At 38.7% G+C, this 116,511-nt stretch overlaps 2 protein-coding genes and 1 long non-coding RNA gene across 6 annotated transcripts; 1 reads left to right on the top strand and 2 right to left on the bottom strand.

The window, feature by feature from the left end:
* Positions 1–15,637: 15,637 nt before the first annotated feature.
* Positions 15,638–16,785, bottom strand: LOC111928193 (uncharacterized). Its single transcript, XR_015286534.1, has 2 exons — positions 16,422–16,785; positions 15,638–16,259 (listed from the first exon to the last, which is right to left on the bottom strand). It is a non-coding gene; the product is annotated as an uncharacterized LOC111928193 (long non-coding RNA).
* Positions 16,786–16,913: 128 nt separating this feature from the next.
* On the top strand, positions 16,914–42,088 carry NSG1 (neuronal vesicle trafficking associated 1). 2 transcript variants are annotated; one of them, XM_086887917.1, is made up of 5 exons: positions 16,914–17,158; positions 17,536–17,686; positions 21,349–21,465; positions 32,112–32,222; positions 37,464–42,088. In XM_086887917.1, the coding sequence occupies exons 2-5, from the start codon at positions 17,558–17,560 to the stop codon at positions 37,662–37,664; spliced, it is 558 nt and encodes a 185-aa protein (XP_086744043.1). In that variant the 5' UTR covers positions 16,914–17,158; positions 17,536–17,557; the 3' UTR covers positions 37,665–42,088. The 2 variants fall into 2 exon arrangements, with proteins under 2 accessions (XP_086744043.1, XP_086744041.1); XM_086887915.1 differs by having other exon boundaries at positions 17,447–17,686.
* STX18 (syntaxin 18) lies at positions 38,846–98,607 on the bottom strand. 3 transcript variants are annotated; one of them, XM_086887914.1, is made up of 12 exons: positions 98,212–98,458; positions 64,584–64,651; positions 58,319–58,485; positions 54,318–54,433; positions 53,138–53,215; positions 52,968–53,034; positions 50,231–50,346; positions 45,709–45,797; positions 43,369–43,427; positions 42,552–42,621; positions 41,893–41,973; positions 38,846–40,578 (listed from the first exon to the last, which is right to left on the bottom strand). In XM_086887914.1, the coding sequence occupies exons 4-12, from the start codon at positions 54,424–54,426 to the stop codon at positions 40,483–40,485; spliced, it is 765 nt and encodes a 254-aa protein (XP_086744040.1). In that variant the 5' UTR covers positions 54,427–54,433; positions 58,319–58,485; positions 64,584–64,651; positions 98,212–98,458; the 3' UTR covers positions 38,846–40,482. The 3 variants fall into 3 exon arrangements, with proteins under 3 accessions (XP_086744040.1, XP_086744039.1, XP_086744038.1); XM_086887913.1 differs by lacking the exons at positions 58,319–58,485; positions 98,212–98,458 and adding exons at positions 94,249–94,375; positions 97,687–97,820; XM_086887912.1 differs by lacking the exon at positions 58,319–58,485 and having other exon boundaries at positions 98,212–98,607.
* Positions 98,608–116,511: the final 17,904 nt, after the last annotated feature.

Raw genomic sequence — 116,511 nt, 5'->3', positions numbered from 1 at the left:
AGAGGCCTTTTTCTGCTTGGGTGCTTTGAACAGTTGCTGCATTTCAAACGGCATGCTACAGATACATGACAGTCTGTGGAAAGTTAATTCTGTCTTTTTAAGGTGGTCACCAATTTTTTCCTCCCAAGAATTCAAAACTAGTTGTTTGATCTCTTGTTGTATTAACCACAACCAATACCCTACAATTTGGGGCTTCACTTCCTTACTTCCTTTACTTGGTCCCTGTACCTTCCTGAACTGCTTTCAACCTGAGTTAAAATGAGAAAGTGTTTCTGGCCAGAGTACAGCATGCCTTCAGACAAAAGAGGCAGTCCATTACACTGTCTGTGTGTGTCTCAAAAGATACACATTTCTCTCAATAGTCATTTAATATTATGGAAAACTTTTTTACTACAGTAACAGACCAGTTAAAAAAAAGAAAAATTAGCTGCACTGGAGAGAAAATTGGAATTCTTTTCTTCACCTTTCTTTTCTTGTAGTGCACATATACTAGAAAACTTTAAAACGCTATTTTTCCAGTCAGTAAAGTCAAAACACAGAAGCTTCTGCAGGTTGTGTGTGTTAAAAATAGCACATAGTCTAGCTGAAGTCCCACACGGACTAAGCAGGGAACACTTTATATATGTGAACCTATATATGCTCTCCCATCATTCTTTGCCTTTTGCATTATTTGCTTTGGAGCACTGCAGCTCCCTGTGGGAATGGCCCATGTGCCATTCTACAGTCCAGGTATCACAGTTCTGTCCCTGACCACGTGTGCTCGTGCTCCCACTCACCCTGCTTTCCTTGCACTGCTGCCTGAGGCAAAATGGGGGTATCTGCCAGGCAGTACCTCTGTAGGTTTCCTCTTGTCGGAAACTGTTTTTAAATTTATTTATCCCAAAGAAAATAGAAATTTGACTCTGCTCCCATGAGCATTTTGTTCCTTGGAAAGGACAAATCTGCAATTTAAGAATTCCTAACTTTTTAGTTGTCTGATTCCAGTGATTTTGCTTTCTCTGTTATATTTTTGAGGACTCACTATAGGATAAGTTTAAATTAAACCATGTTGCAACATTTGTGCTCTTCTAACAGTGTGTTGGAGGTCTGGAGGAATGTGTAAGACTGTCATAAAGGGAAAGTGGCAACTTGAGATACTTTTAAACACACAGATGAGATCAGATCATGGATTAGTATGAGGTACTTTGTGCTAAGAGGACAGCTCTGTTGTATTAAGGATAATTCTTGCTTGGTAGTATTTCTGTGAGAGTTGTTTCACACCAGAAATGTGGAAGTTCTCAAAACTGCTACCAGACTGTGAACGTTGTTTGCAGTTTGGAGGGTTTGTTAAAACACTACGTTGCAACGTGGCATCCTTGAGAAGAAAGTAAAGGGAGCAAACACTGGTAGGAGGAAACTGTTCTGAGTTTGTGCAGCTGGAACCAGAAAAAGAAGGAGTTACAGCACTGGGAAGGAGCACAAAGAACTGTTGTTTTTAGCTGGCTTGAAGGAAAAGCTGAGCAAGAGAGAAAATTCAAAAGATTAGTAGGTGGATGGAGTCTGATGGATGAGAATTAATTTTTATGTATGGAATAAAAAGTTTTGGATTAAGAAGCCCCATCCCTGCAGCCACTCTGCAGTGAGAATATCACTGCCTGACTGCAAGAAAATACATTTTGCTGTTGTGTTTCCAAAATCAAATACAATCTGTCATGTCAATTTAGTATTGCCTGAGCTTTTGTCAGGGAGACCTCAGTAGAAAATCACCTTGAAAGAGGATCTTTCCTGTATCCTAATAATTTCCTATGCCAACCTGTAGGTCTGTAATGAAAAGGATGTTTGAGTGGGAATAGCAAATATGGTTTGATAGTCCTAATGCTGCCATAAAGCTGGCACAGCTGGGGAGGAACAGCTACCCCATGGCTTGGAAGAGGAGTTGGAAACCGTGGCACCAGTGCTGAGCCAAAGGTGTTTTACAGGCAGCAGAAACCCATCCATAGCTATTGCTCACAAATACCCACAGCCAGGGTCCTGAGGGGGAGAACATTGGTCCTTTGGCCGGTGCCAGACAGTGACTAGTGCCATTACAGTTGATGTAAATGTCATGCTATTAAAAAAATAAAATAAATATTTTTGGGAAGAGGATGTTAACCAATTTGGCCTAGTAAAATTGGAAGACTGCTAATTGTTATTTTTTGCAATAATTATCCTGCAGCTCAGAGAAGCTTTTCATCTTGAAAACCTGAATCAGGTTTTTTTACAGAAGGTGACTACTGAGGGCTTCATTGTGGTTTGTTCAGGGCAGACATATCTGTCATTTGACTCCTGAACAATATTTTAAAATATCAAATTAGTGTTTTGACTTTGGAAGGCATTACTGTAATTATTTTGATGTATTTTATTGATTAATTTTGATTGGGTTTTTTACTTATTTCTATTAAAGAGCATAAAATCTGTACAAAAAGTAATGTGCCATTTTTATGCGAGGTTGTTTACTGTGTGTACATAGGAAAATGAGATATCATATAATTACATCTAATTTCAAATAACTCCCCTTCCATAAAACCCAAAAACAATCCTCTGCTTGAGACTTATTTTCTAGTTTAGTTAGAATTGAAAAAGCTGTATAAGGAAGAGGAACTTCACTAGGAAGGACTTACCACTTGTTTATTACCTGTAGCCATTGAGCACAGAGTGTTTTTGTGGTCTAACACCTTATCTGCATTCCTTCACACTCTTTTTAAACCTGGCCTCCTGGATGTTTCTTGAATTCAGAGGTCAGGCTTTAGAACAGAGCACTTGTGCTTTGTTTCCATGGCTTCTTCAGCAAATTCAAATACACTTAATCTCCTGTTGATAACTTTACAGGGAAGTAATTGCTACACATGAAGTATTCCCAAAACATCTAAGTGGCATATACAAGAGCAAGCCAAATTTAAGACAAAATGAGTGTGAAGCAAGTGGAACTGGCCCCATAGGCCATTTGCTTCTGGAATCCACTTTTTTCTTTCCTTGCATTGTCTTCCCCACTGTGGGTAGTTCCATTCATACATGGACAGCTGCATTCAATTCTTGCTGCTCACTTCATGCCACTTACCCACCCCTCATAATCCAGACCAGAGGTTAACATATTCAAGCTCAGTAAGGAAAAGTGTAGAGGCATATAGGTAAACAGAGTTGTAAAACTTTATAAATTCTCCAGGCTCCGTGTTTTGGAGTGTCTGGTGGGATTTTTTTGGATATTTAGCTTTCTTTAGTTAAAGAGCTTGTTTGAGAAGTAGTATGTTAGATAAACATGGCAAGGCATGTAGATGGTCCTGCTTGAGAAGAAGACCTAATAGAAGGCAAATAAACATGAGCTTTATAGACAGATTCAAAAGAAAAAATGTGATAGCTTGGGAAATGTGTTCTGAGGACAACTGAAGTGCCTTAGATGCAGCTATTTGGTAATTCAGTATGCTAATGACTTCAAAGTGACCTGTGCTCCACTGTGCTGCAAATAGATTTCTTTGTATTGGTACACACAGGCTTGTGCTTTCTGGTCCATAGGCTTATTCATTAATCCTTAATGACATCTATTATTGAATTTGCCTTCTCTAAACAGTTGGTTTCCACCTCTGCTATTAAATCTCCATCCTAGAAAATAGATAAAAACTACCTTTAAAACACAGCCTAGGGAAGACACGAGCTAGTGACTCAGACATCCTTTTTTCTGAAGACAGTACCCCTACTGTTTAAATATAATTTTTTTTCTTTTTTGTAGTTGATATTCACATGTGTGTTCAGATCTGACAACAGTTTTGTTCACTTGGTGAGGGAATTTTTCCTGGAAGGTTACAAAAGCCCATTAATAGAAGTGCACAATGCAGTGCTGAGGAGCGTGCATGCATGAACTACAAGTCTGCCAGCTTTTTGTGAAGCTCTGCATGGGGCAGTATAGTGAAATAAAGCCTTTCAGACCCTTTTAATGTAGTTCTGACCTTCCACTCTATATTAAACAGATGACTGGAACCAGAAAGATAGGTCATTGTGATTGCATTTAATATTTGTAAGGACCAAAGCAGCTCTCAGCCTTTGAGGTAGAAGGGAATCATCTTAAGTGTGAAAATGTATCATCACAAGAATGGAGAGGATCAAAGGAAGGCCAGCTGGTGCTCGGACATCTTTTCATAACCTTTATTACAATGCTAGAATACACTAACCTCAATGGGAAGTCCATTCAGTTCATGTATTTCAAATAGATAATCTGTATTCTGGTGAAACAAAGAACGTGGAAAAAAGCCCTTTCTAAAAAGGGGGTGGTCGGCACAAATTGCCTATGATTTAATCATTTTGGTTTTCTAAAATCAGCTTAGCTTTTTCAATGCAAATATATGAATGTTTAACATGCTTATTTTAGAAATGATTGAAAATTTGTAAAATTTAGGTGCAGAGAGTTCTAGCTGATTTTACTAAGTGGTTTACTTCCACTTCAGAATAAATTCCCTCCACATATTCAGTTGCCATGTACAAAAAGAAAGACACAGTATTTCAGGAAAAAAAGCCAACAGAACATGGAATCATCCAGACAGCATGTATATGTGGAGTTGTGAAAAGACCAAGATTGAGGCTGACTAGTTCTGACAAATACCCAAAATTTAAATTTGGGCCTTCAGGAAACATCATATCACTGTAAACATGTGTGAAATTAGCAAAATCAAATCAGAAAATCAATGAAGATTGCTCTTTGTTGGTCAGCTGCTACAGTAAAGTCCTGTACCCACAGGCTGAAGGCTGTGCTACCAGATCCATGCTAAATGGACAGAGAAAAGCAGTGGGGCTGTAGGTACAGACCAGAGGTGGGAACTTCTACCATTAGATTTTTTAGATGGGGAATGCTGTATATCACTAGAACATCAAAGTTCAACCTCAAGTGTTAAATTGTTTAGTCATTGCTTTGGGACTTGGATTTCAGTCAATCACTTTCTGGATTTGTTCTGTGGATGCAGACTGTGGAAAGTATCCCTTCTACTTGTTGAGCAGAGACTTTCTTCCAGCCAATTATATTTAATTTTTTGACTAAAGATTGACACCAATGTCCAAATCACATTATTTATGAAGTTAGGACTTGCCAGGAAATGCAGCAGTCAGTCTCCTAATAATAGCAAATTGCCAAATGGACAAAAGGATATTACCTTTTCCTACCCAGAAAGTGATAGCAGACAGTCATAGCATCAGCTGAATAACAACTGTAGCCTGTGGAGCAGATCTGAGGGGCACTGAAATTCTGACAGCTCCAGGAGATGCAACTTCATTTTAATTCAGAAGTCATTAAAATAATTCCTAATTTCTAAAGCTCAGAAGAAATGGTATTTAATTTCTTTTTCTCCAAGTAATTTGCATGTCAAATCTCTCCCTCTCTCTCACACATGCTCTCCCCCTCTCTCTCTTGTCAGTGATGTCTCTCTCAGCAGCTGTCTAGTCATGAATCACTCCCTTCATCTGAAGCATATTTTTAACACTTCTGGACGTGCTCTAAAAGCAAATGTTGTTAAGCAAACAATTTGCACTGTTTTTCCATACACTTCCTTCACTTCCCAAAACCTTTCATAATCATGACTTTAAAAGCTGGGTCACAGGGGAATCAGGTACTGGAAAATACAACCTTTTGTACTTGTGAGAGTATCATAATGGTACATCAAGTTCTCATGTAATGCAGATACTGTCTGACTTGCAGAAGACTTGAAGTTGCCTGAAGCTGGAGAATTCAACTTCATTGAGATTCATATAAATGTTGCCTTTGGTTTCACCCATTGTATTCTGCACCCTCTCAAGCTCAAACTTCACTTTGAGTTTAGGAATTGAGAAGACAAAAAGAAAATCACTGTCAAAGCTTAGTTCAGCTGCTGTTACGGTAAAGCAGATTAGATTATGCCATGTTTGCTTCAGAGCACTTACTTTACAGCCTGAAATGGGGAACATAATCATGGAGCTGATAAATTATTTTCCTTGTAATCATGAATTTCAGAGTTACCAGAAAAATTACATTGACCAAAAAGGTTTTGATCTTAAAAGCTTCTCTGTTTTTCTCATCTATTCTTTAACAGAAGGATGCCAGCCCAGGCCTTAGGGCACCAAGGATATTTGCTAAGTGCTTGGGAGGCTTTTGGAACAATCCAGTAGTAAGTCAAAGAGGAAGAAAATTTTGTTTTTCTGCCACTGGCTACTAAGTGATTCTTCTGATAACTTTAATATTTGTCAGGAATACAAGTTTTTGAGCTCCAGATCGAGATCCAAATGATTACATTGGCACATAGGTGAAACAGGAATCCTGACTGTGCCCCGCTGGAAAGAACTTTCTTTTTCCAAATAAAATGTGGCTTTTAAATACCCAGGAGCAAGTTATGTTACTTTTGCAAAGACTAAAAGCAGTAACCCTAAAGGATGCCTTTCTCTGAAGTCCTAATGAAGAAGTTATACAAACCATGAGCCATGTCCTCCTACTTCATGTGTGCATCTGGAACTTTGCTGCTTTGATGTCACATCCCTTTGTATTTTAAGTGCTTAGACGAACCTTTCTGTGACAAAACACTAAATAATACTGGAAGTCTGGAAATTATCTAATGTACTTCTGATAAGGAGTGCTGTCAAATGTGGACTGTGATATGGATGAGCACCCTGAGTGCTCTGACTGTATATAATTTCATCTTTCTGAGTAGCCTGGCTGTAGTGGAATCATCAAAGCTTTATTTTAAACAAGGAAGCTTTGTCACCCGCCAGTAATTGTATCACGACTATTCAGAAGCTTAATTATATGATTTGTGCTACTTGCTGTTCTCAAAAATCCTTCCCTTGGAAAAGAGGATTAAATCAAACCTACCTTCAAAAGGTGTTAGCTCTTGTCATTGCAAGAAAAACATTACATACTTTAAGTGCCTAGAAATCAGAAGACAAAAAGCATTTCAAAATATCTATGGCCGTCTGTAGGTCACACTCACGATGCTTTAGGATATACCCGCATGATTTTTGAATGTTTGGTTCATTTCAAATGACAGAATCTTTACCGGTCCCTTATTCCTCCATAAACTGAGCAGTTTATTTTCTCCTGTGAATCCCCAGAGCCCGTGCCCCTGATGCGCCGCTCCGGGCCAGTGGGCTCAGAGCCCGATTGCCCGCCGGGTGGCAGTGGAAGCCCGAGCTACAGAGGGGATGGGGCTGGGCTGGGCTGGAATGGGCTGGGCTGGAATGGGATGGGCTGGGATGGGCTGGGCTGGAATGGGCTGGGATGGGCTGGGCTGGAATGGGATGGGCTGGACTGGGCTGGGCTGGACTGGGCTGGGCTGGAATGGGCTGGACTGGGCTGGGCTGGAATGGGCTGGGCTGGGCTGGAATGGGCTGGGCTGGGATGGGCTGGGATGGGCTGGGCTGGAATGGGCTGGGCTGGACTGGGCTGGACTGGGCTGGGCTGGGCTGGGATGGGCTGGGCTGGGCTGGGATGGGCTGGGCTGGGCTGGGATGGGCTGGGCTGGGCTGGGCTGGGCTGGGCTGGACTGGGATGGGCTGGGATGGGCTGGGATGGGCTGGAATGGGATGGGCTGGGATGGGCTGGAATGGGCTGGGCTGGACTGGGCAGGACTGGGCTGGAATGGGCTGGGCAGGACTGGGCAGGACTGGGCTGGGCTGGGCAGGACTGGGCAGGACTGGGATGGGCTGGGCAGGACTGGGATGGGCTGGGATGGGCAGGACTGGGCAGGGCTGGGCAGGACTGGGCTGGGCTGGGCAGGACTGGGCTGGGCTGGGCAGGGCTGGGCAGGACTGGGCTGGGCTGGGCTGGGCTGGGCTGGGCAGGACTGCTCGGCTCTGCTCCTCTCTGCCCCGCCGGGCCGTGCCAGCCTCCCGCACATCCGCGGCGATCGGGCTGCGGCGTTCTCAGCAGCGATAAACCTCCTTCCGTCTGGCTAGGAAGCGATATGGCGTTAACTGGTTTGTAATCCGCATCTTTAATGAACTGCAAGGACGCAATTTCTTGCCCTCGGGCGATCCTGCCGAGCAGGGCTGGAGATTGCCGTGCGGCACATCCCAGTTCTGGGATGTGTTTGTGCTCTGGGACCGCTCCCGCCCTGTGCCCCGGCCCTTCCCACGGCTTTTCCTTGCTGCACAGAGCAAGCCTTGGGAAACACTGACTCCCGGCAGAGCTCTGTGGGCTCTCGGGACCTCTTACATCGCCTGATACTCTTTTTTGACACAAATCCTTAACCATTTCCTTCACACGCCGTGAAAATGCTCAGCACAGCAACGCTGCACTGTTTTGATCTTCTGCCATTGACTGTATGATGCCCTCACTCCTCATTAACTCTCCCTGCAGAATACGTGCTCAGCATCTACTTCTGGCAAGGATCTGAAAATATTCTACAGCTGCATGTGTCCAGGCTGAAAGGGCAGGGATGGCAGAAGCCAGACAAAGCATAAGCAGTGAGAAGTCTGTGTTCAAAATAATTAGAGTATGAGTGGGAAATGCAAAATTGAAATTGTTCAGCAATGTCTTCTCTAGAACACGAGAAGAATAGGATAATAATAATAATAATAATAATAATAATAATAATAATAATAATAATAATAATAATAATAATAGCCGAAACTATTTAATGTAAGAGTAAGAAGAAATCCTCTTCAAAAATTTACAAAATTGAAACTCTAATAGCAAACTGAAAAGTATGGATTTTGGTCCCTACATGTAATTTCTAAGGATGTCCTGATATGGAGTTTCAATATTTGCCTTTGTGATTTTGGCTGTACAGCTTGGTAATAGATACAGATCAAGCACTATCATTATTTTACATCTACTTACACATCTGGCAGCAATAAAGGTATCTGTAAGGTGCTGTGAGTCAAACAGGATGACTTTGTCAATAGCACAGCTGCATTTCATTGCTGTACCACTTGTGGTGAGTGCTGGCTGTAACTGGAGTTCCCTGCTGTTAGTGCCTGTGCCACAGCAGAACAGCAGATTGCCAAAAGTGGTACAGGATGCGCCCCTCCTTCTTGCTCCAACAGGGATTTGGCTGCTGTAACATTTTCAGCTCTGTTTAGTTGTATTTTTCCAAGGGAACCTTAAGTAAATGTGTTTTAACTGTGTTTATTTTCACATTGTTACTCTGAAAGCACTGTGCTTTCACACAGTAACAATATTCAAAAGTTTTCAGAGTGCACAGCAGCTGATCCACAAGTACTATGCTTGTTTATCATATTGTAAGTACTCAGCTCTCCCAGAACTATCAATTGCTTTATTAGTAGGCAGTTTTATAACACAGATCTGTTCTTCCTGTCACTGCCAAATATTCCCTTACACTCCTTTTTGATTTTACATATCATAATTTGAGACAGATGAAAACAAGAACAGACTACTGGGAAACAACAAAAATATCCACCTGCTCCTCCACTGAGCTGTTGCTTTACGATCCTACGACTATCTGCAAATTCTTTTACTTGTATAAGCCAGTTGGATTAAGTTCAGCCAAGCAAAATGCAGTTAGGCAGCTGGGAATTTATTAAAATCTACCACTTTGGACTTCTCTGTAGGAATTATCACCCAGAGATTCTCACTAAACTACTACTATTAATTAGCTTGGCCATCCCAACACTCTTGAAGAATTGTCCTTTTCCCTCTCTCAAGCCTGAGGCCTGAGTTGCTTTTCTTTTGGAATTCATCTCTGTCTGTAATGGGAAATGGAACAGGGAATTGTTACTTCATCTTTGTCCAGTGCTTTGAGGATGTAAAATATTTTTGGAAGCTGCTTGGTACAATTGCCCACATTCTCCTCAGAGAAGCTAACATAACATTTGCTCTCCACAGCTGTTAGAGGAGTATTCAAGCTCTCTCATCCCCTGTGTCCACAGAAGGCAACTGGATGCCTTTACTGCCAGTTCTGGTTGAAGACACTGATTCAAGAACCCAGTTTATGTGGAGTCTTGAATGTGCTTGGTAGATTTCTTCAGCTGATGTACTTTAATGTTTAGCGGGAATCCTGTCTTTCTGGGATTATTCCTCATTTGTCATTCTTATTTTCTGATTTTCAGAGTGTTTTCATTTCAATTAATTCTTTTTCAAATGTGCACCATGTTTAGAGAGTTGATTGATTTAAAATTCATACGTACTGGATTTAGATTTCTTAGCAAGTAGGGTGCTTAATGCCCTCAGTTGCAGTTTCCTAAAGTAACACAAGAAATTCAAATACAGCAGTGATGATGTTGTGCATTTTACAGAATACAAATAGGAGGGTTTAAGCTCTTGGATCTCTTGCTGTGAAGTACCAGTAATCCTGTGGTAGTCAACATCTGTCCTGTCTGGATGTAGTTGGTCTTGGGTTTAGTTTTTTTTCAGCTAGCAGGGAAAGAATTATTCCTGTGACAAACAGATCCTACTATTTCTTTGAATTTGCTACTGAAATTGCTTGCTACATCCTTTTGTTGTTGTTTTCAAAGTATCTCCTGTTGCATGGATTGTCAGTTTAAAGGAATGCAAAATGGGTTACCAGGATAGGAAAAACTCTGCTGTTTTAAAGCTCTAATCTTACAGATGAGTGTGATATGCAGCGTAAAGAAGCTGCACTGCATATCACAGTTTTTCAGTTTTACAGCTCTTAATAACAGGCAGCTGTAAAACCTTTTCCATTCAGAATATAGAACTAATTATATTATATGTAAATAGCAGTACGTTTTTAATCCAAGTGTACCCTTCTGAAATTAGTTAACTAGTTACACTGTTCTACTTCTGCCATTGAGTTACTTTATTTCACATGGGAATGGTTCAAAGGTGCATCTTTGAGTTTCAACTGGAAATTAGGAGGCATTTCTCTGCCAAGAGAGTGGCCAAACAGAAGAGGCTTCCCAGAGAGGTGGCTGGTGCCCCAAGCCTGTCAGTGTTTAAGAGGCATTTGGACACTGCCCTTAGTAACTTGTTTTAACTTTTGCTCAGCCCTGAACAGGTCAGGCAGTAAAACCAGAAGATCAGTTTAGGTCCATTTCAGCTGAAAGACTCTCTTCTATACTGTCCTATACCATTATTCCATTCCCATAATTACCTTGCTCCATCCATCCTGAAAAATATGAATATAATAATAAGCACAGTACCTTGTTTTCTAGTAACATCTCTGTTTGCAGTTTTGTTTTTCAATGTACCATGAAAATGTACCAATGAAAGCTTTCTTAAAAAAAAAAAAAAAATACTTCAGTGGACAGCTGCTGCAGTCTAGGAACCTAATTCTAATAATACATTGCTTTATAAAAGGAATAATTCATCCTTTCAGTAAAGGTGGCTGGCTCATTCATGAGCTGCTTTGCAGGCTCCCTCTTATTTTTCACTTGTTAGTCATCTGGAGTGAGCAGATGTTTTGCACATCCACTCCCTTTTGTCTTTTGACACTTAGATATCTGTGTAAATAAGCATATTTAGGAATCCCAACAAAACTGCCATAGTCAATAATAGAATTGCCTAGAGATTTAGGCTCCTCTGTCATTTGGCTGTTTTGGAAAACTTTTCCCATAATGCTACACCCTTTTCCATCCTTTTCAGAATTTCTTCTTGTCACATCTTTAAATACCAAATGTCTTTTTGAAGTGCTGACTTTATTTATCAAAAGTAATCTTTAATTTCTTATGCCTCAGATTTTAAGTGCCCAAATAAAGAGAGAATCTTAACGAGCTGGCTTTCTTCCCTTGAACCCTGTGAGATTCACCACTAAAGACTGAGATACTCCAAAATCACTTGGTGCTTTGAGCAATTTCAGTCAGTGAATATTGAAGTGAAAGAGAGATCTTAGAACTCCATCACAAGTACAAATTGAATGAAAGAGCACAGACACAAAAGATACAGAGCTCTGAATTTATATGTACATTAGAAAATGTCTGATTGCTTTTTTTTCCCCCTCTGGCCAAGTTCTATTTGCAAGCTGAAATAAAGCACGATCAATGCCATGTGCAAAAACTTAAATGGTAGCTTTTGAAAAATTGTCCCATTAACCTGATGAGTTTCTAATTACAGTAAGATATAAGAGCTTTTTTCCTCATCCTATGTAGGATTTTGTCCTAACAGTTTTTTTTTAAAAGCTACCCTGCTGTTAAAATAATTTAACTGCAGTGTTTGAGTATAATTTGTCCTATATTTCTTTTGCTTTCTCTGAGGAGTTACATAACTTTTTCATTTCTAATGAGGTTTCCTAAATATAAATTGTGATGTTATATTATGCACCTCCTTTGGCTGCAAACCAATTAATTTGAAGTGGTTCAAGGCCAAAGAGAAGTCTAGGATCACTATCTAGCATTCCTGGTGAAAGGTTTGTTTATGCACTTTTTTGAAAAAAAAATAAATGGTTTAGTGGTTAAGTCCAGCTTCTGTTGGAATTGATCTTACCCTTCAAATTCATGTAATACTCTAAATTAACAGAAGATCATTTTGGACTACATGACCTTGTGTTACTTAGATGCTGTTTGAAATCCATTTGTATAATAGCCAAAAAATTACTGTGCTTCTCTAAATCAGGTAACTTTAGCCATTTAAATGACTGTTTAAATCATAAGCAGGATTAACCTGGGAAGAGATCAGTAAAAGATCAACCTCACTTTACCCCTAAAGCTGTGCTTCCTAGTGTTTAAGTATATCCCATCACTGTTGTCTCCCCAAATCCCTCTGCCAGACAGAGCTTTGCCTCTCCATCATAGGACTGTCACTTTTCTGCCCCAGCTTAGCAAAGAGGTGGGTCTGATATTTGGGAATAACAGGAGGCCTGGAGAATAATTCATCTGCCTGTAGTGATTCTCCCCTCCCTTCCCCCCCAGGCTCAGGGCACTCATCTCCCTGCTGTACTTTGGCACCTTCCCTTCAGCAAGAGATGAACCTACAGATGGTGTGAGGAGGCACAGGACATAATCTGCCTTGCAGCACAATTTATCCCTCCTGCTGCACCTGCAGGCTCAGAGCACTGATTCTCAGAGCAATCCTTCTGGCTTTTACTGCCCTGTATTTTATGTGGGTGAATCACTGATGGTTTTGTCACCGTTGGAGAAAATGCTGCTCTTGAGAATCTGAGTGCTTAGAACTTGTTCTGTCTCAGCATTATTCCAATGTGTGGACTACATTCTTTCTGAAAAATCTTATTTAGATACATATGTATGAATTCCGTATGATTAACCTAAGGATGCCAGACTTGAAAAATGGTTCGATGTTTTAAAGAATTTCACAACTTTCCAGTGACCATTTCTCAATTATCCCCAAAGAAGAATTCAAACTCATCATTTTCAGTAATTTTGGAAATAACAGATGTGCATTCTTCAGTATCAATACTTTATTTTTATTTGACAGTTCTACAAATTTGACAGTAAGTGAAAACCACTATTTTTCATATTGCTATTTTCTGTGATCAAGGTATCACTTTTGTTCATGCACAGGTTCACTAATCATTTATCCATTACCCACTTCAGTACAAATGCCACAATTCTAGGGTTGTTCACACATAAGCTTCTCGTATATAGAAATCCAAGAATAAAATCCTAATGACAAAGTTAAGTTTTAGTTTCCCTGCTCTCCCAGTCTGGATTTGCTGGGCAGAGGGAGAGACTGAAGGGGCTGTAGGACTTTAGCACTGCCTGGTGAGGTGAACTCCTGGCTGTATCATGCATGTAGCCATGCAGCTGGCTCTACCTGGCTGGCTTCACCACACACGTCCTGCACCTCCTTTGGTACATCACTTAATCCAAGTTTCCTGATTGCTGACAAAGAGTTTAATATAATTTCTGAAGTTTATTTGCTTCCTAAAATGGATTGGTGAGAATGCTCCTCTTCTTTGGTATTTTAAAGTAACCTCAGATACCAAAGGGTCTGGATGTTTTAGGGAAAATAAACTGCTGGGACACCTGACAAACAGCAATAGGTAGTGCTGCTTTCCTTCAGCAGAGTTTGTTCCCTTTCATGAATGCTTATGTTGCACAAGCAATTGCAGCATTGCACTGCATCAGCACTATTCCTAATCCTGATTTGGAAACATCAACTGTTAACTTGACAAAGCGTGACACATGGCACGCTGAAGTGTTTTCAGCTGCACTCACACAACAAATTGTAATGGCTCCAGAAGAGCCATTTCAGTTGATTGTGTCAGTAAACTACAACCCACAAAGAAAAAAAATATGTGGCCAACCTGAATAAAGCATCATCAAATCACAAATAATAGATTAATTGTCACAATTTCAGCCTCATTTTTAGAAAAACTATTCCCCAGGAAAAAAAGTCCTGTAATTTCTAGATGCTTTGCTCATGATGAATCAGAAGTCCAGAACATAGCAGTTTACAGTTTACATTGCCTAAATTTCCATATGTAGAGACTGTGTGACGTTTCTGCTCCAAAATGAGGGCTTGGCAAGTGGTGAAAATGTAGGTTGTCCCATGCTATTGATCTTACTCCAGCTTTTGTTGGACATGGGCCTACTCTTATTTTAAAAAAGACTTCTATATCATTTCCTAGACCAAGTGCCAGCAAACACATTACTTCCTTTTTTTGTTTTTTCATCTCCAGTAGTTACTTCATTGGGAAGTGCTACACCTGCTTGAGAGTGTAGTGCAAATTTTCTGCTTTCATAGTCAGGCTGATGGTACACAGGTGAATTCTTACTGACACCATTAAGGTTTCAGAGTAAGTAAATCGGGGTACAACCTGACTTAATGAGGGTAGCCACTAGGTCATCAATTCTGTGTGTTGGCTGCTTTTCCTGTTGCTCACATACCCACAAGGAGCTATCATGTTTCCTCAGAGATAACTAGCAGGAGATAAAGATTACTGGCCATAATACTTCAGTGGCTCAGCAAGGATGTGAGTTATTTGTTAAGCACCTGGAACCCAAATTACTTTGTAGAAGACAGAGGACAATTCCTTTCCCAGCTTTAAAATCCCCTGAATAACCATAACAAAAGGACTTACAGTAGGAGCGCTGGTGAAAAGCTGGTTTTCTAATCAATTTATTTTCAAATAATGCCTATGCTAATGTACACCTTTTTGCCTTGTTAAGGCATCAACTTCTGACTAGGAAACATATTACTTTTGTAAATAAGTTACTTATTTTTTTCTTTTAAAACCATCAGTAGCAAGCTATAGTTTGGCTATTTGATATCAGGAATTAAAGCCTTTTAACTGCTCATTTTACATAGCTGGCAAATAAAGACACTTATTAGTCACAGATATTTGTGTGTGCGTGTACATGCACACAAAAACACAGAGCTTTTTTTCTTTTATGACACAGTACATAGGGTGACATGCACTTAAGAGGAAAAGGTAAGTTAGCCACTGATTGTAAGCACTGAGTGGCAACAAGTATAGTGTCCAGTTGCTTAATAAAAAGGTTTATTCTGAAAGACTAAAGAAGCAGGTAAGACTAGTTGGCATAAGTTCCTAAAAGGCAGATACCATTAAAGAAATGCACAGTGGCAAAGAGAACAATTCACTCTGTAAAGAGGCTATCCAAATTTCTCCTTTTCTCTACAACAGACAGAGTAACCTGTGCACATGCTCACATAACTAAATAAAATACCTCACCAGCCAACTGGGGAATTTACATCCATTCATCTTAATCCAATACTGATACTTCCTCAGGCACACACTTAATACACAATTGCCCTAAGCTTTTGACCATCTTCAGCCAGAAGGGCTCAAATATAAAATCACAAAAGCTAGAGATGAAAGAACCTAGTCATTCAATTTGTTAAACCATTTGCTGTGTTATTTGGCTCCCTGAAGTATACTGTCAAATACACTTTTGATCATTGCTTGGACTTTTGATGTCATTTGGATCCTGTATGACTTTGGTTTCACATACTAATGAATGGATTACACTCATCCATCTGTGGGTTATTCATCTATTCTGTTCAAGAACACTTATAAGACAAGGGCTTTGCCAAAATTAAATAATTCAAGTGTTTCTTGTTTTCTGAGAAACTCCTTCATTTCCAGTTACAGGTGCAATTTTCTATATAACACAAAACCCTTTTTCTTCTACTTAACACACGCAAGTATGATTTATGAAATGTTACTCGGGTAAGACAAGCTTATTTTACACTTTATTTACTCAGGACAGAACACTGATGAGAGAAATAAATGAGATAGACATGATGATCCACAGCTGGCGACAGGACTTGCTTTGTGCCACAGCCAGAAGGGGCCTTCAGCATTACAGACCATGGATCTCAGTCAGGAAAACGGGATGCATGTTGGATCGGGCAACTGGAACAAGCCACGCAGAGAGGCTGCTCATGCTGGCATCTGCGAGAAGAGGTTGGTTGGTTTTGAAGCGTGAAACTGGCTCTAGGCTGAGCACCTGTCTGCCTGTTCTCCCTCAGAGCTGCCTACCGTCCCAGGCACTTGTTGCATCGCCCGCAGCGCTTTCCCTCCCCTGGCTGGGGAGCAATGCACCTGCAAGCCTACCAGAGGAGCGCGCCGGTTGCCTTGGGTTATAGGAGACAGCGCAGTGAATATGAATCACCGGGTTTTTTCCGCCCCGCGCCAGCCGAGCTGTAAGATGTCCTCTCCCCCTCTCTCGGCTGCAAGGCTCCGCAATAGCCCTCTGCCCTGGAGTGACGCGAGGCCGGCCCCGAGGCTGGCATCCCCGCGCTGTGCAGCGCGGCCGGGCAAAGGGCTCTCACCGCGCTGACCGCTCTCGTCCCTTCCCCGCGGGAAGGGCCGCAGGGAGCGGAGCCGGCGGCTCGGGCGGCCACAGCCCGTCTGGCGCAGCTTCTCCGCCCGAGCTACCGCCGCTGCCCTCGCCGGGGCTGCCGGGGCCCGCCGTGCCGGGACAAGCGGCGCCGAGCCGGGCAGGGCGGCGGCTCCCGGCCCGGGTAGCGCCGGGCACGGCGGGGCCCCGCCCGGGGAGGGGCGCGGGGGCCGGGCCGGGCCGGGCCGGGCCGGGGGGGCCGGGCGGGACGCGCCGCCCCCTCCACCTGCTGCCGCTGCGCCATCGCCGGCTGGGGGAGCCGCGCCCGCTCGTCCCCGCGGGGCCCCTTTGTGCTGCTGCTCCAGAGCTGCCTCAGCCCGGCGGCGGCTGCGTCACGGCCCCGGCGCTGCGGCCGCCCAGAGCCACCCGCGGAGGGAGAGCCGCCGCCTCGCCCCCCGCTCCGCCATCGCCGCGCGGCCGCGGCCGAACCACGCGCCCTGAGGCAGGGCCGGTGAGTGGCGAGCGCGGCCCTGCCCTGCCGGGAGCCCCGGGGACGGGAGGGGGCCGGGGATGGGGCTCCGCATCCCGAGCCCTCCGCATGCCGCGGGTGGTGCCGCACCGGGCTGGCGTGTCGGGGTTTGGGTGCTGCTTTGCGTGCGCCGTGGTTTGGGGTTTTTTTTTTTCATTTTGATAGTAGAAGCTCTGGTGGTCATCGTTCGAACTTCCCAGAATGCTAATACTCTAACCGAGTCGTAGCGACCAATACATAATTATTTTTTTAATTTTTTTTTTTTTCCAGAAGGTATTTCGGGTCCCCCGAGGGCTGGGAAAAAATCTGGTTTCTGATATTTTGCATTTCTGTGCGTGTGTGCCTGTGTGTGCCAGCAGAAAATCCCTCTATCCTGGAAGAATGGTGAAACTGGGGAATAATTTCAGCGAGAAGAGCACAAAGCAGCCCCTTCTGGAGGATGGATTTGACACCATCCCCCTGATCACACCCCTGGATGTCAATCAGCTCCAGTTCCCACCTCCTGATAAGGTACAGTAGGCTTTAGTTTCCACCCTGGAGAATCACAGGCAAATCTCAGGCAAACAACAAAAGAATAGGTTATGGGTAAAGAGCAGCTTAGAAACGACAAAGAATATGGGCTGTTTCAAGGCATGCTTGTTTCCTCTAGGGAGAAACCCAAACAGCTAAGCTCATGAAAATCCATTAATGGTGGTTTGCATTAAAAATCAGTGTGAAATGTTAGAAATAAGCATGTAGAGGTTTCAGTGTTGCTATATGAAACATATACTATACAAATGCAAGTTACTCTATGCTGTATTGTCATAACCCTTCCTATTCTGTATCTTTCTTTCTTGTATCTGGAAGGTCCTGTGTCGTCTCTGTGAATAATACTAATTTTCTCTGTCCAGAAAATGCCCCCCTGCTGGGGGAATAGAGCCTTATTTCTCTGTAAGATGGGCATGGGCATACTAGCAATGGAGGGCACTTCCATTTTCCTTCTGTGCTTCAGTAAGAAACTAATGCTAACCCCAGACAAGCTGAAACAATGAGATGAGAACAGGCCATTGAGTTTTCTCCTTGGCAATTTATTTTGTTCAAAAACCTCCAAATAGGTGATTCAGATATTCTCTGTAGCTGGAAGGGGTCAGTCCAGTGAGCTGCTTACAGGTTGGAAGGGAAATGTGCTTCCTGCATTCCTCATTAAGTGCTTTGATTATTAGGAATTTAATTTTAAAGATTTAGGAAGGTGATTTGAGAGCCTGTAAATATGTTTATTGTCCTCACAATAAAGAATTCAGTAGGTGCTACTACACGTGAGGCACACAGAAGTAGGGTTTTTCAGGGTTTGCAGTATCCTGTTTTAATAGGATTCTTACTTGTAATTTACCACATGCATCTGGTAATAAAAAGCTTTGTGATCTTCATACAGTTTTTATTTTTGACTTTGTGTCTTCCAGAAGCTGAATTCTACTTCTGGTTAAACTGATAACTATACATTCCTCAAACCTCAAAAAAATTCACATAATCTTAACTTAGGGTAAAGAATTTTAGCTTGTAAATTTTTCCTCAGTACAATGTTGCTTGTAAGCAATACAAATAAATGTGTGACCTCCATTTCAATTGCTATCAACACCATTCTGTGTTGTGTGGGGTGACCAGTTGGCAGGCATAAATGCAATAAGCCATAACAGCTGTTCAGGAGCCTGAGGGTCCATTTTATGCCCTCAGTTACATGGGTGTAAATCTCGTAGCTGAGGACAAAATCACACCCTAAGGCTTTAGAACAAGTTAAGTCTTACCGTGTCTGATACATCTGCCAGCTGGTGACAGGATGTAACCGATTACCAAGGAGCAGTGACCAAAGGAATTTGTTCTGTTCCTGCACTGTTAAGCACAAGTCTGAATGAGAGATCTGCGTGGTAATAGCTTTAACCTGAACAGAGCCTCTGTACTGAACCCAAGGGCTTCTGTGCCAGCACCTTTGCTCCTACTAGAGTGGGGCAGAACTCCTCCCACCCGGATGGCATTTGCCTTGAATGAAAGCAAATGTCCAGCTAAGCTAGAAACTTAAATAAAGGAATATTTGATTGGTTCTTCTACTCTCCACTGTCCAATTGTATATTAGCTTTCTTTTCCTTTTGCAAACATAGAGGGCGAAAATTAAATTTATTGGTCCTGCTGGTGTCCTTCTGTAACTGGTTAGTCATGTCAGTGTCTCTTTACTGGTTGCTAGAGACTCAAAGGCAGGAGCAGAGCATCTGATGTGAAAAAAAGAAACACTATTAAGAAAAGATTGACACACAGATCAAATTCTCAAGTATGCAGAGACTCATGTATAATGAATAGGAGTACATGCTTCATATAGCTATGCTTATTATTCCCTTGCAAGGCTCCAGCATGGCAGTGAAGCATAACTTCTTGAACAGTAGTGACTACAGTGCTAAGGATTTGATGATTTTGACAGTTTCTAAATTAAAGGGATGAAGTGATTTAAATTCATATTTAGATATGTTAAACAAAAGAAGACATTACATAACCAAGCAGTTAGAACTGTACATTCAGTGTCAGCTGAATGTGATTTGAGTTGCCTGAGATTATGCAACATAAAGGGGGAGGAAGGGAGATAAGATGTTAAAAAGCATTCCAGAAATCACTGGGCAGTTAACTTCCATGATATTGTTGGGCAGCTATAACGTTAAATAGGTAATAACTACTATCTTACTAATTATAGCTGAAAATAAGTAAGTAATTTTTACTTACCTATGTCCTGAACAAAAATGTGTAATGCTATGAAAGTGTCTAATAAACTTTATGGTACTGAGTCTAGGTACAGTTACACATTCTAGGTAACATTCAGGAAAGTGAGAAGAAGGGAACCCAAAGTCTGTCATTTCAGTGTCTGGCTACCTGAAGTGTCACCATCTTCAGTTTCAGAAAGATGGAGACTATTTACAAGGGGATGCAGTGACAGGACAAATGGCTTTAAACTTTATTGGTTTAGTGTGAGGGTGCTGAGGCCCTGGCACAGGCCCCAGAGAAGCTGAGGCTGCCCCATCCCTGGAGGTGTTCAAGGCCAGGTTGGATGGGGCTCTGAGCAGCCTGGTCTAGTGGAAGGGTTCCCTACCTATGGCGTGGGGTTGGAACAAGATAATCTTTAAGGTACCTTCCAACCCAGGCCTTTCTGTGATTAATGTATTTGCTATTAATACTGTGGGCTGTGCAAAAGATAGAATTTGATTCTTAAAAATCTAAAAGAGTAGATGTTTCTTCCTTGGAAAAACAGAGGAAATGGAGCAAATTGTAATAGCACCATCACTACAATAAACTGTACCCTAGCTTGAGAACAATACTTGGGAAAAGTTCCTGAAAAATGCAGAAGACAAAAATGAGGCAAATAGGTTAGGGATGTGAAAATTTTGTATGATTAGAATGCCTTGGAGAACACTAGAGATACGACTGACGTAATGAATATTTTGGGAATACAGGTAAGGTGCTAAATTGTGTAGCTGGGAGCAGTAGTTCATAGCAAGGAATAAACTGAAGAACCTTGGGTGTTTGAAGCAATCTCATTAACACAAGGGTTTGTGTGCATCTTGCTGCTTGTAGCTGGTAATTCAGAAATTGGATGTTAAAAACATGAGTGCTAAGGGCCTTAGTCTATCACACAGTGAATAGCAACTAGACAACATGGTTTATTTCACTTTTTTTTTAAGCTCAAAATCCTGCCATCAAAGAACATGGCATCATCATCTGCAAGAATTTTATGGGTACTCTTCAATAATCTTCTGTTGGTGTCTAGTTTGAGGTCCCATTAATGGAATTTCCTGAAGCAAATGGAGGTGGCTATTTTCAAACTATACAAAGTGGGGAGGTCCATGATTTGGATTTGACCTATCCTTGCCTAGTATAAGAGCATAGTATCACCACAGATGAAAAAATTGAACCTTTGTGAAACTCTTGCATAACCAGTCTTGCTGTAGGTCCATCAAAACCACTTTTAGAGGTAAGTTGATGATTGATACAATTTAATTTAATAATTTAGAGCTCTCAAAGAAGAATTGGAAAGCGGGGAGGGGAAGGATGGTGCTAGATATACTTCTAAGCAGATAAAAGAAGAGTTAAAGAATAATTTGGGTTTTTGTGGCCAGCTAAACTGTTAATAGTTTTGTGATTGATTCTTTTCCTTAAAGGTTGTGGTCAAAACAAAAACAGAATATGAACCTGATCGCAAGAAGGGAAAGTTCCGTACTCCTAAAATAGCTGAATTCACAATCAGCATCACTGAAGGGGTTTCAGAAAGATTTAAGGTAAGCAGATGTTAATGACTCAGTTGTGTTTGCAGGAAGTGCTTAGAATCAATTGCTGATTGTAGTCAGAACTGGCTATAACAGAGTGCCTGTTGTGGATATGAGAAAAATTCAGTGTTATAATAGTTCAGTATATAACAATTAGAAGCAAAATCAAATCTTGCAGCACTATTGGTTGTAGTCCCTCACTGGCAGATGAATTCCAAAGGCATTTCTGGCAGTGTGGGGGTTTCAGAATGTGGCTTGCCAGGGTGTGTGTGGGCTGCACACCGGGAGTGCTCGTGGCATGGATGAAGCTCCTGTTTGTGTTGAAGGACAAGAGCCACCAGAACATTTATTTTCTTTCTGGCTTCTTATTTATCACTGTGGTCAAACCATTCTCTTAAAAGCACTGTCATACTCCATTATGTATTTTTTATAGTTATATATATGACTTGGCAACCCAGGGATATATACCAGAGCTCCTTCCTGCCAGTGTTCCCGGTCCAATTTAATCTTATGGTTTGGTGACGCCTGTTATTGTCACATGGCAGTTCAGCAAGAATCTGACTCAGATTCTGTCCACACCCTTATTACTCCCTTCATTAGTCCCATAAGTGAGAGCTTAAGTGGTGCAAGGTTTAAGTATCCTTTCTCCCTTTCCCACTAGAGGATGGTTTTTCTTGTTCTATGTAATTAAAGCAAAGCAGGAAAGTTGGCACTTCAGCTCATGCTCCTCTATTCTTTTAACAGTAAGACTGCAGGTTTTTGGTGCTTTTAATTTAGCATCTTACCCAAGGATACCAAAGCATTTTTATGCAGTAGGCAACCACACTCTTCAATGCACAAGCACAAATACTTTTGGAAAGTCTAACATTTAGTTTGAGGGGAAAATACTGAGTTTCAGTAAAGATGTGGATTGATTCTCTTTCTATTGCACAGTTCTAAACTTTGTCTGCATGATAGGAGTTTTAGGGCACTCACAGAGATTTTGGTACTGTTGTGCCTGAGCAGTGCTCTAAAAGCTGCCCAGACCCATGCTGACCTTCAGAAGTGTGTATGCAGCTCTCAGTGGAATCAGAGCATGCTAAACAAACAAAGTGAAGGCTCAGGGAGGGATTAGACTATATTTGGAAAGGAACTTTGCAGAGTGTTGCTGCGACAAATGTTTTAAGTGCCATTCACCTGGTGGAGTCTTCAGCCATACACTGAAGCATGTAGGTTCCCAGTCAGCTGTGTGGGGAACCACCCCAGACAGAACAGATGTCATGGGGTGCAGTAGGGTTTTACTGAGGAGGTAAGAAACCTAGTTCCAGCTTTTCCTGTTCCTTTTTTTGGGGCAAGGACATCCCATTCCTCAGGGAAGGTGCCACATTCTCTCTTTATTCTCCTGGCACCCTAGTACCAGTCTTTGAGAGTAATCCCCTTCCTCTCAGGTGAGGGTAGGGTAAATGCAAATGGACAGCTCACAACAAGGAGAGCTTATGCCTGGCTGTCTTTGTGTGTGTCCTGGTCACACTAAAGAGATTGGGAAATGCTTACTATGTTGTAAAAGAGAAAGGAGAGGCAGTTTTTAGTTTGAGTGCCCTTATAGGACTTTGGTTCCAAGCAGCTGAGCAGAGCCTATTCCAAAACTTTGCACTTACAGTTTAGCAGTAGGGACTAAGGGATTTCATTGCTGAAACATTAAACTGTAGCTAAAGAAGGGTTTTGCATATCTTAGTTACATCTAAAAGGCATGTGCATCCTTTTGTAAATCTGGGCGGTTTTATCTGTCTTTTTTGGAAGAGCTGAGCAAATGAGACCTTGCTGAAAACAAATAGCTTGTTGTGCTGTTAGGTAGTCTTTTCCAATTTGTGTAGCTGAACAGCTAAAAGCCTGAGGATTTCTGCATTGCATTTTTATATACCTGTGGATGGCATACTTAAATAAAATATCCTTTAGATATTACTTCATGACGATCACTCTGGGATTAATCTCATACTACAGGGTTGCTAGGTTTTGCTGCTAGGTAACTACTGCATCAGAGAGAGGTTTCTGTAAGATGTGGTATCTCTTGGGAATTTCAGGGTGATTCACATTGTGGCTCTAAGTCTAGGTTTCCAAAGAAGAGTATGGGGATTGATCAGTTAGGAAAATTTTGATTCAGTTAATTGAAAACAATGTTCATGCCATTTAGAACATTCACGTCCTAAAAATGTCCTTTAATATCTATATAACAATTTTAGAATTGAATTATGCTGCTTGCAACATTTTAAAAAAAACTGACTAGTTCTCCAGCAGGGATGATTGTTGTATTCACCACTCCCAGTAGTAAATATTACATGAATAGTTGATAACATTTCATAAATATGTAGATGAAAAGTACTGATTGTGTGAGGTTTTCTCCTGGGTCCTTATTAATTGTGAACCATCATGTTAACTTGTGCTGTTTATTTTGAGAGAGCAAAAAGATATTTGTTTGAAAATTAAATATTTGCTATAATTATGAAATGAATTATTTAGCTGGTGAGATATTGACTTTGGCTTGTGTTCATGAAAAAACTTTCAGATGCCATTTTAATGACTTCAGTATGGTACATCACCACTGCACAAGCTTGCCACAAGACACAGCCCAAGTGTTGGGCTAAAAATAAAGCAAGTCAGTCAGGCATATTTACAAATAATTCACATGTGTATTCTTGGATGTACTTCTTAAATAATGACAAAGCAGATTGCATTTCTGGGATTCAGCAGTGCAGATCATCTAAAGCTGTTCTTCTTGAGAAGTTACACATTATAACAAATGAAGTCACTCCAGCATGTGCATATGTCATGTAGATAATTTGGTGTTTTAGCACCTGGTGAATAATCAACTATAAAATGTATTTTTCTGCATTCAATTCACATTACCACAGTTATTATAACAGAGCTGAGAATGTTTTCAAAGAAAACTGCAGGTATAATTTTCCTTTATGAAGCCACATTCTGAATTTAAATCAGAATCTCTCAGAAGAATGTGAAGATTTCCTGATTCTGAGAACCCTGTTGTCTTAATTTATTTTTATGGCACTAACCACACCAAGGAAGATGTGATTTTTTTCACTTAAGATTATATCCCACTGAGAAACAGAAGTCTTGATGTAGGCTGATGTGGGGAGTTGGTTCTTCACATCTGGAAAGCAACTTTGAACAAGGCAGATTTTTCTCTCTTGTAAAGTATCCACTCTACAGAGTAACAAAGGAGCCTTGTAAATTAGGACACAGGAGGGAGTTAGGGCAGAAGAAAACTGATGGTCTGAGTTACCCAAGGCCAAGCCTTTGCCTCCCCCATTGTGACAGAGCATTGTTTGTACAACCTCCATTTGGATTCTGTAGTGGGATGTCTATTCTGGCACCCACTGATTGGGCTACAGCTGGCAGTTGTGTACAAACAGACCAATTTTAAAAAAAATCTGTTTTAGCAAAGCATGACTTCTGTTTCTAGCTTTGAGAAAACCTCAATAAAGAACATTTAGAGGTATTTTGAAAGCAAAAACTGTTTTTTCATAATAAATTTCAAGCCTTTTAATCAACTCAGGCTGTGATATGTCTTCAGCCTTTGGTTTCTGTTCAAAGGCAGTTCACTTCTGACTTTAGCCTTGACATCTCTACATACATCTAACTGCAGAGCCAAAGCCTCAGGCTTATCTCTGTGCTAAGACCATGAAAACTGTGAACTATCAAGTAGCAAGCAGCTGTTGAAATATCTGTATGAGGTTATGGAAGAGGAATTGAAACTTCAAGATCGGTTCTTGCAGTTTTTACCTGGTCATTTTAAGACTGCAAAAATGTATGCAACATATATCTAACTGTTCTGGGCTTTTCTCTATCTTAAAAGGGGCATTCTTCAAACTATGTTTCTGCCTTAACACTTTTGTACCTCTTCTTAGTAATGCCAGTGATTATTATTGCTGCAAAAATAATCAGAGAAAAGGAAAACGGTTCTCTCTTTGCTGCTGTGTGATTGCTTTGTGTGTTGAGTAGCTCTTTGCTCACACTTTAAAAGTCTGTTAAGAGCAGGAGATCTCAGCTGATTCCTGTACAGGTATCACTTCCTTCAGTAGTTCCTGTGTCTGTCACTTAGTGCTGGAAGAGTGACAGGTACTTACTGTCATTAGTAGTTCTGTTTCTCCAGTGGAAGTACTCACAGGATTAAAGTTGCTCACAAGTATAAGTGTTTGGCAGGCTTTAAATTTTTGTCATTAGTACTTCAAATAAGAAAAAATAAAGGAGGTTGTTCTTCCAATGTAACAATGATGTAAGTAAAGGCACTGCATGGCAACTGTCACTTTTTCTCTTTTTAATATTTTATATTCTCTGATATGACATTGACAGTTCTCCTGCTAAATTTTAGGTTGAAAGGAATTTTTATAGTCAGAGCTGGAAGATTTAAGTAGAGTGGATGCTTAACACAGCTTCCTTGCTATAAGACAGGTGTCCTCTGCCACTATCTCCATTAGAAATCCTTTTACTGGAACAGAACCAGTCACATGGGTGACACAGAAGATGAATTTTTGGAATGGAAAAGAGAATATTTCTCTTTGAAAAAGAGATTCTTCACAGAAGATGAAGTTTTGGATCTCTCCAGATGCATCACTTAAATAACCTTTCCTCTCCTGTAATAACATTATGCAGCCTTTTTCCTGGCCTCAGTAATATCTTCCGAATTTGTATGGGAAGGTAGTAAGGTTCTTATCTTGGTGCCACAGGGTTTCTTGAACTGCTTCCTCAGATCCCTGCTGTTAAGCAGAATATAGGATGCTGTGTGATAGAAGATGACAGGAACATTGCTGTGAACAGCTGATCCAAGCTGCAGTTCTAGGATCTCAAGGCCAGTGCCTTGTTAACCTGTTTTTGTGTGTGTCCCTCAGGTTTCATTAATCAATTCCCTTGTAGACTGGTCCTGTTGTCTTGCACTGTTGCTGTTAATAAGCTCTGGTTCTGTAGCTTCTCTTCTGTTCCTGTCCTCATGAATCTGCTTGCCTTTTTTGCCTTTTTTGCTGCTACTCCCACTCATCACCAGGTAAGCATCCAAGACAGTTCTCACCTCTTTGTCGTTTCTATTTGAGAAGGACAGTGTTATGATTTCAGCTGCTTTTTCTGTACAATTGGCCCCCAAACGATTGTCCTCTTTGAGCACAAGTTTTGATGGGAATGTTGTGGTGAAGAAGTTGAGTTTAGTAGATGGATACCAGTCATACAGCTAAACATGACATGTAATGTTAGAAATACTCTTCTGAAACAAGGCATCTGGTTGTCTTTTGGAGTGTCTGGTCATTCTGTATATTCCCATAGCAAGTACAGGGCACTGCACCAGGGTGTTCTATGTAATTTGCATTGCTCTGTAAATGAATACAAGTCAAATGTTGCATGTATAGATGTGGATGTTCCTTTTTGCTCTTTCACATTGCCATTTCCCACAAGATGAACATTTCTTAATCCTCGAGTGTGTTGTTTCAGACATGTTTTTCATTTAAACTTCCAGAGTCAGTCTGAGGTAATAGCAAACAAGGACATAATTTTGCAAAAGCAGTGAAAAGTGGAAAGCTGATTTTTGTGTTCTCCAGTGTGCTGGTATAGGGCATTGTGTAGGTGGAGATGCAGGATTTTAGTGGAGAGAGGTGAATTGGAGGTCATGGCCATTAGCAAGAAAGTCAGTGCAGTGTTTTATGAATTTTTGTCTGTGGGATGTAGCCAGACACAAACTATTGTAATTACAGGCTGTCTGCCTAAAATTCTCTTGTAGTTTAAATTGCACAGCAATAATCTTGATTTCCTGTCCTAAGTGGTTGTACAGAGTTGCTGTATTTCACCCCAGAGCATTTCACCCACTGCATTTTACTGGTGAGCAAAACATTAGTTTGCTATAAATCATTTCCTATGAAAGGTGTTCTGTAAATGTATGTTTTCACACTTCTTGTTCAGTGCTGGCAGCAGGTCTGTGCCTCACACTTCACAAACCATTCAGAAATGAAAGTTGTGTTCCCAAGAGGCTGCAGTTCAAATAGATAATGCATAGATGTAGAGCAGAGATGACATGTGACCAAGAGCCAGTGACTGAGCAGTGAAAATCATTGTATATCTTGTTATTAGTTCTTTTAATAACAGGAATGCTTCTACATGGGTTTGTGTGCTGATGGAAGAAAAGGCATGAAGGAAAGTGTGGTGCAGAACAGCACAGTATGAGTGGCTTAATGCAAGAATCTCAGGCAAGAGGAGGCATTAGACTAGTAGAAATGAAGGCAGAGAAGAAATGGATGGCACCCAGGCTTTAGTGGGACAGTTTGATAAAATAAACAGCAAAATGGGTGGAGCTGAGAGGAGCAAAAAGGGTAGACTTGTGCATGCCTTGAAATACGATCAGGAAAGGGTGTGAAGAGAAGCAGGCGGTGTTGGTGCAGTTGATGAATTTTGCTGTAGTATTCCAGCTTGATTAAAAAGGAGGGTCCAAGTAAACATTAGTGGAGTGAGGAGGGAGAAGACTGCAGTAGCCAGACAGAGAAAATATGGCTTGCAGTCTTTCACAGTTGAGGCAAAGTAGCGTGGACTGATGGGGAAGATCTGCTAGATCTTATGGTAAAGGCCTTTGCACAAGCTGTTTACATGGTAGTGTAGTTGTCAGACATGGTGAGCTTCATTTGTTCAGCTAACTGCTTACAGAGTCTGAAGACAGTTTTTTTTGCTGTGGGTATGCTTAGTTCATTCATTAGTCATCTCTCATTTCGATTACTCTAATGGCTTCTGGCTAGACATTGTCCTTCTTCTGCTCTTCACTTAGAATCTATTCAAAAATCTGCCACATACATAATATCTTGTCATCTTCTCTGTTTGCTTCATTTTGCTGCCAGATCCCCTTAAAACTAACTTTAAATGCCACGCTCAAGATGAAAGCAAAATCACACTTTGAATTCCTAGTTAAAAGAAACGGTTGTTTTTCCTATCTTATAGTTACTTCAAGAAAAGTATTTTAAAAGCCCATTGCTCTTGAGGTGTGACAGTCACCTTGGAGTTCTGCAGGATGTATGTGGCAGTGAATGATCACAGTAATTCACAAGACTTCTGCTTGTACTGTGTGGGGTCTTGCATTGCCAGCTGGCTAACACAAGAAAAGAGATTCAAGATTTCCTTCCAGAAGAAGGGGAGTGGTGCTCATGCATGCATTGCAGCTGCTCTTGCCTGAGGAAGAGGGCAAGTTGTAAATAGTGTGTTGGTAAGAAGAGAATAACTGTAGTTTATAGTGAGTGTACAAAGCTGCTTTGGAAGAAAGCAATAAAATGACAACTTCGAGTGTTGGTTGCTTGTGGTCTGAAGAGCTGCTTGTTTCCTTCTCTTTTTCATGCTTTTATTTCTGAAAAGAATCTGTGTGGAGAGGCCTCAGAAGGTGAGGCACAGAGGTGGGGTTGCACTGTGCTAGTGCAGGGAGAGAAGCTGACTGCCTCAGGTTCAGAAATGAACATGGGGATCTGACCATTGTGGACCATCAGTGGTGGCTTATTATGAGAGTGAAGAAAAACGGCTATTTGAATAAAGAAATGGATTTTCAATTTAAAAAGGATAAGTGGATTGGATTAACAGGTGATGGCAATCACCTTGGAAAGAAGTCCATTGCTAGATTCCATCTGTGCCATTTTTATCTGCAACTGTCCTTAAATAGAACTTACTTGTATCCTGAAGGATGGTATGAGAAGGGAGCTTCTCTCCTAATAGGAAGGAGACAAGAGCTTACTTGATTAGGAATTTGCAAATGGAGTGTGATTGCAAGTCATTGGAGATAATGAGAGTAAAAATTTACATGTTAATACCAAAATTAGTAACATTAGAAAATACAGTAAGTGAGCGAGAAAAATTCTGTAAGATTTTTGAAGCAGGACCCTTGAGAACTCTTCCCATGGCTTACTGTGTGGCAATGGAAGAACTTGTAAAAGCAGTGAGAACTCACAGCTCTACACTGTCACTGAAAACAGGTCGCAGCAAATCACCCCTGAGGCCATGGCTCTGCAACTTGCCAGGCCCCAGCAATCAACACAACACTGGGCTTTTATCTTCTTTTAAAAAAACAGTTACTTCTCAGAGCAGTTTTGAAGCTTTGAAGAATGATCCTGCAGTAATTGTGGAAATACACTTTTTTATTACTATCTTAACATTTAGTCTCAGTTACAAAACAGCTTGTCTCATATTGTCTCAGTATGTTCCTGGGACCTTATCTATATATCAGAATGGATACAGCTGGGAAATAACATTACAGTTCTACTACTGGCTGCTGATAGAAGGGCCAGGAAGTACAGTTAAAATACTTTGGGACTTGAGGATGTTGCTCAAAACATTTCAAACTCTTAGCTCCTATCTGTGGTGGAGACAAGTACGAGCTGAGGGGATCTGTGCCACAGCAGTTCTGCCTGATGCCCGTGTTCTGTGTCACAGGCCTGTGTTCCTAAAGGGAGCAGCCCTTGCTGAAGGCTGTGTGGAGTCAGAAGCCTGATAAAAACCCTAAGTGAAGGGCTGAGCTAGGGTGTAAGGGGGTCAGGAATGTGTGTTATGCTGGTTATTAAACTGGGCCACAGAGAATGACCAGAAAGGAAGGTGAAAATATACTTTATCTCTTGGATTCATGCAGGGCATACTGAGGCGTGGGAGATGTAAGGAGAACATACAAGGTTGGCAAGATAGAGTAAGCTATCCATATTTTCTTGTCTACTCAAACAAGTAATAAACTTGGAGAAAGACTAAGTAGATACGAAAATTGTTGTCAATGTGAAGTTTTCAGAGGTTAATTAAGAATTTTTTTTTTGTGATCAGCGACTGTTGAGAAACTGAACAGGTTGCTATAACCAGAAAGATCCTTTGCTCCATGTCTCATTTCACTTGTTATTGTTACATTAATATCTACATTTCTCCTGCTAAATTACTTTTTGATCTGAAGTTTTCCTTGCCTCTACTCCACCCTTCCCTTTTTTTGCTTATTTTCTTTATATCAAAAATCCTTGGCTTGACTAAATCCTTGGCTTCAGCACACAATAAAAAAAATGAAACCTTATTTCAGCCAGGAAATATAGCACTTTCTGTTGTCTGCCCATGATGAGATTTGCTTTCACAGGATGAGAAGTCCCTTAAGTTTATTGTTGTCCTGAAATGTCCTAATACTACTGCCATACACAGTTTGCAGTGTTGCAAACTCTGTTAGTTCAGAGATTTATCAAAAGGGGGGGGTGTATGGTATTTGTTTTTACCAAGAGGCAAAGCTACAATATGTGTTGTTTTTGCTTTTTCAAATACCAGATTATTCTTGTTTCAAGTAATTGACCCTGATATGCCTAAGTTCTCTTTTCAGGAGGTGTATGTAGCTGGTTTACTTATCTTACTTTAAAATTTAGATCATATTTGATGTAAAATTTAGATCAAATTATCATAGTTTTTTAAAAATGAATCATATAATCTTGCTTGTTTCTGTTTATTAATGTTTCTTATGCTGTAGCACATGCCTCCTTCTTTCTAACTTGCCAAAAAGAAAATTCATCTCTATCTCTCTTACTATGTAATCTGTGTGACCTACTAATTTGTCTATCAGTAGCAGTTTTAGAATAATAAAAACACACATCTGGGATACTCTCCCAGGTAATGAATGCTATTTGCTCAGTTCACACCTTCCACAAAAGTGGGTCTGAATTAGAGAACTTTGTACTGTAACTGCTGGACAAAATTTTGTGCTTTTTCTTGTCAATGGGTGACGTAATTCTAAAGGTAATTCTGTCTTGTGACACACCAGAAGGCTGCTGGTGTCCAGCTGCTCAGAGTTGGTACCTGGGAAAGGTTAGCTTGATACTGACCCTGATTTCAGGTTTGTCTTAAGATGTGTCTTGACCTTCTCTACAGCCCAGGTTCAGGGGCAGAGAGGTGCTGAAGGACATGGTGAAAAGCCACGCAAGGCTGTAATGGCTTCTCTGTGAGCACTGTGGAAAGAGGTGCCGCACAGCTCCTGGAGGCCAGCCCAGTGTTGAATGTGGTATATTTCCTTACGGATCTGGCAGTGAACTACTCCGGGACAGGCTCTGTGTGATGAAGTAGTACTGTTTCAACCTATAAATTAACGAGTATTGAGCAACCTAGAATGCAGACTACTGGTGTAACTGTCCCTAAGTTCAGAGCAAGTGCAGCAAACTCTAATCCGAGCAAGAGTGCGCAGACATTACTTTCTCCATGCCCTGAAAGTCACCTCTGCATGACACCTGTGCTAACTTACTATCACCTGACTCCAGACAGGCACAGGGAAAGCAAACATGCTTATCAGCTGACATAGATGAGACTTAGACTTACATCATCCACATAGTGAAAAAACAGCAGACACAAGCTACCTTGGTGTGTCCTGGCCTCATGTGCCTTCAACAGGAATGCAGTCGAAAAAAGCCTTGCAGTACACAGGCAACGGGCCACTGCCCAGATGATCCACTTTCTTCTCTGAGAAGGGAAGGGGAGAAGCACTTATGTGCTGCTTCTCTGTTCTCCCTCAATAATTAAGCAGCTGGTTTTATCCTTTTGCTTGATTTTACTGTAAAGTGCATTCACAGCTGACTTCTGCTGCCTGCAGTAACAAGCAGCAATAGAATAAGCAGTGCATTACTAATATAATCATGTTTTATTTTTCTTTACAGGTAACTGTGCTGGTCCTTTTTGCCCTTGCATTCTTAACGTGTGTTGTATTTCTGGTAGTCTACAAGGTTTACAAGTATGATCATACCTGTCCAGAAGGATTTGTTTTCAAGGTAAATTGTATATCTGTTCTAGAAAAACAGTAGAGTATGTAATACTCTGTTGTTTAAGGCATAACCTTGATTAAGGCATGCTGTATTGCACAGATTTAGTGTTTCTTTACATAGGTAGGTTAGCGTACTTCCTGCTATGCTTTTGCTTTGTAATTTATAACTGAAGTTGTACTATGGCACAGTATTAATAGTGTTATTTTACTAATGCTTTAAACATTGAAAATATAGCAAAAGTCTAAACACTGGTGTCTTTCAGACTTGCTTCACCTGCAGTTATCTGGACAAACCCTTTATTTATGGGTCATATGGTTTAATGTTGCACATTCCTCCAAATTACTGTGTCTTAGGAAATAAGAAAACGATAAAATGTGGAGGAAAAAATCTGGAATACATGTCAAAGAAAAAGTAGAGTGATGTTCTCATTAAGAGTGGTAGAGTTACTTCAGGGTTATTTTTGTAGGTAGAACTTCTTGTTCTAGAACAGTGACCTTCGAGCCCTACTGCCAAAAGTGATGCCAAAAAAAGGGAAAACACATTTATTGTAAAAAATACTGGTTCTAACCAAAAGGGAGGCTGGGCTTACTTTATTTGTGTGAGATGGTGGTGCTGGCTCCTTTGCTATGACCTGGGCTGAAAGTCAGAAAATTAACATTGACTTCCCAGTTGTAAATTTAGCAGTTGAACTTGGCTGTAATTAGGTAAGAAAAGTAGCAGTGATAATGGCATTCTTCCCTTTAGTTTTTTTAATATTTAGTCATGTAATAAATCAAATGGGTACCCAGTACAAATTTCAAAAGGATTTAAGAAGGGATGGTTGCCTCAGCACTCCTCAACAATCCTGTTCAGGATTTTATCTGTCACTTGAAACACATAAATATCTTACAAGAATCTAGTCCAAAATTATAATCAGTGATGCCCTTCTGGATTAATTTAGGTTTGAGCATTCAGTTGGTTACTGCTTCCCCTTTGTTCATGGGTGAAATACACTGTGGCTAGAATACTTGGCTGTAACTCAGGAGATGCAGCTTTTGGTTCTGCTGTTGGCTTTTTGTGTTGTCTCAGACAGGCACTGAAACCCCTCTGTGTTCATGTGGCGGGGGACAATAGGTCTTTTTTTCCCCCTAAGCTTTCTCTTTGCATGGAGCAGTTTGGAATATGGACTGTCTGTCTTGATGTGATCCTGACTTGACAGGAACATCCAGTTACATGTTCCTGTGTGAGTCTAGTGACAGCCTCCTGCTTCTGCTTCCTTTCTCACCAAGCTGTCCTCTCCTTTGAGCTCCTTTGCAGTTTTCTGGCTTCTTGTGGCTTTTCCTGCCAGTGTCACAAATACTTAAGGAAAGAACACTTTCTCAGCTATATTTCAGTTGCCCTGTGACCTGAGTCTGGTTGTGTTTCTCCCTTTTGGGTCCTGTGTTTTTGGGACAGAAGTTAGGCAGAAAGTCCCATAGTTCCTGCTCTGTTTGTAAGGTGCAGCACATACACAGGCTGCATCATGGTTACTCTCCTCATGGTTTTCTTGGAGGTGGTGTTTTGTTTCCAGCTGGTTGATGGCATAATGCCAGGAGACACAGCATCTTTGCTCTTTTAAGAAAGAGTTCAACAAGATCAGGATGTTGGCAAATGACACAAGGCCCGAAAACTCACACTGTTAAGATGACTTCGTATTTATTTGAGTCTTTTTTGGGGAGAGTCCATGATATGTGATGGCATAACTTGGCACAGATGTCCTAGGGAACATGAAGTCTGTCACCTTGTGACCACTGTCTCTGTGGACTGGCTTCTTGTTTCAGGTGGACTCAGCAACATTCTCTGGCCTGGATGTTCCCAGGTTTTAGATGCTGATGTGACTTCTTGGTTAAGGGCAAAGGTGTGCCTGCCTCAGGAAGCCTGGTACTGCAGGAATCTCTGCATAAAGGCTGAGCTAACCACAGCTCTGAGTCAGACTCACTCTTCTCTGCTTTGATGCTCTCATACATGGAACAATTCCAAAGGTTTCTGCTGTACTACGCCTCCAGGGCATGAAGGTGTGCTTAAAAAGGTGCTCCTTTTCCTTTGTACAGCAGTGTTATTTCTGTGCTTGCTCAAGCTTTCTGAGACAGCCTCAGTACTGCTGCTGTGCAGATTGCTTCTCTGGAGTACTCATCAGAACCTGCTGGTGAGACTCACTACAGAAAACCTGAGCACTTAGATCCTGAAGAATTTCCCCAGGGTTTCAGTATTTTCTGTACTGTATCTGTTACCCTTTAGCTTTGGTTGCCAAAGCACCTGTGTTCTGACAGACTTGTGGACAGAACAACAAAGTCATTTCAGTGCATTGAAGACCACACCATCATCTGTTAAATTGTGAATTACTGACCCAGCAAAGCTAACGTGACAGAAGATACTATTTTTAAGTGAATACCGCTGGGGTCTTCATGTCAAAGGAACAAAAGGAATCATCTTAATTCAACCAGAAACAGACTGGAAACCAGGGCTTTCTCTGGCATCAAAGGCCATAGCCTGTAACTAATTTCCAAAATAGAAGGGTTATGAAAACAAGACTGGCAAAGTCACTCTGGAGCATTCCAGTTTCTTGTCATGGCCTTTCTTCTTCTCTCACCTGGGAACCATGGAAACAAATAAAAAGGATGGAAATAAATGTTCTACATAGCTGAAAAGTGTCAGGGAAGTGGCAGGGTAAGAATCAGCAGCAGTTTCCATCACTCAGTCACTGAGTGCTGCATGGCTTGCCTTGACTGGGAACTAAGCCAAGGGGCTGTCCTTAGGCAATACACAAGGGGCAGTGAGTAAATGAGAAGTTTTCCCATCTCTTCTAGAAGCATGAAATCCCAGGAGCAAAAATGCAGTCAAGAGGGAAACTGATGTGTTTCTTTAGTCTCTTCTGTCAGATGTTTTTTGCATGTTTATGATTACAAGTTCCCCCCTCCCCCCCACAAAAAACCCAAAACCCTTACTGAGTAATTTTTGCCTGCTACAAAGCAAATGGCTTCTGAAGGCAACACAAGATTCTGTAGCTTTTTTCCAGACTGTCAGTAATCTTGGCTTGTCTTCAGCTGTAATAATTATATTTACTTGAATTTCCTTGGCAGATTTCATTAGTTCAATGGATTGTGTTCCTTTCCCCACTTTAAATATTTAGAATTGTGATTACACCCCATGACTGAGTGAAATACTCACCACAAATATGTCTGTGTCTGTGTGCTTCTTAGTCATTTTATCACATCAGAAGTAGTACCAGTTATCCCAGATAAAACATGGATAATACTTCCAGAAGACAACATGGTTGATGTATATGAATATGCATATCAAATAGCTCTAGTCCATATTCCTGGATTATGTTTTGATGATCTAGGTCCCAGTCTTGCAGCTGGCAAATACACTGCCTGTGAGCATGGGAAAACCTCTGTTGACTTAGAGTGTGGAACAGACACAGGTGCTGTTTAGCCAGGGCTGAATCCCATCTGCTTTGTGGTGCTACTATAACAAAACTGTGAGGGACATTTGCCCCGGCTGTTGCCTTGACAAAAGATTACTGATAAATGGAACCAGGGTGGCTGTGGAAACTCTGGGCACTCCTGTGAGTCTGACACACTTTGAGGCTTCTGTCTTACCCGTGGTTCGAGCCGCTGAGGTGCTGACTGTGAGAGGGCTGTTGTCTTGTGACAGCGAGGCATCTTTGAGCCATCACCTGTGCCAAGTGATTGAATTCATCAGGGGCAGGCAGGTTCTAAGACTACCTGTGGGCCTCTTGTTTTGGCAACTATTTCTTTATTCTTTCATACCTTCTGATGATATTTTCATACTAGCCTTTTTAGGAAGCAAAATTTGTATTAAGCTAAGACTGTCTGCTGGGTCTTGACTCATCTTTTGCTTTATGATGTAAAACCATTTGAAACTCTAGTTACTCGTGCTTATTTATGCCTCTTTTTTTTGACATGGACAAAAGTAAACTCAGAACTGAATGTGAACACATTTAAGGTGGAATCTGGTCCTAAAACCCATGGAATTTTGCATGTGTTTTTCTGCTGAGAAATTCCCAATATAAAATTTTGTTTGCTGAGTAGGAGAACAGTAGCAGTTCAAAGCTGCTGTGCTGTAGTATTACAAATTTTGGTCCTCTGGTTCTGAAGGCAAGAAGACTGAATATTCTATTTCTTTTTAAAAACAGCCAGAGTAGAAATGAGTAAACAACTTTTTCCTCAAGCTGCAGCTACTTCTAGATTACAAGTCAATTCAGTTTCTCAGGTGACTGCCCTAAAATGTTGAAGTATAATGCAAGACTGCCTGGACTGACCAGTGTGGCAAGGGAGACCCCAAGACTTTCTGGGCCAAAACCTGGAGGTCACGGTATATGTCTAAGTAACCTTTTTCTTCAGTGCAACGAGCTGCTCTGTAGGCTCTTCCTGCACTGTGACTGGAAGAATTCCTGGATTATACCTGCAAAAAACAATACCTGCAACTGCACAGGCACATTCACTTTAGCTTTTAAGATGACAGCAAAATGGATTCAACTTTTATTTTATTCTCTAAATAATCTATTTCCCTTTCCTAAGCTCTGAGCATCTAGTAGGTTCTATTTAGTGCTCTTGCAGTCTCGGAAATGATATAATGTAGTCTCACAGCTCCAGAGAGCTTTTTAAAAGCCTGCTGTTGGCTACATCTTTCTGACAATTGGGATTGAAGTATTTTGTATGTGTAAACACACTTGCACATACGCTTGGCCACCCACAGAGTTTTCCCTATAATGTATGAGCTGCTGGGCTGTAAAACTGTTCATACCTTGGCACCAATAGATCTGTATTAATTCCTGTCCCTCAGACTGCAAACGCCAGGGTAAATTGCCTGAAGTTAATCTAACAGTAGGATATGGACAGCTGTAATTGTAAACCAAACACCTGGAATTTGGTGGGCTGGAATAAACAGCAAAATGTGGCTGGAACTGGAGATTGAATACTTTTAAAAATAATTATAGGCTAGCACATTTCTCGTATGTTAATTATTCTGGCATATATACCCAGATTGGTCTTCCCTGGCAAATGCACAAGTAGTTTAAGGATTGCAGGGAAGAACATTTTGAACACAGTCGGACAATACTGTAGTTAATTACTGTACGTTGCATCTTTAGTCACAGAGTGACTATTGGCTTCGACTAAAAGGAAAAGGATAAAAAACTCCTAACCTGCTTCATGTGTGTGGGGGGCCTGTATCTGAAATCTAAGCAATGGATTTTCTTTTCAGAATAATCAGTGCATTCCAGCTGGATTGGAAAACTACTACTCTGAACAAGACTCCAGTGCTCGAGGGAAATTTTACACAGTCATAAACCACTACAACCTGGCCAAACAAACCATCACGCGCTCCGTGTCCCCGTGGATGACAGTACTGTCAGAAGAGAAACTGTCTGAACAGGAGACTGAAGCTGCTGAGAAATCAGCTTAGTATGATAAGCTAATTATTAAAACTATGTCATTTGAAGGTAACTAAGGGACTTCAAGGAACTTTTCATTAAATATAATTATGGATAATTTAGAGGTTACTCATGTTTATGGTGTAACTGCTTCTGTTTGCTGATACTGCTTTGCAAAAAAAAAAAAAGAAAAATCTGAAAACAAAAATTTGCTGCAGAACATTCATGGGCATAACCCCAGGTGCATATCAGCATTGCTGTAGAGCTTTGACACCATTTTCAATGTTAAAAAAAAAATCCAGTGTTAGATATGTTCTTGCAGTTTATTGGATACTGATAGATTTTGTCACTGGATTTTCAGGACTTGGACCTTAGATAAATTATGTGTTCTGTTGTATGAACAGATACTGAAGTTATTAATTTTTTGAATTCTTTGTCATTTTGCAAACTGAAACACCCCAGCCATAACTAGAGTGATCTCTTGTTTAGCTGAAAGCTGTAAGTGATGTTTAGGTTGGGCTCGAGCAAGAATGATAGTCAACACTGACATCAGGGTGTAATGTAATGACTTGTATGGAGAAAGAATCTGTCAGGTCACATTTTTCCTTACATTTCCTTTACTGTTTTTTGTGATAATGAAGTTCTCTGCAACAAGGCATGCTCAATGTTTTCTAATTGCTGTCAACAGGATTTAACTGCATTTCCACTGTGGCTTTAGCATCTTGGTAAGGATGTGCACTGAAACACAAACTAGATATTATGGAAAAACACAGGCAGTTTTAGTGGTGGGTGTTGAGGATAGTGTAAAAAATACACAGTTCAGGATGTTCTAATGAGAAATTACATCTTTTGATCATACTAAAGAGGCAGAAAGTCTATTCACAGTACATGTAGTCCACTATGTCATTTGTTGGATACAGCTGAAGGAGTAATGTCTAAATTTCCTCCTGTATGACATTCACATTTCCCCTTTCTATTAGTTAGAAATAACTTTCTGTTTATGTATGGCTTGCAGTTGATACTTTTTAAAACATGGAGCATTGCAAGTGAAACAGTAGCCTATTAGATACCACAGCTGGCTGTTAGAGCTCCATGAGAAACGGAGTGAAGAGTAGAACTGTTTGTGTGTGGCTTGGGAGGGGAAAAGACGTAGAGGAACATAGTATTGTGGATGCACGTTAAAGTTCCATTGTAATTACAAACTTACCTATTCTTTGTGTGAAATCATGTTTTCATTTTTATTATAAATCTTAAATATACATTATATAAAGACATCTTATTAATTTAACATACAAAAGTGTGTGAAGCATCTGAGCAAGTTGCCTTTTTTTTCATGTAACTTGAATGGGACAAGGGAGAGTGGACATGTCAAAAGTTCCTTTTTTTGGTAGAGTCTGTACAAAAATTAAGAGAAAACATAAGTATAGGCTGTTTCTCAAGCTCTGTAGTAGAACAAATGTGGTCAGCTCTATGTCTGTTTTTCTCCAGCAGAAGCCTGTCATCCCAGTACAGCAAAAATAACCATTATGACTCAATGCTCTAAATTCGATAGGAAATGTGCATTACACAGTGCAGCTGTAAAAGGCTTTTTATTAAGTCATCATGGTATGTGGAATGCCTAGGAAGCAATAAACTGTGTGCCAAATTTTTCTTTGCATTTAAAAATATCAAGTTCATGTTAAGATCTTTAAACGATACCTTGTTTGCATTTCCTAACAGGCATCTGCTTTACTGAATATAATTAATTCACATGAAACTTTTGACATTTTCACTCTGTGCAGAGTAAAGAATAAGAATGATGCCTATTGCATAAAATGTATAGAAAGATACATTCAGAAGAGAGATGGGAAAACACACGCATTTCATATCTATGTACTTGTAGGGAACATTCAGATTTTACAAGATGGAAAGGTCTGTTTCCCAAGACTGTCCTAAATAGAAATGATTCACGATACATATCCTCCCCTTAAATTTAGGACAATAAAAACTTTAATGCATAAGTAAATACTGATGAGAAACAACTTCTTTTTCTCCTCGTAACAATAAACAATAAAATTAGTAAGCCTTACAATCTAGGAGAAACAGATTGTTTATGCTTCTTGAAGTCAAAATCATTTTCCCTCTAATTTATCAGGAGGGAGTTTATTGAGTCTTATTTATACTTGATTTTGAGACTTTTTCTAGTTAACAAATTGCTCCCAGTTTTGGTAGTTTGAAGAGTTTAATTGTCTATCCTTTGGCTTTGTTCCAGCATCCCAGAACATCTGTTTCACTGCACAATCTGTTTGTGTTGTATTCTCTCTTTTCACTTACAAGTAAAGCTCTTTCATTGACTCATTATTATTATTATTATTATTACTACCATTAGATCAAGCTGATTTCTGAGTTAAGTAGTTTCACAGGATTAGAAGTAAAGGTCATTTATGTGCAAAGTGATCACTGTGTGTACTGAAGTGGTGTGATGAAATAAACGCCTGAGACAGTGTAGATGCTTTTGCACAGTAACAGTTTTCTCTTGCTCTGGGATGGGAGCTGGACTTTCCACAGGACAGGCTGGTGGCTGTGGCAAAACCAGTATTGTTTTTAATTTTGTTAGCTCTGCTCCAGTTTGTAGCTTTCTTCACAGGCTTTTTTATGTTCTTCAGAGGATAAGCACGGTTTTATGTTTGATACAGGGATTTAACATGAATGTACTAATGGATATGTGCACACACTTATTTTTTGGAAAATATTTCCATCATAGAGGTATGAGAAAAATCCATAAAATGCATAGGTATGCTGTTGTACCTCCCTCCACTAAAAAAAGTCAGGACATTTACAAACATAGCATGGAGCCAATAATATGTTTAATTAATTGTCATACCAGTCCAGGAAAAGCAAAGAGAATGAACACATCACAAGGAAGAAGAGGATCCATACTCTAAATCCAGCATTGTTTTTGATGGCCTGTGAGGGAAAAGTTATCCCTGTTACCATACCAGTAAATACAGTTTTAACAATGGCAATCCAAAATGTCTATGGCATCACCCTTCCCTCCCACAAGAGAAACAAAAGAATTTGCCCTTATTTTCAGGTGAGTACAGGTCAGGTTGGCTGTACCTCTGTATCTTTTTATCACACTGAGTCACAATCAAAATCTTCTAATTGCACATTTGGAAAAAAAAGTAAAAACCATTGAACACATCACAAGATCTCATACAGTCAAACACTAGGAACTATATCAGAAAGTACATGTTTCAAAGTGAGTTCCAAAAGTGAAATTCCTTGATTAAAAGTAATAAGGCCTTCTTTCTAATAAAGATCTGACTTGAAATAAATTAAAAAACAGTAAAACCAAACAACAAACAAACAAATAAGAAAAATCCCTGACACCTGTGGAGATAACTCAGTCACTTATTTCAGTCTCAGAGCAAGTATTTTTCTTGACTTCTCATTCCCAAATCTGAGACCAGCAGGACACTTGTTTTTTGTTCTCATCTTTTAAGAGTTACACATGGAAATTTTTTTTTACATGATACAAACATTAATGTGAGTAACAAAGTGTTTTATTTTACCACTTATCACAACTGTTTCTCAGGATGGTTTAGGAAACTTAATTCTACCTAAAAATGTGAAAAGTAAAGCAAAATACAGCTTCGGTTCTTGCTATGTATGGTGCACTTTTCAGAAGAGCAGAGCAGTGGATAACTCATCCTGGAGATAACTTTTCTGTGTGCTCTCAGGAGGGAGAAGGAAGTGAGCTATTGACTCAGTAGCCTAATTTAGGAACTCAATTTTTATTGAAATCTAAGTTCCCAAAAGAAAATATCCTTTCCTTCTAATTAGTAAAAGACTGGAAAGATTTGTCTACTAGGAGCATGCAAAGGTGTTCAGGTGAAGTCTCTTCTAACACTCAGCATTCTGTTTCAACCATTTCAGCACTGTCTTATATTGGTAGTCTGCGATTTCTACCCGCTCCCTTCCTTTTTTCAGAAAACTTCACAGGTGCTTAAATGCAAGCCAGGTGACCTTCATGTTTAAAAAACTGCTGAGGCCAAGTAGATTTCTGCAGTCCTGTGTTGCTATTCAGATCATGCTTAGCAAGTGTGAACTGCTGAGAAGCTCAGCTACCTTGAACAGTTTCCCCAAACCCCTAACCTGACACCCAACACCTGCTGCATCGGTCCCGTGGGTGAGCTCGCACGTGCTGTTTTAAAGCAACACCTGGAAAAAACTGAAAGTTAAGAGAAATGAGTCTAAAACACAACTTCCAGATATTACCTCTCTTATGTCTTCATTGCCTTCTTTTATATTCTCTGTTGCACCCACAACTAATTGGTGGATATTGTCAATATCAGTTTCCTGTTTAAAAAAATAAATAAAATTGAGAAATAGTAATGAATGTTATGAAAAAACACTTCCAAGGACTTGGGGAAAAAGCAGAACTCAAAAGTAAAATAAAATCTGGTATTATCAACATCTTTGTTTCATTGATGCAATGGCAGAAAGTAAGACATTTAAGTTGTAATTTCTTTATAAGTGATTTTACAAACCTGAATGGAAACCACCAAGACCAGTAAGAAGTCTCCCATTTATCTAGAGTCAAATCTAACCTGTGTGATTTTTCCCAGCTCTTCTGGAAGAGGTGCCAACATTTCCAGAAAGGATGCTGTTAAATAACAGCATTTAACAGGACACCAGTTCTGAGGCAGAGGGATCATTCTAACACATATCTCTCATTTTCCATTCCTGGTACATACTAGTAAGTAACAACAGTAAATATCATGATTTTGAATTTGAAAAACAAACAAAAATATTCTCCTTCACATTTCTATTGAAGGTTCGTTAATTTTATGTTCACAAGTTGGCAGTCAAGACTAAAATACCCCCAAGAAAATCTTCAAGTGGTATTTGCTGCTGTAGTATTAAATTATACTAACCTGTTGCAAGACTTTCTCAGTGAATATCTCTTGTAATCTGGAGATTTCCACCACTTTTCCTTCAATTTGTCTTGGCAAAGAACAGAAATACTCCATTAGAAACTAGTGCAAACATGTCTTGCTGCTGCAGATGCAGACCCTCCAGCCCAGTAAGTGGCTGCTCAGGAGACCCCTGCTCCATCAGTTGTCTGTGAAGCAGCAATAGCCTGGGACTAGGGCTTGGACTGTGCCTGTCTGGAAGACAACTAGAACACAGTGAAGCCCTGGGAAAGGCACCCCAGAAGTGCTCGGTGAGCAGCTTTCACTGCCAAGTTTCACCAGTCTCCCTTCTTTCATTTCATATAATAACATCCAAGCTGGGCCTTAAGCAGTTGATTTTGACACACCTTTTTCATATGCTACTCTGGTGTGTGCAGTTCACCTTGCCTAGGACTGATACCCAAAAGTCAATTTCTAGCTTGAGTAGCTGTTTGGGTGTTCTGCAGTGCTGGGGAGAGTGAATGGCACCACTGCCTGTCTCTGCATGGGGTCAGCAGTGACACCTCCCCTACTGCTATCTGAATATCCAGCAGACAACACGACAGAAACAGAAAATTTAGTACTTCAAAACATGGATAAGGGAGAAATGTAACTAGAGCTACCATTCTTACACTGTGGGACAGCACATAGTTCCTTTCCTGGGCACTGATGTTTTGTCCCAGCTCCCACACTAGAGCAGGAGGAGGCAGGTGTCCTGCAGCCAATGCCCTGCACAAGGGGCTGACTGGGGCATGGGACCAGCACAGGCCACCCTCTGTCAAGTAACAGAAAATTGTACCTGACTTCATCGAAGAGATTGTTCATTTCACCAACAAGTCTCTGGTTCTCCTGTTCAAACTGGAAAAAGGAAAGAAGAAAATGGCACACAGAATTTATAGATTTAATTTCCCAGAAGTGAGTCTGGGAATTTCAGTCTACCTGAAATGACATGTATGGGTTTGAATAAGGATTACCAGTAAATCTCACAGAGAAAGGTTTAGTCTTCTGACATGGATGATTTCTATCATAAAGAATGAAGAAAAGTTTTTTTATTTATTTTACTATCCAGATTTCCTTTAACATTGAGATTCATTTTGTACTAGAGGCTCACTGTCTACTTCGTTGTTAAGAATGGCATTTTCTCTTGGGTTAAAGGATTTCAGAGTCTAAGAGGAAGGTTACCAGGCACTGCCACCTTCACTGTGAGGTAGAGGTCTCAGGGAAGGTGTCCAGCTTCATGAATTGAAGAGGAACAGAAAGCAACATACTGCACAGTTCCATGAAGTCCCATTGATTTCCACTCTAAAGATCCAATGCTTTAGTCAAATAAAATAATACCAGTGTTGCAATACGTTCAAGTGTCATTGTCACTGCTGTCTGTAGTGACACCACCTACAGAGTAGAGCATTTTTGACAATATAATCACCTGAAATACAGTGATATTTACTTCTCAGCAGCGGATGACTAAAGGTGCTTCATCACTGCACTGCTTTACATTCGTGACTGTTGTATGTCTGGTTCTGGTGGAGTCAACTCACAACAAAGCCAAGGCACAGAGCAATGAAATAGAGCCACGAGATTTAGTGCTGTGATTATTGGTTGGTCCTTGAGTGACTAAGTGGGGCCAGCATGCTGCAATTGTTTTTTCTGATTTCTCCAAGGATATCTGTACAAATATTCAACATTAGAAATTCCTTATTTTGCTGCCTTAAAAACTGAGATGATAACTAATTGAGAAGACAAATTTTCAGTGAAGAAACAGTGAATGACTTTAATCCTTCACAAGTAGCACAAATCCACTTAATAAAGTATTCTTTAAGAAGTCCCTATGATATTTAAAACCTTCCATTGGCACAGATTGCCTTTTAAACTACTAAACGATCTTTGCAACTTGAAATCATGGCTGATGGAGCGCTTGCACAGACAGCAGTTAAAATATGCTAAAACAGGCAATTGAACAAAGGGTTTGAGCACTGAACACATCATATACCAGTGTGTCACAAAGGGATTTACATGATGGGAACATAAAACCAAGCTCTAGCAATCAGTGTAGCTCAGCGATTTATGGCTTATTGAAGTAGCCTCTTTTGTGACAGTGAAATATTCTGTTAGCAAAGTATGGCATAAAGTGACAAACTGCTTAATACATGACTAAAAATCCAAGGCACTCAAGAACAGTATGAGAGCATACGAAACAGTCTCTGAAGAACATTTTCTCTTTAACAAGCCATACCATAATTATGTGCAACTTACTCATCTCTGACTGGAAGAATGATGTGCACTGTGTCTGGGAACACCTCAAATCACTGCCAAGGAAGCTTCACAAAGTCACTGCTGCCCTTTGCCCTGCAAAGCTCACTGTTCTGATATCTGCACAGCTACTGATTGAAATCGGTTTTTCTTTCTTTATATAAACCCAAGGCAGCATGTGCTAATGTAAAGAGGTTTTTAAGAATTTTGAGCTATGTTCAAAAGGATAAATTTTAGGAATATCAAAAAATCTGACAGGCTGTCAGCAATCACGCCTATGTCAGAAATTTCCTATTCAAATGTAAGCAGAATTGGATCAATCTATAAACGTGCTGATAGCAGGGAAATGCAAAAATGTTAAAATTCATGAAATACTGTTGTGACAGATACCATTCAACTATTCCTTCCAGGAAACCAATCTGATTTTGATAAAAAAATAAAAAGAAATAAAATTAAGTATAATTTCACAGTAATAGTTAAATAGTACAACTATTTGTGTTCTAGAAACTGTCCAAGAAAAAAGGGTAAACAATTTATTCTTTCAGAAGTTTCATAATGATTCCTCTCAAGTTGCCTTGACTTCTGTTGTTTCCTGACTAAGCAAAGCAATTAGTAACTGTAATGGTAGAAAACAATTTTAATTTCAATTGTTGAAAGATAGTTTTTATTAATTTCATGTCTCCATGTAAATATTTTGTGGCATTTTTAAAAATTAGCTGCTACCAGAAGAACCATGACGTAACAAGCAAAAATTGTTTCTTATTGCAGCATTATTCTTCATAAAATGTTAATAGTTAATTTAGGTGAATCTGTACGGTTTTTTTTTAACCACACACACAAGAATACAGCAGAAAATACAATAAAACAATTAGACACAACTTAAACATACCATTTGTATTTCTTCAGGTGACAGCTCATCTTCACCTCTGCCATCCCCCCATAATCCAAGGTTACTTTGGGAATCGGGCAGATTCCTGTCTGTAAAAGAACCACCAAACATTTGAGACACTGAATAGTACAGGGCACAGAATGGTACAGTCAAAATAATTTTTCATCCATGTTAGACTGATGATGAAATTGTGGTATCTCTTTTGTCAGTTGCTGAGATTCACCCTGTATTTACAGCACAAAATTACATCAATAACCTTTAATTTCCAAATTGGGCCAGAAGTCTTCTTGTAGGTTTAATTTTGGGAACTAAAGAGAGTTGCATTAACATACTGACAGAGAAGGATGTAAAACAACTCATAATGCACTAAGAATTTTTAGGGCACAAAGTACTGTAGCAGTTGTCTTTTAACAGATAAAAACATGCAATTTTCAAAATGACAGTCTAAATGTAAAGTATTATCTTCCGGTGAGACTTGACAGAACCACCAGCTCCTCCTTCCAGGAACTAAGAGAGAATCTCAAGGATGTTTTGAGCAAAGCTCACAGACAAACTCGATTTTGTCATGCTGTTTAAACTTCTTATTACAATGCAAATCCCACACCACACTGTGCAAGAGGTCTTCCTGCATATAACAGGAATCAGCTCCAACCCCACAAATTAACCATAACACATCAAAGCTGCTTCATTCATTTCAGTAGTAATTCCCCTTTGATTAAAGCTACTCATCTGCATAAATCTTTGTATGAGTCGGACATAAAAGATCTTGAAGGGCTATTTCTGGGATATTCCCTTCTGGAAGATTTAATTTTAGGCTTAATTATATACTTCTGAATATAGAGGAAGTTAGAATGGGAGAGAAAAAAAACGTGCTACAGGAATCTACTGTTTCTGAAGCTGTTCTAGCATCAGCATTTAAAAACCTTGTAAGAGTGCAGCCTTGAGAGAGCCTCTCTTCTCCCCACTGGCTGTAACAATCTTACAAAACCCAAGAGAAATCTGTACCCACCCCACAGTGGATCAACCCTCAACCTGCTTTGATGCATCAGATGCAGGCTGCAAATTAAAACACAGAAAGATTTAGTTTTTACCTTTTCATACATTTCAGGCTTCCTATTTATTCCAGTCAATCTTTTAAGCATTCATGTGTATTTTGTTTTGTTAGAACTTTCTAGACATCATTTTTTTTCAATTGCTTTAGCAGCACTGATGCATCATTATTCAGAAACTGACTTGTCTTGGGAAGCCTCTGAAAGGAGTAGTCCTATTTGTAAACACATACATAAAAAGAGATAGAAGAAGAAATCTTCCCTTTTATCCTTCATGATAGTATTTGTGCAAACTCTTGAAAACATTAATATTGTAAAAGAGTATTGTGTGTATCCTTTATAAACTTTTTTTTGGCATCCCAACAACCTAACCAGGATGCATAAACAATGACAATGTTAAAAATGAGGGATGTGGATTAGATATACAATAAATTTTAAAAAAACCAAGCCCAAACCAAAAAACAGATTAGTTCTTTCCTAAGAGTCATAAAATATAAACCAAAGAATCTCTTTAAAGACTGTTTAGAAAGCATCCATCTATTTTTTCCCATGGGATATTATCAGTATTTCAAATCTACTTCACGGAAACACAAAACTTACTTGTTTAGGTAATCAATATATTTACATTATATCAAAATTACAATAAATTATTTACTGTATTCAAATAAAAGAACTATTTAAGGAGAAAAAAAAAAAAGAAAAACCCTATTTTATCCCACAGGAACCAATTAGTTTCAAGCCCTACCAGCACTGTTAAAATACAACATCTGTATCCAATGTGATGGCTAATAAGCAAATATACTTATGGTAAGAGGTAAGCAAGAAACATGTATCTCCCCAGGGTTCCTCCTGTCACTGTGGTATGTTTTGGGCTTTCTGCAGCTTTCACGGAGCTGACATTAATGCTTTTCTGCAATTCAACCAGCAAAAGCCAAACTACATTTCTAGTTCAGAAGGAGAAGTAGTTAACTCATGAGAGAGATATAAAATAATGATCAAATCCTCTGAACCTTTTTCCACGCTGAGACAGCTGCTAAGCTTGTGGACCGGTTAAAAAGCCACTCATTCTTTACATTTATTTCCATAAACTAAATGTCAAATTTGTAACAAGCAAATAAATACTGCCAGTATATAGAAGCACTCTCCAGAGAGACCATTTTCCTACCATGTGGCATGTCTACTACAATTCTAATGTAAATGGGTGCCTTGCCTCAAAACAAAGGTAAACATATTTTGCTTTGGTTTCTGCCAAAAAAACAGACAAAACCCAAGTTGTGCTTCAGCACACTAAGTAGAACATTCAGCTGTTCATCACAGTGTTCAAATTAAGGACATGACCACAAGCTGCCCTCAAAAGTATCTTTACAGATGAGATTTAACCCAAGAGACCCAGGCATGCTGCTGATGGCTAATTCATTAAAACAAATTATCACCATTCTCTAAGCCATCGATATCCTGAGGATGAAACAGCTTATTTCAAAATACAAAGAATCCTCTGGCTTCCTAAAAATTTGAAAGTTACTTGGAAAAAAAAAAGTATAAATCAAAGGCTGCAAGATTTAAACTGAGTTTCTTGTTTCCTAGTCATCTTGTTCATGTTATTTTCACACTTTGACAACCACCTACCAGCAAAGTCACAAGGCTGATTTCTACAAGCAGCAGCAACCAGCACTTATCCTTATGTGAGAAATCACAGGCTGTGTGAATTTGCATACTGTTCTAGACAGATTTATTTTGATATACAAGTTCCATAGTTTTCTCGAAGTCTAGTCAGCAACCCCTTGTAAGCACTGCAGCAACACAACTTGTGTGGCAGGAGCCCTACTTTCTCATAGAAATTAAAGCAAAAACTCATGAAAGTGAGAACTGGAGTAATCAAAATTAATGTGCAATAAAATAGCTGCATTTTTATTTACTGCAGTGGTTTGCTGTGTCCAAGGTAACCAAGGAACAGTATTTTCCATGCTGTGGCACAGGTTTTTGGAGCTAAAAATTGTAATGACACTATGTGGTGGGAGTGTACACTTCCAGAGATTGAAGGGATATTTGGTAACAAGGGAAGAGCACAGGGCAATGAAGATGCTACTATGCTGCTGCTTCTCCAGTGGCACCAGCTCACAGCTGTGAAACACTGATAACAGGTTAAGGTGAAACTCATCTGTGTGCCTGTGTGCTGCATCACTTATGCCACACTATGAAGAGGTAAGCACTAGAAACAGCACATAATCAAAACCTGTACTTCGATAAATTCAGTGTCAGGGGAAAAAAAAAAGAGGCAGACTGATAGGGCTGCAGAAGTACAAACTGGTTAGGAAGATAAGCAAAGCCATTATCAGAAAATGAACTCATTCACATATTGTGAGGTAATTCAATGTTAGAAACTTCATCCAGAAGTGGAGCACCCACTTCACATGAATCCACTCTCTGTGTGGCCCTGGAGTCACCTAACAGTGGCACTGTACTCTTAGCAAAAATCACTAAAGAAACAACTTCATCAGAATAATATGGCCAACCACTGCATTTGTTCTATCCTGATGAAGTATTATCCTAATGTAATGTAATTAGAAGGAAAAAAAATCCTGCTGTAAATCACAGGGTACCTTGGTCTTCTTTAAACAACACAAGTGGGAGATCTTAAGCCACAGAAAGCAACCTCAGAATCATCGAAACAAGATTTGTCTTTATGCATGAAACGTGAAATTATCTGCATAGTGGTGGTACTCCAAAAGGCACTCTGCTCCAAAGCTCTGCCAGCATACACTTCCCAGAACAGGCTGAAATGGCTAAGAGAATTGAATTGGTTTCTATCTCTCAGCCTGAGAAGCAGGCAACCAGGAATGAGAACCAATGCCCACAAATCCCATCAAGATCTGCACCATCTGAAATGACCCCAAGGTCAGAGATACTGCTTTGGACTTCTGGCTATCTCCTGCCCACTGAAAGATGAGATGAAACCCTCCCAGCAGGGCAACTTAATGCTGTCAAGAAGAAAGCCTCAAAACTACTGGATCTGACCAGCCAATAACCTCCTCTGTGTGAGCATGTTCCACCTCAGAGTTCCTACTGTAGCAGTGTCCAACTCAAGGTCTCTGTGCTTAAAACTACAGAATGTTCCCAGAGAGTTGTTGACCTACTTTCTAATTCCTTGCATTCAGTGAAAGGAATATGGAAAAATCAGACAAATTTCAGAAGATATGATATTGATAAAAATAAATGAAAAAAGCTCATGAAGAGGTTATTAAGAGGATGAAGAATTCAGCATAGCATATGACTGTTTACTTGGCATGTCAAAAAGTTTAAGATTCTGCTTCCTCAGTCTCAAAATATCCTTCACAGAAGCCTGATCAGCTCAAGGAAGATGAAAATGGAAAACATGCCAGTCACAGAAATTTTCCCTTCTAAAGTGAAGGAAGTACTATCAACCAGATGGGCCTTGCCAAAAAAAGCAAAACGTAACTACATTTTATTCTTACCTTTGCTTTCCTCAGCAGAAAGTTTTTCTTCAGAATCCTCTAAAGGACTCTGTGAAAATTTTTCAGTGGAAAGAGGTGCTTTGGACACATTGCTCTGCTCAGGTTCAAGTTTGGACCTAGAAGTACAAGAGCCTATGATGTAACTGATATTACACAGATGTATTTCTCTAAAATGAAAACAACCACGGATTACTAAATTCAATACTTTAACTCTTACAAACTTCACATTAAAGATTTTCCAGGCAAGATACAAAATGTACTTAGCAACTGTCACTGAAATATTATTACAAAGGCAAAGAAAGCATGAATAGTATTCCTGCACCACATGCTCAGAGTTGAGAACATTGAAGGCTACAGAATAAAAATACTGATACTTTAAATTTCCTTTCAAAAATCCAGTGTATTAGTATTTTTTTAAAAAGCCATCATTTAGGTCATACTGAAAAAATTTTAGTAGCAATGGCCAAGCCTATTTCTTTATTTTTTTCAAATAATAATGATAGCTTTACTTTATACTTTCAATTATCATAAAGGAAATACAATAGAATTATCTCTTATACTACTTCTAAGTCCCTATTAGGTAATTTTAATACAAAGGCAATGCAAAACGTGAGAAGCTTATTCAATGATTATATATTAAGTACTTGTCAAGTATATTTCAGGTTGAAAATTATTGCTAAGGTATTTTTTTCCAGTAAATTTCTGTGGTTTATTGTTGTCTGCAATGAATTTTGTAACTGTTACACAGCAAGCAGTTAAATGTTTAGTAATGCTGTTGGAGAAGATAAAGAACCAAAAATCCAAAACCCAGTGGGTGGAATTACCTCCTGTGCCAGGTGATTCCACCCTACCCTCTCAAATCACTTCCCACTTCCTACCCTCTCAAATAGAATCAACAGTTAATCTCATTATCATTTTTAATTCTCCCCTGTGCCTAACAGAAGGTGTTGCTTTTTTTAACACCTTCTTTGCATTATGTCTAAATTCTAACCCACAATTAGAAAATTCTGTGAAAAACAGAATATAATGCAATTGTCATCACTGAGTGATCACTATTTAACAAGAAAAAACAGTAGCAGGGAACCTTTGCTAGTTAAAAAAAACTCTCCAAGTACTGGCTTTTGGTAATTTTACAGAGAAGAATTCTCTCATCTCCTCCTTCTCAAATTTGCCTAATAATAATAATAATAATAATAATAATAATAATAATAATAATAATAATAATAATAATAATAATAATAATAATAATAATAATAATAATAATAATAATAAACAAAACTTATCTACATATCTGTGCAGTTCAAGTGGTAGTATTAATACTAAGAAAACACCAATTCCCCAAGTAAAAATATCAGCTTGATTTGAATAATGGCATACATAACACACAAAATCTCAAGGAAAAAGGAAGTTTAAAATTGAAATTAAATATAATCTTGAATACCAATAAATATTAAAATTGAAAATCACAACAAAGTACCTTTACAGAAAAAAATGCTTGTGTTTCTATTTCTCAGCTTTTCTTTCTGCAAAACTAGTCCTAACCACAGAATCTTTTAATCAAAAAATGTGAGTGAATACATAAAGGCAACCTCTGCAAGAAAATCGTAACACTCAGGCAATTTGTTGAAGAGCTTAGGGTAATTATCAGTATAAAAGGAAACATGATGAAATACATTTCTATGGCCAAGTTTTCAGTATTGTGTGATATCCACATATTTTAAATTGACTAAACTGCAGGAAAGAAGAGCTGCACTAGGATTAATTTATTTCTAAAGAAACATATTCCTTAATTGTATTGTCCTTACTGTGCACCTTATAGGAATACAGGAAACTTTCAATTTAAAATGAACAAAGTGTCTGGGATGCACTGTTTAAAGGATGCCTAGTTCTTTTAATAGAGGGTACACGTTCTTATCACATAAAGTATCTGCTGAAATCCTCAGGAAAATTACAAATCAATGATACTAGATTCTAGAACTATATTTTTTTTCATTATAATATAGATAATGGACCTTGAAGTTCCCATTCAAATATTGCAGAGTGAGAAGACATGGAAAGCCTCTCAGGTATTAAATAAATTGCAAACCTGCTCACTTTCTCTATCATTCTCACAATTGGGAGTATGCAGAAAAAGAAAGAGAAGAAGTACGGAGTTTGAAACTTGAGTGAAAAAAAAAATCCCATCAGACCAAAAAGGCAGCAAGCACATCATCTTTAATGTCTCTTAGACATTTTCAGCTCTACAGTAGCAGCCTTAACAAGTGCCACTACAGGAAGTAGAAACTCTTGTTTCAGTTCAGAAGTTAGATTATAGTTTTTTACATTCATCACGTTTCTGCTTGCCGTGAACACCTGCCATCTCAAGTAGTATTTATTAAAAACACAGTCACTTGTTTAGCAGTAAGATAGGACCTTTAAAAAAAAGCAAAAAAAAATATTTTGGTGAATTTGTAGAAGTCAAATAGGTTTTTAAATCCACATTTTAATGATTTGGTGCTTTAATCCTTTACCTAAACGAGAACTACAACAGTATAATGGCACTCTGCCACTTTCAGACTTGACTTCACACGCCTGAAGAGTAAAGAGCCCTGGAATGCACCTGTTGACAGCAGAAGTTGCTCACCCAACCACAAACTTCCATTAAAACAGTATCCTCAGAATCTAAACATGAACAATAGTTTTGTTGAATGTCCTACAAGTGAAAGGCACAGTTAAACTATTTTTTGATGCTACTCACAGTCTCTTCTTGTCTATCACTTGCTTAACTCGGATGGCTCTTTGTTCAGAATACAGCTTGCACACTCCTGTTCAAGGCAGCAGTAAACAAAATTCCTGGTTAAAAGAGCAAGATTCCTTTCTCAGAAAATGCAATCATCCATTTGTAACTATTCAGTAAACACTAAGTACTTTTTAAGTAATCTTCAATGAAGTCCAAGACAGCTGTTCTGTGCTCCTTCACCTGAGCAGACTGGACACCCTTGTGTGCTGAAATACAAAAGAAAAATATAAAACCATCTTTTAACTTTTTTACTGAATTCTACAACAGTTTGCACTTTCAGTTGATATGCAAGTTATATTCAAAAGCCTGATTACATTTTATATATGTTATATATTAGTATTTATTTTAAACATAGCTATATTTAAATATATATTCTCTAAAACAGCAAGTGATTACAACAAACCAAAAACTGAAAATAACTAGTGTCCTATAGTATTTTTATATATACCAGAATTCTATTATGTAATTTAAACTCTAAATAGGAATAGGCAACATCTAGCTAAGAACAGCAAACAGATCTAGAGATTTAACATGCTTGAATTATTGAACTTGTTCAAATTTTCCAGTGTACAGACTATGTGGAAATTTTGGGGATTTATTGTGTCAAACATCCTTTTAATGCACATATATAGATATTTTTCATTTTTATACTATGCAGTTCCCATGCATGACTGACATTCACTGATACTGAATAACGCTACAACCATGTTTAGATGGCATTTTAAAGCTGATGAAAACCTTCTGTATATCAATAAAATTGAGATGCAGCAAGTCAGCTTGAAAACAGCAACACAGAAATTCTCTCTCTACCACTTTCACAAGATAGTATAGTAAAGGTTCATTCAAGTTGTCAAAAACACTTACCAGGACTCTGTTAAAGTTATTTAATTATCTCAAACTTGGAAGTATTATACCTGTAAATATGTTACAGGTAGACAAGCTAGCAAAAGACAAGCATCAAATACAGAGGATTTGGTTTAGGCCTCTGTGCCACAGTGCTGAATTACCACTCAAGTAGCAAATATTTACAACTATTTTTTACACTTATTAACTGGTGTATTTGAACATATAAACAAAAGTCTATGTTCTGGCTTCTCTTTCCACTATCATTAAAGAAAATGGAGTTAATATACTGGAATTACTGAACTAATCAGCCAATGGGATTACACCAAAGCAAACAAAAAGGCAATGAGACTTCCCCAATCTTTTTCCTAAAGCATTTAAGATTCACCATTATTTACCAATATTCAGCACTACCTTAGCCTTTATCAGCAACTAAAAAAAACATGTAAGAGCTGCTTAGTTTACCTTCTGTTCTGAGCTGATGAATGGCATCTGCACACGTTCTCATAAACACCTGGGCATCTTGATCTATCTGGTCACGCTCTGTATCCGTCATTCTCACAAATTCAGACATAATATGGCTGAGAAACAAGACAAACTTGTTACTTAAAAATCCCCAACATAAAATCCACACCTTAGACCTTCTGCCGACTCACTACCTTTGAGAGAACATTTCTGCAATATTGATTTTCACAGAAAAAGTAATAAGAAGTACAGTAACTACCACTGATAAAATGCCACTCCTATAAAGTTGGGAGGCTTTTTTTAGAACACTTTTACTAGTAAAGTAGGTAGAAAAATCAGTATCTCCTATCATCTTGTACATAACCAAACACAGAGCAGATAAGGAGAAAATACAACTAGAAAATATATCATTGCCTATATCATTGCCCTTGGTACTTCTTCCAAAAAAGTGTCCTAAAAACACAAAAACAATTAAGATAATGGAATAGCTCCAATACTGAAAGAAGTACAAAAAAAGGAACTTATTTTACTTAAATATGTTTTCATTATCCTAATAACAGTGCTTAATTTTTAAAGTAGCTGTACTATTAAACTGTGAATTCAAACTAGAGGAAGAATACTGGAAAATAATGCACAATTTTAGTATCAAATTAATTGCAATATTTATCAAAACCTGTTCCCACTGTTTATTTCTATTTTAGATTATACATTACACATTTAATATTTTCTAATGCTAATACATCCTTTATTTGCTAAATTAATATAAATGGAGGCCTGTCCTTAAAATATTAATTCACTGTAGGTAACCAGCAGAAAAGCATAATGTATAAAGTTATTTAACAATGTTTCCACAGGCACAGGTGACAGGATGATAAAACTGCTACAGTAAAAAAAAGTCCATCTTGGGTTTCCTGATGATGTAGTGATCACAGCCTATTATATCTGCTTTTTAAAAAAGGAAAGAAAACCTTAACTCATACCTACATTTGAAATTATTACTTTTATATGTGAGAATTTCCTCATGTGTAATGCAACTACATTAATGCAGTATAACAAGTAAAAAGAGAGGATCTTCAATATTCAGCCTGATATCCTTAGAGATCTCTTACACACTTCACTGCAATAATGCCAAAGCTCCCCTGTGTCTGCTGCAATCCCAGTGCAGGAATGTCCACAATCCCATCTCATCAATTCATCCTACACAGACACAGCAGCTCCTTCCTTCATCATCAATGTACTGCAAGCACAGGTCCACATCTCCACAAAGCTATAAGTATACTCTAAAGTCTTCGAGTATTATACCAAAATCTCTTCATTCCCACCTCATATTACTGGTTTTACATTAAAAAAACCAGCATATAGTTCATCTGACTTGAAAATTAGTTACTGCTTATTGGTCAGCTAGTACACAAGCACAGATTAGCAAGCAAACAGTAAGACAAACTAATTTTTCTTAATAGAAGTAATGTTCTATATTTTACATGTTTGTTTCTAAAACTGCCATGTATTTGACATCTAAATATCAGAGCTTTTTCCCCCCTCTGGTTAAAACTACTCCAAATGTCATAAAATTATTCTTTATTCATTAGAGAAAATCAGCCATATGTAGTGTTTCCATTTATCTTTTAGCAGCTGCATTGCTCTCCTTTGTTCAGGACAGACAGGTTTCATAAATTTGTGGCAAAATCCCTATCACAGCCATAATCAGTGTTTTTCTAAGCTGTAACCCTAAATCACACTTTGTGAGAAAGCAGCTTCTGAATGATGAAAGATTTGAAATTGCCTGATTTTAGAAATAGGTGATAAGAGGGGATTTCCCCAACTTGGCTGACACAATGACAGTCACAAATCCAAGGTAAGATAACTCATATTGTTAAATATATTGGGTCAGACCTCTCCCCTAGTTCCTCTGCACAGCTTGTATAGGTATTTTTGTTGCTAGTCTGTTGGATAAGCAAGTTTTAAGCACATGTAAAGCCACGAAATCCATTCTTACATCCATCTCCACACAGGCCAAGACAGAAGGGGACCATTAAGACCATCTGGTACGGTATAATTCATAATGTCATTCAGTGAGCTCAGCCTAGAGAGTTACTTCAGCATTTTGGGGCACATAGATTTAGGTGGGAAATAAGGATTGGGTAACAGCTGTATGATGGCTCCTTGACAAAAAAAAATTCCACTCTTCTTTTTCAGATTACGATAATAAATTCTAGCTGGTCTGCTACTGAACAGGATATAAAGTTCTTGTAGTTTTAAGTCTAGCTTCTTGTACCCTTCCCAGCTTTGCAGTATTTGCAGAGCCCTACACTTTCTATGCACTTCTAACCATAAGAAGGCAAAATAAAGATTACAAAACACAAACCAGAATATTCTTTGAAATCAGACTTAGAAATAAATATGAAAAAACTTGCCTCAGGAACACTTCATTTTTTTATTAACAGTTTAACTACTGGTAGTCTAGTGATACACTGAGGATAATTGCAACAGCTTTTTAACATTGGGAACCAAGTTGTTAAGTTACTTTTCCTAGTTGCTTATAGAAAAACAGGGTAGATCAAATTCTTAAATAGGAGTTTCACAGCTTCAAAGCTAGCAAAATGCAGCTTAATTCAGTAAACAAGAAACAGAATACTTTTCCTTTTATAACTGCTTACAGCTTACATAGTATCTGGTACCAGTGCTTTTGAACTTGAGCTGGTCAAGCCACTCAGAGGGAAGGATACCTGAAACCCAACCTCCTTGGGAAGGCAAGAATGGAGTCATACAATCACATCCCATTATAGCAGAACACATATGGCATCCACTAGTACTAACAGGGTACTGAAGTCCCCACTGCACTCCCCAGTAAATCTGCACATGAAGATTATACTGAAAATCCATTTAATCACCATCCTCTACCAGAAGAGAAACCATTAATTAAAATAAAACAGGCCAAAGAAAACCAAAACCACATAAAAACATCAAACAAAAACCAACACAACAGAAAAAAAAATCCAACTGTGTCTTGTATGTCAGAGACACAAATTCATGCTCAGAAGTGCACTGGCAGTATCACAGCAGTGGACTGTTCATCAGTAAATCAAGAAGGGCTATGAAAATCAGGTTTTTCAGAAGCAATCAGAATAATTAGCCAAGATATACACAGATAAAGAATGAAGAAAGGAAGAAAATAAATTCCTCTGAACTTTCATCCTTGCCAATATGACAGCAACTCGTAAGAAACTTGGGCTAGAAGGCAACTTGGTTTATTTGTCATTTTTAACAGTGAGTGAAGAGTACAATGAAGACAGTGACCATCAAGTGGGCAGATTTCACCAGTCTAGAAAAATGAGTAGGTGAAATTGCAAAGAAAATGTAAACCTAAAAAAGGAATAGAAAAAAACCTAAAAAGGAATAGACAAGAATTCAGATGAACTAGTAGTTTTCATATAGAAATTACATTATGATACTCTGTGCAATTCTGCCCTTAATGAAAAGGAAGAATAGGCAATACAGTGAGGGATGAACTGAGCTTTGCTGAGCTCAAACAGAAAGATCAGAATACAAAGTGCAAATTAGTTCTGATTTCTATTGAAAAGTCTAAAGGAACACAGCATGCAGGGACACAGAAAAGGATCAAGCACAGGATGAGACACAACTGGGAAGGGATGCCAGTGATAGTAAGAGATTGCCCTGCAAACATTACTGTAAGAAACACTTAAGAATGTGGTACTGGCTTGTTACTAAACAGAGAAGTAAAATTATATGCATTGTATGAATTAATTCAAGATGTTTATTGCTTTGTTTTGGTCTTTTTTGCACTAACTTTCATCGTTAATGTCACTTGAAAACTGCAGTTACTACTCCTTTTAGCTTACTGCTTTTAAATCACCTGGGCCAAATTTAATATCTCTGTCATTTTAAAAAGATCGTAATTCTTTGTTGATGTTACCATCAGGCTGCTGAGTGAACAGTGTGTGAGAGAGAGCTACGTGAACCAGGTCATAGCACAAGTGTACCTGAAGGTGCAGTGGCTCCTGGGACAACACTGAAGGTAAACTTGGTGAAGTGCATATCCCTCCTATCTGTGTGACAAAGCTGTGCTCTTGAACGGAACTAACCGACTTCCAAAACAGCCCAGGGTGTATGCACATTCATACAGTGGGCAGAGACAGGAGACCAAGCCCTGGAATAAAATGGGAAATGCATCAAATGACAAGATGTCCTCACTGCCAAGAACAGGAGAGAATAAGCAAATGACAGATTGATAAAAAGACAAAGGTTAGCAACTATCTTTGAAAATAGGGTTAAAGGGACAAAAAAAGCACAGAACATTTGTAGACCACTCACTCTAGAAAAAATACAGGAATAAATAAGCAACATTTAAGCACTTAGGAAAGAACAGAAAGATTACCAGTACCCAAGATGTATCAGTAGTACATCATAGGCAGGGTAATTTACTGCTGGGATGCAGTAACAGATCTTTACTGTTGGATAGATGAAAAGCAATCACTCCTGTGTTTTGGTATGGCTGTTGTTATCATCCCACATAACATTTTCATAAGCTACCAATGAATAAATGAGTTAAAAGAAATAAGCACCATATGAATGTGAAACTGCAAAGTTGAACTTACGGGTAGTTATATACCAAAACAGAAGGAAACAATGAGTTGTGTTTCACAGGATTTTGTCCCAAAACTGATGCTATTTAATATTTTCATTAATGATTCAGCAGAATGGACTATATACTTACTAAATGTTCAGATGTATAAAGTTAAGCAAATTAAAACCATATCAAGAGAACAAGACTTCAATTCAAAACAATATTACTTGGAGAAATGACACAAAGAATTTGAATAGGGAATGGTCAGAAGCTGTTTGCTGCAGCAAGAACAATTATCTGAACCCACAGAGAATGGGGAACAACTGATTAGGGAACAGTTCTTCAGAAAGTCATCTGGGATCATATTGTATCATAAACCAAACACAACAACATGTTGTTGCATAAAAAAATCATCATTACAATGGGATACTTTATTCTAGTAACATGGATAGGGGAACAGGAAAAAGCAGAATGAGAATATGAAATCTTCACAGAAAGAAGTATTTAAAAGCAAGGAAAACACTAGTCATTCTCTTTCTGGATGTTGCAGCCATGGTCCTTCCAGCCTAACATTTCTATGATCCTATTTTGCTGGCAAAGCGCAAGGAAGCAAAGCCAACGTTACATTAGCTTTTGGAATTAGTAATTATGCTGTTACATAAAATATCTTCTGCTTACTAATCCTATGAAGGTAATAAATCTAGAAGAAAAAACTGATTTTCCTCCAACAGTGTATTAAAAAAAAGTTAGAAGCAATAAGCAGAAATCAGTTGTAAAATAATATTTTCCCAACTTACCACCTGCAGATCCTGCCTTGCAAATCCATACAGAAATGCTCCCATGTGTTAAGCGAACATACAGATATGTATAACCTTAGCCGCAAATGCAGCAGTCGCATCTTTCCCTTTCAGCATCTAGTATATTGTAAATTGTTTGATTTCTTACTTAACTAAGTTTTATGCCTTTTCATTTACTGTCTTTTTCCATACAAATGCTGTCTGACATAAATCCAAGCTAAAAGGTCCTCAATTCAAATGAGAAAACATTCCATAACAACTTTAATGGTTTTGGATTTTTTTTTAATTTTAGACTTATGGCGTGAAAGCCTCAGCCACTAGAATAGGCAATACAGGCAAACTCGAATTAGCATTTTCAGTTTTGCAAAATATTGGTGAGTTATTCCAGAGTGCTACTATAAAAAAATTACTATTTTTGAAATATGAAATACTAATTCTGTGTAATTTAAAAATAAATAAATAAATACATACATACATAATTCGAAAATAATTCCCTGGATAACAGAAAAATATGCTCCTCCAGGAATGAAGTCTTTATAGTTCACCTACATGTTTTACCATCTCAATACAACAAAACAGGCCTTACTTCTTGTAAAAACGTGGCTAAGTCAAGAAAAGAATGCAGCCTGGAGTACAGGAGTCAGTAAAATAGTATTTTTAGAGTCCTTTAATGGCTACTTCTTTTATTGTTAAATACAAAGAAACACTCTCCACAAAATGCTGTGTATGCATTCAATTATTTTCTATTAAGTGGCAAATGCTGTAACTGATTTATTGCCTTGAGACAGAGATAGATAAATGCTAGGGCAAGAGGCATAATTACTGGGCACTAACATTACTTTTCAGGACAGAAAGATAATTTGTTAATAGTTTTTTCAAGGTCTATTATTTGCAATTAACAACAAATGTTCACGCACTTAACTGTACAGAAGGACCACAGAAGCATGTAATGAAGATACACCAAAAGCCACTCCCATCAAAAGCAGCCTTTCTGGTGGAAAAAGGGACATTTCTATTCAGAAGTCATCTACACTACACTGATCAACTACATAAGTATCTCTGCAGTTGCAAAACACAATTAATTGGATGTCTAATAATTCCAGATGGAAAGCTCTTCTCTCAAGTATTTTTCTTTTAAGTATGAGGTGTTCTGTGGTAAAAATCTAGAATTCTCACAATTCCTTTCCAATTAAACATTCTCATTAGAACAGTAGGAATAATGACTGGAATTAAAATACTTAAACCTTTCTTCAGAGAAACTGAAGGCTGTGAAGGAATCCCAAGAGGATCATTTCAAATTTCCAGGTCTTAGGGCACTACAACTAGTTCCTTGAAGTATATTTAACACAAACATAGGAATTACCTTGGTGATTCAGTGATCAAAAACATGAAGGAGTTGATGATGAAAAGCAAAGGCACAAGTTGTTCACAGATGAGACATGAGACAAGTTAGCAAAGACTGAAGATGGGATCTTCTCCTAACACAGTGTGAAAGGCAGTGTAGAAAAGCACTACAGAAAATGGACTGAGAAGAAGAATACAGAATGTGTAGCAGTCAGTATATTAAGAATGGGACCTCATCTGAAATCCTCATCTGAAAGGAGTTATTGCTTAATAAGAAAAAATTAAAAAGTACCCACATCTTGTTAACAACTTCAGGACTCAAGAGTCCCTGTCTTCTCCTTTCCAGGAAAAGTGATTAACTTGTGTGCACTGGTTTTGCTTGGGATATAATTAATTTTCTTCCCAGCAGCAAGAATGGGGTTTGTGTTTTGGATTTGTGTTAGAAACAGTGCTGATAACTCAGGGATGTTTTTGTTATTGCTGGGCAGGGCTTACACAGAACCAAGGCCTTTCCTGCTCTGCATCCCACCCCACCAGTGAGGAGGCTGCAGATGCACAAGTAACTGAGAGGGGACACATCCAGGACAGCTGACCCCAGGTGACCACATGGATATTCCAGATCATATGGCTTCATGCTCAGCACATACAGCTGGGGAAAGAAAAGAGGAAGGGGGGAGCATTTGGAATGATTGCATTTGTCTTCCCAAGTCACTGTTACGTGTGATGGAGCCCTGCTTTCCTGGGGATGGCTGAACATCTGCCTGCCCACGGTGAATAATTTCCTTGCTTTGCTTGGTATGTGGCTTTTTCTTTCCTTATTAAACTCCCTTCATCTCAACCCATGAGTTTTCTCATTTTTTACTCTTCTGATTTTCTCCCCCATCCCACTATGGGGGCACTGAGTCTACAGAGCCACTCGCTCACTAATAAATTCCTTATCATGGAAGGCAAAACCCTGCCTGTAAGAGAAAGGAAATAAATCCTAATAAACAGAAGAGGATAAAGGTGCAGTGGCCTGTGCACCAGCAAGCTTAGATCACTACATCACGAATTTCACGCGTTTTGCCACTTAGATATTTTACAGGTAATAGTCAAATCAAGAAGAAGGTGAATAAACAACTACTAAGTCAGTTTAGGTATTTTCGTTAAGTAGTTGAAGTTTGATAAAATAGGTCAGGGCCTTGGTTTCAAATACCCACTCTTCCAACTGACTTTCTCATTGCTAAAAATTTTCCTCTAAAAATGAATTAAAGACATCTCCTCTGCAGAAGGATATTTCATGTATGCCAAAAATAAAAACTCTATTATTAAAGAATCCACAGTCTTCAAAGGTAAGGTCAAAGAAGCAATCAAGAACCTGGTTGTAACACATTATGAAGAAGTTTCAAAAGGCACACAATAAAACAACTTGGTAACTCAAAAGCTCAATTTCACCAATACATTGTCCTATAGCTGGGAGAACAAACAGCAGGACTGACAAAATACAGAGTAGTAATTCTGTTAATGAAATTTGACATCTCCTATATAAATTTCAGCACAGCCTTTTAGTATTAAATTGTTCAAAAGCTGTCCCCATTACTTAAGTATTGAAGAGTTGTTAAAACTGCTGTCTTGAGTGAGACATTTGCTAAGACTGCAAGACTGACAGCACACATGCTGTGATGCTCTTTGCATCCATGAAGCAGAACAGCACAAATAATCCAATATGGAATTTGACATTTTTATGTCAAATTAAACAAACTATTTAAGTTTGACCATTAAGAACAGAATCAAATGCAATCATAGATGAGATATGCAGAATTATTTTATGGTTTAATAAAGGAAATTACACTTCTTTGCTCTCCTTAATTAAGACTTGGGTAGGGGGAGAGGAAGGTGAAAAGTACTGGGAATTACCATGATAACTTGTTGCAACTTATTTACAAAAAGAACATTAAAAATTTATGGAAATCAAAATAACCTAGACATACTTTTACTCTAACCACTTCCATTGTATGCACAGTACTGTTAATAAAATACAAACACTACCCAAAATTTAATCGCTGCTGACTGCTCTTACTGGAATTATTTGCAGTTTCTCAACCTCTGCACACACACAGTTTTCATACAGTACACCCAGTTTTGCCAGTATTAAATTGCTGGCTCCACCTAGTGTTGTTCATGCCCTATTCCAATAGGCACTGAAAAGCAGAGAGCCAGGCGTAACACAGAGCTGTGCACTACTTCTGCTTGCTCCTTGGAAAAGCACCCATCATCCACCTCACAGAACTGTGCACACCCAGAGCAGCATTTTCATCAGCACTGACTGAAGAGCTCCCACAGCCCCTCACTTAGCCAAAAGAAGCCACCTTCCTTTGCTCTTGTGGAGACAAAAAAGGGAGCCAGAAGTCTTCTGATAACTTACTCAGAACACACTTTGATTCCACTGATGAGGTAGTATTGCTATCACTGTGACAGACCCTTTCAAGATCAGAGATGTTTCTCAGAAAAACTGTTCCTCCAATATGGACTGAGCCTAAGGAATAGCAGATGGCTCATCTCTCTTTTCTGGGAAAAGAATATCTGGATACCACTTCTATTTGGTATCTAGGAAGCTTTTAACACAAAATGATTTTAGGCTGCATTTTATCTACCTTGATTGAAGCAATGGCTCAGCTTTAGTTAGGGCTGTGTCGGAACTGGAATGCAGACAGGGCTGATTCACCAGTTTGCATGTAACAAAGTTTCACTACAGAACAAATTTTACAGTTCTTATATGCTACAATGATTTGTACTCAGTTCACCAAAATACAAGCTGCACTAACATTCAGATCTTATGATAACTTGACTTAGTATCTGCAGACCAGAAGATACTATTTTTTTCTTACAAACACCAACTTGTAAATTCGTGTTTTAATCTTCTAAAAGTCCTACTACTAAAGTTACCTACAGGTAAACAGATAACAGTAGTTTTGAATGCTTCCTAGTGGCTGAAGAGAATCAAAACTTTCTTCACATGATAGTAACTACCACAGTCTTTGTCACAGAAAAATATTGTGCTGCTGTCCTCTAGCACCATCTTCTCACTGAATTCCTTCACCTGGAATTCACATTCTAGAGCCTGAAGAGTTTGCATCATTGTCCTCCAGGACCTGCTGATGCTACTGGACTTTATACTTTGGCCTGACAGGTAGGTTTAGTATCAGAGAGTAAAAGGGAAAACCTGGATCACCTTGCTGTCCCAGGAACCCCTTCAGAAACTTACTCTGCAGGTCCTTAAAACGTGTGGGACTTTGACTGTCAGGCTGTTTTCTTCCAGAACTCACTCCTAAGAGCCAGAAATCATCTTCAGATTCTGAGTCTCATTTTATTCAGGCACACTGTTTTCTTGTGACAGCACTATTCTTTCATCTTATAGTGGTTTACAGCAAGCCAATTAATAACAATCTCTATTTTGGTTTCAGTCATTATACCTACGGGTTTTAAAGCTGTTCACTTTAAAAACATTAAGACAAATAAATAAAAAATAGATAAACCCATTTAAATACAGTGCACACTTACCTGTAAGCATTAATATAATCCTTTCTGTGTTGTAGAAGAAAATCTTTCAGCTTTCCAATATGAGAAATCTAAATGAATAGAAATCATAATTAAATTTCAGATAATGATTTATTTTATGGTTTAAGTTTAGTATTCTATACTTCCAACATGAATTCATAAATTTCTTAATATATCATTAAATAGAATAATAAAATTTACTCTTTTTTACTAGAATTTTCAGATTTTCCAAGCAATCAATACATAAAAATAATCTAAGAAAGATCTGTTGTATTGAAGTCCAGCTTGGAGAACAGCAGTAAAAATACACATCTTCCCAAAAAGCATAAACTAAATGGTAAATATAACTACAATACTAAATGTTAAAAATATTAAACACTGTAACACAAAACATTATCTAAATTCTCAATCCAGAATTTAATGTACATTTTGGAAATAAATTCATTTTGGAAGACCACGCAAGAAATTTTTCAATTCTTTACTGACCAGGTATACAATATTAAATTCAGCTATCAAAACTCGTATGGCAAGGTACTGACCCTCTCCCTTCTACTTTTCCCACAATACAGTGACCAATTTGTGCCCAAACTAAAGTAGTATCTCTGCTGATAATCATTAGTAATCTTTGCCAGATCATACATCCCAATTAAATTTCCATTTCTGAATTTCCACCTCATTCTGGGTAACTTTTACTATAAATCACTTTATTTTCTTTTTAAAGAAATCGTTACAAAGATCTTTTGGAAAGCCAAAAAAAAAAAAAAAAAACCTGAAACAACTTCTGCAAACTTCAGTCTGATTTAAAAGATTTGGTGTAGCATAAGACACTGCTTATTTTAGAGAATGGAGGAACTACAGAAGTGTATCTTCATTCACCACAGAAATGAGAAGACATGATCAGTAAAGGGAAAAGGGAAGAGAATTCTATACATTAGAAGTATATATTTTCCAATGCAACTTTTAAAACTATATTCTCAAAGAGTAATTAATAATTCAGTGTAGACAAAGCATGCAAGGAATTTTACAAAATGAAAGTTGGTTTTGTTTACAATAAATACAGTTTACTCCATGTATCTGGGAAAAAGTATCAGAAACTGTTCAAGTCTTAAAATCCCATTTTCATGCAAATGATCTTTGCAATTAAACAAACAAACAAACAAAAACATAGAGAAAGAACATAGAATAGTTTGGATAAATAGAAGATTAATTCCCCCAATTATTTGTTTTTTCAAAAGCAGTCTTTGAGAAGAAGTGCAAGGAAAAAACGTACTTAGTAAGACCACAATAAATTATACAACTCAAGATAAATGTTTCCTTGTGCAATTAAATAAGCCTCCATTTCCATATTATTATTATTTGGTCTGTTTCAGTTTTACTCTAATTCATCATATTGAATATGGATTTTCCCAGTCTTCATGTTTAAAGTTTTCTGTGTGGTTAACCCAGGAAAATTCATCCCACCCATAGCAAACCGAGTTCTGTCAGTACCTTCAGGAGTCTCCCAAAATGTGTTAGCACCATTACACACAGGGAGGGAAATACTGCAATTGCTACAAGACCAACGAGGCACAAAGGGTAAGCTAAACCATTCTACGGATGTTCCTTCTCATCGCCACTTAACTTATTATTTGTACAGTAATCGCCTTCTCAGCTCAGATTTGGTATGTCATCAAATTTGCTGAATAGATAAATGAAGCTTGACTATGAAAGCAAAACATCTGAAACAGTTATACAGTGTTCCAGTAGAACAATAATTAATATGCAGAAAGAGGTACTACAGAGGACAAAACAAATGTGAAATTAGAAACATTTCAAAACATTTACATTAATGCACAAGAAAACACTAAACTAGAATATAGATAAGCAAAATTTTGTAAGCAATAAATCTTAATATTACTGCAATAGCTACAATTTAGGAGTGATTAACAAGCAGAAAGAATCAGGATGACAAGCAAGAGCACTGTCTTACAGTAATTAATTCATCTAGTCACAAAGAGCATTCTATTTAGGCTAAAATTGTCATCATGTGTTTGAATTGCACTGACCCCACTTTGCCTCTCCTTCATTCATAAAGCTATTTTCATGAATTTAGAATGACACCATTATGCCCATACTCACATCAGGCTCTTAGTTCCCAAGATTTGCATCAGAAGTGAGACTTCTTGTTTAAGTTTCCCTCAAATTCTATCAGCATCTTCTGCAATCCTGCACTGCAGATATTTCTTTTGCCTTTTGTTACCATGTACTACTGGCATAGCTTTGAACTCAATTTGTCATAACCACATGAACAAAATTAACTTTTGTTATTAAAAAGACGGTCTCACTAGTATTAAAGTGAGGAAAATTTAATTTTATTTTAAAAAATTGATTGGTGTTTTGTATGATGTTTGACTTTTTTGTAGACACAAAATATCCCTCATTATACAAACATAAATCTTGACAGTATCTCCAGTGTCACCAACTTGAAATTATTCTGGTGTTATCAGAGACCCACCATACAATCTTTACAAAGTTATCAAGCTTCAGCCTAAAGGGAATAAGGCTTCTCCCTATTACAACTGAGTGGTTTTATTAGAATCCTATTACTCTTATTATTGTTAAGTTATTGTCTAACTCCTGGTTTTACTGATTACCAACATCTGTACATCACTTCTTTCTTCAGAATGGTCCTTTCCCTTAAAAATTCTGCTTCCCTGCATGTGTGTTTGACTTTACTGTCAGTAATTCTATCTATCTATCTATCTATCTATCTATCTATCTATCTATCTATCTATCTATCTATCTATCTAATATAGCCCAGACAAATAACCCCAATCTTTTATTTCCTCCTCACAAAGCAGTTCTGAATTTGTGGAACCCACAGCTTTCCTCTGCATTTGTTCCAGTTTGTATGCATCCACTTCCAATGCAAATGACTAGAAAGGCATTTACTGGTATTGGTTGCTTTTTAACTATTTCTGCTGGAAACACCTTTTTTTGTACTATTTTTTCTAGATCCCAGCATGTATGTTGCTTTTACGCCACTGGTCCATGGCTTTTTCCTTATTAATTCAGTCTAGAGTCCATGACTAAACCATTCCTCATCTATCACATAATCACATGACAAATCCACACTTTTTGCTAGTTTTCTTTTTATTAAGATAGCTAAAGAATGTTTTAACTTTAAGAGGGTTTTAACACCATTAGCTACTCATTGTGAATTTGGCCAAATCTAACTTTATCTCTGTAAAAAAAGTCTTCCCTTCTGCACCAGTTTTCTTAGTCAGTTTATCTTTCTCATCCTGCTTTCCACTGCCTCTAGGGTAAGTTTTTGTATCTTCTCTAATTAATCTTTCAAGTAGATCTAGTAGAATTTTAAATCCCACTTGCATTTCAGCACACCCATTTTTCCACTCCATTTACCCATCCATCATAACTGCAACTTCCAATTTGCTCTACATGCCTGCTTTCAAAACATTTATATCACCAGTTCACACAGGTGTCAAAAGGATAGATGACAGCAATTTGAAGAAGCACAAACACATCTGAGTATTTGCCTCTTGTCATGGTTCTCACTCCTTGCATCTGAAAATTGACTTTTTCTGAAAGCCTGGAGCAGAGAAATAAGGCTTTCCTTCAACCCTGAAATAAAGAAATTATTTCCTTTCTTCCTCCTTACCCCCCCAGAGTTAGGAGGGCTTACAGAACAGCCCTTTGTAGTTGTAGCACTCTTGCACTACACAACTAAACTTATCTTACAGGGAAGAACACTCCTGAGTTTCCAGGTAACTGTCATTTCTAAGGGAATCAGGGGAATAAAATACCTTTCCTCACAATATTGTGAGTTACATCATTACAGCAACAGCATCTTCTTGGGTTTCCGTTCACTACCAGAATATGGTGCCTTATGTTCCTTCTAACAATGAAGGTCACTTGGCAAACTCCAAGCTCTCCCTCTTCTCTTCCCATTCCCACTGGCACTCCCTTAAGGGTTAATACCACACCCCAAAACACTGAAATTACTTTTTTTTTTAAATTACTCTTCTGGAAAGAACTGGTTTCTTTCATTTCAGCTTCACAAATACCTGTATCAGCATAAGGGAGAGCAGGAGCTGAACAGTAGGGAACTTCTTACAAGATGCATCTGCCATGAATAGATAAGGTATATTTAATTATAACCTAAAAAATTCATCATGATAACCTCCTAAGCTCAGGTCCTGAATCTGGAGACTCTGGGTGTTATTTAAATACCCCCAAGTGTAGTTCTGATCATGGAAACCCAACTGATTCTCTACAGTGAAGCAGCACCAGTTTGCCACTATGTGGCAAACAAAAGCATCAACATCATGCAAGTGAAAAACACTACAAATTCACGTAAAAGCCTGCAATGTAACTTTTTTTAAGTTACTTTAGGTTCCAGTTTGCACTTGATCCTCACTGTAAACTATCTCTTTAATACATATATCTGTGTTTTATTGCCACTATAGATTTTTTAAACCACTCCTATTAAAACATAAAAGCAATTATTGCATCTAATGCAGGTCTGACACAAAAGGAAGCTGTGAATGGCTGCCATCTGCTACCACAGGTGGCATGCACAGCTCTATTTATACTAGGGGCCTGCACTAGAAATGGTAGATGCTCCTCTGCTTAGAGATTTTTGTAATGATTTCAGAGCAGGCTAAGTTGTTTAAAAAGATGAGAAACAGGAAAGCATTGCCTCCAAAGCAGCATCTTGATGAGATGCCGAGACTTTAGAATGAATATGCTGACTACACTTCCTTCAGTCTCTCGGCAATACATACAGCACTTCTTTCCACTCCCAACAAAGAACTGACCACTCATGAAACAGTAGGTTCCAATTTGCATGCATTTAACCCACTGCAAGAAGCAGCAGCATTGTTTACGATTAAAATGATTGGAGTAGGTTCCCGTGACATATTGTAGAGAGAACTCAACCATGCTGAATAGTCATTCTCATTGAACAAATATAGCATTTTATCAAATTTACTCTTCCATCAGAACAATGCACAACTATTTCCTACCATATAAAATTGACTGTTACACTTTGTGCTGTATTGCTGCTCTGAATTTTTTTAAATGTTGTACTTTGTTAAAAGAATTACTTAAAACCAAAACATAATAGAAAGGCTTTTGTAAAAGTTGTGAGAGACATGGTATTTACTGTTGATTCAGCAGCACTAACAAGTACTGCTGACTATAGTGCCATAGTAACCCTAAAAACAAGGGGGAAAAAAAACCCTAAACAAAATTTTACATTTAATTTTCCAATATGTTTGAAAAACATTATCTCCAATGTCTCACCTAAACAGATTCCATCTACAGATTCATTAAAAGGTGACTATATTCTACAAGCCCCTTTGCAAGAAGTGGAAAACTTAATATTGTTTTAATATTAGTATCTAGACACCTATTATGTTTTCAATTCCAAACATATAGTCAAGCTGAACATTCCCATTGCCTATTTCAAGGGAATTTCTCAGTTTCAGTAAGACATCAGCTTATGAACAGGAACTGCATGTTTCTACCAAAACAAGCAGTCTTACTTCTAGGAGGAAATCCCATAATTAGTGCAAGGACATAAACTTGTTTTTCCAGTGTCTAAATCATATTAACAAAAAATTATAACAAAAAAATTTACAAAATAAAGTGAAATTTTCCATGGTTAGTGCATGTAATGAAGGTAAGTGTTTTGACTTCCAGAAGTCTGGAGTAAAACCCAAATAGTATAGATACTATAAATGGAATCACAATTTATATTAAATAAATTTGAAAATAAGAGCTTTGCCTCTTACCTGAACTATTTCAGTTAAAACCTAGTTAGAAATGTTTTGATGCAAAAATTACTCCTATAGTAACCATTTCCAGTACAAACTACCTTTGAATAGATATATGAACTTTTTAAAAATACAACACAAGACAGGTGAGGTTCCACACTGGTTATATTTTACCTAGGTTATATTTTAAACACTGTCAGCCCATTGAATCAACACAGGCTTTTGCTGGATGTTGCTAAGAACTGACAAAATTTTTACTTTAAAAGTACTGTTACCTAGTACTGTTACCTGGATCTTACATTTCAGAACTGGAACTTTCAAAAGATGGAATTATGTAATTCGCTGGTACAGTGACATGTAACACAGATTAAATAAATTAAGTTAAACTAAAGTTTGAATCAGGAGCCGGAACTCTACATTTAATCGTGTGAATTCTGCCCTTTAAAGGATTTGCTGGCGAGTTCCCAGCAGGCCATGAGGTGGAGCTGTGTCCCCAGGATTGAGGGAGGGACGCACTGGCTGCCTCCACACATCAACCGGCCAGTTTGCAGCTGATTTGTCTCTTGAGGGGATACATTTGGTTTAGGTTTCCCCAGCAAACGTGAAAGTTTCTAAAATAGGTCACGCAGATCAATTGCTCTCGTAACCTGAGACCCAAAAGAGCAAATAATATCTAAACTGTAGCGTGGGGGTGGCCCGGAGCTGGAAGCGGGGAGCAGGAGGCGAGGAGACAGCCAGCCTGGCTACCTCTAATCTCAGGAAAATTGTGACTTTGTTCAGTTTCTGTTTTACATCAGCATATATGTTACAGCAAGGGGCAGAAAAACATTTCTTATTGCATTTTATTAGTAGTCTTGCATTTGATGCAAAGGAATTAAACAAGAATGGGGGACCTCATGCTACCAAAATGTGTGGTATATGGGACAAGAATGTGCAAAACTGAATTAATTGAATTAAAAGCCATGAAAAGGAAGAGTGAGGCTACTTGAAACTTCAAGGTAAAGATGGGACAACATTTTAAAAATATTCTTTGGAAGATGTTTAATATTATCAGTATTTTTCTAATTTAAAACAACACTTTTTTAAAAAATAAAATGAAAGCAAAATTTTAAGGAATCATTGCAGAAGATTTCATTTGTCAGTTGTGGAATACTGGAAGTTAAAACCTGTCTGCAGAATACCACAGGCAGCATTTGGCGCACATTAAGAAATCTTTAAACTGCAGTAAGAAGCAAAGCCAATTTCCTGACACCTGGTCTGGAGTAGAGAAAACTTTATTTTGCTTAATATCAAACTTTCAAAAAGAAAGAAGTAAAAAAGCATTGTCTTGTACATTTAAAAAAACAAAAAACAAAACCAGTTGGCTCTAAACAATTAATTTTTCTTTTGTTCTTGCTTTACTTAATATATTTTTATATATACTGTCTGTGGTTCAAAAATTATTTCACTGATTTATGCTACTGTCAGTTTACATTTAAATACTTTGCCTCTAACATGCACCTTAGATCTGTATTTGGTTATTTTTATTTTTTATTCATAGTAAATTACCCACAATAGGAAATTTTGTAGTCAATAACTCACTATCTCAAAATGTTAGGCTTTTAGGCTGATACTATCTTACTACGCTTTCCATAAAAATAATCCAGAATTAGTGTAAGATTCAGTCAAATATACCAAGAAAAAATTATTCTTGCAATTTTGTGACACAACTGCTAACATTTGTCACTCAAATCTCTTCTAATAAGAGTCAAACAAAAGTAAAATCCAAGAGATCAAAAACTCCAGTTTCCCACTGACCACAATAAAGACTGAAAGTACCCAGTATTATCACTAGGTTTCACTGGAGTGTTAGTTGGGGCTGATAAATGTTTTAAAAATGTGTAATGATATTGACAGCAAACTCCACCTGTACAGAAAAAATACTTTGAAGACACTGATTTTTATTTTCTTTTTAGGAAATTATCCTCAAATGTATTGTATATCCTTAGAACTGTTTTTAATGCTTTGCACTTCCAGCATTTGTAAACAGAAGGGAAATAAGGTGTCATTTTTAGGGTAATTACTCAAAAATACTCAATTTCAACTCTGAACCAGAAAAAAGCAAAACACATAGACTTTAAGACAGAGCTCTGCATTAATGTTGTCATGGTTTCCTTAGCTCTTGTGGGAACACACTGGTTTGACACCATCACATATAGAAGCCCATCCAGATATTCTGAAAATGGTCTGTAGACAGTCGATAGAAACATGAGTTAACCTGAAAAAGTTAACAGTAGGTTTCTTACAATGTAGCATCGTGCTAAATGGTTTTAGTAATTAGTTTTCATTTACTGTCAGCAGCAACAAATACTTGCAATTAAAAAAAAAGAGCACAACATCTGATTTTAATAAAACTTACTATTTCTCTTTTTCTTGTTTATTGTCAAACTCTAATCATAACTTTCTTTCACATTTATATTTTTACACAATCATCCAAAACCTCATTGACTAAAATATATACCCCACAACAATTGTGTGGGATGTTTTGGTTGAGAGATACAAGGAAATTGGTCAAAATACGTATTTACAATAACTGGCCTTTACCACTGCTGTTGAAAATGCTCCATTTACAACCTTTCAGTAAATGCATTCAACGTTGCTTGTGTCTTTCTGTAAGAGATATTTTCCTTGTCCCTTGTTCTCACAGTCTGAGCTCATTTTAGTCGTACATTTTCTTGGCTGAAAAATGTTCTATAATATAAAGAGAGACGTCCAGTCTCATTTAACAGATACTCAATAATAAATGGTTACTCTTCCTAATCATTATTATTATTATTATTTATTATTATTATTAATTATTATTATTATTATTATTTTGATTTTCTGAAAGGTTTTTGCGGTGCAATTCAGAGAGTTCCATGCACAAGTGCTTCACTTCGGGACCAAGCTGAATCTGTTTCAGCTCATTGCAGAGCACCGCAGGAGCTGGGCCCGGGGCCGGGGCTGAGCCCGGGGCCGGGGCTGAGCTCGGGGCCGGGGCTGAGCCCGGGACTGAGCCTGGGGCCGGGGCTGACACCGGGACTGAGCCTGGGGCCGGGGCTGACACCGGGACTGAGCCTGGGGCCGGGGCTGACACCGGGGCCGAGCCCGAGCCCGAGCCTGGGGCCGGGGCTGACACCGGGGCAGGGGCCGAGCCTGGGGCCGGGGCCGAGCCCGAGGCGCCGCCGCGGCCGAGCTCCCGAAGCCGCGGGCAGAGCTGAGCCTCGCTCAGGCTCCACAGTCCCTCTGCCAGGCCCTTCCCACTCAGAACTCTACGTTATGGATGTATTTACATTCATACACCCACACTGATATAGAGCACGAACCGACACAACACCTATTCTGTCTCAAAAATAGTATTCAGAGAGGCAAGTATTTCCTGGATTTTCATCACTGGTACAATAATGTTCATAATGCAAAAATGCTTCTACTACGTTTCATCACCTTCATTTGTATTATATAGACTGAATATTAATTTAGTGATTGTTCTAGCATTTATACCAAATAAGTTTCTCCCCCTCTAAAGCACCAAGACCCAGGCAGAAATGAGATGCTTATGAATCCTTATGTAAAGAACATGTATAGATCAGGCACAAAAGCAATAAATAAATATACTGGAAATAAGCCAATTCTGTACTCATCAAAATTTTAATCCAAGTGCTTTATGGTATCAGCATAAAAATTAAGATGAAGGGCCCTTCTGCCCCCTCTTCTCGTGTAACAAGAAACTCCAAGAGCTGGATCCTAAATGGTAGGAACTTCCTGGGCCCTGGTAACCACAAGTCCTTCCACACCTGATGCAGAGTGACTCACTGAGAGAGGCACCCAAATCCTCAGGAAACCCAGACAGAGCTTCCCCATCAGGCACACACATCTCCTCTGCCCCACTTCAAATGCTCTGCTTCACTGCCTTTTCTGAGCAAGCCACTACTCCTTTGTTACAGCACCTAGGAAATAGGACCATACAAAAAAATACCTCCTCCATCCCCAGGGAAAATAACTCTTCTCTACTAGTCCTTATAACAGCAAACTGAGGTGAGGAAAAATATAGACACCAAAAAAAAAAAAAAAAAAAAAAAAAAATAAGGATAATCCTTTTAATATCTCTTGGACCAGAGAGGAATAATAACAGTCAATCTGAAATCCAAACATTAGCCAATTCACTTCATCTTTTCCCTTTTTGAGAAATGAGTGTCTTAAAAATTGTTATCAAGGCAAACCATGTCAGGTTCTGAACTCTACAACAAGGGCTAGAAATTTATCAGAGCACAAGTGGGACTAAAAGCACCAGAACAGTGACACCGTATCTTGTTTCCACTCGAGACTCTTCTGACCTTACCGAAGTCCAAGAGAAGAATCGCTTCCTCTAGAGCACACTGCCCTTCCATATTTCTATTAAGTTAGCTACCATGACCAAATGACCATTATACTCCCATGGTAACATAATGAAGTGTCCATAAAAAGTATCTCTGAACCCCAGGATTTGCTCATGACAAAAAGTTTTTCATGCTGGTTTTCATCTTCCTAGGGGTATTTGCCAGTTGTTTTGCCTATGAAAAAATGCCCCACCATGGGAAGAATAATTTCTACCTGAAAAAAATAGTCACATAAGAATTTCTCTCTAGAAAGTGCTTGCAGAATTTGTGAGGAGAAAGTTTTAGCTGTAATTAAAAGGGAAATCAATGCTATTCTCTTACATCTGAGTAATAAATACTGACAATTCAAATGTATTATTTTTAATCACTGAAAGCAGAAATCCCTGACAAGATTTCAAGTTGTGAAGTAAGGCACTTTTCCTTACTTACTTTTTCTCAGCCATGAATCACAGTAAGATTTTTTAAATGTCCACTTCCTGTAATTTTGGTAATTTTAGACTATAATAATTTTTACATTTTTATGATGCCTTTGGGGTATCATTACAAATATTTTTTAAGCATTTAAACTTAGAAAAATAAAATTAAGTAATAGCTTCTCTTGAGGAGAGACTGTCAGTCCTGTTTTGAATAAACAATCCCTTTTAAAGGCAATCTAGAGATTTATATCCGTTGTAACCATAGAAATTAATCTAGAGTTTAAACAAAATAGAGTAAAACATAATTTATTTAATGAAAATCAGAACAGTGCTATTGCAAATGAAAGTTAGGTTTCTGTTTTTTTAATTCAACAGCCAGCTCTGTATGCAATTGTAAGATTTTACTTGATGGGCTACTTCTTACAACTTAATCATACTCATTTAACCAATTTTAACAAAGTATTCAGATATCTGAGTTTTAATTTTACTTGGTACAAATGCCAATCACTAAAAAAAAAAGAAGCTAAGGATTTTCAATTTAAAAAGCTACAGTAAATATATGAAACATTTTTAATGATAAGAGCAATCATGAGAAACTTCTTTGACATTGCAAAGCCAACAGGAACACAGCACAAAAATTTTTATGAGTTTCTCATATAAAAAATTTGGGAATAGCAGAGAAGAATAAAAATGAACAAACTGGCAAGCATTTTATATGTCAACATAAAAAAAAATGTTCATAAATAGTGGCTCCTACAGTCCAAGTATTTACAAGTTTGCCTAAAACATTCCAGCACGCTGACCCTCAACAAAAATTTTGCTACATAAAGAAATACAAGGTTAAACTAATTAAGTATTTACAGGTCAGTTAAGTAAGAGTTAAAAGAGCAACAGCACTTGTTTCAAAAAGCAAGGAAAAGTTTACATGAGGAAACACTGATGTGCTTTACAATGTAACATCAAAACAAAAAACACAGCCCAAAATCTAGAAAAAATTTCACATCACAATAGACTGAAATAGTTTTTTGTGTGAACATCTGTCTTAGCCACATAAAGTTGTGAAAAATACTGAAGTAACAGTAGAAGGAAACTATCAAAAAATACAGTTTAACAGATGATTTCTCTAATTCCTGTATGTTTTACAATAAACTATTCTGTGACACTTTTGGTGGTTGTATAAGTCACCATGTAAGCCTTCTTTGACCATATCAATACAAAATAATCAAACTGCATCAAGAAAATAATAAAAATAAATAATAAAGTTGAGCTTTATTTACAACTGTGAACTCAATTATTCTATTATACAATGACAGAAACATTACCAAACGAGAAAGAAAAAAAATAAGCTGCTAAAAAGCCAGAAGTTTCTAGTAAGACAGTAACTGTTCACAAGCCAAAGTACAAACTCTGAAAAACCTCAAAAGATATAAGCTTCTGGTCTCCTTCTCTTAACTCAGTCTGTAGGAGAGAATGATCTAGGAGACTCAGCCAAACCAAGGCTCACATGGACATAACAAAGCCTGGCTTGTAATACAAATGCCAAAAGACACTCATTGAAGTCAACTTTGCAAGACACCTCAAAATACAACAATCTGTTTCTGTCTCCTAGTTAACTGACCTGTATCCTTTAATTGGCTACCATTGCCTGCAACATATTACTAATTTATTAGTGTTTTATCTATCTCTAGGAAGTCTAGGAAATTCATAGGAACCCACAACTTCGCATAATAGGTGGCTTTTTGATGGTACACATCCACAGGAAAGAAAACACACCATGCGTAAATAGGGAGAGATACAGAAACAAACAAGAACTAAGGCAAAACCAAAACACGCAAGAAAAGGAAGTAAAAGGTTTGGCTGTAATAAAATTAAATAGCATCAATACTGAGACATAACCCCACTGTATACTGATGCATTAAGTCTGAGGTTCCAATCAGCAGTCAACTCCAAAGGGCTTCCAAGAAGAGAGGGCTGTAAACTACAGCATTATCCTCATGGCTACCCGGGAAAGGAACACGGTCTCCGTTCTGAAATTACTAAGTGCCCAGCCAGCTGTGAGACAATCTTAGGAAACAAGATGGTGGCAGAGTCCCTGATATGTATTTATTGACAGATTCCTGTTCACAAGGACTTTGCAGTGAGAGCTAAATGGGCTATCCAGCATCTTAAGTACACTGAGATAAGTTCACAGAAACCACCAGTGCAATAAAAAGATTGTGCTTACTCTACAAACTCTGATGAATCTTCTGATGAATCAGAAGAGCTTCAGAAGACAAAAATCTATTAGAATACTTTGCAAAATGAATTTGTGTTCTTATTTTACCTGAAATACACTCTGGTAGAGAGAATAAAACACTGACTACTTTCCTTCATCCAACTTTTTATTTTATAGGCAACATCACAGTCTTTCAACAGTTTGGGGTACACACATTTCATAGATGCTCATAGATTTTCAGAGAGACCTTCATTTCACAACTTTCTGCTGATATACATATGGCCATTGCCATATGTATATCATACGGCCATTGCTGTAGAATGTCAGGCAAGAAGGAACTATCAAGCAACTAAACCATCACTATGTCAAGTAAACACATATAAACTGTCCAGGAGCTTACAGATTAAGCTTAATTAATTCCTAAAATGCTTTGTGTTAATACTCTGTGTCTATCAAACAGTTTCACTGCATCTCACCAATCCATACACAGTGAAAAAGTCAATGTTACCTCCATCTTTTGCCATAACAAATAGATTGCCCAGGTTGGGTTGCAGTAGCTAAATGCTACTGCATTGTCTGGGCAAAAACAGAACACCTGGATGAAAAATACTTGTGTTTCAGCAGACAAGCATAGGGAGAAATTGGAGTATCACTTGTAAGACTGATACTGGTTTGTGTACAATTTTCACTCAAGGTTAGACTAAAATGCTGCAATTTGCCACAATGTTTCACAGCTCTTAGGTGAACTAGTGAACAGACTCTTAAGTCAAGGACAGAAGTGATAGTACATTTTCCAGTTTCTATTTGGGTTATGAACACCTGATTTAACAAATGTCAGGCCACTGCTCCACAGCTCTGCTCTGCACTCCAGATGACTCAGTATTACTGAAACACATTTCATCAGTATTTCAGTATTCTGCTCATGCACTGGCATGAGCTTAGGAAGAGAGAAAGATAAATATGAAGTACCTCCCTGCTGAGGATGTATCTCATTAGCAACTTTAATGTGAAAATGCTAAGGCTATGAATCACAATTAGAACACGAAAACTTAATAGCAGTAAGAGACTTTACCATACTGATCGGGATTAAGTGGTAAATGTCAAGCAGATATCTGACTGTATGGATGAATGGAACAGGAGCTGGTAAAGCTCCTTGTGGCACAAGGGTGGAAAAATAAGAGAAACATTGAAAAGTGCAGGATGGGAAGAACTGCAGATTGAAAGGGTAATAGAAGCAGAAGGGTATGGTCTGAGGAAAAGAGTGAAAAAACATGGAAAGTAAGGTATACCCAAGCAAAAACAGTAATTATAATTACAGTGCAAATGAGAGATGGATATCACAGACATAAGAGCCTAGCACATATTGGAAGAACAGGACCCTTATTTAGGGTAATAAACCAAAACAAAAGCAAAAAACCCAAACCCCACACTTAAAGGGGAAAGAAACAAACTCCCAGACCAATTTTTAAATCTCTTTAGATGTATAATATTCTCCTTGAAAGCGTTCAAAATAGCCTAAACAAAACACTTAATGCTATATATACGCTAGCAATGAGAGGGTTAACCTGACCTCACGTTTTAATAACATGTACTACTCCTTGGCACATCAACATTAGAACCAGAGCATTCCAAAATTACAATTTTCCCCACAGAAACACACAACAATTTCAAATGCCTGTAGCTCTAATGTCATACAAATGGAAAAGCATACTGTTGAACACAGTGGTGTTGCATACAGCAGTGCCTGAAACCTTAAAGTCAGGATAGCTAAACTAGTTTGAAGATATTTAATCTTTTTTGTCCTGAATGTTCTTCAGTCCCCTACAGAGCAAGTCAGATATGGTTCCTGCATAAGCAACTCAAGTGTCTGTCTGACTACAACATCAATGAAAGCATCAGCATGGAAGAGACAAAAATGAGTAAGGATAGAAAAACAAAGAAGGAAAATAAACCCCAGTGTCTAAATAGAAAGTTTTACTCACATAATTTTGTTTAGTTCTATCTTGTTGCACTGTATCAAATTAGCTGTATTGTGACTCCTTACATAGCTTAAGTAACTCAACATGATTTTTCTTTTATTTAAAATTATTTGAAGAATTTGCACTTCAGAAAGTTTTTTAAAAGCGTAACTGCAATGACTGCAAACATTGTTTTATTGCTTAATTAGTTGCCATTATTAATACTAATTAATGTCACAAATGAAGTCAAGAAAAGGAAAAAGTCCATAAAGCAATAGCTGGACAAGACTGGAAAAAAAGACAAATTGTTTATAAAGATTAAGCTTCACATAGACGGAGCTTTGAATTCCTTTGTCTTATACAATAAATCAGCAACAAGAGGAAAAAGCCTCCCTTCTACTGCAGAAAGTAAAATGACTGGCTAGGTATTTGTGGGCAACCAAATTATCCTTGTATTTAACAGTTTCTTCCCACTTAAATGAACAAGTGTCTACTAATTCTGTAATGTACAGAAAATCTGCCAAAAATCAAGAAATAACTATAGTAACAAAGGAGTCAAATGGACTGTAAATTCAAGAAATCAAGTGACACTAAAACTGTGACAGATTTCAACAGAAACCTGACAAAAAATACACAGAACCAGAAAGAAAAGTCAAAAATGTAAGAGTTGGAAGGAACAAATGAAGACAAAAGAAAGTTACTTCTTTTAAATAAGTGAAACAGGAGAAAATAGGGTGACTCCCAAAGAACCACATTTTTTTTCAAAAGTTTATACCAGGGATTATAATAAAGTTAATATTCCTTTTAATTTTAAAAAACATATTACAAGGGAAATTTAATGCATTTCCTTGAACAGAGGCAGCTAAAAGATGCATGCTCTCTGCTGGGTTTGGAGCGCCTGCTCCGAGGCCGGGGACACGTACAATTACAGGAGCTGACTCAAGTGATCTGGTTTGAAAACAGCCGACACACAAATATCCACTGAAGCACAAAGGATAAATGCTTTCACTTTCAACATTTCTCTTTCCATTAAACTAAAAACACAGCTGTTTTTTTAGTACTGCTTTTATCTTACACTACAAATATAGTATATGCAATGCACACGGCAGAATATCAGGCAGTGTCAGAATGCAACTGAAAATTAACAGCAGTTTCTTGCAACAGCCATAAAACAAAGTCCTTTGTCTAATGAGCAAAGAGATTGAACTGAACCAACCAACTTTCACTTGGGAAAAACACTTGATGTGGTCATGAAAAATCTTGAGACTACGAAATAGTCTTTTTTCCTGTAACACAAATTCTGTCTATAGCAGCCAGCATAATTCTTAAGTTACTGTTAGTACCCTTAGAATTTGGGGTCAGTAGTGTCACTACCCTTTAGAATTAAAATCATCCAGATCCAAATAAACACAGTGCCGAATCTAGACTTCTCATTTCAGGTAACCTGCAGGCTACAGTTACTGACTTAGTTTACTCTCAGAATATACTCATTTCAGCTCTTGGTCTTAAATGCTTTCATTTCTGAAGTTCTGTACAATACTGAAGCTGTGTACAATGAAATGGAACACAGGAAACAGATTCCACATCCTGGTCATAGCAGATTTTTCCTATGAAGCTGAAACACAGAATTATTAAAAATTTAAAAACTTACATCAACCATCCCTACTTTCCATTGCAGTATGATGGTACATTCTACGGCAGCATAAACTTTAATAGAATTTCTAGGTGAATTTTATTTCTTATGGTCATAATGGTAAGGAGGAAGGAAAAAAAAGGGACTAAGGGACTTACTGGAAGCAGATTATGATCATATCTTCTACGATAAATCTAATAATACAAATACAACTGTGCAACAGATAATGACATTTGCTATTAGCAACAGCTGAAAGGTCTTCTTGGCTCCTGATGTGGAGTTAAGGCAGGGAGAAATAAAGAACTTCCCAATGCTTATGTAAATAGGATTTTGATGAAGGACTGAAATTTCAAATTGGATTTTCTAACTTTTGAGTGCATGACAATCCTTCTTTTCTTAGAGGGAAAAAAAAAACGAAACAACAAAACAAACTGATGTTATATACTACTACATTTCCTGATAAAATACTATTACAAATTTTGCTTTAAAATTATTATTATTAATCTAATATTAATATGAATATTATGAATAGTGATATGAATGTTAATTATATTATTATATTAATATGAATATTAATATAATTATTATTAATAATATAATTTTATGCATTTCCATATTACTTCTTCAGTATCATTCATGCAGCAAACTGCTATCCACTAAAAAACCAAACCAACCAACCAAATACTTCCCACCCAAAAAAACATGCCAAAAGAGAAATATTAGAGAGCTTTTCCCATTATTACAAAATATGGAGACAAAATAAATTCCAAGCAATCTCTTGGGCTTCAGCTTTATGGTCAATGCAACATGCATTAGATCATTTTTTTCCTCAAGTGTTACAAGGAAAGCAAATTAAACATCAAAAGACTTTTGCTTGTCATGTCAAATTTACTACTTACTGGAACAGTGTGCCTTATTCATCAAATACATGTTGACTTGGAAGTCATCATGAGCCACATTCTTAACTAATTACAGCAACTGCTACAAAATACTGATTATTATTAAGAATAAGTAAGTTAAACTAAGTGCACTAATTATCATAGGCTTCACTTGCCAAGAAATGCCATTCTATCTATCAAAAGCACACCGCACAATTAAAAGTTAAAAATAAAGCATTTATTCTGTCCTTAACCATCGTTCCTCCACTGCTACCCAAGAGATAGGAAATGTTCTTCTGTAACAACCCCAGTGCTGGGTTCTGAAACTACACAGCTTTGTTGCAAAGAACATCTGCCAAGAGAAGGCTGCTCAGAGCTGTCCTATAAGGAATAACAACACCATGTTGGAAAAGTTATGTCAGACAGTGAAAGCAGCACAAGATTCCTCTCAGTAAGATGTCTATTATATTATATATTATGTGGTTTGTTCTGCTTGTGGGATAATATCAAAAGATGCCTTGGTGGTCAGAGTGGTAACTTACACCAACTGCTACGACTTGTAGCTGTGTATGTATTCTCTAACATTGCCTGTGTGACTGAACGGATAGTTTATTTGCTTTAACTGAAATAAATTAATAAAATAATTGAAAATCTATTTTCAGCCCAGTTTCTAATCTGTGTCAATTACTGGTACTACTGCCATCAGGTAGCTGGGGTTCATTTTTCTAAAAGAGCCAAAGCCATCAAAGGCGGGTGTTTTAATCTGAATATTAAATATATGGATATAAGCACAGACATTAAATTACATAATTTTGTTCAGATTATTAAATAATTTAATTATGGCAATATTAAAAATTTAAAAGAGCTGTTTAATCTACTTTCTTAAAATTTAAAAATTATTTATACAGTAAACTCTTAGGACTTGGTGCCTTTTTATTAACTTCACGGGAATAAAAAATGTCACCATAAACACTAAGTCAACAAATAAAAACCTTCATGTTCCAGCAACCAGGTAGCAAAATAAATCCTTTAAAAACTATCAAATGATGCTAAAAATAAAATTACATATAAATTCAAGTTTTAGACTGTGGTCAATTGAGGTCTAGACAAAACCCTATGTTTGTTCACTGCCTAGTCTCCAGTCTGCTCCAAGTTTGAAAAGGTAATTGAACTCAGTCTATAATTACTGGATTAGATACAGATGGGCTCTGTACATTTCAGGGGAGGAAAGAACTGTTTTGATTCATTTTATGATTGCCTGTAAGGTCAGACTTTTCAAAATGTACTTTCATCTGTTAAATAGTTTCTCAAAGTCCCAGGGGGACATCTTCAATAACTGATGTTTTAAGCAATTTGAGTCTATCAGATCCAGTCTTTGAATGTAATATGCTGTCCATTTTCTAGAATTATAAATGTGCATGTAGGTTAATTGCTACAACTCAGAGAGAGTTTAAAAACTACATTTTTTCAGAAAATTGCTAGTTTTATCCAACAACTGTTATGCATAAATATTCTCAGAATTATTTTGGTTTAGGATACAGCATATCGTTGGAAATACAAATAAGTGACACAAATTAGAAATGTCCTTACTCATAATGCCTTCCCATTTGGGGAATGCTCTCTTAGGACCCAAGTGAACAATATTTGAATAGTCTCAACTAAATCCATTCATTTCTCACAAAACAAAAAAAACCAACAAAAACAAACAAAAAAAAAGAGAGAAATATACCTTAACAAAAAAATCCTTAAGAACACTTGAGAAGACTTCTTTTTCTGTAATCTCTAATTTGAGCCTTCATCCTCACTCTCAGTCAAGATAAAATGTGGAGCCAACAATGAGCAAGAATTAAACTTTCACTCAGCTAAGAATTTTTTGCACAGCATTTTCTTCAATTAAATCAACCATAACTCTGTTTCAGTACAACCAGGATTTCATCTTGCATCATTCAATGTCTTGCTTAGTTAACAGTTCAAACGCTCTGCAAAGGGAATCTAGCTCTGCTCTCAGTTAGGGACTCAGAGCTGCTGTAATAGCAATTTAAAGCAGAAAACACACCATGCAATCAAAAGGCAATAGAATAGTTCAGTTCACAGTCTTAAGAGGTAGGAAACTTAATTCCAAACAACTTACTATAGAAGAGTTTTGGTTTCTTTGTATAACAACAATCCTCTTCCTTATAAAATTCCAATAGAAAATATTTTTTTGTTAAAACATACATATGTGTTTAATCAACAACAATATCTCACTGGCAACAGTATCAGCATCAGTCAAACAAGTTATTTTAGTAGGATCCAAATCTAGACATCTATAGAGTTGTTCTGCCAGAGCCACAGTATTTAAACACCGGCAGTAAGGATAATTTGAACTATGTTAATATAATCTGTCTCCAAGTGGGCATGAAAAAGCATGTTATCTCATGGAATTTCCGTTATTAATATTTTATTCATATTATTTCAAAGTCATCCACAAGAGGGACAAAACCTGAAGGCAGAACCAACCACCACAACACCCCAGCAGAAAGACACAGTCGAATAACCAAATTATTTGTATGCCTGCTCAGACAGAAGATCCTGTCCACCATCATCAGGCTGCACAGAATCCCACCACAACTTACAAGTTTTTTCACAAAAAAAAAAACCCACTTCTGCTTCATTTTAGAAATGATTGATACAAATCAGTTTGCTCAAGACAGTTCAATCCATAAAATGCCTGCAAGCAGACTATGGGATTCTGCAATAGTAGCTCTTTTTTAAATGTAAGAGCATCAGTAGCAACCATGTATAAGCAAATAAAAGTTGTCTTTGAAACTAGCATGCAATTTTACTCAAAAGATAAAATCCATTAATATTTGCATTATCTTCTTCCCCTACATCTCTAATAGATACTTTTAAATCTACTTCTTTAAAATTGAAATTGAAATCCTTATATAGGATTTGCATGAGGTGCATGTGCTTAATTCAGTAAAATAAGTCCCAATCTTTACCTAAAAGCTATATAGACAAGGCTTCTCCTTCATTGTAAGCGATAAAAACACACATGCTTTATTTTCCCTAAAAAATAAAACTATAAGTATTTCAAGTGTATTGTGGGAACCCACAAACTATTCTTGAAACTACGCTAATTTTTTAGACAAGAAATTGTGAAGAAATGGTCAAGTTAGTGAAACAGGCAAGCCATAACACCACACATTCTGTATGCAGCAAATAAATAAATATAAGAAATTACACTAGGCCACACCTTAGGCCAGCTAATAAGCTCTTTGATAGTTTTTCCTTTTTCTTCTTCACATTTTCACTGTCTGTAATAAGTATTTTCCTGTATTTGCTGTAAAGTCCTTTACGTTATAGTCAAGCCCATAAGAAACAAGAAACTTGCAAGAGCTCTTGTAAGTATTTCCCACCTATACTTCAATGGATTCCACAATGAGCTAAAAATTTGGGAAGTGAAAGCAACATCATCAAGAAAAATAAAGTGTATTCTTACAAGCTAGTCTCACTCATGTTGTATCATTGTGTCTTTACACAATCTTTAAAAAAAAAAAAGATATCCTATTTGTGTATATTAAACAGAGTCAGTATGCAGACTACAGCGATGTGGCACTATTTAATCAACAATCGCTTGATACGGATTCCTTCAGCCCTAAAAAAAAAAAAATTATAGAAAAATATATATAATTTAACCATCTTTGTATATCATTCATTTTCTGAAATCTGTGGAGAAGAAATATGACTGTAAAAAAAAATTAAAAAGTGGTTGCTTACTTCACAGCAACAAACGTCTGTGATAGATTAAGCACTCTGTGAAGTCAAATACAACTATTTTATTTTGGAAATACTCTAGCAAGATTTGTTTCCTGTAAGTTCATTTATTATTAAAACTGAAGAGAGAACATTCATACATTTGCACCGTCCAAGGTCAGACTGATCAGAGTCACAGGCCACTGGAGCAGTAGTCCGGCATCTGGAAAACCAGTATCCAATTCCTTGCTTTGGTATGAAGCAGTGTCCCATATGTAGAAAGGAATTCCAGAGCCATCTCTATGCATTAACTGCTGCATTACTTGTTGAGCACTGTATGTATTTTGAAATACATGCACTTGACTTAAGAGATTTCAAGTGATGCAGAATTTACCAAATCAAAGGATCAGCTGAATCACACCTCAAATAATGCGTACTACTTCCAGTACTGTATCTTATTTTGATGTTCATAGGATCCATGAAGAAATCAGACTTTTTTACTTATGATCATATGTTGTAACAAAGTAAGGTTAAAGGATTTCTCACTACAAGGTAGATTTTTCAGACTTCAGATCATTTTTGTAGCTCTTTCTCTTTTAAAAAAACCCAAAACCCAACAAAGCAACATCCCACCACTATCACACTTCTGGAAAAGGTTGGTATGAGAACTGGACACAACATTCCGTCATTTTAATAGTGCTACACACTTTCCTTTTAATTGATAATTCTCTCTATGTTTCATTAAATGTATATCTTATAAAAAATTAAGTGCCATTATTTTGTTATTGGTTTCTATGTGCAATATTTACTAGCAGCCAAAAAGGCCAAATTATGCCCCACCACAACCAGAACCAATAAATGCCACCCTTAGATATGCAAAAGTAATATCATGCCCAAGAAATACATATATGTATTTCATATATGTACAGTTGCATACATGTAATAATTTTTCTATATAGTTGAATGAGCAAATTTAATTTAAGCCTACACAAAGGAATACTTTCTCTCAAATATCACAGCAGAAACTGCAAGCCGGCATCACACTGTCCAGCTGAATAGACACAAAGAAAATAACATATAACAAAGACAACTGAAGAAAGCAGAATTTTAAATTAATCAAAAATTTGTAGCTGTCACTTGAAAACTAGTATGCAACAAGGTTCTGAAAGAAGAATATCCCATGAACACACACATCTGTTTAATATTACAAGCAAACTGTCAGCATTGTAAGTGAAGATTTAATTTAATATTTTTTCTTTCTTGATGTTTTACCTTTAGTCAATTCCTTGTGAGAGTATCAGCTTTCTGTAAGAAACTGTTAGATATAAAGAAATGTTATTGTAGCATGTTTATAAAATCATAGTTCGAGAACTTTTTATTTTTGTAAGGCCTGACCACAACTTAATTATCTGCAGGACATTCCAAGCTCACAATTGCAAGCTCCAGTTCCCAAGCAATTTTAAACAATATCTACTGTACAGGACATACAGCACTGCAAATACCACAACATGGTAGTTTTTCGAGAAACCACCATTAGAGCCGCTAGACATGGTTTTTATTTTCAATAAATATATTTCTCTACTAATCATTAAACGGTTTTCATCACCACTACATGTTTGTCTTTCAGGCCTGCTTGCTATCAGTGTTTATTTTAATATGAGTGAACTAGTCATAAAAAAAGCAGATACCATGTATAACATGCAGCATGTTACACACAAAGCATCCTAAAAGCAGTATATTTTTCTACAGCTCATGCAATGTTTTCCTTCTTTTTCAGGAAAGAAAGCAGGAAAAAAGACTTGTTAAATTGGAGATTGGGGAAAAGTGAGACCAATAGCTCAGCCAAAAACTCTCAAAGTAAGGCTATTTTTAAGAGAGAGAAATTTTGGAAGCCCTGGAAATTCAAATTTGTTTTTCAAAACATCCAAATCACCTGAAAATAGTCAAGAAAAAAAATATCCATCATACAATAACACCTGGATTTTACCCATCAGTCTGAAAACCAGCAGATAAATAAGACTTTTATAGCAACTCAGAACTCCAAAAGTCTGTTTTCCTCCCCAAAACATCAAACACCTTGTTGTCAACCCATTACTGACAAACTCCTCTGTTTTCTTACCCTTTTGATCAGCTCTCCCCTTTTCTGGAGGTTGATGACTCTGGCTGCTCTGAAATCACAGGCACGGTGCCACCACAGAGGCAGTGAGGAGTCCCCAGCACACTCATGGTGGGCATCACCTGATGCTCCCTTCACACCTCCTCTTTCACCTGACATGCCTCAGGTGTGTATTTTATTCCAGAAATCCCCATCCTGCAGCAAGATTATTTCTGGTCTTCTAAATCTAGTGAGATTTAACTTCCACCTTGACTAAACACTCTTATGCTCTTTTACCGTAAATAGAAAATTTTAAAAAAAATCACAGAATGACCTTATTAAAATTATAGTTATTCTAGTTAGGCTATTAGAATAATACTTCATACTAGAGGTCCAATAAATTTAGGAGTAAAACCAAGATCCCTTCTCTTTATTTTCCACCATTAACCAACATAACATTCGAGAACTTATAGACTTATCCCCACAGAACCTTCACATCCATTCACTTGAAATCCACTCTTTCTACTCAACTGAAAAATTCAAGAGGTGGGAAACACCAGTCAGTTGCATGTATAGAAATTTCTCCACAGAAATGAAATATTCAATTTAGAACCACTGAAATTACATCCATATTCAAAACTGTTTAAAAGTCTACAAAAAAAGGAAACATCCAGTGTGATATGGCAAGCAATCCATTAATAGTGAAAATCAAAGACTGAAAGGAAGTTGGATTACATTTAATTGTATCTGGTTTTCATTTTGCTTTTCAAACACTGGACAATACCTGCAAAAATGGAATAGATGCAAATTTGAGTCGATGCAGCACATGCACTTTTCCACAGGTCTCACCAGCCTCCATCAAAAGAGAAGGCAGAGTCAGAATGAAAGGGTAAAAATGGACAACAAACACCTGATCACTATAAAATGTGCTTTTTTTGACAGAAAGTTTTGACACACCACCCTGAAGCCAGGAAACTCTCATTTTCAAGAAAGTATCCATCATTTAACATTCTATGCAATTATACCACAGTGTAATATTTTCAACACTAAAGAACATTTTCCTTGAATTACTGGAAATGATTCATACCTCAAATTTTCACCCTTTAATTGCTCTCATTGCTAAAGCTATCACGCCAGGTTTTAATATCTGCCAGTCTGAAAAATATTTTCAAGTACAGTGGACTGAAATTTCAAAGACTGAACATATAATTACATAATCTTTCACTGAAAAATTGTATCCTTTTGTCTATGGTGAAACACACAAAAACTTAAACGACTCATTACCAAAAAATCACAAGTTATCAGCTCAACATTACAGCAATAACTAACCCTGATGACCAAAATGAGTCTCAATTAGCAAAAACACAAGTGTGAGCCCAAGAACATCCCTCTCTACCTAAATGAAGAAGCAGGATACACCATGCACACAGAAAGAATTGCAGGATGCTGGGAAGAGTCACAGCTATAACCTTCTCTGGGCTGCTACCTACCAAACTTGTTCTATTTTCAAAAAAGCAGAGGTGGAGAATAATCAGATGCCTTAAAGTTACTTACAGAGAAATCAGCTTGATTTTGGCCTCAGTATTAATAGCTGGATAAAGAAATCCCACAGCTACATCTCTTAGCAAATCACACTGATATTCTTTTGAGTTTGCTTACTTTTATGTTCATTTCTGTCCCAAACAAGAGATAATATTTCAAAATACATAAATATGGAGCCCAAAGCTTGTAGCAATGGCAGAGCACCAAGTACTCAAAACAATGAGCTGTTCTTGCTTCAAAAATCTTTGATAGAGAACTCAGAGAAACAGCAAAAAGTATAAATTCATTAACTCAGTTAAATTCACTAACCTGAAAATATTAAATTCCATCTTTTTTCTCCCTTCTTCCACTTCCTCTCTTCCCTGTTTAGATGAACTATATCACAGCCTCATAAATTTCCAGATATTCATTCTTTTTACTCATATTTCTACCTCTAATGTTAGACTGTTTCTTCTACAACCTCGATCCTTCCACTTACTTCCAGCTATGCCTGCACACTTTCTATTGTCTATCTTTTCCACTGTGTCTCTCCACACAGACACCTCAAGGCCCACCACCTTGCCCCCTAGTCCATTTTTCCCTTCAGATGTTATGCTAATGTAAACTATGTTTAAGAACAGAAGGAAGCTACCTATGATAAATCTCAGCTTTCTTCTACTTTCACATGCTCTACAAACTTCCACAAACATTACCCTTATTTGTGGCAGGATGAAAAAGCAAGAACTTGCAAAAGGTATCATCTTAAGGGAATACCACAGCCAGGAAAGAGTTCATAGTTACCAGCTCTAGGATGTAACAGTTCCTCTAACTCCAAGCCAGGAACAAACCTCCCACAACCAGCCTAGAAAGAGGTGAGGTGAGGACAAAGACAACATCCTCAAAATGGGAACTTCAGTTTTAGATACTTTTGGACTCCTCAGCACCACATGAGGTCCAGTTAGTCAAAACAAAATTAACAGGCAACTAAGGAAAGTTGTCTCTCAAGCCAACTTTCAATCCTGCTGCTCTGCTAAATTCAGAAAATAACTCACATGGAGTTGAAAATGTACTTTAAAACAAACAAACAAAGCAGGGGAAACAATGACATTTGTACAGACATTTCCCAAAATGCAGGAGTTCATACTTTTCCCCAAGGCCAACCAATACCCTCCTCACTGTTTCTGAAGTGATTTTTGCTAAAACCAGAAGCATCACATGGGGAACATTAGTGATTTGGCATTTAGTCCTAATGTACCAAATAGCATTTCATTCTTCTTCAAGTTGTTTTGGGTTTTTTTTCCCCAATCTTTACTCTGCTATTTCCTTAACCAGCTTTTTAAATGTCTCTCATCTACTAATTAAAATTATCATCTTTCTCTTCCATCTCTCAGACTAAACTTCTTTAACAAGGATGAAGGAAATGAGAAGTAAAACCAATAAATGCTCATAATAAAAAACTAACATTAACTGTAATTTGCACAGGAGAAGAGATAAATCTGGGATATTAGACAGCAGAATGTTGTAACCCCCTATTTGAAAAAGTGCAATTTAAAATTTTATTTTTAGCCTACAACATGGGGGAGGGAAACCCATGCACATGTAAATGAGTACAAAATGCAACATCATCAGTGAGGTAAAGAGTGACTGTCATGGGAGAAGTCAGAATTAATCCTAATGACCTCAGCAATGGGCCTAATTTAAGAGAACTATCTCTCATTAAAACCTAAGTGAACTGAAATATCACTCACTGTCCAAAATCTGGCACAGTCATTCATTTCTAATAAAGACTCTAAATTTGGCTACACCACAAACCGTATATATTTTCCCTGCATTCAAATATTCTCTCATGGGAGTTATTCTTATGTAATCAGTAGAGTCAAAAAATTGTATTAAATAACCTTATTAAATCAGGTTATAATTTTTCAGTTGAGTATAAAACCAAAACCATTAAAGCACACAACTTAAACCATTTTTGGCCATTCCCCTCATTGCACTGGTAAGCATCAGCTATTCAATTACAACAGAAGCAGTTCACTACATGACCATGCAGTCTTTGGTGCTCTGCCTGTGTTCACACAATGGTACCACTCTTGGATATGAAAGTTTTATGGATTAAGTCTCTTTCAGTTCTGTTTTGGACCTGGAGAATACATGTCCCATCCCATAAAAAATAATACAGCAAACTGACTATTTCATTATTTTGGGTATTTTCCAGTCCTTTGAAAAGCTCATATATAACCTGACTCATTCTGAAGTCACCAACCTGAATTTGACTCAGAACCAGCATCATAATAATTACTCTATATGCCAGTAAAACATTTACTATTTGGCATTTTTATTTTTCTATACCTTTTACTTTTAGAACAAGGATGGTGCTACTCCCTGCATCAGCACATTGGTACCTGCCAAACACTGAAGTTTTATCTAAAACCAGTAGGCAGTGGAAAAGCCTGTGGACCTCCCAGTCTGCAAGTCAACTTTTTTCTTATCATATTAGGATTGTATTAAGCATGAGGAATCCTCTATTTGAAATCTAGTTCTCTAGATTTCATCTACTAATATTTTTCAAACTTTATTTGTAAACACCTAGAAATTTTCCAGTGAGGAGCTTGTCTTTCTCCATTACCACTGTGCACATTACACAATTTCAGTGGCTAAATTTTATTCTTGTTACCTTTTCAAACAATCCTGCACACTCTGAAAGGGTTCAGAAAGTACATATGCTTAAAAACACTCCCTTTTAGTTTGTCAACAATCATGCTATTCAAGGTGGTCCTCTATAGCCAGTTTGGGATACCAGCTCCTGGTTTGGGCATTCCCTGTGCCTTTTTTAGGCTTTATTCAATGCAGTGACAGTGGCAATGAATAAACTGTAACACCATATACAAACACTCCTTTTTCTGTCCTAGGGGAATGCTCTAAATACCAATCTGTACAGGATATACAAAGATGTGCAGGAATATCTCAAATCTGGTACCAAAGACAAAACACCAGCTCTCCATCTCTTCTAGTAGCACTGCTATTTGAAATTATCCCTAAGGCTGCATTCCCAACAATGAAATAAGTTGTATTTTCACAGGTACACATGAAAAGCTGTTTTACATAGAGTATGTAAAATTAAAAAATCAAATAAAATTAGAAAGTCAGCAGTGACCTATGGGCAACCAAAGCAATGTACTACAAAAGTCAAGTGGCCTTGTAATTAAAAGGTTTGCTTAAAATTTATATTCAATACCATTTGTTCTGGCTCTTGCAAGAACTAGTTTTGGAGACAAGTTTTATGTGGGGATTTTTCCTCCTCATTACACATTTGTACAGAGCAGCTGAACATATTTTTTGTGTGAATATTGGCCTATTGTACCAGGTTTTTTTTGAAGAATCACTTAATCATCCTACAGAATCCATACACAGAACTTATATGAATAACAGATGTTGCAGCCTCATGAATCTGGCGTCCTTATGTGTTCAACAGCTTCAAACATGGACATTTGATCATTCTGAAATTTCTCATTTAAAGATTTAGAAGCATTTAACTTTTCAAATTTTCCATTCTCAAGGATATTTCTTCAGCTATGCCTGATACTGTTTCTGAATAATTCATGCTCCAACTCTTAAGTTTTTGGCTTTTTGCAAAGCCTTAAAAAAGAGAATTTCCCAAAACAAAACAGATTTTATTCGTGACTGCAATTAAATCTGCCATGAAATGCTGCTTGACCACTGATTTATATTTATTTCTGCTTATAGGCTGTATCAGCCTTGATTCCACTCTTCTAACACATATTGAAGTCAGCAATCATAAAAAGTTCTTGTTCCTTCAATATTTTCAAATATCTACAAAATATATTTGAGAGATGATATTCCCAATTGCTCATATTTGTCATAAAAAAAGTAAAAGGAAGGCCTAAAGAGTCAGATTTCCTAATACTGTCCTAAAACAGAAGCTCAAATGCCACATACTTTGCAAAACAAACAATCTTTTAAAACATCCAAAACAACAGATTTAAGGCATTGTAAAGCTGTGAACCAGTGCCACATAAACTGGGGCTCTGAACTGCTTATGTTTGTCACTGAGCACTTACTGCAAACCCATTTTTTTTACTTAAATACTTTTGCTCTAATCTTTAAAATTCTTCAGTCATTTAGCTTAATCCCAAACCTCACACCATACCAAGGAACAAACATATTGGATTTGTGTGGCAAGGTTTTGGTAGTGGGGGGGCTACAGAGGTGGTCTCTGTGAGAATCTCCCCCATATCCAGTAGAGCCAATGCCAGCTGGCTCCAGGACAGACACACCACTGGCCAAGGATGAGCCCAGAGCAACAGGGGCTGTGCCTCCAGGATAACAGAGTTAAGAAAGGGGTGAAAAAGTGTTACTGCACAGCAGTAACTGCAGCAGGAGAGAGGAATGAGAGGAACAGCTCTGCAGACACCAAGGTCAGTGCTCCAAGTGCTGAAGCAGAGATTCCTCTGCAGTTCCTGGTGCAGACCAGACAAGGCAGCTGTGCCCCTGCGGCCTATGAAGACTGCATGGTGGAGCAGGTGGATGCCCACAGGCAGCTGTGACCTCGTGGGAAGTTTGCACAGTCTCCTGGCAGAACCTGTGGAGAGAGAAGTCCACACTAGCCCAGTTTTGCTGGCAGGAACCCACAAGCAATCCACACTGGAGCAGTTCACAGAGAACTGACTCCCGTGGAAGGGACACTCCTCTGGATCAGAGGAACAGTGTGAGCAGCCCTCCCTTGCTGGGGAAGGAGCAGCGGAGACAACGTGTGAGGAACTGACTGCAGCCTCCACTCCCTGTCCCCCTGTTCCACTGGTGGGAAGGAAATAGAGAACTGGGAGTGAAGTTCAGCCTAGGAAGATGGGAGGAGTGGGGGAAAAATGTTTTTAAAACTGGTTTATTTCTCATCATTCTGATTTCTCAATCATCATTTTATTTCTCAAATTCTGATTTGATTAGTAATATATTAAACTCATTTTCCCCAATTCAAGTCAGTCTTGCCCATGACCCAATTGCTGAGAGATCACTCCCTGTTCTTACCTTGAACCATGAGCCTTTCATTCTATTTCCTCTCCCCTGCCCAGATGAGGAGGGCAGAGTGATGAGTGATAGAGCAGCTTTGGTGGGTACCTGGTGTCCAGGATCAGACTGCTACAACTACGTAAGCCTATATAAAAGTATGAAGAATTGCAAACTTTAATATCCCTGGATATTGTATTTTAAACAACCATGTCACTGTAAGGCGTAAGATAAAGAAAATGTTTTGTTTTCATTCCCTAAAAAGCATTAATATACACATAATGAATTCTAAGTCTTTTATAAATTGTAAGTAATGGAAAGTCTGTCGCTGTAACTGTAGCTTTCCTGTAGCTACAGGATCCTGTTGATCCTTAACTGTAACTTCTTACCTGGTCCTAGTCAATATGCAGCTGGTGAAGGTGCCAAAAATGTTCACCATAAAAAAGCATAAGTCACATTACATATCAGACAGCCCAATGGCTGTACAATGGCAGCTGACAGACCAAAAAAATCCCAAACCAAATAAACAGTGGTGGGTCAATGCCAGGGCAAAGAAAATACTTTCAACAGCTCAGAGCCATAACATTTATCTTCGATTTATACGGATGGAACAGTTTTATCACAGTTTAATAACGTCACCAACAACACCAGTCTCTGCAACTAACATTACCATGGATAAAGATGAGCTCATAACATCCTTGTGTTAAGAGCTTAATCTCAAATACAAAAACCTTCATCAGCTCCCCAGAGACTGCAGCAACACAGTATACATGAGCATACAATAGCCAACTTCAAAAAATACGAATTAACACAGAATGCTGAAGTATTTTCCTGCAATTAACACAAAACACTAAGAGCACACATCTCTAAACCAGCTTCCCCTCGTAATACTGATTCAAGTCAAAACTCTTATGTTCTACATTCTCTGTGCCTCCTTCAATCCCCCTAAAAAAAAAGTTAGGTTTGAGAACATAAAATTGGAATTTACAACTTTATCTCCCAAGTGCAATGAACCTTTATTATAAACACAGAAGCTGTGTAGGATTACTGGTTACAATTTTGTCAGCTTCTTCTCCAAACACTAAGCACTTTCAATCTTCCCTCTTCAACATCACTTAGAGACTGTATAAAAAGAAGTAAAAACTCAAAAAAGTCTCCATAGTCCTTGGATCCTACAGCAAAACTCACAGTCCTTCAGGGGCAGAAAGGAGAATGAAAACATTCAATGTATGACAGTTACATAGCTTAATACACTTCAGAAAAGTGCTCAAGCACATTAATTATGTGATACAAAACTTCTCTGGGATGGGCTAGAGAGATCTCTGATCCTACAGCTGAGCACCTACCCAGTCCCACACTCCAGCTGTGCTGCAGCTGTGAGCAGCTGGCTGCTATTCCTGGAGCTTGGAGCACAGGCAGCATCAGCACAGCTCTACCTGCAAGGCTATGCAAACCCACACAGAATATAATGGTGAAAGGAGTAGGTCTCTGTATAAACTCTATTATTTTACTATGTCCATATTTGCATGTCAGATTGAGAACTTGCACTAAGGACCTTGGGCTTCTTTAGTCTGGAGGAAAAGAAGTTGAGGGGCAACCTCACTGCTCGACACTTTCTTGAGGAGAGGACATGAAGAAGGAAGTGCCAGTCTTTTCCCTCTGGTATCCAGGATGACTGGGAATGGTTCAAAGCTGTGCCAGGGGAGGCTTAGACAGGACATTAGGAAGTATTTTATAATGAGCAGGTGTTCAAACACCAGAAGAGGCTTCCCAGAGAAGTGGTTGGTGCCCCAAGCCCATCAGTGTTCAAGGGGCATTTGGACAATGCCCTTAATAACTTGCTTTAGCTTTTGCTCAGCCCTGAAGGGGTCAGGCAGCTGTAGTAGATGATGGCTGTAGGTCCTGTCCAACTGAAATATTCTATTCTACAACCACGTAAGGCATAAAGAAAGTGGTGACTAAGTGTAGCTTATTATCACTATTATCATATATGGATTCTGACCAGTGTTGTTCATTAAAACCTTTATAGACAACACTAGCTAAACATTTCATACCTTCCTCAGATTAAAAAAATAAATAAAAAGCCTGTATAGTGACAAGAATTCACTAGCTTTTGGAGACCTTTTTAAAAAGAAACACATTAAGGAACTAATGCATCTGTCAAAAATTACATTTCCAAGCCAAGGTGCACAGTCTTGGCTGAAGCAGTTAAACTTTTAATCAAGACTGTAATAAAGTATTTGAAAGAGGGTTTGACACATACATAATCAAACTGAACTGTACTTGGCTGAAACAAACAGGTATAATCATCATTTATTTCACATTATTTCTAAAGCTTATTCTTCTAGCTGCAGTTTCAATGTCTTATTTACACACTAAAATGATGTTTTGTGGTCTGGTGGGCTGCTGGCTCACTGTCACAAAGGTGCAGGAGTTATGAAGCAAGGCCAGTCCACCTTGCTCCTTCTCACTGGCCAGCTGTCAACACGCACCATTTCAGCTTTTGCTTCTTCTCTAAAGTCATTGTTATATAAGTGCCATTAATTGAAACCATTGTCCCCCTCAGACAGTTCAGCTCATCCCCATTGGCATTAGCTGTTTACTTCACCTGATGCTCTTACAAATTAAATAAGAGACTTTTCTCCACGCCTTTGTCCTTCTTTCTGTTGTCTGGACAGTGCACAGAGGAAACTCCGAAACAGTGAGGACTCCAGAGAAAAAACTGGGATCACCAGGAAACAGCAGCTGTGAACAGGGGGAAGCCAAAGAACCAGGGCAGGAAAAAAAGGACATGGCTATTGCATGCTCTCACTGCACAGGACTACAGCAGGGCAAGAAGAAGAGGGAGGTGAGGGTAGGCTCGAGTATGAACAGAACTTTAAAAAAGAAAACCAAACTTGAGAAGAGGCAAAAGCCAAGAAGCCCTGGTAGTAGGAAGGTAAAGGGGAGCAAAGACTAGAAGGGAGGAAGAGGTTGGTATGAACCTTGTCTGAGACTGTAAATTATTTGAAATAGAGACACGGAAACCGAGAAGGAGGCATCAAAATGCAGATAGAGATAATACTGGTGGCAGTGGGGCAAAAGGCTCGGTCAGAGGGAACAAACAAATCTGCGGCTATGAGAATCTAGAACGGAACCTAAAAACCTCCGACTTCCTGCTTCCTCTGCTACTATAAACCACTCGTGCATTATTATTTAGTCCCAAACTTGCATATCCATTCTGTAAGTCTGTCTTCTCAGAATTCCTTAGTTTTTCAAAACACAGTCAAGTGCTTTATCAAAGATATGTTATTCAAACCCTGTCTTTGACTCAGTATGGAAGAAAACAATATGCAACAAAATTGTTTTTACAGAACGACTGTGGGCTGAGGACTGCTGTTAATGCTGATCAGCTTTCACCTCTGTAATTCCTTAATTTTTCAGTGCTTGTCTTTTCAACTCTTAAAACGTTCCGATTACCTTTGTACATGTAATCTGCCTGGGGCTGGCACTTAGCTGCCACACCGTGTGACAGGGGAAGCAGCCAAGCCAAAGGCAGCATGTAGGGAGCAGCACTGCAAACGCTGCCGAACGCGTGTGCTACGGCGGCGTTCTGTTACGTGGCAGCCGGCAGGAGGAAACCCCCGTGCGCACGCAGGCACGGCCCGGAGCGGCGGCGGATCCGCACGGACACAGCCGCGGTCCCGGCAGGAGGGGCCGCGGCCGGCAGAGCCCCCCGGGAGAAGCGGGAACGCGGGCGACAGGCGGGCTCGGAGCCGGCCCCAGCCGCCGCGGCAGCGCCGGGCCCCGGCTCTCACGCCGCGCTCCCAGCCCACACCCGTGTGGGAAAGCGCTGCCCCGGGGCTCTCTGCGGGCGACTCCGGGGCCCGCTCGCTCCCCCCGGGGACGCTCCGAGGCGGCGGTGAGGGGCGGGCTGCCCGCCCGGGCGGAGCCGCTGCCGGCGGCCCCGGCTGCCCCTCGCCCTTCCCCCGGGGCCGTACTCACCACCTCCCGCGCCCGGCTGGTGAAGTCGCTTTTGGAGCGGGCGGTGCCCCGCTTGAGCAGCTCATCCCTTGCGCTGTCCCCCGTCGTCGCCACCCCCAGCGCCTTGTTGCGGGTCTTCACGGTCTTCACGCTGGCCTTAAAGAGCAGGGTGATGTCCACCGCCATGGCGGCCGCCGGTGCCGCCGCGCGCCCTTCCCCGCGCAACGCGGCCCCGCGCGGCGCGTTCCGGCTGCGGGGAGGGGCGGGCAGGCCGCGGCGGCGCGGGAGCGGCTGTGCCGGGCTGGGGCCAGCCGGGATAGCAGAGCCCTGCGAGGGAAGCCGTGGGGTGGGACGGGGTGGGATAGAGTGGGAGCCGGCGCAGCCTGCGCTATGTAAACGCTGTACGGAAAATAGAACGTGTATGGTGTAACGACCCTCCGCTAAGGAGTGCTGCCAGGTGTCGCCAAGCGGTGCTGGTGCAAGGCAGGTTAATTTAGAGTTGATTAATACATATTAACAGATCTGCACTGTGATCCGGGGTGGGCGCTGGTGTGAGACTCCCATAGGAAATGCCCTCCCGTATGGTCAGGCACTGATCTCCGTGATGAGGGGACAAGACCCGAGGGAATGGCCTGAAGTTGTGTCGGGGAGGTTTAGGTGGGGTATTAGAAAAAGGCTCTTCACTCACAGACTGGTTGGATACTGACACAGGCTCCCCAGAGAAGCAATCTCAACATGAAGCCTGACAGAGCTCAAGAAGAGTTTGGACACTGCTCTCAGCACACGGTGTGACTCTTAGGGGTGTCCCGTGCAGGACCAGGAGTCGGACCCCATAATCCTTGTGGGTCCCTTCCAACACAGAATAATCTGTATTTCTGTGCTTACGTGTATGTCCCATGACCATACCCCTGTGTAGGCAGAGCAACCTTGTTACAGCTGGATGATTTTCTCTCCTGAAGAGAAAGCCGACTTCGCAGGTCCCCTGATCTGGTGACATCCTGCGCTGGGACAGTGTCACATCAGTACCTGCAAGATGTTTCACAATGTTTGTAATCTGATTCCGGAATAAACTTTGTGAAATAACCTTTGTTATTGAGGCAACTTTATTACCATATTCTGTGCAGTGGCCTACCTACATGAGGTTGCATGGCACAGAGGGGAAAGCTTTTGATCAAGTTACTAGTGGTGGTGTTTATATAAATATGCCAGTGCATACATATGTGCCATCCAATGCTCTGGCATCCAGCAGACACCACGAAGTTTTTAGCTGTCCTTTCACTGAGCAGAAACACATTAATTCCCTGACACAGTCTCCAAAGAACACAGTTTCAAAATCCTACCTCGCCCTAGCGGGCTGAAACTTAATCAACCAGAGCTATTTTTCCTATCTACTCCAGGGTATCAGGCTTTCTTCTCATGTTGTCTACTACTCTGCTTTCAGTTTAATTCCCATCAATTCAGCCTCAACTAGATATTAGTGGTTCCCTCATATTGTAATTAGCATTCATTCATACTTCATTATTATTGTTCTATTTAAAATTGTGTTTTTATTGTGGTACAGATACATATTTCTAATTAAAGGAATAAACTGTCTTAAGTCTCTGTCCTCGGTGCTGGATTTACCATGAGAATATATTTAAGGTATTAAATAAGTGAACAATGAAGAAGATTAAAGATTCCAGGAATGCCAGCTGTACCTGACTGAACCCCTAAGATTAAGAAATTCGGTATAGCATAGATATATGAATAGATATATAGAATAGATACTTCAGCAAAGGACATGTTTAATAAACATGAAGCACACACATAGTAAATCAGATCCTTTCAGGTATGCTTCCTAATATTGATGGATTTTCTTTTCCTTGCATTACCAAAACCTGAGCAGTCACATTAAAAAACTTTCAGGAATGACTTGATCATGCTGACATCCTCAGTCTTAAACTCCTTGAAGACACTTCTGAGGCATGTTCATGAATGCTACCTGTTAAGGTAATTCTCATGTGCTGTGGTTCTGCCATCCTTATCACAACTAATAACTCGTTCCACATACACATTCTTTCACAGGCACTTGCACAGGTTAGTTTTTGTCAGTAGAAATAAGAAGGCCACATCTTGGCCCATGGTAGTATGCTCCTGAAAGTGTAGGTGATAGCATTAACCTGTGGTTCTGTGCACATTCAACTACATGGTCTGTTCCAATATTTAATGAAGCAAAGTTTTACGCTCTTTTCTTCTCATTTAAGCGGCCATTGGATAAGAAAGCACAGTTTTTCCTATTAGAGTGCTGCTATTTTTACATTTAAACTGTAGAAATATGAAAGCTATTTTGAAATTTTGAACTTCTCCTTTCCTTCCTGCTTTTAGAAAAAAAACAATGCATTGGTGCCTGTGTCACATAATAGTTTATTTTCTAATGAGATTTAGATTCTTTAAAATAACTTTAATACTCTATATATATTTTGACCAAAAAAAGAAATTTACAGTTCATTAAAACAGAGTAAATTTTAACAGACGTACTAGGTTTACCTCCTAATTTTGCAAAGATTTATACACATATTAAACTACTTTGAATACTCCCACTGAGGTCAATGGAACCTCACAAGGCACACACAATTAAGCACATAACTCTTTTACTAGATTGGGACCTTAGCTGGAAATTCTTTGGGAACAAGATCATGTCTTTATTTCTACTTTAACTTATTTATTTGTGTTTTATGCATGTGACCAATAGTCACCGAAAAACACCCCAAAACAGTAACAGTAATATTACACAAGCAATTTTGAACCTCAGCAGTCTTCAGACTTCCATTTCAGCTCAAGGAAGTAAATAGAGACGCATTTTAGAAGAAACAGAGTATTAAAATTCCATATAGCTGATCTCATCTGTCAGAAATAGACTGAACAGTTTATCTGGCAAAAGAAAAAGTTAAAGTACCTTTCTAATGTGAAAGAAGGTTGCTCAAATGGTCTGACTCATTAGGTATATAATACCCAGGGTCTCTGCTGTAGAGATAGATAGCTTTGAAGATTACAATTGCTTTAAAATCAGTTGCTAAGAACTGGTGCCCAGAGCTTTCATTTGAACTTGATCCAAACTTCCTGTATACAGTAACTGCATCTCCTCAGTAGTCATTTGCACTTCCACAGCCGCCTCCTTTTAAAAGCTTAGAGCTTACATTGGAGTAGATAGGTTTCAGTAGGACATGCTGGAGCTTCCTGTAATTGCTAAAAACACTCACCTTGAAATTTAAGATTTTAAAGTTGGAGTAAAATTCCAAGAACATGCACAAAGCGCTACAGTCCCACCACAAGCAATGCAGGTGAATTGGTGAGATGCGTGCAACGTGTGCTCTGTTGTGCAGGAGCATGTCTGGAAGAAAAGAAATTAGGACATTGCAAACCACAAGAGATCTGTGTGCAGTGTGAGGACAGCAAGTTGATCATCAGGTCTCAGTATACCTACATGCTTAACAGGCAGTCCTAGGAAAATCTGCCAGTGAAAAGAAGTTCATATTTCCCTGTGATTATCAACCAATTGACCATTAAAGTGCCCATTAAAGAGGGGCTGGTGCGGTTATCTCAGAGACAGATAACTCCTCAAATTGTAATTTCCTTTGGTGTGAAAGATAAACAAAAGGGATAAAGCTCATGAGCTTCCTCCCAATGTTACAAAAGTCCTAGTTTGGCACAGGCAATAGAAAACTATATGTGGTCCATTTTATACATTTTTCATTTTTTTCTGGTGTAAACTCAGTAACTCTGTTTATGTGATGGCAGTGTTGCAAACTGAAGAGAATATCAAGAGGAAGGCAATTTTCTCACAGTGCACATTTGTAACCAAGACAAATCAAAAAGGGACAACTCCATTTGATGACAGTTTGAATTTTTAAGCCAATAACGTGCATACTTACCGGCTTACACTCAAAGTAAATATGACTTCGTGGATGTGCAGAGAAATCTTTAGTGTGTAAAAGTGGGGCTGGAAGACAGTAAAACCTGTACAAGGGACGTATGGTCACTTCATTGAAACAAAGTTTTGTGGAAAGAATGGATATAAATTGCAGCTTGTATTGTCTATGGCCACAAATATTGACTGCTAGAAACCAGTTCAGTTGGTAGGAGAGTGCTTTTCCATTGCTAACAACAGGCAAAACAACTTCCATGTTAACAACATGCAAAAGTGATGGTAGGGTGGCCCTTACAAAAGGATGGGTAAAACAAAAATGCAAAAAAGGTAGAAAAATTAAAATGTAGAAAGAACCTACTTAAGGAATTATTGTAAAGGAGAAGAGGGGAGAAAATGGAAAGTGCTTTTCTGAAGTTATTTACAGACAATGATAGGAGAAATGGAGTTATGAAATCTGGACCATTTTTTTTCAATTTTCTCATAAGAAACTCAAATCCTGCTGTGTACATAACAAACCATCCAACATGATGGTTGGACGGGCATTGAATTGTTATTTTAAGTGCTTTGAAAGTAAAAGAGGAAAAATCAAATTGGAATTTTAATTATGTTTCAGTTGATGTAAACAGCAGTGACCAACTGATATGTCAGGGAAACAATGTCTTTCTTAATGCCTTAGTGCTTCCCACATTTATAGGGTCAGAAATAACAATAAGCCAAATCAAAGAAATTTCCATTGCTGGGATTTGAGTCAGGCCCAGAACACGTCACTAGAAATCCTACAAGGTCTTTGCCAAACCCACAAAGGACTGGAGTAATTCCATAGCTCCATTTGGACATTTCTGAGGTTGGGCAATGGTTCTCTATCTGCTGGATATCATGCAGATTAGCGGGAGAGTGCCTTGTCACAGTTGCCTTTACAGCAACTAAGAGCATCAGTAAAGACAGCAAATTAATTCACATTCACAGTACTCAAAATCAAGTTCTATTTAATTCTATTACTTATGACTTTAAGCTTCTGTATATTCTGCCAATATTTGCTTGGTTTTATTACAAGTAAGCTCCCTGACCCTTTCCATGGCTCAGTTGCCCAAATCACTAGTGTGGGTACAAGGGGATGGATGGGAATAAAAAGCCTGTGGAAGAAAGGGTAGGAAGGTACTGCAACAGCCCCAGCTCAGGCTGGTTTATTCTGTCAGTGAAGAAACACTAAAACACAAACCAGCAGAAACAAACTAGGCAGAGTAGCCTTACCGAGAATAATTCTATCCTCATTTGTTTGGTAACTCCACAAAGCCAGTGGAAGAATCATAGAAATAAAGCGGTTGACTCTATTTTTGTTTATCTTGGTAAAAGTAGGAGTTGAACTAGATGTAAATAGGTGTTAGAGCACTTTTGGCAGGTTTGTAGCCTGCATAGCAGCTCTGTATAGAGATGCCTGAGCTGGCTCCAAGCAGACTGGCATGTCCACAGCGTACTGGATTCAGTGCCCTGGCTGGTTTCTGCCAAAGTGTAATCATATCCCTTTTCAGCTTAGACTTGTACAAAGACATTATTATTGCAATATGGAATGTACCTTACCCGACAGGGTCTTAGAGCCAATCCCATTTTTTTCATGTTGATGACTGAGAGTCAGTGACCTGGTTTTCCTGGTCATTTTCTCTTTTCCAACTGATGAACCTGCAGTTTAGAGTAGAAATCTTTCTTGTTAGTCCCTAGAGGAAAAGAAGGAAATAATTGATACTCTAAATAATCTCAAAGTTGGCACACAGTATCAGCTCATTCTCTAGTCACCTCTACAGCCAGCAGCCCTTTTGGCACATGTGCCTTTCATTCTAAGGGACATCTGTGGTGCATGAGGGACATCTTATTCTTCCAGTGCCTGTTTTCACAAATGGGTTTAGATCAGACCTTTAGCCCAGACTGGGAATCCTTGGGGATTAGTTTAATATAATCTTTGCTATCATGATGATTCCCCTGATAAAAATGTCATATACCAAAATGAAATGATTCAATACTTCCTTGAGAACACTGGAGGGAGCTCACAGAAAGAGACAGGGAAAAAAGAGAAAAGGTGGCAAGAAAGAGAAGTTGTTTCAGTTCTGTGAAAAGTTACATGAATATTTACACTTACAGATTGCATTTCATTTCAATACATGTACAAATGTAGGAAATAGGTATTTTTCCTTATATTAAATTCTGGTGATTTTTCCTCTGTATTTGTATCCTGGCATCATTGTAACTTTCTATTTTGAACGTGTTTACTCAGAAAACATGCTTAAGAGGCCTTTTCTTTTTCATTTAAATTATGTTTATTTGAGTTCTCTTGTTTCTATTCACTTGGCTTCATGCTCTGCAGTCTGATATTTAATCTAAAATGAGGGAGAGGGACTTTGGCAAACTGTAGTTATACATCCCCTAGGAAAATACCATCATCTTCAGTGAACACAATATAATGAGGAGGTGTCCTATTACATAATTGGGGAGGCATTGTCTTTTATATGCATTCTGGCTCATTTTTCACACTAAATTAATCTTAATAAACATCTGCTTTGAGTAAAGAGAGTTTTGTGATATTTCAACCATGACCTCTCTGGAAGTCCAAATGATTTTGCTTTATGTTTCAGACTGGAGTATTCTTTCGAAACATTTCCCTTTACTATATGATAATCAGTGTGTTAACATGAGCTGATTAATCCCATCAGTCAACACTGATACCATGGCTCTTGTGCCCTTTCCTTAATAGACTCCTGGTTACAAAATCACTGGCTTCTTAAATAAAGTCAGGGCAATCCTGCAGATTATGAAGGTCAAAATTGACAATCACAGTAGTCCACTCCAGCATATAATCTATGAATCTATAACTCAAACTGGAAGAACTACAAATAAAGGTACAATAGCAGTAAATGAAGAAATAAAACTAGCTGTTTTTAAGAGATATCTTGATATATTCATGAAAAGGGGTGTATAAACTGGTTGTCTGCAATAGCTGGAGCAAGGTTTTGGTGGCTCTGTAGCACTTCCAGAGCTATTTTACTGTGTTTCAATTGCTCATCTGCTTGCTCTCATTTTTAATATCTGTTTTATAACAGTTTTTGATACAGTTACTAGAATAACAAATTAAAGACGGATTTTAGCTTTTTAAAGAAAGACTCTCTTTCATTTCAGATGACAGACTGAATTGAGGCCTATGAATAATGCTTGTGTTGACCTGCCAGAATATGTCTTCGCAGCAATGAATTCTCAAATACCCAGGCTGAGCTTATTCATTTTGAAGTCAATGGGAGGGAAGGCAATACAGCCCAGTGCTGAATCAGACTGCATTTTAGCATAATAGCTATCATATAGTGTTCATTTTTTTTTTTTAGATAAGAAAATACATTGCAAAAGCCACATTTGGTGTTCTGTGCATGACTTTTGCTCTAGAGTTTATCTGCTCAAAATCCTAGTGCCATACAGCATGCGTTAAAAAAAAAAATGTTCAAAATGTGTTGCAGAGTTCCAGAGTTCCAGTTCTTTCCTGTCCTAGTAGTTTGTAAGATTGGACAGAGTTGCAGCTCAGGGAAGAGCTGAACTGAATGAATATGGGGTATGGAGACATTTCCAAGAAAAGTAGGAAGTGGGTTTGGTAATTTATTCGGTAACACACTAAGAATCTGGTCCAATTAAAACAATGGGTAAAGCTTACACTGGCTCAGAGGGAATAAATACAAAGCAAACCATTTTAAAAGCAAGCTTCTTACTCCAGAGATACATCTCAGATGAGACAAAAGGAGTTTCCTATTCCTTTTTGTCATTACCAGTTTCATGACTCTTTTTAACAGGATTGAGACTGGGAAAAGGATTGTAGACCATCATGTCTTGGCTAAATTTCATCTCCAGTAGCTATTTAACTATCTTCATTTCTTCCCGTGGTTTCCACTATTTATAGTGGTGCTAAATTTTACTACCCCTCCTGCATTTTCCTCAAAATGTACTTGCCTTCCACTAACAGGTGACTGGCTCCTGGTATGTTTTGCTGCCTTATGGAAAGACTTATGGAATTGTATAGGTATCTGTGAAACACTTAGAGCTAAGTGTTGCTTGAAAAAGACCTTGGAGATGCTAGTTTAAATTCGTAATCACTGGAAATCTCAATATGTAAACCAAAAGATTAAAGCAAGAACACAGCTGCTTTTTCCACTTTTCCCCGCACTCAAACAGGCAGTAGAAGTATCTATATTATTAAAGGTGAATATTTACTGTGCTTTTTCCTTGTCTGCTCGCTGGCAAGGCAGCAGCAGGTTGATGGCGCGGTGCGAGCAGCAGCCGCACAGCCCCGGCTGCAGTTCCAGTTCTCTCGGGGTGATGCAGGTTGGGCTGGTGCTGACAGACCCGTCCTGCCTGCGGCTGGCCCTGGCAGCCCGTGTGCCCCTGTGCTGTCATTACCGCTTGTGTGGCTGCCCAGCCAAGCGCAGCGCCTCGAGTTTTCTGTAGGCTTGTGTTTCCATCAGACTGGCTTGCTCGGCAGCACGAGTGCCAGCAGGTTTAATGCAGCGAGAGTGCATAACCAGAGGCGACTGGGAGGTTAGGACTCCCTTTCCAGCAATGACCCCGAGCAAGGGTGATGTGAACTGAGAGAGAAACCATACCTGTGGAATTTAAAGACTACTGATTATGGCTGCCCTTGTTTCTGGGTATTTAATTTAAGATATTTTTAGAACATGTGAAGATAAAAATCTTCTGATAACCAGATACCTTTAAGGTTCTCAAATGTAGCTCACACACACACAAAAAAATTCTGAAAATCTTGGCTACAATTCTTTTTTCTTAGGGCTTTATCTCTAGGGAAATCTTTCAGATGTGGATTATTTGGTTGTTACCTGTATGGAGCTGAGTATCAAAACCCTCTACTTTATGAGATGCTATAATACAAATATGATATAACAAAATAAAACTAAATTCATATTCTAAGGTTAGTATCAAATGAGTGGATTTCAAAGATACATTAAAAGTCCCATTTGTTTTGTTTTTTAAAAAATTAGAAACTTTTCTAAAAGTTAGGAAAGTTTTAAAAGAAACGTTAGAAAAGACAATTTAGAAAGATACACCTTGCAGTGTTTCATATCATGTGAATTTTAGCATCTCTGCCTATAATTCAAACTTTGAATCAAGATTACTCGAGTGGATATCAGCCATCATGCATCACCAAACCCTTTTATTCAATTCACTGTCTCCTTTCCTTTCCAATTCATTATTGCTTGCAACATACATGCTTAAACTTGCAACTGTAATTAATTTGTCAGCACATTTCCATTAACTAATCACAAATTATCAGCTTCAGTTCTATAGGTCTGACTACAGGTAAGTTTTCCCTTCGTCTGACACACTTTAGAGCCCAAATGGAGATTTTGAATGTGATTACAAGCGATAAGATATGTAATGACAGCAACATTTTGTGCTTGAAAGGGTGTTTTTAGACTTCTATGCTCATGAATGCATTAGTGTAGAACTAAATCACTATGAAACCATATATGGTGTGCATACATTCCATGCATATGCCTACGGAGCTGTACAATGATTTTAAAAAACATGTTTAGCAACTTTATTGCTTAACAATTAACTTGAAACATATGAACTATAAATATGTAAGTTCAGAGAATTTTAAAGAATATTTCCTGTAGGAGAAATGTAACTGTGGATTAGAATTTTCCTTGGAGAAGGGTATTACTTTAGTGTGGGCAGGGTGGTCTTTCCCAGCTGATTCACCAGGTAAAAAGGAACATGAGGGTCCTCCACAGCTCAAAACCGCTTTCCAAAAGTTCTGACATGGCATTGCTAGAGAAGTCTGGTTCTCTGGGGTGCTTTGTGCGCAGAGATGAAGAGGTTCTAGGTCTCTAGGGAACAGCTTCAATGCATGGAAAACTCTTGTGTTATTCACAGCTGCCACTGAGGGAGCTGAGCAGATCTGAGTTTGTTTGACTGCCACAAGAGTGAGAGCACGGCACTGGCAGACAGTCATGTGTGTTTCCAGTTTTGTGAATTCAGGAACCTCAGATAACCTGTGTGAACACTGGCAGCTTATGAGTGCTGATGGACACATGCCTCTAAAGCCCACTTACTAATTCTGTGAAGTATATTCTTTCTCATACTCTCTAGCAGAATAAATTAACTTCTTCTGGTGCATCCAGTTTCAAATAGTGTTAGGTTGGGCTAATTGCTGATATTAGTTATAGCAAAGAGATTGTAGGCATAGGTTTTCATGTCAGCATGAAGCAAGTGTTACCAGACATCACTTACTGGAGAATGCTGTCTCAAAACAAAACCTCAAATCAGAAAACTCTAAAGCCTTTCCAGAGGTACATCTGTTATATTCATACACAAACTACACAAAAGGAAAGGCTATTTTCTCTGTACTTTCATATCCAAATGATTGCACTTTTCTCACTGACTTGAAGAAAAGAAACAGGCAGATATAAAGCTAGTAAAATATGAAAATATGATTGGTTTTATCTGAAAGAGGCCTCGTTCTGTAGTTTTTGAAATGGCAGCAATAATCTTGCTCTTAGTTTCAAAGGGTAGGTTTACTTTTATGAAAATTTCTGTTTCTCATTTGCTTTATTGCATTACTTCCTTATTTGCATGACAGGTTTTACAAGCAAAATAGTTGACTACAAAATATTAACATTTGAAATCTTCTAATTAAAACAGTGTAAATTCTGAACACACTTGTTTAGCTTTTCACCACCTTTCACGACGAAAGTGACTTCAGATTTGCCCCAAAATAATTTTAGATTGCTACATCCAAATTGTTAAGCATGCTAGCTACATTTCATACATTTCATACATATGTTTTCACGTATATTTAATTTATACTTAGAAGTCAAATTGGTCTAACCCTGCAGATTCCCAGTCTTTGTGAGTTGATTTTGAAGCAATGTCCATGGTCAACTCTTGTCAAAATTTAGCTAAATTAGTAAAGGATTGTCAAATCATCGCAACCCTTTTACATTAAGACAGCCATATTAGTACAAACATGGTCATAGACTATTTGTTCACACTTGACTGAATTTATGACAGCTTAACTATTTTTAAAAGAAAATGTTTTTATGATAACATAACTGCATGCAGATTAAGGGATTATAGCAGTTTAATTTCTCTTTTTGTTTATTTGTTTGTTGCTGTCTTTTTACAAATTATTGATTTGGTCAAATTGTTGGGTGAAAAAATTGTGTGTAGATCAGGCCTCAGATCATGCTCTTATTAGCAAACCAAACACTGGTTTTGTTTTTGTTGCTGACGTTGTTTGTTTTCATTGCTGTCTGAATGAGCCTTTTATAGTCTCTGACTCTGCCTGGCTGACTGCACCCGATTGTATTTAATTACATTTACTCAGTAGTTTTAGCCGGGATCCCCGGCCATTACCTATCAAGTCCAATAGCTATTATTTAAGTCCAATGACTCAGAATCAGAGAATTTATCTTTTACACAGTTATTGCCTAAACATCCAGCATAAACACGCAGAGATCTGGAGGACTTGCTCTGACTGTGCTGATTAAAGGCAAAGAGCAAGATGGATGGAGTCAGTTGTGATCAGCAGGCTACAGCGTCCTGCTGCGCTCCAGTCTCTGCCATTGTGCGGGGCTCTGGGTACCAGACTTGCCGTGGTCCTCTCAGGTCTAAAAGGAAAGCTGGCTTTGTTTGCCTGTAAGCATCTGCAAACTGTTCTGACACATGATCTACCCTCTCAGCAAGGCCACTCATTAGGCTGATTATCACTTCAAAGTTTGTATTATCATCCATCTCTAAAGGCAATTAGGAATGGGTGGCTTTGAGTATCAGACACTGGGTGACACTAAGTGACTCATCTTTATTGATTCTTTTGTGAGCAGAGACAGTGATTGAGATGATAGGATTGCAGCCTACCTGCCCCTTTGACTGGTAAATACTGAAGAAAAACGGTGTGTAATTAACTGACAGTTAATATAGGTTCTGTTTAGTGTTCAGAAAGCACAATAGTGGAAGCTGCCCAAAAGGAACAAAGTAATGAAACTCCTTTGACAAGTTAAACTCTAAAGCCAACTGTGTAATTATCTGACAGTTAAAGGGGGGAGGGGAGGGCCGGGCTCAGTATTTATGAGACCAAAGGAATTCCTGCGCCTGAACAATGGGGACAGATACTGACAATAATCATAACAGCTACACAAAATATTTGTTTGTGCAAGCCTGCCTTTCAAGTGAATAATGATCGGTTTAGGGGTCACAGGAAGCTTCGCAGTTTTGGAGCGTCGATTCTCCGGATTCCCGGGGCCGGGGCCAGGGCTCGGGCCTGGGGCTGAGACAGGGCTGGGGCTGGGACAGGGCTGGGGCTGGGACAGGGCTGGAGTAGAGCTGGGGCTGGGACAGAGCTGGGGCTGAGACAGAGCTGGAGTAGAGCTGGGGCTGAGACAGAGCTGGGGCTGGGGCAGAGCTGGGGCTGGGACAGAGCTGGGGCTGGGACAGGGCTGGGGCAGAGACAGGGCTGGGGCTGGGACAGGGTTGGGGCTGGGACAGGGCTGGGGCTGGGACAGGGCTGGAGTAGAGCTTGGGTAGAGCTGGGGCAGAACTGGGGCTGGGGCAGAGCTGGGGCTGGGACAGAGCTGGGGCTGAGACAGGGCTGGGGCAGAGCCGGGGCTGAGACAGGGCTGGGGCAGAGCCGGGGCTGAGACAGAGCTGGGGCAGAGCTGGGGCTGAGACAGGGCTGGGACAGGGCTGGGGCAGAGCTGGGCTGGGACAGGGCTGGGACAGGGCTGGGGCAGAGCTGGAGCTGGGACAGGGCTGGGACAGGGCTGGGGCAGAGCTGGAGCTCGAGCTGGAGCAGAGCTGGGGCTGGAGCTGGGGCTGGAGCTGGGGCAGAGCTGGGGCTGGAGCTGGAGCTGGGGCTGGAGCTGGGGCAGAGCTGGGGCTGGAGCTGGAGCTGGGGCAGAGCTGGGGCTGGAGCTGGGGCTGAAGCTGGGGCAGAGCTGGGGCTGGAGCTGGGGCTGGAGCTGGGGCAGAGCTGGGGCTGGAGCTGGGGCTGGAGCTGGGGCAGAGCTGGGGCTGGAGCTGGGGCTGGAGCTGGGGCAGAGCTGGGGCAGAGCTGGGGCTGGAGCTGGGGCTGGAGCTGGGGCAGAGCTGGGGCTGGAGCTGGGGCTGGAGCTGGGGCAGAGCTGGGGCTGGAGCTGGGGCTGGAGCTGGGGCAGAGCTGGGGCTGGAGCTGGGGCAGAGCTGGGGCTGGAGCTGGGGCAGAGCTGGGGCTGGGCCTGGCGTAGGGCTGGGGCAGGGCCGGGGCTGGGACAGGGCTGGAGCTGGAGCTGAGCTCAGTGCTGCCAGGGCTGTGAGACATAAATCAGATTAACGAAACCACTGCTGGGAAAGTCAGACCAGCAGGAAAGGGCCACAGCCGGGGCTGCTTGAAGAAATGTATTGGCAAAACTTGATTCACCATGGCTGGCATTTGTGTATGATGTTGTCCCACTAACAAACTCTTCACTTTTCCAGCATAGTTACAAACATTCCTGTTTACACAGTGACACAAACCTGTCAGAAAAAGTCTTCTGTCAATTACCACCGAGGCAATCTAGGGTCTCACCCACTGGTCCTCTGCTGCAACACGATAAACTGTTCTCAATTACACTCTCCCACGATGTAATGTTCACAGTAGGAGTTGCCCGCCTGGCATAATTTTGAAATCTGCATGAGGATCACAGTAAACAACGAAGAAAATGTCCAATTTATATTCTAGTTTGACTCACATTATTTTGGAAAATTATATACTCTGTCGTTTTTCTCCTGGATGTTTTAAGGAGAGAGCCATTGACTCTTAAAGTTCACAAGAAAGGAGTCTAATTACTGAAACGAGTCCTTGGTAGGTATTGAAGTCTTAAAGAGATGATCAGGGTATTGGAAATTTTAGAGTAGATCCTTTCAGAGTCTTTAGGGTGGCAATTTTTGGATTGAAGGCTGTTTAATATAACTTGTTATTTTATCACCCTGCAAGTATGGGAACTTCTGTTTTAATATTGTATAAATTGTCAATGCATATGTAATGCTTTATGGTTGTCACCTGAGAACCACAAAGTACATGTCAGACCAAATAAGCCAGAGAATGTCTCCATGAGATGGGCAAAAAAAGGAAATGAAAGCCCTGCAAATTTTAAAAAGTATGTGCATATACAGCATACCAATGAAGATGAAGTATCTTGTTGAAAGAATACTGCTACATCTTTTTCTTTCCCCTTGTCTTCTGTTAACTTCCCATTGACCTTTTCCTTTCTACAGAGAAGACTTTGGGGACACATAGCAATGATGGCTAGGCCTTCTCATTTGGGCTGTCTTTGATGTAAATGATTTCCTGACAGATAGCACTGATCACATCTTGTTGGACATGCTCACAGCAAGGAAGAAAAATTATCTGTGGAGTTTGTGGGCTTCAGTGAAGGCCCAGGCAAGGAAAGAATTAGGATGACATAGGGAACTGTGAGGCTAGGCATGGGAGGGAAGGTAACTTGATGGAGGATTCAGTTAAATGGGGTGGTCAAATCTTCAAGCAGTATCAGTAACTTGTGGCAGCGGGAGACCAGCAAATCTGTGTGGACAGAGGCATGTACAGGTTATCTACTTTTTGTCATCGTGGTAAATAATGAACTGAATATGGTATGGCTGGAAAATCTCTAGATGTGTCAGCAGAGGACTAGGCAAACACAAGGAAAATATTGCAAGTGTACATGGTCTTTCTGAAACTGCTGCAGAAGGAGAATATACTAAGTTTGGATACTCGTTTTGCCAAAGGAAAATAGTGACAAAGTAGAAATATAGAAAACAGCTATAAAGATGTGTGAATGACTAAAAATCCCAATTATTTATCTATAAGAACCTTAAGACCATTCAAAATCATCCATTTAGCAGAGATAGTTTAGTATCTCAGACAAATACTTAACAAGAATCAACATCTGGAAAGCAAAAGTGTCAGATCAAAAAAAAAAAAAAATCATACATTTAAAAAAAATGTACCATTGAAAGATGTTACACAAGAGTGCAAGGTTACATAGGGGTGATGAGGTTTGGGTTTTGGTTTTAAATCCACAAGTCTGTCATAATTAAGAAACAGGCCAGAGGGAATTCAAGAAGGGTGCCACTACAAAATTGTTGCTTGAAGGATGATGAAGGGGCATTGACCAGATAACTGTGTTTTTCCTTCAGCATTTATTTTTCATGAGAGAGTGAAGTAAAGAGGAGCTGAGGACAGACTGAGAAGTGGAAAGATGCATATATAGCAGCTTGCAGATTCTGCTGAAGCACAACAGATCTCTGGAATCCTGGCCCTGGCGCTGTTGGCCTGCTGTGCCTTTGGCAAGTCATGATGTCTTGTAAGGATTTTAATTCCCCAGGCATCCTGTGATTATCTTATCTACTTGAAATGAAGTCGTAAGAGTGCTGCTTCTGAAAAAAAGCAGTTGAACTCTCACAAACAGGTTTTATTGCAATACAGAAAGAGAACAGAACCAGAGAACTTTAATGGGTCTCACTTCCAAATCACATCCCGGTCAAGTTTCTGAGTCTTCCTGCAAAAAATTTAGGATCAATTTGAAAGACTTGCATTAATATAGCAATTAATCAGCTGAGAAATGCAGAGTATAACAGAGAGCAATAGCAGGCACTGGAAGAATTGTCACGAGGCAACAGTGTGACAAAGGAACTGACTATGTTAGCTTTAATTGTGTTAGATTATTTTATTCTTCACAAGGTATTTTCTTATTACAATACAGAGGCATTTCAAATTCACATGATCTAAAGAATTTGTTTTGGACAGGCTGTTATAGCTACTCTTTTCCACAAAGTGTGCAGAAAAGTCAGACAAGAGGAAGAGAAAGCTTCAAGCACAATGTTTGGTAATTCATGTTGACCTTCACTACTGATTTGTAAGTGCATTCTACTTTCTCTCTCACTTTTACCTTCTTTCCAATTTAATCTGATCCAAACAAATTATACATGAACAGTCATTTTCATTTGGGTCTTGTTCACCGAGATACTTGGCAAACAATCAACTGACGAACAAGATAAGGACAGCAAAAGAAAGCTAAGCTTTTGTTTAGATAGTGGGATCACAGATAAAGACCTAAGCAGGCCTGCATAAACTCAAGAAGCAGTGATAATATCTTTGAAGCTGTGGCACTGTGGTCGCATTTACTTGCTGTATGTGCTCAGGAAAGCTAATTTAAAAATAATTGGAAATTGCACAGTCCAAAAAATTTTTTTATTCCTTTTGGTTCAGAAAGATTTATAATTTGCTTTTGAGCCCTTGTGGCTTTAGTCTGAAAAAAGCAAAGCAAAAGAACCAACCCTCCCCCACCACCAAATGATGATAGAAATCATCATCTGAATTAACAGGACAAGAAGAAACAGAAAAAAACTACACCATTACAGTATGGAAGCTAATCTTCTCATTAGGACTTAGTTATTAGTGGTGTTGTAGAGCTGGTACCATGACTATAAATGTAATGCAAATTCTATGAAATCAACACAACACAACAATAGGAAAAAAAGGTTTGTTTTCGAGTCAAATATTTCAAAGCACTCAATGAACATTAGCAAACTGAGCTTCATAACTTTCCTGTGGTAGGAAAGATTAAACCCTGCTCACGGATGGGCAAACTGAGTTACAAAGAGCTCAGGTGAGTGGCCTGAGGTGAAGCAGCAGATCCTGCAGGGTGGAGAATGGAGCCCTGACCTCCTGACACAGCCTCTATTCCCTAACCACAGGACCTGTACCTTCTACAACTGTTGATGTAAAGGAAGGGGCTCTGGATTAAACCCATAGGAAATGTCTGAAGACATTTTCTCTAGCACTGCAGTCATACATTATTGTTTTGGGAAAGCATGGTCTCATTTAAAATTCATTGAAAACTGTTACTATTCATTTGTTCTGTGAGAACGTATCTATATACAGTTAGAATACAACCAGGTATTTCACTTGATGAATGAAACAAATATTTCATTTGATGAATATGAGCTTCACTAGCAGGTTTTGCTAAGAAGATATATTTGAATATTGCTCTAACATATATACAATATATATTTGCAAAAAAGCATTGTTGGAATATGTGTTTTGTTATAAATATGTCCTCAAATTATATTTAAATAAGTTTTTTGTGGTGGCTTTCTGTATCTGAAGAACTGTTTCTTTCTTTTAGTTTGTGTCATACAGAAGCTTTAAACCACCACTTCTGCAATTATCACTGTGCAATGGAAAAGCTGAATTTTCCTATAGACAATCTAAAGAGTTGATATACATGCTAAGAACTATACTGATTGAAGCCTTATGCTGACTGCAAACAAACAGTCCCAGCCAAGGCACTGTTTGTGGACACAGGTGTTCAGCTGCTTTTTAAAGATCTATGAAAAGTGATGTACTTGTCTGCTCTTTTACCTCTTCAGAAGATCAAAGCAGAAGAAAATGTAAAACTTTCCCAATGTTTTGTGCCACAGAACTCAAGGATGGAAAGGTGAAATTTGGCTGCCGGGGAGCAGAAGGATGTGATTGATCAATATAACACAAAAACAGAGAGGCAAGGAAAAGGAAAAGTTTAAGGTATTCTGAGGGGAATAAGGTGTGAAAGTGGTGCAGTGGAATGAGAGAAACTAACAAAAGGATTTTATTTAAGGTAAAGACTGTAACAGCCATGTTTTAAACAGGCAGGTGGTATTAGATGGGGACAGGAAAGGAAGAGAAGGAGAATCGACCATACATTAGAAAAGTCAAATATCAAGGGAGGAGGCAAAGGGAAATTTGAGCCATCAGAGAAAGTCATGCTGTGGAAATATTAGAGGGAAAGCAGTAATATATTTTATCTGTAATTTGGAAGTTTGCAACAAAGGACAGGGATGACCTGAAGAAGAAATGAAATTTCAAAGGAAAGAAAAAATTCCTAAATCAGATCTAGATCTGGCTCCAGGTTTCACACATCCTCTAGAGTTTTGCTGAGCTTACAAAGGAAGGAGCCATTAAAGACTGGATTCAGATTCAGTCACACTAAAGATACAAAGTTTTGGTTTGACACCATCTTAAAAGAAAGCCCAATATAAAACAGCTTGGAGTTAGGTCTCTATAGAGGCCAAAATATAGAGTATTATGGTGATTGATATTTGTTTGGGAGTCAAATTTGTTCTGCATGAAAAAGCCAGGGAAAGGGTTCCTCTTCTCTGATTCACTGAACAGAAGGTAATTGAAAGATCTCTTTATGGCAGGATTTACAACCCCTGAGCCTCAGTCGTTTTGAGCTAAATAATAATGCATTTGCATCGTAAGTGTATCTAATTTGAATTTCGCTTCCTGCCTAAACACTTTGAAAAGATGCATGCCTTGAGGTGTCTGCCTGAATAAAATTCCTCTGGAACTAAGGCTAACAAATAAAGTATGT

Source organism: Cyanistes caeruleus, chromosome 5 (genome assembly GCF_971803275.1).
Source record: "Cyanistes caeruleus chromosome 5, bCyaCae1.hap1.1, whole genome shotgun sequence".
Taxonomy (NCBI): Eukaryota; Metazoa; Chordata; class Aves; order Passeriformes; family Paridae; genus Cyanistes; species Cyanistes caeruleus.
Note: the sequence above shows the minus strand (reverse complement) of the source record. Positions and strands in the feature narration are given on the sequence as shown.

Bases quoted from the DNA above. Each gene is read 5' to 3' on its own strand.
- NSG1 (XM_086887917.1), top strand. From the start codon at position 17,558: ATGGTGAAACTGGGGAATAATTTCAGCGAGAAGAGCACAAAGCAGCCC. The intron at 17,687-21,348 runs GTACAGTAGGCT...TTTTCCTTAAAG, and splicing joins AGTTCCCACCTCCTGATAAG to GTTGTGGTCAAAACAAAAAC. The intron at 32,223-37,463 runs GTAAATTGTATA...TTTTCTTTTCAG, and splicing joins CAGAAGGATTTGTTTTCAAG to AATAATCAGTGCATTCCAGC.
- STX18 (XM_086887912.1), bottom strand. From the start codon at position 98,376: ATGGCGGTGGACATCACCCTGCTCTTTAAGGCCAGCGTGAAGACCGTG. The intron at 50,347-52,967 runs GTGAGTAGCATC...TTGTACTTCTAG, and splicing joins GTGATAGACAAGAAGAGACT to GTCCAAACTTGAACCTGAGC. The intron at 40,579-41,892 runs GTAATATCTGGA...TTTCCCTCACAG, and splicing joins GCAATGAAGACATAAGAGAG to GCCATCAAAAACAATGCTGG.